A 138584-nucleotide genomic window follows, 5' to 3' on the forward strand; every position below is an offset into this window, starting at 1 on the left:
TGCTGTGCCCAGTAGGTGCATAAAAAATATTTGTTGCTGGGTGCTGTGGTTTACACCTGTAATCCCAGCACTTGGGGAGGTCGAGGCAGGCGGATCACTTGAAGTCAAGAGTTTGAGACCAGCCTGGTCAATGTGGTAAAACCCTGTCTTTACTAAAAATACAAAAAATCAGCTGGGCGTGGTGGCACGTGCCTGTATTTCCAGCTACTCGAGAGGCTGAGGCACAGGAATAGCTTCAACCTGGGAGGCAGAGGCTGCAGTGAGCTGAGATGGCACCACTGCACTCCAGCCTGGGAGACAAAGGGAGACTCTGTCTCAAACAAAAAAATTTGTTGAGGGAACGAGGGGCTCTCCTTTCCTGTTGTCAAACTGCTGGTTAAACACACACACACGTACACAAACATCATTCGATGAAGGTGTAGTGTGCATCATTTCTACAGGCAGGCACACAGAAACGCCCAGGAATGAGTGAAAATTGGAAAACTGGATAGAAGACTGGGCCGGATGCCGGAAGGCAGGCACAAACTGGGCCTTGCTGGTGCCCCCTGCCAGAGGGGACAGTGATCTACAGAAGCAGGAAAGACTGTGGAGTGTCCCCAGTCCCCCAGGGGAGAGAGGGCAGCACCTGAATTCTGGAGTCCTATCAAGGGAGAGACTGGCCGGGCTCAGTGGCTCACACCTGTCATTCCAGCACTTTGGGAGGCCGAGGCAGGAGGATTGCTTGAACGCAACAGTTCAAGACCAGCCTGGGCAACATAGCGAGACCCCCGCCTCTACAAAAAACGGCAAAAAATTAGCCAGGTGTGATGGCGTACCTGTAGTCCCAGCTACTCTGGAGGCTGAGGCAGGAGGTTGAGGCTCCCGTGAGCTACGATTGAGCCACTGCACTATGGCCTGGGTGACAGAGCGAGACCCTGTCTCAAAAAAGAAAAAAAAAAAAAAAAAGGGAGAGACCAATTTTGTCTTTGGGACAAGACATCGCACTTAGTAGGAATTTCATTATTTGTTGGGTGGACATACAGTAGGCACTTAATGCCTATTTGCAGCGTTGACAACTAGTAGGTACTTCCAAGGCTCTTTGTTGAGTAAATAAAGGTGACCTCGTGTTTTCTTCTAAGTCCAGGGTCCCAGGGGTGAGCCCAGAGGTAACCTGGAGTTGAAGACAGCTGTTTCAGGTTGAGGCCACCTGGCCGAGAGTACTGTGACGTCACTAGGCTGCGTGACGTTTCCCGCCAGCCGGTTCTCACGGGTGGGGGCTGGGAGGGGCAAAGCGAGAGGTGGGGGGGCGGACAAAGGGGCCCTCCGTGCAGCTCCTGTCGGCCCCAGCATGCGTCCAGGCCAGCCGGCAGGCCACATCTGGAATTCATTGCAGCCGCCGCCGGAAAGGGGAGGAGAGGAGGGCGGGGCGAGCGGGGGGCAGAGGCGGCGGCGGCTCACCCCGCCCCCCCACTGTCCCTCGTCCCAGTCCCGGGACGTAGCCGAGCCCGGCGGGCAACCCCAGCCCCAGCCGCGGCCGCCCTGGGGACGCAGAAGCCAAGGCCCCTCCGGCCAGGGCCGGGAGCCGGGCCGGCCTAGCCAGGTGAGCGCGCGTGAAGACAAGGAAACAGAAAGGGCGGGCCCTGGTCCCCTGAGGTCTCGGGATCCGAGCTAGGGGGCCTCGATCGGGGGGCTGGGGCGCGCACGCGCCGCCTGGGTTCCTGCGGCACGAAGCGGGTGGTCACCGTGCGCCCTCTCCAAGAGTCCGGGCAGCCCCCACTGCCTCGGCCGCGAACCCCCAGACTGTGCTCCCCGCCTTTCTCAGCGGCAGGAAGTTGGCGCCGGGGAGAAGGCGGAATCAGAGCGCTTTCGACTGGAGTCTTTGGGAGGCAGGACGCTGTGCCCGGGAACCAGGGTCTTGGGGAGTGTGTTTGGGGGAGGGGTGCAGCACCCCTCCTGGCTGACTCCTGCTGAGCGAGGGCAAAAGGATGTGCGCGCCGTGGAGCCTCCAAGCCAAGGGGCGGCACCCATGGGGAGGGCGATCGCACGTCGGGCTTTCTGCCTCGGTTTCCCCAAGTTTTTGCCTCCTCCGGTTCCCCCGCGGGGGCGTGGCTTTGTTTTGGAAGGAAAGAAAAAGTGACTGCGTGGCTCAAGCGCCTCCTCTTTCAACTCCGGCTCAGGGATGGGTCGTGGGTGAAGGCGCGCGTGGCGCGGACCCCGCGTGGCCCCTGGCCGGGCGGAGCATCGGAACTCGCCCCCTTCTCCGGCACGGGTTGACTCACCCGGGGATTTCCACCCCCTCTGTCTCTGTCCTTGTCAGATGCTCCGGGCGCCACGCGCTGAGCCCACGGTCCCCCGCGTGGGGCGACTCGGGCAGGCGCGGAACTCGCAGTGCAGCTGCTGCTACGATCTGGTCCCCCACCCCCAGTCTTCCCAGAATCTCGAGGCGGGACCCCTGGCGGGACCGAGAGGAGTCCTTCCAGTCCCGTTTGGAGAGGTTGGGGTGGTCTCGTAGCGGTGGGGGGGAGAGGAGGCGTGGCTCCAGCGCAAGCGAGTGTGGATACCGCGCATTCCTAGGCCAGATAAGGAAGCCGAGAGTGCGGGTCAGCGCGGGGGCGGGTCCTGCTGCCATGTCCATGGAGACACGCTGGGCTTTGCCTGGTTGATGGTGGGCGGTGGGGGCGCTGCCCGGGAACCAGAGGTGTCTCCAGGCTCCTTCGTTGTTGTTTGGGTCTGGGCTGAACTTAGGAGATTCCACCCTTGGGAACCCACTAGGGTCTCCTTTGTTCGTTGGTTCATTCATTCATTCATTCATTTGCCCATTCCACACGTTTTCTGAGTGTTTTCTTTGTGCCAGGCATCCCTGTAGGGGCTGATAGCTGACTTGCTCCCTGGCCTTACGCATTGACTGTCTAGGTGGAAGCCGGACAGAAAAGGAGAAATATCATGATAGTTTCCCATAGTGGCAAGCGCTGCGCAGATAATAAAACAAGATTCTGTGATTAGAAAAGGCTTGGAAACAGCTGCTATTGTAGACTGGAGGTCAGGGGAGTCCCCTCTGAGGAAGTGACCTTTAAATAGAAACCCGAAAGATGGGGAGACAGTCATTCGAAGATTTGGGGAAAGGCCAGACGCGGTGGCTCACACCTGTAATCCCAGCAGTTTCGGAGGCTTTGGCAGGTGAATCACCTGAAGTCAGAAGTTCCAGACCAGCCTGGCCAACATGGTGAAACCCCATCTCTACTAAAAATACAAAAATTAGCTGGGTGTGGTGATGGGTGCCTATAACCCCAGCTACTCAGGAGGCTGAGGCAGAAGGATCGCTTGAACTCAGGAGGCAGAGGTTGCGGTGAGCTGAGATCACACCACTGCACTCCAGCCTGGGCAACAGACTGAGTGTCTGTCTCCAAAAGAATTGAGGGAAAGTGTGCCCCAAAAAGAACAGCAGGGGCCGGGCGCAGTGGCTCAAGCCTGTAATCCCAGCACTTTGGGAGGCCGAGACGGGCGGATCACAAGGTCAGGAGATCGAGACCATCCTGGCAAACACAGTGAAACCCCGTCTCTACTAAAAATACAAAAAACTAGCTGGGCGAGGTGGCGGGCGCCTGTAGTCCCAGCTACTTGGGAGGCTGAGGCAGGAGAATGGCGGGAACCCGGGAGGTGGAGCTTGCAGTGAGCTGAGATCCCGCCACTGCACTCCAGCCTGGGCAACAGAGCAAGACTCCGCCTCAAAAAAAAAAGAACAGCAGGGGCAAAGGCTTGCAGGTAGGGGTGGGGGTAGCATGGAGGAGGCTTAGTATGGTTGGAGTGGAATGGCCCTGGGGGAGAGTGGGAGGTTTGTGGGCAAGGGCCATGCTACTTGGGCTATAGGGAGCCATGGGAGGATTTGGAGTTGGGGAGTGACATGGAGTTATGAGTTTAAAAGCTCCCCCTGGCTGCGTGGTAGAGAATGGCAGGGTAGAGGGTCCTGACAACCACAGGGAAACCAAAAAGTAGGGTGGCTACCATGGGCTCCATGGGTGACCAGGGGGAACTGCAACCACAGGGCCTGCCTCTCTGGAACTGGGAGTGGGTGGAGAGGAGCTTAGAAGCCATTGAGGCTTCCTCCATCCTTCCCCTCTCCTAATCTCCAGCCAAACAGTCGTCTGAGTCTGTCTCTCTTCCCTTCCTTCCAAACCCCATCACTTGTCCCTCCTGTTCTATTTCAGGCCTGGACATTCTATGTGAGCCCAGTGGCCTCTTTCTGAGCTTCTGAGAGGGAGTCAGGAAGGACTTGGTGAAGGTGACTAGGAGACAGGCTCTGTGTCCTTCTCAAAACCTGGTAACCTAACACAGGGAGGGGACACAGGCTAGGCCACAATCCACCTAGGGGGTGACTCTTCCGCCAGCTCCAACCTCAGTGCCCTGCTTCCTCTTTCTGGGAGGTGTCAACCACCTAAGTGCTCGCCTCAGTAAAGTCCTAGTGGTTAAGATGAAGCTTGGATAGAATGTGGGCCTCAGTTTCCCCTTCTCTAGGAGAGCTGCCTCTCCCTCTGTGAACGCCTTAACCTCCCCGGGCTGCAGAAGGTGAGAGTGCAGAGCCCCCAGTCTTCCTCTCAGGGAAGAAGAAAGACTGTAAAACAGGTCAGTCCCTGGGATGCAAGGGCTGAACACATTTCATTTCATTTTGTTTTGAGACAGAGTCTTGCTGTGTCACCCAGGCTGGAGTGCAATGGCTGTGATCTCGGCTAACTGCAACCTCTGCCTCCCGGGTTCAAGTGATTTTCCTGCTTCAGTCTCCCGAGCAGCTGGGATTATAGGCGCGCACCACCACGCCCGGCTAATTTATTTTTTGTGTGTTTTGAATAGAGTGGGGCGTTTCACCATGTTGGCCAGGCTGGTCTCGAACTCATGACCTCAGGTGATAGGCCTGCCTTGGCTTCCCAGAGTGCTGGGATTACAGGAATGAGCCATCACGCCCGGCCTGAATATATTTCTTATTTCTCCAGGAAGCCACAGTAAATCTCTTGGTGAGCAGCAGAGGGGGCGGCTGCACTGCACAGTGTTCTTCCCAGGCCTGGAAAGGGACCTTGATTCTCACTTATGAACCCCAGGAGGGGCCCAGCAGGCCAGGGCAGCCTGGGGGCGTCTGGTCGGGGTGACCCAGCAGTCAGGCTGCGGTTCAAACTCCCCCTAGGGACGTCCACATAGCGTTAACTCTATCCTTGGAAAGCCCGAGCTCCCGTGGCCTGTAAAGGATCCCATCAGTAGAGCACCCCCAACTGGACCAATCAGAGGCTGAAGATGGAAAGCGCGGGCCAATAGGCAAATCGCTCAGTGCCCTTGGATTGAAAATGAGCCAATCAGGGCGTGGACTGTTGCTGGCCCGTCAGCTGTGTGTGATCCCGCCGCAGCCTGGGCCCAAGCCTGCCTGGGACTGGCTGCAGCGTGCAGAGGGCATCAAGATGCCTGGGGCTCCGTCCAGCAAAGGAACAAGGGGCCTCTGTGTGGCTATCTGGGAGGGGCAGCAGTCCCCGGGGACGTGCACAAGCCCTTGTCTGTTCCCAAACTAGGACGGATGTCCCTCCGCCCTGGGGGAGCAGCTGCCTCTGTCCAGCCAGGGGTCAGGATGCCCCTTGGAGAGGGTGGCCAGGGACTGAGATGGCTGGGTGACTCCGGAAGCCTCCATCACTCCTGGGCTCAGGAGAACTGGCCTAACCAGACTTTTCTGGAACGGTGCACACAGGCTTTGCCAGACGTGTTTCTAGGGACCTGGGGAGGACTCCCCTTACTCTCCCCGCTTCCTCCCGTTTGGCTACGGGCTGGAACTTCCTCTCCCTTCATGAAAGGCATACACTGCACTGGCTCCTCTGACACCCCCCTAACCCTACCCCCAAGCTGGGGGAAGGCTATGGTGTCTGCCTCTCATCCTCTCTGCCCAAGAGCGCCTCTCCCCGCCCCTCCCCCCACGGCTCAGTTTTCCTTGGTGGGTGGCGGTTCTGCCCCCTCCCCCCACGGCTCAGTTTTCCTTGGTGGGTGGTGGGGGGGGGGATGGGAGGGGTTGGGGTGGAGGGATGGGAGGGGGTGGGGGGGTGACTCAGGCTTTCATGGAACAAATGCCTTACCCCCTCCCGGCGGGGCTGCACACCCCTCCACGACTCACATGACTTCAGCAAAGCTGCCCCATCCTCCCAGCCAGGACCTCCCAGATGGGGTCTCTCCCATCCTGACTCCCCCCACATCCCGCCTTCCTCACACCGGATGTGACTGCAGAGTGAGGACTCCACCCTGTTTGTTCCAGGGGCCTCACATCTGGATTTCATCCTGGCTGGGGAGGGGGTGCCAGCGCCCTGCCCATCCCCGCAGGACCTTCTGTCCCAGGGCAGAGCTAGATGGTGCTGATGAGAACAGGCTGTTGGCGATCTCCTCTGGTTGGCTTATATCCCTTCCCCTCCCAAAGGATTGGAGGAAAGAGGGGAGCTAATAACATTCGGCGGTATTTGTTGAGTGCTTACTATGAGCTAAACGTGCCTCATGCGTCATTTAAAAGGATTTTCCCATCACCCCCATGAAGTGGGCTTTCTTCTCTCCATTGCACAGATAAGGAGGTTCAGGCTGAGACAGCGTCTAGGAACTTGCCCAGTGTTTCAGAGGTGGAATGGGAGCAAACTCTGGATTGCCTCCAAGGTCTGTGTCCTTGAAGATGGTGTGACCTCTGGGATGTTTGAACCTCAGGGCCGCCCTGGTGTCTCCCCAAGACCTTATCTTGGGAACACCCGTGGCCTCAAGACTTAGACCCAGCCTGAAATCCAGCGTTAGTGCGTGGTAATGAATGAGCAGGGCATGGAGCTATCAGTGGTGAGATTCTCCCTGACCCAGGTCAGCATGAGGCCGCAGGCGCCTGTGTGTTCCAGAAAAGAGACAAAACCCCCAAGGCTCGCTCTCTGGGCAGGTGGACAAGGTTTCTGGAAGTCCACATTCTATTTTTCATGCTATTTGGGGGAGCTTCTGTCCCTTTGAAAACGTGTAGCTACTCAGGAGGCTGAAGTAGGAGGATCACTAGAGCCCAGGAGTTGAGTCGACTATGAGCTAGGATCATGCCACGGCACTCCAGCCTGGGTGGCAGAGCAAGACCCTATCTCTAGAAAATAATAATGAAAATTAAAATAGGCAAGATGTCATGGTTCATGCCTGTAATCTCATTGCTTTGAGAGGCCAAGGAGAATTGCTTGAGGCCAGAAGTTCAGGACCAGCCTGGACAACACAGTGAGACCCAATCTCTACAAAAAAAAAAAAAAAAAATTAGCCAGGCAGCCGGGCCCAGTGGCTCACAATGGTAATCCCAGCACTTTGAGAGGCCGAGGCAGGCGGATCCCGAGGTCAAAAATTCGAGACCAGCCTGGCCAACATGGTGAAACCCCGTTTCTATTAAAAATAAAAATTAAAAAAATTAGCTGTGTGTGGTGGTAGGTGCCTGTAATCCCAGCTACTCGGGAAGCTGAGGCAGGAGAATCACTTGACCCAGGAGGAGGAGGTTGCAGTGAGCCAAGTGCGCCACAGCACTCCAGCCTGGGCAACAGAGCGAGACTCTGTCTCAAAAAAAAAAAAAAATTAGCCAGGCATGGTGGCATGTGCTTGTAGCTGAAGCTGAGGTGGGAGGCTGAGGTGGGAGGATCACTTGAGCCCAGGAGTTCAAGGCTGCTGGGAGCTATGATTACGCCACTGCACTCCAGCCTGAATGACAGAGCAAGACCTTGTCTTTAAAATATAGATAAATAAAATAAATAAGAAAGAGTGTAGCCTAGGGCTTATAAGAGGCCGCAGAGCCAGTCTCTCTGGCCCTGCCGCTGGTTAAATTTGAGACTTTAGGAAAGTGAATTAACCTCTTTGGGTTTCCTATCTGTAAACGGGGATGATGATGATTCTGAATTCATGTGGCCCTTCCTCGAAGAGTGACAGAGCAAGAAATTGAATCTCAGCCCATCCGAGGCCAGAGCCCAGGTAGCAGCCATAGCTCTGACCTATTGTCTGTCTGTCTGTCTTCTCTGCAGTTCTGACAGCCCCATGGCCCCAGCAGGCCTCTGAGCCCCACCATGGGCAGCTTGTACTCGGAGTACCTGAACCCCAACAAGGTCCAGGAACACTATAATTATACCAAAGAGACGCTGGAAACGCAGGAGACGACCTCCCGCCAGGTGGCCTCGGCCTTCATCGTCATTCTCTGTTGCGCCATCGTGGTGGAAAACCTTCTGGTACTCATTGCGGTAGCTCGAAACAGCAAGTTCCACTCGGCAATGTACCTGTTTCTGGGTAACCTGGCTGCCTCCGATCTGCTGGCAGGCGTGGCCTTCGTAGCCAATACCTTGCTCTCCGGCTCTGTCACGCTGAGGCTGACGCCCGTGCAGTGGTTTGCCCGGGAGGGCTCTGCCTTCATCACGCTCTCTGCCTCTGTCTTCAGCCTCCTGGCCATCGCCATCGAGCGCCATGTGGCCATTGCCAAGGTCAAGCTGTATGGCAGCGACAAGAGCTGCCGCATGCTCCTGCTCATCGGGGCCTCGTGGCTCATCTCTCTGGTCCTCGGTGGCCTGCCCATCCTTGGCTGGAACTGCCTGGGCCATCTTGAGGCCTGCTCCACTGTCCTGCCTCTGTATGCGAAGCATTATGTGCTGTGCGTGGTGACCATCTTCTCCATCATCCTGTTGGCCATCGTGGCGCTGTACATACGCATCTACTGCGTGGTCCGCTCAAGCCACGCTGACGTGGCTGGCCCGCAGACCCTAGCCCTGCTCAAGACGGTCACCATCGTGCTAGGTGTCTTTATCGTCTGCTGGCTGCCCGCCTTCAGCATCCTCCTTCTGGACTATGCCTGTCCCGTCCACTCCTGCCCGATCCTCTACAAAGCCCACTACTTTTTCGCCTTCGCCACCCTGAATTCACTGCTCAACCCTGTCATCTATACGTGGCGCAGCCGGGACTTGCGTCGGGAGGTGCTTCGGCCGCTGCAGTGCTGGCGGCCGGGGGTGGGGGTGCAAGGACGGAGGCGGGACGGGACCCCGGGCCACCACCTCCTACCACTCCGCAGCTCCAGCTCCCTGGAGAGGGGCACGCACATGCCCACGTCGCCCACATTTCTGGAGGGCAACACGGTGGTCTGAGGTGGGGGTGGACCAACAACCAGGCCAAGGCAGAGGGGTTCATGGAGAGGCCACTGGGTGACCCCAGACAGAGACATGGGGCTGCCGAGCCAGATGCCCCCGCCCCACAGACCTGGGTGATGTTGCAAATATTTCACACCTGGAAAGACCAGATAAGGCACTGACTAGTCACATAGCAGTGTTGCAGTGGGGTCCTGAGGGCCAGTCTGGTGGCTGGTGTGACCCCTTTAGAACTGGATCCTGGGGAGTCCAGGGCAGGGGACCTGTGAAGAGCCAGGGTGAGGGCAGGCAGCATTTAAGGGGAGGTCAGGGGAGGAGCGCTTTACTACCTGGTACAAAGAATTTTTTTTTTTTTTTTTGAGACGGAGCCTTGCACTGTTTCCCAGGCTGGAATACAGTGGCACGATCTCAGCTCACTGCAAGCTCTGCCTCCTGGGTTCACGCCATTCTCCTGCCTCAGCCTCCCGAGTAGCTGGGACTACAGGTGCCCACCACCACACCTGGCTAATTTTTTGCACTTTTGGTAGAGACGGGGTTTCACCGTGTTAGCCAGGATGGTCTCGATCTCCTGACCTCGTGATCCACCTGCCTTGGCCTCCCAAAGTGCTGGGATTACAGGCGTGAGCCACCGTGTCCGGACTTTTTTTTTTTTTTTTTGAGGTGAAGTCTCGCTCTGTTGCCCAGGCTAGAGTGCAGTGGTGCAGTCTCAGCTCACCGCAACCTCCATCTCCGGGGTTCAAGCGATTCTCCTGCCTGAGCCTCCTGAATAGCTGGGATTACAGGTGCCTACCACCACACCCGGTTAATTTTTTTTGTGTGTGTGTTTTTAGTAGAGACGGGGTTTCACCATGTGGGCCAGGCTGGTCTCGAACTCCTGACCTCATGATCTACCCGCCTTGGCCTCCCGAAGTGTGGGATTACAGGTGTGAGCCACCGCACCTAGCGGTACAAATAATTTCTACATTTTCTTCCCTGGCCTCCAGTCCTGCACCGATTTCTCCTTTTCGAATGTATTCCTCCTGCCACCTTCTCTGGGCAACTTCGTGCCACTTCGGAACCACTGTCCCGAGAAGCTAGAGGCCTCCTCTCTGACCCTCCAGAGCCCAAATCCACAGCTTCCCCAAATTTTATCAGCTGCCACTTGATGACTTCTCTTCTCTCTGAGGCCCGGAAACCACGGCTGGAGGTGGGGAGGGGATGGCGACTGAGGTCCATTCCTCATTCTCAGACCTCATTGGTCAATTGCACTATTTGGGGCACAGAGGAATCACCAAAAGTGGGAAAAACCAGTGTGGGTGGCTGGGGAGGGCTTTGGGACTCTTGATGTGGGGTAGGGCACAACTGAGAAAATTCTGGGGGCGATGTTTGCACAGACACCCTCCTTTCAAAAACAGCCACCCCCAGGCTATTTTTGGGTCCACACCTGCAGCCCCAGCTAAAGTACCAGGTCTCCTGAGCAAGGCAGAGAGAAGCCTTGAGCCTGAACCCTGCTGTGTCTTCTTTCAAAATTTTTTTTTTTTTGACATGGTTTCAAGATTTTTGTTTTGTTTTGTTTTTGAGACAGAGTCTACTCTGTCACCCAGACTGGAGTGGCAGTGGTTCAATCTCCGTTTGCTGCCACCTCCACCTCCTGGGTTCAAGCACTTCTCCTGCTTTAGCCTCCTGAGTAGCTGGGACTACAGGCGCCTGCCACCACGCCTGGCTAATTTTTGTATTTTTAGTAGAGACAGGGTTTCACTATGTTGGCCAGGCTGGTTTCAAACTCCTGACCTCAAGTGATCTGCCCGCCTCGGCCTCCCAGAGTGCTGGGATTACAGGTATGAGCCACTGTGCCCGGCCTTCTTCTTTCAAGTTATATTGAATGGAGCATGGGGGTGGCAGTGGCTAGGGACATTTCTTGGGCACACTCTCCCCTAACCTGTCCCAGAAGGATTTCACAAAAACCTGTGGATAATGGAAGGGATGTTACGGTACAAACGTATATTTATGTGTGTGTGTGTGTGTGTGTGTGTGTGTGCGCGCGCGCGTGCGCATAGGCGTGATGTCTGTGACCCCCCTCTCCCCATTGTATTTCCCCAGAATGAATGCTGTCCTGTCTTCTCATGTCTGTGTTGAAGCTGCCAAAGTCGGGGAGCTCTGGGCCTGCCCAGACCCCTTTGGAATTGCTGGCCCATCCCCCCACTGGAGAGCTGGGGTGCAGCTCACCTTGGGGAAGGAAACCTCATGCCTCAGAGTAATTTCTTGTGAATGCGAAGCCTGGGGGAGCAGGTCTTTGGGGGGCAAGGAGCCAGTCAGGGGCTTGTTTCCTCTCATAGAGCTCCCCAGACGTGCCCCCGCAATGCCTGAAACCCAGACCTAGGCCAATAAACGGTTCAGTTTCTCTTTCTGGTGGTTGGTGTGTCTTTTTAGGGAGCACTTTCCCCCAGGAGCGCCCCATGGCTGGGCTGGATGAAACGGGAGGGGGGCTGCTGCCTGAGTTACTCATCCTTTGCCAACCTTCCCATTCTGTGCCCCTGACACCCTTAACCCGGCCTGAGCCAGGAGAAAACAGAGGTCAACCAGGATTTTTCTCAGGGGCAACTCTCCTGCCCCTCCCGGGGATTAACTAGGCCTGGGATCTCCCTGCTTTCCCTGAAAGAGACAGCCTGGTGGGTGGTGGGAGGCTCCTACATCCTTCCAATTGTATGTGCCTCCCGGGGAGCTGGAGAGATGGTTTGAGGAGGGTACAAAGAACCCAGATACCTACTCTTAGACTCGGTGTTCCCAAAAGTAATGGCTGATCTCCACCAAGCACTTTCCAGGCATAAAGACTTGACTGCTCAAGAGGTAGAAGTTACTATAAACTCTTATGGAAGTGTGAGTTCAGAGAGATCAAACTGCTCAGAGTCACACAGCACTAGTCGGGGTAGCACCTGTCTGGGTTTGAACCCAAGCAGACTGACTCCAGACCACAATGGATCCACCACTGGGCTAGAGAGAGGCCACTCAGCTGAGTGCAGTGGCTCACTCCTATAATTCCAGCACTTCGGGAGGCTGAGGTGGGTGGATCACTTGAGATCAGAGGTTGAGACCAGCCTGGCCAACATGGTGAAATCCCGGATCTGCAAAAAATACAAAAATCAGGCCGGGCGCGGTGGCTCAAGCCTGTAATCCCAGCACTTTGGGAGGCCGAGACGGGTGGATCATGAGGTCAGGAGTTCGAGACCATCCTGGCTAACATGGTGAAACCCGTCTCTACTAAAAAATACAAAAAGCTAGCCGGGCGAGGTGGCTGGCGCCTGTAGTCCCAGCTACTCGGGAGGCTGAGGCAGGAGAATGGCGTAAACCTGGGAGGCGGAGCTTGCAGTGAGCTGAGATCCGGCCACTGCACTCCAGTCCGGGTGACAGAGCGAGACTCCGTCTCAAAAAAAAAAAAAAAATACAAAAATTAGCTGGGTGTGGTGGCGGGCGCCTGTAGTCCCAGCTACTCGGGAGGCTGAGGCAAGAGAATTGCTTGAACCGGGGAGGTGGAGGTTGCAGTGAGCCGAGATCACGGCACTGCACTCCAGCCTGGGCGACAGAGCGGAACAAAAAAAGAGAGAGAGGCCACTCAGCCCTCTCTTTGCCATGGAAGGAGGAGTCACGAAGTTCATCAAGAACCAGGAGAAGCCAAGACAGGATGCAGCCTGGAGTGGGTCCCTCGGTGGGCTCACTGGTGACATCCTCTTTTGTTTGCAGGCAGCCGGCTCAGTGACTCCTTTGAAGACAGGTCTAGAGTTTTTGTTTTTGTTTTTTTTGTTTTTTTTTTTTGAGGCGGAGTCTCGCTCTGTCGCCCGGACTGGAGTGCAGTGGCCGGATCTCAGCTCACTGCAAGCTCCGCCTCCCGGGTTTGCGCCATTCTCCTGCCTCAGCCTCCCAAGTAGCTGGGACTACAGGCGCCCGCCACCTCGCCCGGCTAGTTTTTGTATTTTTAGTAGAGATGGGGTTTCACCGTGTTAGCCAGGATGGTCTCGATCTCCTGACCTCGTGATCCGCCCATCTCGGCCTCCCAAAGTGCTGGGATTACAGGCTTGAGCCACCGCGCCCGGCCTGTTTTTGTTTTTGAGACAAGGTCTTGCTCTGTTGCCTAGGCTGTAGTGCAGTTGGTGTCACCATGGTTCACTTCAGCCTCCCAAGTAGCTGGCACCACAGACATGCACCATCATGCCTGGCTAATATTTGAATTTTTATTTATTTATTTATTTATTTTTGTAGAGGGGGGGTCTCCCTATGTTGCCCAGGCTGGTCTGGAAATCCTGGGCAAGCGATCCTCCTGCCTCCACCTTGGCCTCCCAAAGTGCTGGGATTTCAGGCATGAACAGATGGGGGACCCTAGGCCCCCAAGCTGGAGCCCCACACGGCAACACCAGCTCAAAGACTAGGACAGCCAGTGAGAGAGAAGGCAGACCGCAGAGGCTGAGGGCCTGCAACCCCATTGGAATTCCCCTTCTCTAGCAGTTGAGACAACAACCTCTGTTTGGAAACCTGAACCCTAGATGGGACTGGGGGTGGGGTGGGGGAAAAAGGCACAGGCCAGGCCGGAGCCAATAAATTTTCCCCAGGTACCCACAGGGTTCTCTATCTCCCCCTTCAGGACTCTGCTCAAATGCCACCTCCTCAGAGAGGCCCTCCCTAGCTACCTCCTTCCTCCTCACTTGCTTATCACCTGGCAGTATATGATTAAGTTGGTGCAAAAGTCATTGCGGTGTTTGCCATTACCTTTAATGGCAAAAATCGTCATGGCTTTTGCCATTTCTTTTAATGGCAAAAGCCGCAATGACTTTTTTTTTTTTTTTTGAGACGGAGTCTCGCTCTGTCGTCCAGGCTGGAGTGCAGTGGCGCGATCTCGGCTCACTGCAAACTCCGCCTCCTGGGTTCATGCCATTCTCCTGCCTCAGCCTCCTGAGTAGCTGGGACTACAGGTACCCGCCAGCACGTCCAGCTCTTTTTTTTGTAGTTTTTAGCAGAGACGGGGTTTCACCGTGTTAGCCAGGATGGTCTCTGTCTCCTGACTTCGTGATCCAGCCACCTCGGCCTCTCAAAGTGCTGGGATTACCGGCTTGAGCCACTGCGCCCGGCCTATGCAATGACTTTTAATGGCAAAAACTGCAATGACTTTAGCACCAACCCAATATATATCAATTTATCTGTGTCTACCCCTATTAAAATACAAGCACCATGAATATAGGACTGCACCTGCCTTATTTACTAATGTATCTCCAGCGTTTTCCTTTTTTTTTTTTTTTTTGAGACAGAGTCTCGCTCTGTCGCCCAGGCTGGAGTGCAGAGGCCGGATCTCAGCTCACTGCAAGCTCCGCCTCCCAGGTTTGCGCCATTCTCCTGCCTCAGCCTCCCGAGTAGCTGGGACTACAGGCATCTGCCACCATGCCCGGCTAGTTTTTTGTATTTTTTTAGTAGAGACGGGGTTTCACCGTGTTAGTCAGGATAGTCTCGATCTCCTAACCTTGTGATCCGCCTGTCTCGGCCTCCCAAAGTGCTGGGATTACAGGCTTGAGCCACCGCGCCCAGCGCGTTTTGTTTTTTTTTGAGACAAGGTCTCACTCTGTTACCCAGGCTTGAGTGCAGCGGTGCAATCACAGCTCACTGCAGCCTCAACCTCATGGGCTCGTGGGCTCAGATGATCCTTCCACCTCAGCCTTCCTAGTAGCTGGCATTATAAGCCTGCTAATTTTCTTGTTTTGTAGAGACATGGTTCTGCCATGTTGCCCAGGCTGGTCTTGAACTCCTGGGCTTAAGAGATCTGCCCGCCTCAACCTCCCAAAGTGCTGAGATTACAGGTGTGAACCTCCTTGCCTGGCAATTTATAGCTCTCTAGCATCTTTTTTTTTTTTTTTTTTTTTTTTTTTTTTGATACAGGGTCTGGCTCTGTCACTCAGGCTGGAGTGCAGTGGGGTAATCACAGCTCACTGTAGCCTTGCCCTCCTGGGCTCAAGCCATCCTCCCACCTCAGTCTCCCAAAGAGGTGGAACCATACGTATGTGCCAACACACTGGCCTACTTTTTTGTATTGTTTGTAGAGACAGGGTTTCACCATGTTGCCCAGGTTGGTCTCAAATTCCTGGGCTCAGTGCTCCGCCCACCTCAGCCTTCCAAAGTGCTGGGATTACAGGCACATGAGTCACCATGCCCGGCTATCTCTAACATCTTAAACACTACTTGGCATGTTCCCACCCCAGGGCCTTTGCACCTGCTGTTCCCTCTGCCTGGAATGCCTACACACAGTAGGTCCTCAATACATGCTTGTTGAATAAATAAAGCAAAAGCAAATGATGGTCATGTCAGTGAGTGTTAAGTGCTAGGAAGAAAATAAAATAGGGCCAGACACGGTGGCTCATGCCTGTAATTCCAGCATTTTGGGAGGCTGAGGCGGGTGGATCACTTGAGGTCAGGAGTTTGAAACCAGCCTGGCCAGCATGGTGAAACCTCATCTCTACTAAAAATACAAAATTAGCCAGGTGTGGTAGTGGGCATCTGTAATCCCAGCGACTCCAGAGGCTGAGGCTGGAGAATTGCTTGAACCTGGGCGCTGGAGTTTGCAGTGAGCCGAGATCACGCTTTTGCACTCCAGCCTGGGCAACAAAAGTGAAACCCAGTCTAACAAAAAGAAAAGAAAAGAATTAAAATAAAATAAATAGGGCCAGGCCTGGTGGCTCATGCCTGTAATCCCAGCACTTTGGGAGGCCGAGGCGGGCGGATCACCTGAGGTCAGGAGTTTTTTGTTTGTTTGTTTGTTTGTTTGTTTGAGACAGAGTCTTGTTCTGTCACCCAGGCTGGAGTGCAATGATGTGATCTCAACTCACTGCAACTTCCACCTCCTGAGTTCAAGCGATTCTCCTGCCTCAGCTTCCTGAGTAGCTGGCATTACAGGCATGTGCCACCAAGTCTGGCTAATTTTTGTATTTGTAGTAGAGACGGGGTTTTCACCATGTTGGTCAGGCTGGTGTCAAACTCCTGGCCTCAAGTGATCCACTAGCCCTGGCCTCCCGAAGTGCTGGGATTACAGGCGTGAGCCACTGTGCCCAGCCAAGGTCAAGAGTTTGAAACCAGCCTGGCCAGCATGGTGAAACCCTCTCTCTACCAAAAATACAAAATTAGGTCATGTGCCTAATTTTGGGATTATGCCTATAATTCCAGCACTTTGAGAGGCCAGGGCAGGTGGATCATGAAGTCAGGAGTTCAAGACCAGCCTGGCCAACATGGTGAAACCCTGTCTGTACTAAAAATACAAAATTAGCCAGGCGTGGTGGCGTGCGCCTATAGTCCCAGCTACCTGGGAGGCTGAGGCAGGAGAATTGCTTGAACCTGGAGGCGGAGGTTGCAGTGAGCCAAGATCGTGCCACTGCACTCCAGCCTGGGCAACAGAGTGAGACTGTCACAAAAAAAAACTTAGCCGGGTGTGGTGGTGGGCGCCTGTAATCACAGCTAGCCTGGAGGTTGAGGCTGGAGAATTGCTTGAACCTGGGCGCTGGAGTTTGCAGTGAGCCGAGATCACGCTTTTGCACTCCAGCCTGGGCAACAAAAGTGAAACCCAGTCTAACAAAAAGAAAAGAAAAGAATAAAATAAAATAAATAGGGCCAGGCCTGGTGGCTCATGCCTGTAATCCCAGCACTTTGGGAGGCCGAGGCGGGCGGATCACCTGAGGTCAGGAGTTTTTTGTTTGTTTGTTTGTTTGTTGTTTGAGACAGAGTCTTGTTCTGTCACCCAGGCTGGAGTGCAATGATGTGATCTCAACTCACTGCAACTTCCACCTCCTGAGTTCAAGCGATTCTCCTGCCTCAGCTTCCTGAGTAGCTGGCATTACAGGCATGTGCCACCAAGTCTGGCTAATTTTTGTATTTGTAGTAGAGACGGGGTTTTCACCATGTTGGTCAGGCTGGTGTCAAACTCCTGGCCTCAAGTGATCCACTAGCCCTGGCCTCCCGAAGTGCTGGGATTACAGGCGTGAGCCACTGTGCCCAGCCAAGGTCAAGAGTTTGAAACCAGCCTGGCCAGCATGGTGAAACCCTCTCTCTACCAAAAATACAAAATTAGGTCATGTGCCTAATTTTGGGATTATGCCTATAATTCCAGCACTTTGAGAGGCCAGGGCAGGTGGATCATGAAGTCAGGAGTTCAAGACCAGCCTGGCCAACATGGTGAAACCCTGTCTGTACTAAAAATACAAAAATTAGCCAGGCGTGGTGGCGTGCGCCTATAGTCCCAGCTACCTGGGAGGCTGAGGCAGGAGAATTGCTTGAACCTGGGAGGCGGAGGTTGCAGTGAGCCAAGATCGTGCCACTGCACTCCAGCCTGGGCAACAGAGTGAGACTGTCACAAAAAAAAACTTAGCCGGGTGTGGTGGTGGGCGCCTGTAATCACAGCTAGCCTGGAGGTTGAGGCTGGAGAATTGCTTGAACCCGGGAGTCGGAGGTTGCAGTGAGCCAAGATCACGCCTTTGCACTCCAGCCTGGGCAACAGGAGCGAAACTCCATCCCCCCCGCCCAAAAAAAGGTGGCATTTGTCCCCTGGACAGAACTGCTGCCGCTGTCACCGTCTCTGACTAATATTGCCCAGGTCTCACCACCCCCACCAGGCCTTGGGGAAGCCGCAGCGCGGCTGCAGCTGACAGGCCAGCCAGACCCCCACCCGTGCTGCCCCACAGCCCCTGCAGATGGGGCCCTGCGCCTATAAGATCAGGCAGTTCCTGGACTGTCCGACCACTGAGAGTGACCTGTCCCTGTGTGAGGGCTTCACTGAGGCCCCAAAGCAGTGCAAGTACAACCATGGTCTAAGCTCCCTGCTCTGAAGATGTCGGTGCAGACTCGGGGGCCAGCCCTGCACCCACCTCTATCCCTTGCCCACAGCCGGACCACAACAACAGATTGTACCTGGATAGCTGGGATTGGAAGTGAGGAGGAGGTTTCTCACCCCACAGATAACCCAAGACACAAATGTGCAATTAAAAGAGTTTATTTTAGACCACGAAAACAAATGAAAACAAAACAAACAAACAAAAAACAAAGAAAAAAAAGAAAAGAAAATAGTGCCAGGTGCTGTAGCTCACACCCATAATTCCCGCACTTTGGAATGCTGAGGTGAGTGGATCACCTGAGGTCAGGAGTTTGAAACCAGCCTGGCCACATGGCGAAACCCCATCTCTACTAAAAATACAAAATTAGCCAAGCGTGGTGGTGGGCCCCTGTAATCCCAGCTACTTGGGAGGCTGAGGCAGGAGAATTGCTTGAACCCGGGAGGTGGAGGTTGCAGTGAGCCGAGATCACACCATTGCACTCCAGTCCAGCCTGGGCAACAAAAGTGAAACTCCGTCTCAAAAAAAGGAAAAGAAAAAGAAATAGGCGGGTGCGGTGGCTCATGCCTGTAATCCCAGAACTTTGGGAGGCCGAGACGGGCGAATCACGAGATCAGGAGATCGAGACCGTCCTGGCTAACACTGTGAAACCCCGTCTCTACTAAAAATACAAAAAATTAGCCGGGCGTGGTGGCAGGCGCCTGTAGTCCCAGCTGCTCAGGAGGCTGAGGCAGGAGAATGGGGTGAACCTGGGAGGCGGAGCTTGCAGTGAGCTGAGATTGTGCCACTGCACTCCAGCCTGGGTGACAGGACCAGACTCCGTCTCAAAAGAAAAAAAAAAAAAGAAGGAAATAAAATAGGGCCAGGCATGGTGACTCATGCCTGTAATCCCAGCCCTTTGGAGGGCCAAGGCAGGAGGCTCACTTGGGGCCAGGAGTTTGAGATGAGTCTGGGCAACATAGTGAGACCCCATCTGTAAAAATAAGTAAATAAATACATATATACCCTGGTGTGGTGGTATGTGTCTATAGTCCTGGCCACTCTGGAGGCGGAGGTGGGAGGATTCTTTGAGCCCAGGCGACTGAGGCTGCAGTGAGCTATGGGCATGCCACTGCACTCCAGCCTGGGCAACAGAGTGAGACCCTGTCTCAAAAAATAAAATTTAACGTGTGCTCGTGTGCTGGGCACTGTTAGAATCATTTGACATCTGCAAACTTCTGGAATCCTCACAATAATCCTATAGAGTAGGTGCTATTAATGGCTTTTTGACAGATAAAGAAACCGAGGCCCAGAGAGGTTAAGTAATTCACCCAAGGTCAAGTAGCATGGGAGTCAAGGGGCCAGGATTGGAACCCAGGCAGTCACTGAAGACCACAATCATATCTTTTTGTTTGTTTGTTTTTGAGACAGAGTCTGGCTCTGTCGCCCAGGCTGGAGTGCAGTGGCGGGATCTTGGCTCACTGCAAGCTCCGCCTCCTGAGTTCATGCCATTCTCCTGCCTCAGCCTCCCGAGTAGCTGGGACTACAGGCGCCCGCCACCACGCCTGGCTAATTTTTTTGTATTTTTAGTAGAGTCGGGGTTTCACCATGTTAGCCAGGATGGTCTCAATCTCTTGACTTTATGATCCGCCTGCCTTGGCCTCCCAAAGTGGTGGGATTACAGACATGAGCCATGGCGCCTGGCCCACAATCATATCTTTTAAAAAAATTTTTCAGGCCGGGCGTGGTGGCTCAAGCCTGTAATCCCAGCACTTTGGGAGGCCGAGACGGGCGGATCACAAGGTCAGGAGATTGAGACCATCCTGGCTAACATGGTGAAACCCCGTCTCCACTAAAAAATACAAAAAAACTAGCCGGGCGAGGTGGCGGGCGCTTGTAGTCCCAGCTACTCAGGAGGCTGAGGCAGGAGAATGGCGTAAACCTGGGAGGCGGAGCTTGCAGTGAGCTGAGATCCGGCCGCTGCACTCCAGCCTGGGCGACAGAGCAAGACTTCGTCTCAAAAAAAAAAAAAAAAAAAAAAAAAAAAAAAAAAAAATTTCAGCCTGGCATGGTGGCTCATACCTGTAATCCCAGCACTTTGGGAGGCTGAGGCGGGCAAATCACCTGAGATTGGGAGTTCGAGACCACACTGACCAACATGGAGAAACCCCATCTTTACTAAAAATACAAAATTAGCTGGCACATGCCTGTAATCCCAGCTACTCGGGAGGCTGAGGCAGGAGAATCGCTTGAACCCAGGAGGCGGAGGTTGCAGTGAGCTGGAGATAGCACCATTGTACTCCAGCCAGGGCAACAAGAGTGAAACTCCGTCTCAAAAAAAAAAAAATTATGTGTTTATCTATTTTTGGAGATGGAGTCTCACTCTGTTGCCCAGGTTGGAGTGCAGTGGCGAAATCTCAGCTCACTGCAATCTCCACCTCCTAGATTCAAGAGTCTCTCCTGCCTCAGTTTCTCTAGTAGCAGCGATTACAGGCACGTGCCACCACGCCTAGCTAATTTTTTTTTTTTTTTTTTTGAGACAGAGTTTCACTCTTGTCACCCAGGCTGGAGTACAGTGGCACCGTCTTGGCTCACTGCAACCTCTGCCTCCGAGGTTCAAGCGCTTCTCCCACGTCAGCCTTCCGAGTAGCTGGGATTACAGGCATGCACCACCGCACCCAGTACACTGGGTGCACACTCACACCCAGTGAGATGGAGTCTTGCACTGTTGCCCAGGCTGGAGTGAAATAGCCTGATCTCGGTTCACTGCAACCTTCGCCTCCCAGGTTCAAGAGATTCTCCTTGTCTCAGCCTCTCAAGTAGCTGGGATTACAGGCGCCCGCAACCACGCCTGGCTATTTTTTTTTTTATTTTTATTTTTAATAGAGACAGGGTTTCACCATGTTGGCCAGGCTGGTCTTGAACTCCTGACCTCATGATACACCCGCCTCAGCCTCCCAAAGTGCTGGGATTACAGGCATAAGCCACCGTGCCTGGCCCATGATCATATCTGATCCTCCTCAATATCCGGATCTGAAGATCCTGTTTGTTGATAGCTCTCAAATCTTGGGGCCCAAATTAAAGTGGTCCTTCCAGCAGGAAACACAAGATGACTTTCACCTCCTTTTTTCCTCAATAGGGACCAACAAAGGAATGACCTGGAAGAACCTGCTTAAATGCAAATTCTCAACCTCTGTGGTCAGAGATTCTGACAAAACAGGTCTGGAATGAACCTAGAAATGTGTGTGTTTTTTTTTTTTTTACCAGGAACCCCTGGTAATTTAAAAATATGTAGTCCTTGGCCGGGCACAGTGGCTCATGCCTGTAATCCCAGCACTCTAGGAAGCCGTGGCGGGTGGATCACCTGAGGTCGGGAGTTCGAGACCAGCCTGACCGACATGGAGAAACCCTGTCTCTACTAAAAATACAAAAGTACAAAATATAAAATACAAAATACACACACAAAAAATACAAAATACAAAAAAGGTTGTGGTGAGCTGAGATCCCGCCATTGCACTCCAGCCTGGGCAACAAGAGCGAAACTCCATCTCAAAAAATAAAAAAATAAAAATAAAAAGTAGGCCTTGCACCATATTCTGTTTTATTGTTGTTTTGGAGACAGGATCTTACTCTGTCATCCAGGCTGGAGTGCAGTGGTGCCATCTCGGCTCACCGCAGCCTCAACGTCCCAGGCTCAAGTGATTCTCCTGCCTCAGCCTCCCAAGAAGCTGGGACTGTAGGCACTTGCCACCAAGCTTGGCTACTTTTTAAATTTTTTGTTTGTAGACATGGGCTTTTGCCGTGTTCCCTAAGCTGGACTCAAACTCCTGGGCTCAAGCGATTCTCCCACCTTGGCTTCCCAAAGTGCTGAGATTACAGGTGTGAGTCACTGTGCTTGGCCCTTGCACCATATTCTAAGAAGCATTCTTGGCTCCATAATTCGGAGCAGCACTGCCATGAGCATTATAAATAGGACTACTGTGAGGCAGGCAGGGACTGAATTTTACATATTATTGAATTTTAATTAACAGAAATCATTAGCTATAATATTGGATAGCATAATTCTGGGTTTCATATTTCTAGTTTCTGCAACCTCTGAGCAACTGAGCTCTTTTGATTTTTGATTACTATCTCAACAATTTTTCTTTCCTTTTTTTTTTTTTTTGAGACGGTGTCTCACACTGTCGCCTGGGTTAGAGTGCAATGGCAGATCCCAGCTCACTGCAACCTCTGCCTCCCGGATTCAAGTGATTCTCCTGCCTCAGCCTCCCGAGTAGCTGGGATTACAGGTGCCCACCAGGCCCGGCTAACTTTTTTTTTTTTTTAATTTTTAGTAGAGACAGGGTTTCAGTATGTTGGCCAGACTGGTCTTGAACTCCTGACTTTGTGATTTGCCCGTCTTGGCCTCCCAAAGTGCTGGGATTACAGGCATGAGCCACCACGCCCAGCCCATCTCAACAATTTTTTTTTTTTTTTTTTTTTTTTTTAGACAGCGTTTCACTCTTGTTGCCCAGGTTGGAATGTAATGGTGCAGGCTTGGCTCACTGCAACCTCCACCTCCTGGGTTCAGGTGATTCTCCTGACTCAGCCTCCCAAGTAGCTGGGATTATAGGCGCATGCCACAGTTTTGTATTTCTAGTAGAGACAGGGTTTCACCATGTTGGCTAGAGTGATCTCGAACTCCTGACCTCAGGGGATCCGCCTGCCTCAGCCTCCCAAAGTGCTGGGATTACAGGCGTGAGCCACTGCACCTGGCCAGAACAAGGCATTCTCTAACATAACCCCAGTAAAATGATCAAAAGTAGGAAATCTGCAAACCTAATTAGATTTCCCCATTGTCGCATCACTGACCTTTATAGCAAAAGAAAATCCCAGATCACTTGTTGTTTCCAGTTGTCTTTTTAGTTTCTTTCACTGGGATCAATTTCTGAGCCTTTTTGTCTTTTGTGACCTTGACGTTTTAACAAAGTGTAGGTCGGTTATTAGGCAGAATGTCTTTCAACTTGGGTTTGTCTGCTGTTTCCTTATGATTAGATTCAGGTTGTGCCTTTTTGGCAGGAAGACCCCAGCCTGCCATCAATTGGTCCCATTACTGGTGATGTTAATTTTGACTACTTGGCTAAGTGGTATCTGCCAGGTGTCTCTGCTACAAAGTTACTGCTTTCCGATTTGTAATTATTAAGTTTCTTGTGGGGAGGTACTTTGAGATTCTATAAATATCCTGTTATTCATCAGACTTTCACTCTTTCAGGATTCATTCTTGCCTGAATCAATTATTATTCAATGGTTTTTTTTTTTTTTTTTGAGACAGTGTCTCACTCTGTCACCCAGGCTAGAGTGCAGTGGTGTGATCACAGCTCACTACAGCCTCAACTTCCCAGGCCCAAGCAATCCTCCTGCCTCAGCCTCTCAAGTAGCTGGGGCTACAGGTGCAAGCCGCCATGTCTGGCTAATTTTAGTAAAGAAGGGTTGGTTTCGCCATGTTGCCTAGGCTGGTCTCCAATTCTTGGGCTCAAGTAAGCCACCTACCTTGGCCTCCCCAAATTATGGGATTATAGGTGTCAGCCACCACACCCAGCCAGCCTCACCGGATATTTTGAAGCAAATCTGAGACCTCAAATCATTTCATTTGTAAATACTACATTTTTTATCTCTAAAAGGTAGCAACACTTTTTAAAAAATGTTGCAATACCTTTTTTGGGTAGGGCGTGGTGGCTCACTCCTGTAATCCCAGCACTTTTGGTGGCTGAGGTGGGCAAAAAGCTTGAGCACAGAGGTTGGAGGCCAGTCTGGGCAACATGGTGAAACCCTGCGTCTACAAAAAAAAAAAAAAAAAAAAAGCTGGGCATGCTGGGCATGGTGGCATGTGCCTGTAGTCCCAGCTGCTCGGAAGGCTGAGTGGGGAGGATTGCTTGAGCCCAGGAGGTGGAGGCTGCAGTGAGCAGAGATTGCATTCCTGCACTCCAGCCTGGGTGACAGAGTGAGACCCCCATCTCAAAAGCAAAGCAAAACAAAAACCAAAAAACCTTTCTGTAGAACCAAGGTCCCACTATGTTGCCCAGGCTTGTCTGGAACTCCTGGGCTCAAGCGATCCTCCTGCCTCAGCCTCCCAAAGTGCTAGGATTACAGGCATGAGTCACTGTGCCTGGCCTGTCTTTCCACTTTTCACTGATAACTAAGAATGATCCAGGGGTTCGGATGCCATCCGCCTGACCCTGCCTTTGTAAATTCCCCATCTGGCATTTCCCTAAAGGTTTGATCACCCATGGATAACCATTGCCTGGAAGTGTTGTTTCATTAGCAGTCTTCAAAGGGTTTCTGGCTGGGCGTGGTGTGGCCCATGTCTGTAATTCCAGCGCTCTAGGATGCTCAGGCGGGAAGATCGCTTGAGGCCAGGAATTCAAGACTAGCCTGGGCAACACAGTGAGACACCCCCAGCTCTACAAAAAAAATCTTAAAAATTAGTTGGGCATGGTAGCATGCACCTATAGTCCCAGCTACTCAGGAGGGCGAAGCAGGAGGATCGCTTGAACCCAGGAGCTGGAGGATGCAGTGAGCTATGATTGCACCACTGCACTCCAGCCTGGGCAACAGAGTGAGACTGCCTCTCTAAAAACAAACAAACAAACAAACAAAAAACCTACAAACAGTTTCTTTTCTTTTTTTTTTTTTTTTTTTTTTTGAGCAGGAGTCTCTCTCTGTCGCCCAGGCTGGAGTGCAGTGGCGCAATCTCAGCTCACTGCAAGCTCCGCCTCCCGGGTTCATGCCATTCTCCTGCCTCAGCCTCCCGAGTAGCTGGAACCACAAGCGCCCAACACCACACCCGGCTAATTTTTTGTATTTTTTTTAGTAGAGACAGGATTTCACCGTGTTAGCCAGGATGGTCTCGATCTCCTGACCTCGTGATCTGCCCGCCTCGGCCTCCCAAAGTGCTGGGATTACAGGCGTGAGCCACCGCGCCTACAAACAGTTTCTAAACCATCTCTCCATCCTCATATCTAGCCATTTTTTCCCATTTGTCTACAAAGCTGATATACTTGCCCAAAATGTGGACACCCAATACTGCCACCTTCCCCCTTTTATTGGACAGATTTAACTATTCTCGGATAAGACATTCAAAGAAACCAATGCCACCACCCTTCCTTGAATGTCTCATCCAGGAATAGTCAAGTCTGTCCACAAAAAGGGAAATGAAGTGGGTCGGATGTGATTCATTTTTGTTGGCAATTGTGGCAGCATAGCTGTTAAAAGTGCATACTATCAAGTTAGGAAAAGCAGATTTGAATCTCACATCCAACACTCAACAACCCAAGTAGACTTTGGGGATGGCACATGACAACTGTCAGCTGGCCTCATCTGTTAAATAAGTATGTTACTTTTTTTGTTTTTTTTTTTTTGAGATGGAGTCTCACTCTGTCTCCCAGGCTAGAGTGCAGTGGTGCAATCTCGGCTCACTGCAACCTCCGCCTCCCAGGTTCAAGTGATTCTCCAGCCTCTGCCTCCCCAGGAGCTGCGATTACAGGTGCCCACCACCACGTCCAGCTATTTTTTGTATTTTTAGTAGAGACAGGGTTTCATCATGTAGCCATGCTGGTCTCAAACTCCTGGCTTCAAGTGATTCACCTGCCTCGTGATCCACTCGCCTTCGCCTCCCAAAGTGCTGAGATTACAGGCATGAGCCACTGCACCCGGCTCATTACTTTAATAGCAAAGATCGCAATTACTTCTGCACCAACTAATGATACCCAACTTGCCAATTGCCTCTGGAGAATCAGCTGTGGTTAATTGGGGGTCTTTTTTTCCAGAAAGGGGTCTCCTCACGTGACATCCCTCTGGCTTAATTTAAGGCCAGGGCAGGCCTAACTTTTATTCCTGCTCACCGCGGTGTAGAGAGGGAAACTTTCTTTGCAGTTCAGGAGCAGACGCTGTGTGTTTTCACGTCATTCTCCAGGAGGTGGGCAAGTCTCTGGCCTGTGACTGGCATTTTTTTTCTCTAGGGCTTGTGGCTGTCATGGACAATGGCACGCTGAAGGGGGCTGGGAAGAGTTGAGGGAGGAAGGCAGGGTGTAAGTAAGTGGCCTGGAAAGAGGGAAGGAAGCCTAAGTTTGAAGTGGGTGAGAAAAATGAAGATAAGTGCCTTGGTAATTTCTATAAACAGAATTGCACAGTATGTACTCTTCTATGACTGGTTTCTTTCACACAATGTAATGTTTTTGAAATTCACATTTGTTTGTTTTTTTCTGAGATAGGGTCTTGCTGTGTTGCCCAGGCTGGAGTACAGTGGCATAATCATAGCTCACCGCAGCCTTTATCTCCAGGGCTCAAGCATTCCTCCCACGTCAGCTTCCCAAGTAACTGAGATCACAGGCATGTGCCACCATGCCCAGCTAACTTAAATTTTGATTTCTATTTTTGTGGGCGCAGTGGCTCATTTCTGTAATCTCAACACTTTGAGATTACCAAAAAAAAAAAAAAAAAAAAATTAGCTGGGTGTGGTGGTGCATGCCTGTAATCTCAGCTACTACTTGGGAGCCTGAGGCAGGAGGATTGCTTGAGCCTGGAGGTTGAGGCTGCGGTGAGCTACGACCGCACCCCTGCACACAAGCCTGGGTGTGAGAACAAGACCTTGCCTTTAAAAAAGAAAGTTTATGACCCCTGTGTATAATATTCCATGTGAATAAGTAACTCTCTGTTCTATTGTTGATCAAGTGGTCTTCAGCTTTTGGCTACTGTGAGTAAACTACTATGAACATTTCTTGTTCATGTCAATTGGTGGATATATACACTCATTCCAGGCATTGGATTGGTGGGTCCTGGTCAGCAGTAGACATGGCTTTAGCAAATGTTGCCAAATCATTTTCCAAAGTGGCCATACCATTTGAGACTTCCTCCAGCAACATAGAAGAGTTCTGGTTTTGCCAACCCTGGGAAAAAAAATTTTTTTTCTTTTGTGTGTGTGCGTGTGAGGGTGATACTGTATTGAGGTTTGAGTTTGCATTTCCCTGATGACTAATGAAGTTGAGCGGCTTCCCACGTTAGCCTTGGCCATCTGGGCATCCTCTTTTGTGAAGTGCCTGTTTAGCTCTTTTAGCCACTGAGTAAAAAAGTGATTGTCTGTCATTAAATTGAAGGAGTTCTATATGTATTATAGGTATGACATATGTCTGTGACTTTTATTTATTTATTTATTTTGAGATGGAGTCTTGCTCTGTCACCCAGGCTGGAGTGCAATGGCGCAATCTCAGCTCACTGCAACCTCCGCCTCCTGGGTCAAGCAATTCTCCCGCCTCAGCCTCCCAAGCAGCTGGGATTACTGGCACCCACTACTGTGCCTGGCTAATTTTTATATTTTTAGTAGAGGCAGGGTTTCACCATGTTGGCCAGGCTGGTCTCAAACTCTTGACCTCATGATCCACCCGCCTCGGCCTCCCAAAGTGCTGTGATTACAGGCGTAAGCCACCATGCCTGGCTGTCTGTGGCTTCCTTTTCAAAGGCATCTTTTGATGAACTCATCTTCAGCTGGGAGTGGTGGCTCACACCTGTTATTCCAGCACTTTGGGAGGCCAAGGTGGAAGAGTCACTTGAGGCCAGGAGGTCGAGACCTGCCTGGGCAACATAGTAAGACCCTGTGTCGACAAAAAAAAAAAAAAAAAAAAAAAATTAGCCGGGTGTGGTGGTGCATACCACCACATAATAGCCCCATAATAGCTACTCTGGAGGCTGAGGTGAGAGGATCACTTGAGCCCAGAAGTTCAAGATTGCAGTAAGCTGTGACTGTACCACTACACTCCAACCTGGGAGACAGTGAGACCCTCTCTCAAAACAAAACCCAAAAACTCCTTTTCAAAGAGTCCAGCATAGTTTCTTTTATGACTAATGTACTTCGTGTCCTGCTGAAGAAACACTTGCCTGTCCCCAAGTCACATAGCTGTTCTGTGTTTTATTTCAAAAGCTTTCTTGACTTTGCTTTCGTATTTAGATATGCAAGGTGTTTGAGTTGTGTGTTTTGTTTTTGTTTGAGACAGGGTCTTACTGTCACCCAGGTGGGAGCACAGTGGTGTGATCACGGCTCATTGCAGCCTCAACCTCTTTGGGCTCAGGTGATCCTCCCACCTCAGCCTCCAGAGTAGCTGGGACTACAGGTGCCTGCCACCATGTCCAGCTAATTTTTTTTTTGGAGGGAGTTTTGCTCTTGTTGCCCAGGCTGGAGTGCAATGGTGTGATCTCAGATCTCAGCTCACTGCAACCTCTGCCTCTCAGGTTCAAGCGATTCTCCTACCTCAGCCTCCCAAGTAGCTGGGATTACAGGCATGCGCCACCATGCCCGGCTGATTTTGTATTTTTAGTGGAGAAGGGGTTTCACCATGTTGGTCGGGCTGGTCTTGAACTCCTGACCTCAGGCGATCTATCTGGTCTAATTTTTGTATATTTTTGTAGAGATGGAGTCTTGTCATGTTGCCCAGGCTGGTCTTGAACTCCTGGACTCAAGGAAATCCACCTGCCTCATCCTCCCGGATTGCTAGGATTACAGGTGTGAGCCACTGCCCAGCCTGTTGGTAATTTTGATGGATATTTGTAAACTGAGCATTTAATGTGGGGAGAACGGGCATCATACCCTCTCTCATCTGTGTAGGGCCCCATAATGCTTTATTGGGTGCTAACTACATCCTGGGTGCTTTGCTAGGCACTGGGCATCAGTGGGGGTATGGCTGACATAAATCTCAAAATATATGATCAACAGCTGGGGTAAAGGCTCTGAAGGAAAGGGCTTGGCTTCTAAAAGACTATGGAACAGAGACCTGAAAGGGATAGAGGAAGTTAGGAAAGGCTCCTTGAGGGAGGTCACGGTTGAGCCACAATAGGGAGAATAGTTGTAGATTATCCAAGCAGGAGAACTGGGCATGTAGAATAGTACTTTCCAAGCTAAGGAAACAGCACACGCAGAAGCCTTGCAATACATATCTCTGGCTGCATTAACAACAAGCCTCAAACCTCAGTGGCTCAGAACAACACCCAGGCATTATATCCTGTGGTTTCTGTGGGCTGGGAATTTGGGAGCAGCTCTCTTAGGGGTCTCTCCTGAGGTTACAGTCAGATATCATCCAGGGTTCCACTCATCTGCAGGTCTGATGGGGGCTGGAGTGCAGCTACTTCCAATGTGGCTTGCTCACCTGGCTGATAAATTGGTTTCTCTTCCCATGGGCCTCCCTGCAGGGCTGCTTGAGCATCCTTACAATATGGCAGCTGGTTTCCCAGGGAATGAAAGGTGGTGCTACAATGCCTTTTATGATCTAGCCTTGGAAGTCACTCACCTCTTGGCCACATAAACTGACTGTGACTATGGAAGGCTTGGCAGGGTATGAATACCAAGAGGTAAGAGATATCGAGGGCCTTCTTGGAGGCTGGCCACCACAGGTCTTAGGCAGAAAGAGGCTGGGACTGTCCGTAATGTGGCTCAACTGGAGTGGGTTAATAGGTGGGTGGCAGGAGATGAAAGGACAGGACAGGGCTGGGTACTGAGGCCTTGTGGGCTGCAGTGGAGAGGGTGGGGTTGGGTTTATCCTAAGAGCCCTGAGAAGTCATTCAGGGGCATTCAGTGAGGTAGGGAGGAGCTAACATGATCAGATTTGGATTCTGACGAACTTCCTCCATGGTGAATGGATGGTAAAGGGGCCAAGTAGCAGCCCAGGAACGAGGCTGGGCAGGCATCCAGGAGAAAGGTGAGGGTGACCTGGGCCAGGGGCCCAGGAGGAGCAGATCAGTTGACTCAAGGGCTCTTTGAAGGAAAAACCCGCAGGGCTTGGCAGCAAGCCTCTTGTGATCCCAACAGAGAGCTGTCCGCCTGCTCAAAGGCCCCATGAGGAGTAGGTGGCTCTACCCAGCACACACTATAGGACTTGGGTTTCTGCAGATCTGATTCCTGGCTTGGGCAAGTCACTTGAGCCTGGAGAGAGTACTTCTGAGGCCCTTCCGGGGTGAGGGTGGTACAGTGTCCCCATTGTTACTGAGTGCTACTGTTCCTGCCCAGGGCCTCTGATGGGCCTAGCACTGAGCACGGTATCTGGGATGACTCAGCTTCAGCCTTCTGACTGACCGTGGCTCAGGACATGTGGCCAGCTCTCCACCAGCCCTTGTGCTCGGGGCTGGCTGGACCTCGGTTAGACTGATCTCTGGGCCCCTCCTAGCCTCCCTGGAATGTGGCCTGGGAAGCAAGGAGCTATGACCTGGCAGATCTTTCCTTTTCATTTAATTTTTTTCTTTTTGGTGGGGACAGAGTCTTGTTCTGTCGCCCAAGGTGGAGTGCAGTGGCCTGATATTGGCTCACTGCAACCTCTACCTCCCAGGTTCAAGCAATTCTTGTGCCTCAGCCTCCCAAGTAGCTGGAATTACAGGCGCCTGCTACCACGCCCAGCTAATTTTTGTATTTTTAATACAGATGAGGTTTCACCATGGTGGCCAGGCTGGTCTCGAACACCTGACCTCAAGTGATCTACTTGCGTCGGCCTCCCAAGGTGCTGGGATTATAGGCGTGAGCCACCATGACCGGCCTAGATTTATTTTTTGTTTTTTAGAGACGTGGTCTTGCTCTGTTGCACAGGCTGGAGTGCAGTAACACGATTATAGCTCACTGCAGCCTCAGACTCCTGTCCTTAAGCAATCCTGTCTCAGCTTCCCAAAGTGCTGGGATCACAGGCATGAAGCACCATGCCTGGCCTGGCAAGTCTGTCTTGTGGCATGTTAGTGAATGTGACTTTGGAGGCTGAGAGGTGGAGGCAGAGTGAATGCCCACAAAATCAGTACCTGCTTTCTTCTAGAGGTTCCACTTCCTTCTCTCAGATAAGGCGTGAGCCACTATAACCGGCCTTTGTTTGGTCTTTTTCTTTTCTCCTTCCTTCCTTCCTTCCTTCCTTCCTTCCTTCCTTCCTTCCTTCCTTCCTTTCTTTCTCTGAGATCTTTCTCTCTCTGAGATCTTTCTTTCTTTCCTTGAGATCTCTTTTTCTCTTTCTGTTTTTCTCTCTCTCTCTCCTCTCTTTTTTCTCTCTCTCTCTCTGTCTCTGTCTCTCTCTTTCTCTGTCTTTCTGTCTTTCTCTTTCTTTCTGTCTTTCTCTGTCTCTATCTCTCTCTGTCTCTGTCTCTGTTTCTCTGTTTCTCTCTGTTTCTTTCTGTTTCTCTCTGTTTCTCTCTCTGTGTCTCTCTCTGTGTCTCTCTCTGTGTCTCTCTGTGTCTCTCTCTGTGTCTCTCTCTGTCTCTCTGTGTCTCTCTCTGTGTCTCTCTCTGTGTCTCTCTGTGGCTCTCTGTGTCTCTCTGTGTCTCTCTCTGTGTCTCTCTCTGTGTCTCTCTCTGTGTCTCTGTTTCTCTCTCTGTGTCTCTCTGTGTCTCTCTGTTTCTCTCTCTGTGTCTCTCTCTGTTTCTCTCTGTGTGTCTCTTTGTGTGTCTCTCTGTGTGTCTCTCTGTGTCTCTCTCTGTGTCTCTCTCTGTGTCTCTCTCTGTGTCTCTCTCTGTTTCTCTCTCTGTGTCTCTCTGTTTCTCTCTCTGTGTCTCTCTGTTTCTCTCTCTGTGTCTCTCTGTTTCTCTCTGTGTCTCTCTCTGTGTCTCTCTCTGTGTCTCTCTCTGTGTCTCTCTGTTTCTCTCTGTTTCTCTCTCTGTTTCTCTCTCTGTTTCTCTCTCTGTGTCTCTCTCTGTGTCTCTCTGTGTCTCTCTCTGTGTCTCTCTCTGTGTCTCTGTGTCTCTCTCTGTCTCTCTCTCTGTCTCTCTCTGTCTCTCTCTCTGTCTCTCTGTCTCTGTCTCTCTCTCTGTCTCTGTCTCTCTCTCTGTCTCTCTCTCTGTCTCTGTCTCTGTCTCTGTCTCTGTCTCTCTGTCTCTCTCTCTGTCTCTCTTACTCTGTCTCTGTCTCTCTGTCTCTCTCTCTGTGTCTCTCTTTCTCTCTGTCTCTCTCTGTGTGTGTGTCTCTGTCTCTGTCTGTGTATGTCTCTCTCTCTCTGTGTCTGTCTCTCTCTCTCTGTGTCTGTCTCTCTCTCTGTGTCTGTCTCTCTCTTTGTGTCTCTGTCTCTCTCTCTGTGTCTCTGTGTCTCTCTTTCTCTCTCTCTCTCTCGATGGAGTCTCACTTTGTTGCCCAGGCTGGAGTACAGTGGCACAATCTCAGCTCACTGCAACCTCTGCCTCCCGAGTTCAAGCGATTCTCCTGCCTCAGCCTCCCAAGTAGCTGGGATTACAGGTGTGAGCCACCACACCCAATTTTCATATTTTTCACAGAGATGAGGTTTAATCATTTTGGCCAGGCTGGTCTCAAACTCTTGACCTCAATTGATCCACCTGCCTCGTCCACTGTAAAGTGCTGGGTTTACAGCCGTGAGCCACTGCGCCTGATCCTTTGTTTGAGATTTCTAATGTTCAAGTGAACAAAGCAAATGATCCAGGAATTGGAGACAAACCTAGGTTTGTAACTTAATCTGGTTTGGGTTTCTGTTTGTAAAATGGAAATGACACTGTTGTTGGGGGGAAAACAACTTTACTTTTTTTGTTTTGAGACAGGGTCTCGCTCTGTCGCCCAGGTTGGAGTACAGTGATGTGATCTCGGCTCACTGCAACCTCCGCCTCCCAGGTTATGACAATATGCCTGGCTAATTTTTTAGGTTTTTTTTTTTTTTTTTTTTTTTTTTAAGACAGAGTTTCCCTCTGTCGCCCACACTGGAGTGCAGTGGCATGATCTTGGCTCACTGCAACCTCCGCCTCCTGGGTTCAATCAATTTTCCTGCCTCAGCCTTGTGGGTAGCTGGGACTACAGGTGCATGCCACCATGCCCGGCTAATTTTCATATTTTTAGTAGAGACAGGGTTTCACCATGTTGGCCGGGCTGTTCTTGATGGCTAACCTCAGGTGATCTGTCCACCTCAGCCTCCCAAAGTGCTGGAATTACAGGTGTGAACCACCATGCCTGGCCTAATTTTTGTGTTTTTAGTAGAGATGGAGTTTCACCATGTTGGCCAGGCTGGTCTCGAACTCCTGACCTCAGGTCATCCATCTGTCTTGGCCTCACAAACTGCTGGGATTACAGGTGTCAAGCCACCACGCCTGGCTTCGTGTTCTATATGTTAATTCAACCTATATTTGCATTCCTCTGGAGCTTATAGTCTGCGGATGGGTCAGCACACTAAGGCCTGAAGGCCAAATCTGGCTGGCCATCTGTTTTTTTTTTTTTTTTTTTTTGAGACGGAGTCTAGTTCTGTCGCCCAGGCTGGAGTGCAGTGGCCGGATCTCAGCTCACTGCAAGCTCCGCCTCCCGGGTTTACGCCATTCTCCTGCCTCAGCCTCCCAAGTAGCTGGGACTACAGGCGCCCGCCACCTCGCCGGGCTAGTTTTTTGTATTTTTTTTTAGTAGAGATGGGGTTTCACCGTGTTAGCCAGGATGGTCTCTATCTCCTGACCTCGTGATCCGCCCGTCTCGGCCTCCCAAAGTGCTGGGATTACAGGCTTGAGCCACCGCGCCCGGCCCCATCTGTTTTTATAAATAAAGTTTTACTGGAACACAGTCATACCTACTCATTTACATATTGATGATGGCTGTTTCTGCACTTTGATGATGGCAGGGTTGAGTAGCTGGGGCATAGAATGTGTAGCTCATGAAACCTGAAATATTTATCTGGTTCTTTACAGAAAACATGTGCCAACCCCTGCTTTGTTCTTATGGGACAGAATACGATAGATAGTAAATAAGAAAATCTCAGGCTGGGCACAGTGGCTCATGCCTGTAATCCCAACACTATGGGAAGTGGAGGCGGGCGGATCACATGAGGTCAGGAGTTCGAGACCTGCCTGACGAACATGGTGAAACCCCATCTCTACTAAAAAAATACAAAAAGTTAGCCAGCTGTGGTGGTGGGCACCTGTAGTCCCAGCTACTCTGGAGGCGAGGCAGGAGAATCGCTTGAACCTGGAAGATAGAGGTCACAGTGAGCCAATATTGCGCCACTGCACTCCAGCCTGGGTGATAGAGCAAGACTCTAAGGAGAAAAAAAAAAAAAGAAGAATCTTTGACAGTGGTAAATGCTACGAAGAAACAGTAATAGTAAAGCATGACTTGGTGGGTAAAGGTTACTTCCCAGTGGTCTGGGGAAGCCTCTCTTTTGAGGCAATGTTGAGCTGTGTGAATCTTCCAGAAGGCTGATTTGGGCAGAAGTAGCAGCAAAAACAAAGGCTTTGGGGTACTTAAGAACTTGAGAGGCCAGGGGCAGTGGCTCATACTTGTAATCCCAACACTTTGGGAGGCTGAGGCAGGAGAATTGCTTGAGCCCGGGAGTTCAAGACCAGCCTGGGCAACATAGTATCTCTACCAAAAACAAAAACAAACAAGAAAAACTAGTCAGACTTGGTGATGTGTACCTGTAGTCCCAGCTACTTGGGAGGCTGAGGGGGGATGACTGCTTGAGCCCAGGAGTTGGAGGCTGCAGTGAGCTGTGATTGCACCACTACACTCCAGCATGGGCAACAGAGTGAGACCCTGTCTCAAAAATACAAAATTAAAATAAAGCATTATTAAAATAAATGCAGCTGCTCTCCTGCAGTGGCTCATGCCTGTAATCCTAGCACTTTGGGAGGCCGAGGTAGGCGGATCACTTGAGGTTGGGAGTTCGAGATCAGCCTGGCTAACATGGTGAAACTCTGTCTCCACTAAAAATACAAAAATTAACCAGGCATAGTGGTACGTGCCTGTAATCCCAGCTACTTGGGAGTCTGGGGTAGGAGAATTGCTGGAACCCGGTAGGCAGAGGCTGCAGTGAGCCGAGATGACACCACTGCATTCCAGCCTAGGGAAGAAGGGTAAAACGCCATCTCAAACAACAACAACAACAACAAAAAACCCCAAAACTGGTGCTCAGTGAAGGGAGGAAAAAAACTCACTGAGCAGTACCCCATAAAAATAATAAAATGCTTAGATTTTATTTCAAGAACAATGGAAAGTTCTGGAAGGTTTTAGTAGCAAAGAAGGGGATGGCACGTTCCAGTTTATTTTTGTAAACATTTCTCAGGGCCAGGTATAGGGGCTCATGCCTGTAATTCCCAGTGCTTTGGGAGGCTAAGGTGGGAGGATTGCTTGAGCCCAGGAGTTTGAGGCTGTAGTGCGCTATGATTGTGTCACTGTACTCCAGCCTGCGGTGACAGTGAGACCCCAGCTGGGTGGTGGTTGTTTTTTTAAAAAAGGCAGGACACATAGCTCACGCCTATAATTCCAGCACTTTGGGAGGCTGAGGCAGGTGGATCACTTGAGGTCAGGTGTTTGAGACCAGCCTGGCCAACATGGTGAAACCCCATCTCTACTAAAAATACAAAAAATTAGCTGGACATGGTGGCTCGTTGCTGTAGTCCCAGCTAGTTGGAAGGCTGAGGGAGGAGAATTGCTTGAACCTGGGAGATGGAGGTCACAGTGAGCCAAGATTGCACCATTACACTCCAGCCTGGGCAACAGAGTGAGACTCCATCTCAAAAAAAAAAAAAAAAAAAAAAAGGCCTGGTGGGGTGGCTTACACCTGTAATCCCAGCACTTTGAGAGGCCAAGGTGGGTGTATCACAGGTGAGGAGTTGGCCTGGCTAACATGGTGAAACCCCGTATTAACCAAAAATACAAAAATCAGCCAGGCGTGGTGGCGAGTGCCTGTAATCCCAGCTACTAGGGAGGCTGAGGCAGGAGAACTGCTTGAATCCGGGAGGCAGAGGTTGTAGTGGGCTGAGATTGTGCCACTGCACTCCAGCCTGGGCGACAGAATAAGACTCCATCTCAAAAAAAATAATAATAATAAAAATAAATAAATAAATACATAAAATAAAGCTTTCTAGCTGAAGCATTTGGAAGGGATTCTCCGGGGCAGCTGGGAGGTCAGGAGGCTTCTAGAATGAAGTCCAGGTGCGTGATGATGGCAGTTTGGGCTAGGGTAGCAGGAGCGTGGATAAGTAGAAAGACTTGGCTTGTATTCCAGAGGAAGAACCAGCAGAGTTGGCTCATGTTTAGCATCTGAGGCGAGGAAAGGCATGAAAGGAGATGCCTGGATTTTTAGCCCAAACAACTTGGAAGCAAATTCCAACTTGCAGGGTGCCCTTAAGGCAAATTGTTTCCATATCTCTGTGCTTTTTTACCCGTATCTGGAAGATGGGTCAAGCCATCTCTTCCTGACAAGGTTGACAATGCTGTTACAAAGGAAATCTAGCTTAGAGGAAGTCCCCAATAAATGCAGCTGCTCTCCTTGCCTTGAAGTCCCTGAGTAGGAGGTCTGTTCATCTGTCTCCTCTTCTATCTCCTCCCCTGGCTCTAAGGTGGGTTAGGGGTCCTGATCACAGGTTCTGACAGGTTTATGGGCCTAAGGTCCACTCTGGTAAGAATGACTTCTGTCATTCCCTTTCTGATCCTATCCTAGTCCAGCTTCCTTCAAGTGCTATCTCTTTGGTCTCCCATGGCCTGGAGAGCTGGCCATCCCTGGGGCCACTGTTTTGCCCTCAGGCTCTGGATGAAAGACAGCTGGATTCATGGTCCTTACTGCTGAGTGAGTCTATGATCTTGGGTAAGTGGTGTCTGAGAGTCCTTTGTGACTAATATTTCAGGCCTTGGCAAGCAGGGTCCTGCTACCTACCTTTATGGTTGTTAAGGATTAAATTAAATAATTCCCAGCCTGGGCAACATGGGACACTGTCTCTACAAAAATATATTTAAAAAATTAGCCAAGCTCGGTCGTGTGTCCCTGTGGGTCCCAGCTACTTGGGAAGCTGAGATGAGAGGATTGCTTGAGCCTGGGAGGCTGAGGTTGCAGTGAATGGTGATCGTGCCACTGCATTCCAGCCTGGGTGACAGAGTGAGATGCTGTCTCAAAATAAAAGAAGGCTGGGCACAGTAGCTCAGGCCTGTAATTGCAGCACTTTGGGAGGCCGAGGCAGGGGGATCGCTTGAGTTCAGGGGTTAGAGACCAGCCTGGGCAACATGGCAAAACCTCGTCTCTACAAAAAAATACAAAAATTAACCAGGCGTGGTGGTGTGTGCCTGTATTCCTGGCTACTCGGGAGGCCGAGGCAAGAGAATTGCTTGAGCCTGGGAGGTGGAGGTGGTAGTGAGCTGAGATTGCATACCATTCCATTCCAGTCTGAGACGGAAGTGAAACCCTGCCTCAAAAAGACAAAACAAAACGGCCTGGCACGGTGGCTCACACCTGTAATCCCAGCACTTTGGGAGGCTGAGGTGGGCAGATCACGAGGTCAGGAGTTTGAGACCAGTCTGGCCAACATAGTGAAACCCTGTCTCTACTAAAAATACACAAAAAATTAGCTAATTAGCTAGGCGTGGTGGTGTGCACCTGTAATCTCAGCTACTCGGGAGACTGAGGCAGGACAATTGCGTGAACCCAGGAGGCGGAGCTTGTAGTGAGCTGAGATCGCACCACTGCACTCCAGCCTCAGTGACAGAGCGAAACTCCTTCTCAAAAAAAAAAAAAACAAAAAACAAAAAAAACAGCAAAAAGCCCCAGGCACAGTGGCTCATGCCTGTAACTGAGCTCAAGAGTTCAAGACTGGCCTGGGCAACATAGTGAGACCCTGTCTCTATTAAAAAAAAAAAAAATTGGAAAAGAAAAAAAGTTGTCTAAAGAACCTGGTAGAATACATCAGTGCTGATTCAATATTAACCGCTGGGAATTTTAGTCTTATTATTCAGTCTTCCTGGGTCCTGCCATGTGTGAGTAATTTATAGCAAACGGGGGTTCTGTGTGAGGGTTCACTTCTGGCCAAAATGACCCTTCCCCACCAGCTGTTGGGGGAACTGTGTGTGCGTGAGTGTGTACATGCATATAAACACATTCACTTGTGAATTTTATAATACAAATATTTTGTAATACAAAAATGTAAAAATATGCCTGAATTTTAAACTCCTTTTTGGTGCTTCTTATTGTTGAAGGGAAAGTACCTTTTAGGGCTAGGTGCCGTGGCTCATGCCTGTAATCCCAGCCCTTTGGGAGGCTGAGGTGGGCGGGTCACTTGAGGTCAGGAGTTCAAGACAAGCCTGGCCAACACGGCAAAACACTCTCTGCTAAAAATACAAAGATTAGCCAGGCATGGTGGTACGCACCTGTAATCCCAGCTACTCAGGAGGCTGAGGGAGGAGAATCGCTTGAACCCAGGAAGTGGAGGTTACAGTGAGCCGAGATTGTGCCACTGCACTCCAGCTTGTTCGACAGAGCAAGACTCTGTCTCAAAAAAAAAAAAAAAAAAACCTTAGCCCCGTTTACTAATAGTATTTTATTTACCATCTTATAAATTTTTCAGTGTGCAGTTAGTATATACACATTGTTGTGCAACAGATCTCTGGAATCGTTTTGTAAAACTGAAACTCTTGAACAGTGACTCCTTTTCCTCCTTCCTCCTGTCCTTGGTAACCACTATTCTACTTTCTGTTTCTAAGATTTTGATTATTTTAGATGCTTCATAAGTGGAATCGTACAGTATTTTGTCTTTGTGTGATTAAGTTTTCACTGAGCGTAATATCCTGAAGGTTCATCCATGTTGCAGCATATAATAAGATATTTTTTCAGGCCAGGCGCGGTGGCTCACACCTGTAATCCCAGCAGTTTGGGAGGCTGAGGTGGGCGGATCACGAGGTCAGGAGATCGAGACCATCCTGGCTAACACAGTGAAACCCCGTCTCTACTAAAAATGCAAAAACTTAGCCGGGCATGGCGTCGGGTGCCTGTAGTCCCAGCTACTTGGGAGGCTGAGGCAGGAGAATGGCGTGAACCCAGGAGGCAGAGCTTGCAGTGAGCCGAGATCGCGCCACTGCACTCCAGCCTGGGTGACAGAGTGAGACTCAGTCTCAAAAAAAAAAAAAAAAAAAAAAGATATTTTTCTTTTTTCTTTTTTGAGACAGAGTTTCAGTTTGTCACCCAGGCTGGAGTGCAGTGGCGGGATCTTGGCTCACTGCAACCTCCACCTCTCAGGTTCAAGTGATTGCCTTGCCTTAGCCTCCTCAGTAGCTAGGATTACAGGTGTGTGCCACCACACCCAGCTAATTTTGTATTTTTACTTTTATATTATTTATTTATTTTGAGACAGTTTCTTGTTGTCCAGGCTGGAATGCAATGGCGCAATCTTGGCTCACCTCAACCTCCACCCCCTGGGTTCAAGCAATTCTCCTGCCTCAGCCTTCGGAGTAGCTGGGATTACAGGCATGAGCCACCACGTCTGGCTAATTTTGTGTTTTTAGTAGAGATGGGGTTTCTCCATGTTGGTCAGGCTGGTCTCGAACTCCTGACCTCAGGTGATTTGCCTGCCTTGGCTTCCCAAAGTGTTGGGATTACAGGTATGAGCCACTGCACCTGGCCACTTTTTCTTTTTTAAAGACTGAATTAGGCTGGCTGCAGTGGCTCACACCTGTAATCCCAGTGCTTTGGGAGGCCAAGGCCGGCAGATTGCTTGAGCTCAGGAGTTCGAGACCAGCCTGGGCAACATGGAAAAATCCTGTCTCTACAAAAAATATAAAAAATTAGCCCATTATGGTGGCACATACCTGTAGTCCCAGCTACTTGAGAAGCTGAGGTAGGAGGATGCCTTGAGCCAAGGAGTTTGAGACCTGCCTGGGCAACATAGCAAGACTCCATCTCTTAGAAGCAATATGATCTTTTTTTTTTTTTTTTCTATCTCTTGGTTGTTGTGACTAATGCTGCAATGAAGATGGGTATGCAAATATCTCTTTAAGATCCTCTTTTCAATTCTTTTGAATTTATATCCAGAAATGGGATTGCTGGATCATATGATAATTCTATTTTTAATTTTTTGAGGAACTTCCACAGTTTCTCATAGCAGCTCCACCATTTTATTTGACTCTCAACCGTGCATAAGGGTTCCAATTTCTCCACATTTTCACCAACACTTATTATTTGACAGTGGCCATTCTAAGGGGTCTTAGGGATATTTCATTGTGGTTTTGATTTGCATTTCCCTGATGACCAGTGATGTTGAGCATCTTTTCATATGCTTGTTTTCTATTCACGTATCTTCTTTGGGAAAGTATGTATTGAAGTCATTTGCTCTTTTTGTTTGTTTTTGAGATGGAGTCTCGCTCTGTTGCCCAGGCTGGATGGAGTGCAGTGGCATGATCTCGGCTCACTGCAAGCTCCGCTTCCCGGGTTCACACCATTCTCCTGCCTCAGCCTCCTGAGTAGCTGAGACTACAGGCAATTGCCACCACGCCCAGAGAATTTTTGGATTTTTAGTAGATAGGGTTTCACCATGTTAGCCAGGATGGTCTTGACCTCCTGATCTCATGATCTGCCCGCCTCGGCCTCCCAAAGTGCTGGGATCACAGGCGTGAGCTACCGTACCCAACCCATCTGCTCATTTTTAAATGGAGTTTTTGTTGTTGCATTGTAGTAATTTATTTTTTATTTTTTAAATTTTTATTTATTTATTTGAGACAGAGTTTCTCTCTTGTCTCCCAGGCTGGAGTGCAATGGTGCGATCTCGGCTCACTGCAGCCTCCACATCCTGGGTTCAAGCGATTCTCCTGCCTCAGCCTTCCGAGTAGCTGGGATTATAGGTGTGTGCCACCACGCCCAGCAAATTTTTATATTTTGAGGAGAGACAGTGTTTCACCATGTTGGCCAGGCTGGTCTCAAACTCCTGACCTCAGGTGATCCACCTGCCTTGGCCTCTCAAAGTGCTGGGATTACAGGCGTGAGACACCGAGCCTGACCAGTAGTGATTTATTTTTTATATAATTTTTTTTCTTTTCTTGGTAGAGATGAGGTTTCGCCATGTTGTTCAGGCTGGTCTAAAACTGCTGGGCTCAAGTGATCTGCCTGCCTGGGCCTCCCAAAGTACAGGGATCACAGGCATTACCACTGTGCCTGGCTATAATTTTTCCTATATTCTGGATATTAACTCTTTACCAGATAATATAGTTTGCAAACTTTTTTTTTTCCCATCCTGTAGGTTGCCTTTTCACTGTGTTGGTCATTTCTTTTGCTGTATAGCTATCCTTAAGTTTGATGCAAACCCATTTGTCTATCTTTTCTCTTGTTGCTTGTGTTTTGCTGTCATATCCAAGAAATCATTGCCAAATCCAATGTCATGAAACTTTTCCCCATGTTTTCTTCTAGGAGCACTATAGTTTCAGGTCTTATGTTTAAGTCTTTAATCAATTTTGTGTTTTTTGTATATGGTGTAAGGTAAGGGTCCAACTTCATTTTTTTATGTGTGGTTATACAGTTATCTCAGCACCATTTGTTAAAGACACAATCTTTCCCCCGTGTTCTGGTGCTTAAAAAAAAAAAATTCCGGCCGGTTGCGGTGGCTTAGGCCTATAATCCCAGCACTTTGGGAGGCTAAGGCAAGTGGATTGCTTGAGGTAAGGAGTTCCAGACTACCCTGGCCAACATGGTGAAACCCTGTCTCTCCCACTGAAAATATAGAAATTGGCCAGGCGTGGTGTAGTACGCCCGTAATCCCAGCCTACTAGGGAGGCTGAGGCATGAGAATCTCTTGAACCTGGCAGGCAGAGTTTGCAGTGAGCCGAGATCTCACCACTGTACTTCAGCCGGCGTGACAGAGTGAGACAGGGTCTTACCCTGTCACCCAGGCAGGAGTCCAGTGGCCCAATCATAGCTCACTGCAGCCTACACTGCCAGGGCTTAAGCCATCCTCCCACCTCAGCCTCCTGAGTAGGTAGGATTACAGGTGTATGTCACCATGCCCAGCAAATCTTTGTAATTTTTGTAGAGATGGGGTATCCCTATGTTGCTCAGGCTGGTCTTGAACTCCTAACCTCAAGTGATCCTCCCACCTGGGCCTCTCAAAGCACTGGGATTACAGGCGTGAGCCACTGCGCCTGGCATAGTGCTTCTTAATTTATTTTTACTTTTTATTTTTATTTTTTTGAGACAAGGTCTTGCTCTGTCTCCCAGGCTGGAATGCAGTGGCGCAATCATGGCTCACTATAATCTCTGCCTCTGCCTCTCCGGTTCAAGCGATCTTCCTGCCTCAAAATCTGGAGTAGTTGTACTACAGGCACACACCACTACGCCTAGCTAATTTTTGTTTTTCTTTTTTTCTTTTAAAAGATGTGGTTTCTGGCCGGGCGCGGTGGCTCACGCCTGTAATCCCAGCACTTTGGGAGGCCGAGGCGGGTGGATCACAAGGTCAGGAGACAGAGACCACGGTGAAACCCCATCTCTACTAAAAATACAAAAAACTAGCCGGGTGTGGTGGCGGGCGCCTGTAGTCCCAGCTACTCAGGAGGCTGAGGCAGGAGAATGGCATAAACCCGGGAGGCGAAGCTTGCAGTGAGCCGAGATCGCGCCACTGCACTCCAGCCTGGGCGACAGAGCGAGACTCCGTCTCAAAAAAAAAATAAAAATAAAAGATGTGGTTTCTCCATGTTACCCAGGCTGGTCTAAAACTCCTGGACTCAGGCGATCCTCCTGCCCTGGCCTTCCAAAGTACTGGGATGACAGGCATGAGCCACGTGGTGCTTAAAAAGGGGAACAAAAAACCCCACACACACTGGGTATAGAAGTGGTACGGGTCTCTATACACTGTGAGATTCTTGGTACTAGCTACAAATTCTGTGCATACTCAAGATTTTCTAGAGTAGGTGCAATTACCCCGTTTTACAGATGAGGACACAGAGGCTGAGTCCTAGTGACTGACCCATCCAAGGTCGTATAGCCAGCAAATAGATGGAGGCTGAATTGGAACTGAGGACTTTATTCAAGGGCTCTCACAAGCCCTTGGGGGCTTCTTGCTGCTTTATCCCCATCACACCTGAAAGAATGAATGAATGAATGCCTCGGGCACCGTGCCCACCTCCCAGCAAACCGTGGAGCTTGGACGAGCCCACTGCTCCGCGCAGGGGTGCGTGCCCGCCTCGCGCATGCGTGGTCCCTGGGCATGGCCTGCTCCGTTCCATCCTTCTGCACAGGGTATCGCCTCTTTCCTTTTGGTACATCCGCTCCCCCCTCCCCGCGCCCGGACTGGGGTGGTAGACGCCGCCTCCGCTCATCGCCCCTCCCCATCGGTTTCCGCGCGAAAAGCCGGGGCGCCTGCGCTGCCGCCGTCGCGTCTGCTGCAGCCTCCGAGATGCCGGCGCGTACCGCCCCAGCCCGGGTGCCCACACTGGCCGTCCCGGCCATCTCACTGCCCGACGATGTCCGCAGGCGGTAGGTACCATGGGGGGAACGCGGACTCGGGGGGCCAGGCAGGGCGCTGGGTGGGGGGTCGCTTCCCCTCGGGGTGGCCGGTGGCCGCTGCTGACAGACGGGCGCGCATGCGTGGGGTGGTGCGGCGCGCAGCGGCAGTTGGCGCGGGCAGGGTGGCACTTCCGGTCGCGCGTGCCCGGGCTGTTTGGCGCCAAAATGGGCTGTGGGTTCCCCTGTAGCTCCCTGGTGGCTAGAAACTAGGCAGGGTGGGGGTTCTCTTTTGATCCCCAAATACAGCAAGCTTTGGGTTCGTCTCCGGGGTCCCCTTCTCCAAGCAGCGGTGGGCCGGGCTCCTGCTTCCAGCTTGGTAGCACAGGAAGTGGGCAGCCCGCGGCCAACGGACACCCCTCGGGCACCGGCACTTCGGCCTCCACTTCCGGTGTCCGGCCCGGTCCCCAGTGGCACTTCTCTGGTGGGGGGTCCCTCAGTGCCTTTCCTCCAAAGCTGTGCATCCCGATGGCGGCCTCCAGAGACGGACGTCACTGGTCGGGGCCCGGGCTGGGCTGGCGCATATTTGAGAGCCCAGCCTTCCGTAGGGGGGACTCATTCTGTCACTTGGGACTGTGTGTTCCTTGCTGCTTGGGAAAGTCTGTGTTATGGCAGGAACTTTAACTGTGCAATGCCGTGCAGGGCTCAGGAAGCGTGAAGGCTGCATGGTTGGTCTTTTCCTGTAAATCTGTGCCTGTGAGCCGTGGGCATCAGAGAAGTCTTGCTATTGAGAACTGGCTACACTTTCGTGTGTGTTTGTGTGTGTTCATGGGTGTGTTGTTTAGTGTGTGTGTCTAATGTTGGAGGCCCTGGGTTTAGCAATTCATGCCTCTATCCGACTTCCGTGCACAGGATCAGTGGGAGCAGTGGTCCCAGCCCCTTGTCCATGAACGCCATCAATTCATTCCTGACAACTTGTTCAAGTGAGGTGTGCATGAGGCATAGGAACCCTCACCAGGCCTGGACACTTCCAACTGAATTTGTGAAAGCACTCTTTGCCATTTTTCTATTTCCTTGGGCTTGTTAACTGGCCTGGTTGGGCCAGGCCAGTTCTGATTTGGGTCTTTGGGGAGGGATGGATATTTGGTTCGACCCCCCACTTTTTTTTTGAAGGCTGGATGCTGTGGCTTACACCTGTAGTCCCAGCAATTTGGGAGGCAGTGGCAGATGAATCTCTTGAACCAGGAGTTTGTGACCAGCCTGGGCAACATGGCAAAACCCCATCTGTACTAAAAATACAAAAATTAGCCAGTAGTAGTGCCATGTGCCTGTAGTCCCAGCTACTCAAGAGACTAAGGTGGGAGTATCACTTGAGCCCGAGAGATTGAGGCTGTATATAGTGAGCCGAGATCGTGCTACTGCACTCCAGCCTGGGTGACAGAGTGAGACCCTGTCTCAAAAAAAAAAAAAAAAAATGTATTTTTAGAGATGAGTCTCACTCTGTCATCCAGGCTGGAGTGCCCTGGCACAATTATAACACACTGTAGCCTTGAACTTCTGGGCTCAAGGGATCCTCAGCCTCCTGAGTAGTTGGGACCATAGGCGACCACCACCATGCCCAACTGACTTTCTTAGTTTTTTCTGTATACATGAGGTTTCACCATATTGCCCAGGTTGGTCTTAAACCCCTGCCTTTAAGCAATCCTCCTGCCTCTGTGTCCCAAAGGTTAGGGTTACAGGTATGAGCCACCATGCCTTAACTACTACTTTTTTATTTTGAGATGGAGTCTCGCTCTGTCACCCAGGCTGGAATGCAGTGGTGTGATCTCAGCTCACTGCAACCTCCACTTCCGGGGTTCAAGTGATTCTCCTGCGTCAGCCTCCTGAGTAGCTGGGATTACAAGTGCACACCACCATGCCTGGCTCATTTTTGTGTTTTCAGTAGAGTTGGGGTTTCTCCATGTTGGCCAGGCTGGTCTGAAACTCCTGACCTCAAGTGATCCACCCACCTCAGCCTCCCAAAGTGCTGGGATTATCGTCAAACCACTTCTTAACCAGTTAGTGGGTATATATCTTCTTGAATCATCTGTGCCAGTATCCTCCCAAGATAAAACTTGATTTAAAATGGAATGGAAGTGAAGGTACAAAAGTACCTGGCCTCATGATGTTAGACCCAATTCAGAGAAGTTTGGGCCTGGCCTTCCTTTTTTATTCCTTTTTTTTTATTTTGTAGAGATGGAGTCTTGCCATGTTGCTCAGGCTGGTCTTTGATTCCTGGCCTCAAGTGATCCTCCTGCCTCAGCTTCCCAAAGTGTTGGGATTACAGGTGTGAGCCACTGTGCCTGGCCTGCCCAGCCTTCTTGAAAACATGGCATCCACTGGCTCGATGTTCTTAAACAAGCATATGCCACCTCTGTATCCATAGTCTAGGAATAATGATATGTGTTTTCAGGTGGTATTGGGTTAAATGAGAATATGCATGGCACATAAAAGTTCACATGCTAGTGGCTAACTTAGCTTTTTTTTTTTTTTTTTTTAAGACACGGGATCTCACTGTGTCACCCAGGCTAGAATGCAGTGGCACAATCATGGCTTACTGCAGCCTCGAACCCATGAGCTCAAGCAGTCCTCTTGCCTTAGCCTCCTGAGTAGCTGGCACATGCCACCATGCCCAGCTAATCCTTAAAAAAATTTTTAGAAGGCCAGGCTCGGTGGCTCACGCCTATAATCCCCACACTTTGGGAGGTCAAGATGAGGGGATCACCTGAGGTCAGGAATTCGAGACCAGCCTGGCCAACGTGGTGAAACTCCATCTCTACTAAAAAAAAAAAAAAATTAGCCAGGTATGGTGGCAGGCACCTGTAAACCCAGCTACTCAGGAGGCTGAGGCAGGATAATCGCTTGAACCCAGGAGGCTTGAACCCAGGAGGTGGAGGTTGCAGTGGGCCGAGATTGCGCCATTGCACTCCAGCCTGGGCAACAGGAGCAAAACTCTGTCTCAAAAAAAAAAAAAAAATTTTTTTTTTTTTAGAAATGAGGGTCTTGCTTTGTTGCCCAGGCTGGTCTTGAACTCCTGGGCTCAAGCGATCCTCTGCTTTGGCCTCCCAGAGGGCTGAGAGTACAGGCATGAGCCACTGGGCCCAGCCATTATTCCTCAAGAGTGCTTAAAAGTAGATGCTGGAGGAGTTAACTGCCAGGAAGCAGGAATTCCTGCTACGGTCTGCTTGCCAAAGCCTTTCCCTTCAACTGGGGTTGCCAATAGGCCACTGGCTCAGGGGCTCTGTTGGCCCTGTGCAAATATTTTGTTTGGCTGAATTGGAATACCATTAGGTGAGCCTTACAATCCACCATTGACCCTGGGTTCCACATTTCTTTGAACTCCGATTGCTTCACTGGAGGCATTGGAGTTTTGGAGGACTGCTTTTGACCATGTGATAGACATGCAGTTTATACATTGAAACTGCAGTTTATATGACTCACTCCACAGATTTTTTTTTTTTACATTTTGAAAATATTTCATTATATGAAAAATAAACATGGCATCCAACAGTACCTGAAACTGAGATTTTTTTGTTGTTAATTGAGGCAGGGTCTTGCTCTGTGGCCCAGACTGGAGTGCAATGGTGTGATCTCAGCTCACTGCAGCCTCCGCCTCCTGGGTTTAAGCAATTCTCCTGTCTCGGCTTCCCAAGTAGCTGGGATTACAGGTGTGCACCACCACGCCCAGCTAATTTTTTTTTTCCCCCTTGAGGCTGAGTCTTGCTCTGTCTCCCAGGCTGGAGTGCAGTGGCCATGATCTCGGCTCACTGCAACCTCCGCCTCCTGAGTTCAAGCAAGTCTCCTGCCTCAGCGTCCCAAGTATCTAGGATTACAGGCACCTGCTACCAAGCCCAGGTAATTTTTATATATTTATTAGAGACTGGGTTTTGCCACGTTGACCAGGCTGGTTTCAAACTCTTGACCTCAAGTGATCTACTCGACTTAGCCTCCCAAAATGCTGGGATTACAGGTATGAGCCATAGTGTCTAGCTGGTTCATTGTTTGATTTTTTTTTTGTTTTTTGTTTTTGTTTTTGTTTTTGTTTTCTTTTTTTTTTTTTTTTTTTTTTTTGAGACGGAGTCTCTATCTGTCACCCAGGCTGGAGTGCAGTGGTGCGATCTCAACTCACTGCAACCTCTGCCTCCCGGGTTCACTCTATTCTCCTGCCGAGGAGCTGGGACTAGAGGCGCCCACCACCATGCCCGGCTAATTTTTTGTGTTTTTGGTAGAGACGGGGTTTCACCATATTAGCCAGGATGGTCTCGATCTCCTGACCTCGTGATCCGCCCGCCTTGGCCTCCCAAAGTGCTGGGATTACAGGCGTGAGCCACTGCGCCCAGCCTGTTTTTTGTTTTTTTTTTTTGATGGGCTCTCTGTCGCCCAGGCTGGAGTGCAGTGGTGAGATCTTGGTTCACTGCAACCTCCGCCTCCCGGGTTCAAACAATTCTCCTTCCTCAGCCTCCCGAGTAGCTGGGATTACAGGCATGCGCCAACATAGCCAGCTAATTTTTTCTTTTTTTTTTTTTTTTTGAGACGGAGTCTTGCTCTGCCGCCCAGGCTGGAGTGCAGTGGCCGGCTCTCAGCTCACTGCAAGCTCCGCCTCCCGGGTTCACGCCATTCTCCTGTCTCAGCCTCCCGAGTAGCTGGGACTACAGGCGCCCGCCTCGTCGCCCGGCTAGTTTTTTGTATTTTTTAGTAGAGACGGGGTTTCACCATGTTAGCCAGGATGGTCTCGATCTCCTGACCTCGTGATCCGCCCGTCTCGGCCTCCCAAAGTGCTGGGATTACAGGCTTGAGCCACCGCGCCCGGCAATTTTTTCTTATTTTTAGTAGAAACCGGGGTTTGCTGTGTTGGCCAGGCTGGTGTTGAACTCCTGGCCTCGAGTGATCCGCCCGTCTCAGCCCCACAAAGTGTCGGGATTACAGGCATGAGCCACCGTTCCTGGCCTGTTAATTGATTCTTAAGCCTGCTCTCAGACAGCTAGGCGTGCTTCCCCACAATAAGTGTTGAATCTTGTCGGTGTACCCCACATGGTGCCATTATAACACTGAAATTAGTGATTATTTCAGAGTCTGTTACCAGAGCGTGTCTGCCATACTCACTGTATCTGTAGCTTGGAGCACAATAGACTTGAATGCTTGCATGCTAGCTCTTCCCCTGTACAGCCTGGATTAACACATTAATGCTAGCAGCCTCCTTCGCACAACTGATTAGCTTTTGTAACTACTACAGCTTTCTTGTCTGCTAGTCATTCTGTGATTGGATTAAGCTAGGTCTTGAACTCCTTAACTCCAGTTCCTTGGCTACTACTGAGTATGTAGTGAATAAGGCAAAATTGACTTACCTCTTTTTGTTTTGCTCCCCTGTGGTAGAATTCTAGGGGTGCAGACTGCTGGGGTTCACATCCTGCCCTACTTGCCAGCTGTATGGCTAAGTGATTGAACTTCTTGGTGCCTTGGTGTTTCATCTATAACAAGGGGGTGGGGCTACCTGCTCCACAGGGGTGTTAGGAAGACTGAGCTTATTGGTATAGATGTGTTGAGAGCAGCACCTGTCCAAAGCCCTTCGTCACCCGTTAATTATGTGGTCCTGTGTATACAGTGGGGATGCTGTGGGTTTGGTTCCAGATCACTGCAGTAAAGTGAATCTAGCAAGAAAGTGAGTCACACACACATTTTGGTTTCCCAGTATGTGTGAAAGTTATTAGACTAGGCCGTGTGCAGTGGCTCATTGCCTGTAATCCCAGCACTTTGGGAGGCGAGGCAGGAGGATCGCTTGAGCCAAGGAGTTCAAGACTAGCCTGGGCAACATAGGAAGACCCCCCCCCCCCCCCCACCGCCAGCCATCTCAAAAAAAAAAAAAAAAAAAAAGCCAAAAATGGTGGCATGCGCCTGGGGTTCCAGCTACTCAGGAAGCAGAGGTGGGAGGATCACTTGAACCCATGAGGTGGAGGCTGCAGTGAGCCATGATTATGCCACTGTACTCAAGCCTGGGCGACAGAGCAAGACCTGGTCTCAAAAAAAAAAAAAAAATTATTATACTATGAGTCTTTTTTTTTTTTTTTTGAGGCGGAGTCTCACTCTGTCGCCTAGGCTGGAGTACAGTGGCCTGATCTCCGCTCACTGCAAGCTCCGCCTCCCGGGTTCACGTCATTCTCCTGCCTCAGCCTCCTGAGTAGCTGGGACCACAGGTGCCCACCACCACGCCTGGCTAATTTTTTGTATTTTTAGTAGAGACGAGATTTCACCATGTTAGCCAGGATGGTCTCGATCTTCTGACCTCGTGATCCGCCCACATTGGCCTCCCAAAGTGCTGGGATTACAGGCGTGAGCCACCGTGCCGGGCCAAGCCCGGTTAATTTTTGTAATTTTAGTAGAGATGGTTTGCCATGTTGCCCAGGCTGGTCTTGAACTCCTGAGCTCAGGTGATCTGCCCGCCTCAGCCTCCCAAAGTGCTGGGATTACAGGCATGAGCCACCGCGCCCAGTGGGTCTACTCTTTTGCCTACTACAGATGCTGTCTTGGGCAGCCCTGCTCCAACTGCCATGCAGCCAGCCTGAGGAAGCTGGGTTGATGAGACTTGTAACTTGTCTTGCATGGTCCACTATATTTTTAGAGACAAGGTCTTGCTCTGTCACCCAGGCTGGAATGCAGCAGCACAATTATAGCTCACTGGGCTCTAGTGATCATCCTGCCTCAGTCTCCTGAGTAGCTAGGACCACAGGTGCATGCTACCACACCCAGCTAATTACTATTTTTTGTTTAGGCAGGCAGGGTCTCTGCTGTGTTGCCCAGGCTGGTCTCGAATTCCTGGGCTCTATTGATCCTCCCGCCTCAGCTTCCCGAGTAGCTAGGCCTATAGGTACATGCTAGCACACCCAGCTAATTACTAATTACTATTTTTTGTAGAGACAGAGTCTCGCTGTGTTGCCCAGGCTAGTCTTGAATTCCTGGGCCCTAGTGATCCTCCCACCTCAGCCTCCTGAGTAGTTAGGACTATAGGTGCATGCCACCACACCCAGCTAATTACTATTTTTTGTAGCGACAGAGTCTCACTATGTTGCCCAGCCTGGTCTCAAATTCCTGGGCTCTAGTGATCCTTCCGCCTTGGCCTCCTGAGCAGCTAGGAGTACAGGTACATGCTATCATACCCAGCTAATTACTATTTTTTTGTAGAGACAAGGTCTCACTGTGTTGCCCAGGCTGGTCACAAATTCCTGAGCTCTAGTGATCCTCCCGCCTCTGCCTCCCGAGTAGCTAGGACTATAGGTGCATTCTACCACACCCAGCTAATTATTTTTTCTTGTAGACAGGGTCTCGCTCTGTTGCCCAGGCTAGTCTCGAATTCCTGGGCTCAAGTGATCCTCCTGCCCTGGCTTCCCGCATATAGAGATTACAGGCATGAGCCACTGCGCCCAGCCATGGTCTGCTATATTTCAGATCAGCATTTCTGGCGTAGAGGTGTTAGAGTAATCTAACATTTTATAATTTCTTCCTATCCAATCTATACTGGATATCTCTGCTGGGTTAGTTTTCTTAACATGGCTCTGATATCACGGGTTCTACTTCCCCTTGACTGCTTTGGTGGTTTGTTAACTATGGAATAAGATTGATAAGTGTGATGCTTCTGCCCTCCCTCCGACTGTCGCCAGCCTCTCTGGAGGTGCCTTTCCCTCTCTATGTGTGGCCAGTCTCACGTTTGTTTCTTGGGTGTTTCCAGAACTGGCCATTTCTCGACGGTCCGCCTGTTTAAGCAGCTTCCTGTGCCCGGTTCTCACAGAGCTCTCAATTCCTTCCTGAAGCTGTTACACCCTTTATCTTGGGAAGCCCGCAGGCGTGAGCCGTATTTGCCTTATTCTTCTGTGGCTGTTTATATATATATATATATATATCTTTCTTTTTTTTTTTTTTGAGACACAGTTTCACTCTTATTGCCCAGGCTGGAGTGCAATGGCGTGATCTTGGCTAACCACAACCTCTGCCACCCGGGTTCAAGCAATTCTGCCTCAGCCTCCTGAGTAGCTGGGATTATAGGCATGCGCCACTATGCCCGGCTAATTTTGTATTTTTAGTAGAGACGGAGTTTCTTCATGTTGGTCAGGCTGGTCTCGAGCTCCTGACCTCAGGTGAACTGCCCACCTCAGCCTCCCAAAGTGCTGGGATTGCAGGCGTGAGCCACCGTGCCCAGCCAGCTGTTTATATATGTATCTTACCTCCCCTCTGCAGAGGGCTCATCTCTGAGGGAAACACCAGGAAGGAATCATAGGGTCTCAGGCTATGCACTAAGCCGGCATTCTGAGTCTTCTGCTACTTGCTTCTTGGCCGTCAGCGACCCTCCCTGCTTCGGCAGGTGTGATTGGTGTCATCACAGTTTTACCAAGGAAGGGTGTCTTTACAGTGACCCTCCTGCCAGCTCCTCGGTGCCTGCCTGGGATCCCACCTGCCACTCTGGGGCCAGGCAGATTAAATCCAGTCTCCACTGGGTGAGACATTCTAGGGGTTTTGAAGGTTTCTCTATTCTTCTCTTTGCCAGGCTAAATATCCCAGTTCATAGGAGGGGTTGAAAGAAAGCAGACCCATTCTGCAAAGGACACCTTGGTCTCCGCAATCAGTTGAACCTTGTCCTTCACACCCCAGGCAACCTCGGGATCAGGAGACTGGCTGGCTTGGTAGCGGTAGAAGCCATGTCCTTCCAGTTTTCTCAGCAGAGTGACTGAGAAGTCAAGTGTAATGCTGTTACCACAGCATGTGTGCCTCTGGCTGGAAGTACCAGTTTCTGTAGCCCTGCTGACTTAAGGCTCTCCTTGGACCCCAGTTGCTACAAGGGTAGAATGACTTTTGCCTGGAAGAGGTTCTCTGTGCTCCTGGAAATCCTGATGTCAAAGCATCTTTTTTTTTTTTTTTCCTTGTGAGACAGGGTCTTGCTCTGTTGCCCAGGCTGAAGAGACTGGAGTGCAGCGGTGCCATCATAACTCACTGCAGCTTCAACCTCCCAGGCTCAAGCGATCCTACCACCTCAGCCTCCCAAGTAGCTAGTACCACAGGTGCAGACTAACCACACTTGGCTAATTTTTACTTTTTTTTTTTTTTTTTTGAGAGACTGGATCTCTCAATGTAGCCCAGGCTGGTCTCAAACTCCTGACCTCAAGTGATCCTCCTGCCTTGGCCTCCCAAAGTGCTGGGATTACAGGTGTGAGCTACTGTGTCTCACCTCGTAGCACCTTGAGTCCAACTGATAGAGTATATATAATATGCAGTCTATATTACCACTGTGTTTGCAGGGTGCGAAGTCTCTTCTACAGAGTGTTTTTTTTTGTTTGTTTTTTGTTTTTTTTGGAGACGGAGTTTTGCTCTGTCGCCCAGGCTGGAGTGCAGTGGCCGGATCTCAGCTCACTGCAAGCTCCGCCTCCTGGGTTTACACCATTCTCCTGCCTCAGCCTCCCGAGTAGCTGGGACTACAGGCGCCCACCACCTTGCCCGGCTAGTTTTTTGTATTTTTTAGTAGAGATGGGGTTTCACCGTGTTAGCCAGGATGGTCTCGATCTCCTGACCTCGTGATCCACCCGTCTCGGCCTCCCAAAGTGCTGGGATTACAGGCTTGAGCCACCGTGCCTGGCCATTTTTTTGTATTGTTAGTAGAGACGGGATTTCGCTGTGTTAGCCAGGATGGTCTCGATCTCCTGACCTTGTGATCCGCCCGCCTCGGCCTTCCAAAGTGCTGGGATAACAGGCGTGAGCCACTGTACCTGGCCCTGCACAGCAGTCTTTCCTAACCATGCAGCAAGTCAGGAAGTCCCTGCCTAGTGGCACCTACATTTAATCACTTAACTCATTGCCTGGAGTAGGGTCTGGCATTCAGCAGGTGCTCAGATGTGAGCAGTGCTGGTGGGGAATCGGGGCCCGCATGACCCAGAGCAGCCGCTGTAAGACATCGGTCCAGCAAAGCATTCCTCATGCTGCTGCCTGTACTTGCCCTCTAGGAAGGCCAGCCTGGAGGAGCCACTTCTGCCCTTCAGGCAAATGATAACTGAGCACCTGTCTGTGCGGGTGCTGGGTGGGAAGGTCCAGAGATGGCAGTGGCCTGGTCCCTGCCTGGGGCACCTTCTCTCCACCAACAGACACTTACCCAGCTGGTTAGACCTGTTCTCATTCCACGCCTGCAGTTAGCACCCCGGCTGGGAACAACAGCCTCTGTGTTCCCCTCCCTTTCCTTGGTACCTTCTCTTCTTGTTCCTTTATTTTTTTCTGAAGAGATAGGATCTCCCTATGTTGCCCAGGCTGGACTCGAACTCCTGGCCTCAAGCCGTCCTCCCATCTCAGACTTCTGAGTAGCTGGGGTTACAGGCACTCAGCACCGCAGCACCGCACCCGGCTATTGTTCTTTTATTTTTTCCCTCTTTGTCCCCGAAAGAGTCAAGCCACTAATTGTCAGTAATCAAATCAGACCACGATTTCCCAGGCAAACTCCTGGCAGTTCTACATTTAGGAATGATTAGCTAGAGACATCCTGAAGAATGAGTTGTTCGGGGAGGCGCCAGCCACCTCCTCTAATTTCACCTCTATCCGCCCTGTGTGTGGGTACTCCTTGCTTCCCTAGATGCTTCACTCCCCCATTTCATCCTCATTAAAATGCCACCACCCCCCACCAGGCCTTTAGGAACATTAACTGGCTGTTCCCCCAGTGTCCTGTGGCCCTGGGCTACTCATTCTGACACTGGCCATACTGTGGCACACCTTGCTATGGGCTGTGGTCAGACCCAACTGGAGAAAGACCAGCTGTAGGTCATTTCCCTTATGGAAGGGCCCCAACTGTATGACCTGTCACTCCTTTCCTGGTATCTTTTTGAGTCAGGGTCTTACTCTGTTGCCTAGACTGGAGTGCAGTGATGCAGTCACAGCTCACTGTGGCCTCGACCTGCCGGGCTCAGGTGATCATCCTTTCTCAGCCTCCCAACTAATTGGGACCACAAGCACGTACCACCAACCCAGCTTTTTTTTTTTTTTTTTTTTTTTTTTTTTTTTTTTTTTTGAGATGGAGTTTCACTCTTGCCATTGCACTCTAGCCTGGGCAACGTGACCAGCTCACTGCAACCTCTGCCTCCCAGGTTCAAGCGATTCTCCTGCCTCAGCCTCCCGAGTTGCTGGGATTATAGCCACCCACCACCACGCCCAGCTAATTTTTGTATTTTTAGTAGAGATGGGGTTTTGCCATGTTGGCCAGGCTGGTCTCAAACCCTTGACCTCAGGTAGTCCACCCACCTTGGCCTCCCAAAGTGTTGGGATGACAGGCATTAGTCACCACACCCAGCCACTAATTTTTGTAGAGACAGGGTTTTACCATGTTGCCCAGGCTAGTCTGAACGCCTGGGCTCAGGTGATCCGCCTGCCTTAGCCTCCCAAAGTTCTGGGATTGTAAGTGTGAGCCACCATGCCCAGTCCCTGGTACCTTTTAAAATATATAGGCTGGGCATGGTCTCTGGAGTTCGAGACCAGCCTGACCAACATGGTGAAACCCGGTCTCTACTAAAAATGTAAAATTAGCTGGGTATGGTGGTGCATGCCTGTAATCCCAACTACTCGGGAGACTGAGCCAGGAGAATCGCTTGAACCCGGGAGGTGGAGGTTATGGTGAGCTGAGATCGCACCATTGCACTCCAGCCTGGGCAACAAGAGTGAAAAAAAAAATTAGACCGGGCCTGGTGGCTCACACCTGTAATCCCAGCACTTTGGGAGGCCGAGGCGGGCAGATCACAAGGTCAGGAGTTCAAGACCAGCCTGACTAATATGGTGAAACCTTGTCTCTACTAAAAATACAAAAATTAGCTGGGCGTGGTGGCAGGCGCCTGTAGTCCCAGCTACTTGGGAGGCTGAGGCAGGAGAATAGCTTGAACCTGGGAGGCAGAGGTTGCAGTGAGCCGAGATTGCACCACTGCGCTCCAGCCTGGGCGACAGAAGGAGACTGTCTCAAAAAAAAAAAAAAAATTACATGTATATATGCATGCCAGGCACTGTGGCTCATGCCTGTAATACTAGCACTTCAGGAGACGGAGGCAGGCAGATCACTTGAGGTCAGAAATTCAAGACCAGCTTGGCCAACATGGTGAAACCCTGTCTCTACTAAAAATACAAAAAATTAACCAGGCTGGTGGCACCTGTAATCCCAGCTACTTGAGAGGCTGAGGTGAGAATCACTTGAATCCAGAAGGCAAGGGTTGCAGTGAGCTGAGATTGCACCACTGCACTCCATACACACATATGTGTATGTGTATATACATATATATACACACACATATATATGTATACACACACATATACATATTCTGTTACAGAGCTGCTGTGTAATCTCACAGTCATCAGAAAAATGACCCCCAAAAGGGGAAGCTTGTTCAGATCAGATGACTTCTTAGCATTAGGCATTCCGGTAGGACACTCTCGATTCTTGTGGGGAGACAAAAGCCAGCTTAGTTTTTTCTGACACTCATACGTTAAACTTGTTTCTGTCCAAAACTTTTTTAGAACTGTGATATTCTTACAGGCAAATGAAGTTGCTTAACAAGTGTTTGTATTTTCTCCCCTATTTCTTCCTCCCAGGCTCAAAGATTTGGAAAGAGACAGCTTAACAGAAAAGGTAATCTCTACCTTAAGATTTTTCTTGCTACCAAATGTGACTGACACACTTTGTGGCTCATGAAAAGAGGTTTGTTTTCTTTAAATGGATTTCACACTTTTTCCCATGATTTCAAAGATAATTTGGATACTCTTGGTGAATGTCAGCACTAATTTGCTGCTAATAGTTGGGTGTTTTTTTTGTTTTTTGTTTTTTGTTTTTTTTTGAGGTGGTCTCACTCTTGCACCCAGGCTAGAGTACAATGGCACGATCTCGGCTCACTGCGACCTCCACCTCCCGGGTTCAAGCAGTTCTCCTGCCTCGGCCTCCTGAGTAGCTGGGACTACAGGCGCCTGCCACCACGCCCAGCTAATTTTTATATTATTGGTAGAGATGGTGTTTCACCATGTTGGCCAGGCTGATCTTGAACTCCTGACCTCGTGATCTGCTCACCTTGGCCTCTCAAAGTACTGGAATTACAGGCGTGAGCCACTGCGCCTGGCCTGGGTTTTTTTTTTTTTTTAACCAGTCTCAGTTCCTAAACAATCTACTCTGGATTGTAACTTGTCCTGGTAACACTGTTTTATTGTGTTTTTATTGTTACTGTTGTGAGATAGGGTCTCATTCTGTAGCCCAGGCTGGAGTGCAGTGACACAATTTTGGCTCACTGTAACCTTCGCCTCCCAGGCTCAAGTGATCCTCCCACTCAGCCTCCCGAGTAGCTCTAACTACAGGCTCAAGCCACCATGCCCAGCTAATTTTTTTTTTTTTTGAGATGGAGTCTTGCTCTGTCGCCCAGGCTGGAGTGCAATGGCGCGATCTCGGCTCACTGCAAGCTCTGCCTCCCGGGTTTACGCCATTCTCCTGCCTCAGCCTCCCGAGTAGCTGGGACTATAGGCTCCCGCCACCTCGCCTGGCTAGTTTTTTGTATTTTTTAGTAGAGACGGGGTTTCACCGTATTAGCCAGGGTGGTCTCGATCTCTTGACCTCGTGATCCGCCCGTCTCGGCCTCCCAAAGTCCTGGGATTACAGGCGTGAGTCACCACGCCTGGCCAAATTTTTTTTTTTTTTTTATTGAGATGGAGTCTTGCTCTGTCGCCCAGGCTGGAGTGCAGTGGCACGAGCTCCTCCTCCCAGGTTCACGCCATTCTCCTGCCTCAGCCTCCCGAGTAACTGGGACTACAGGCGCCCGCCACCACGCCCGGCTAATCTTTTTGCATTTTTTTTAGTAGAGACAGGGTTTCACTGTATTAGCCAGGATGGTCTTGATCTCCTGACCTCGTGATCCACCCACCTTGACCTCCCAAAGTGCTAGGATTACAGGTGTGAGCCACCGTGCCCAGCCAATTTTTTAGTATTTTTTGTAAAGATGGGATTTTGTCATGTCACCCCAGGCTGGTCTTGAACTCTGGGGCTTAAAGCAATCCACTTGCCTCGGCCTCCCAAAGTGCTGAGATTACAGATGTGAGCCACTGTGCCTGGCCAACACTTTACAGAAGCACAGTATCGTTCTTGTAAACCATGATAAGTCTCCATCTCACCTCCAGCTTTTCCATTTTTCACCACTTTGGAGACAGGAGTGAAATGATCCTAATGAAAATTCCCTGAACACATTTCATGACTGTGTTTTGACCGAGACAGCATTGCCTGCTGTTCAGTCATTGTGATGTGACCAGGCAGCTCAGTAATATGTGTATTAGTCCATTAGTGAATAGCTTGGGAATCTGGGGACTGCTAAACCTATATCCTTCCCTCAGGAATGTGTGAAGGAGAAATTGAATCTCTTGCACGAATTTCTGCAAACAGAAATAAAGAATCAGTTATGTGACTTGGAAACCAAATTACGTAAAGAAGAATTATCTGAGGTAAGTCAGTTCTCAGCATCCCAGCCTCTAGAAAAATGTCACCTCCTAGTAACTTGTCTGTGACCACAGAGGCAGCAAGATCCCCAGCTGTCCTCATTGCCTGATGATGATGATGATGATGATGATGGAAACACATGTGTTTCCTTGTTCTCTGACACTTGTTTACATTCACTGCTACTTAAATTATCCTTTCCTGCTATAGGAGGGCTACCTGGCTAAAGTCAAATCCCTTTTAAATAAAGATTTGTCCTTGGAGAACGGTGCTCATGCTTGCAACCGGGAAGTGAATGGACGTCTAGAAAACGGGAACCAAGCAAGAGGTGAAGACCATAGAGTGGGAATGGCAGATGCCAACAGTCCCCCCAAACCCCTTTCCAAACCTCGCACGCCCAGGAGGAGCAAGTCCGATGGAGAGACTAAGCGTAAGAGCAGATGATTCCTTTTAATTGTTTTTGAGATGGCGTCTCACTCTGTTGCCCATGCTGGAGCACGGAGGTGTAACCTCGGCTCACTGTAACCTCTGCCTCCCGGGTTCAAGAATCCTCCAAAGTGCTAGGATTACAGGCATGAGACACCATGCCTGGCCCAGCTTGACTCTTTTTTTTTTTTTTTTATGACAGAGTCTTGCTCTATTGCCCAGGCTAGAGTGCAATGGTGCCATCTCGGCTCACTGCAACCTCTGCCTCCCGGTTTCAAGCGATTCTCCTGCCTCAACCTCCCAAGTAGCTAGTATTACATGCAGGCAGCACCACACCAAGCTAATTTTTGTATTTTTAGTAGAGACAGGATTTCACCATGTTGGCCAGACTGGTCTGGACTCTTGACCTCAAGCGATCCACCTGCCTTAGCCTCCCAAAGTGCTGGGATTACAGGCATGAGCCACTGCGCCTGGCACCACTTGGCTCATTTTCAACCTAGAAGGAGGCTTTGGTAGCGTATAAGCGGGCAGTTAAACTTGGACCCTGGATCAGTGTTTCCAGGTTCCTTTCTTGTATACACGTCCTCACTAGTAATTACTGGACACTTCCTAAGATGTGTACATCTTTAAATTTTGTCTTAGCCGGGGGTGCGGTGGCTCATGCCTGTAATCCCTGCACTTTGGGAGGCCAAGGTGGCTGGATCACCTGAGGTCAGGAGTTCGAGACCAGCCTGCCCAACATGGTGAAACCCCATCTCTACTAAAAATACAAAAAATTAGCTGGGTGTGGTGGCGGGCGCCTGTAATTCCAGCCTGGGCAACAAGAGAGACATTGTCTCAAAAAAAAAATTTGTTTTTGACCAAGTTACAGCATTAGATCCCAAAACATGGCTACATGTGTGAGAGGTTGCAGATGACAAGTGCTAAAAATACTTAACTCCTTCTAAGACCTTATATGCCTGGTTAAACTAAACATTTATTCTCAGACTCCTGTCTAGTTTGTAGGCAAAGGAACTCTTCTGGAATTTTTAAAAAAACAAACAAGAGGATAGTACTTGAGCTCAGGTCTGGTTCTCAACCACTTCATTTTTATTTTATTTTATTTTTATTTTTATTTTTTTTTGAGACGGAGTCTCGCTCTGTCGCCCAGTGGCATAAGCTCGGCTCACTGCAAGCTCCGCCTCCCGGGTTCACGCCATTCTCCTGCCTCAACCTCCCAAGTAGCTGGCACTACAGGTGTCTGCCACCACGCCTGGCTGGCTAATTTTTTGTATTTTTAGTAGGATGGGGTTTCACCGTGGTAGCCAGGATGGTCTCAATCTCCCGACCTCATGATCTGCCCGCCTCGGCCTCCCAAAGTGTTGGGATTACAGGTGTGAGCCACTGTGCCCGGCCTTATTTTATTTTATTTTTTATTTTTATTTTATCTTTTGAGATGGAGGCACGCACTACCACGCCCAGTTAATTTTTGTACTTTTAGTAGAGACGGGATTTCACCATGTTGGCTAAGGTGGTCTCGACCTCCTGATCTCAGGTGACCCACCTGCCTTGGCCTCCCAAAGTGCTGAGAGTAAACAGGCGTAAGCCACTGCACCCAGCTCTTTATTTTATTTTATTTTTTTCGAGACGGAGTCTCACTCTGTTGCCAGGCTGGAGTGCAGTGGCGTGATCTTGGCTCACCACAACCTCCACTTCCTGGGTTCAAGTGATTTTCCTGCCTCAGTCTCCTGAGTAGCTGGGACTACAGGCAGGTGCCACCATGCCCAGCTAATTTTTGTATTTTTAGTGGAGACAGGTTTCACCATGTTGTCCAGGATAGTCTCAATCTCTTGACCTTGTGATCTGCCCATCTTGCCTCCCAAAGTGCTGGGATTACAGGCATGAGCCACTGCACCCGGCCTATTTCTTTTCTTCCTTTTCTCTTTTTTTTTTGAGACAGAGTCTCGCTCTGTCGCCCAGGCTGGAGTGCAGTGGCTGGATATCAGCTCACTGCAAGCTCCACCTCCTGGGTTCACGCCATTCTCCTGCCTCAGCCTCCCGAGTAGCTGGGACTACAGGCACCCGCCACCTTGCCCGGCTAGTTTTTTGTATTTTTTAGTAGAGACGGGGTTTCACCGTGTTAGCCAGGGTGGTCTCGATCTCCTGACCTCGTGATCTGCCCATCTCAGCCTCCCAAAGTGCTGGGATTACAGGCTTGAGCCACCACGCCCGGCCTTCTTTTTTTATTTTTATTTTTAAGAGACAGGGTCTTGCTCTGTCGCCAAGGCTGTATGCAGTGGTGTGATCTTGGCTCACAGCAACCTTCATCTCCTGGGTTCAAGTGATTCTCGTGCCTTAGCCTCTTGAATAGCTGGGATTATAGGTGTGTACCACCACGCCCAGCTAATTTTTTTGTATTTTTAGTAGAGATGGGGTTTTGCCATGTTGTCCAGGCTGTTCTCGAATACCTGAGCTTGAATTATTTTCCCACCTTGGCCTCTCAAAGTTTTGGGATTATAGACGTGCGCCACTGTGCCTGGCCCACTTCATCTTTTGGTATTTTAACAAGAGGTTCTGTTTCCTGGCCTTCTTTAGCATTTGGCCCCTCAAATAACTGACATGATATGGCTCAGCAAACTGGCAGGTGCTAACTGCTGACATTAGCAAGCTGGTTATTGACTAGAATAAAAATGCAAAGATGTTTAGTCCTTAGAACCTGGCTTCCTGCAATAGCTTAGTAATGTTGAACTGCATTATTGCTGTGGGCTTTCTATTTACAGTGGCTTTTTTTTAAATGCTTTTTTTTCTTTAAACAGCTGAACCTTCACCTAGCCCCAGGATTACAAGGAAAACCACCAGGCAAACCACCATTACATCTCATTTCACAAAGGGGTCAGTATACGATAAATTGGCAGCTGTGTTTTTTTAGGGGTCGGCTGTTTTGGGATGGAATTGGTAGGGGGTCACATGGCAATTCTGTCTTCCATGTTATATAGGTTTTCATCTCGCAGAGTTCTGTTCACTAGACGTTTATGAATAGCATTTCTGAAAACGTTACCTGTTTTTACTCATATAGGAAAGGTGAAAGGTACACACAATTATGAGTTTTGTATAATGAACCCTGAAATACCCATCTAGTGCCAACAGTTACCAAGTTACAGCCATTGTTTCATCTATACCCCTGTATTGTGTGTCCCCGCCCCACCTGGATTACTTTGTCCATAAATAGTTTAGTATATTTCTAGATAGTGAGATCTCTTTTGACAACTTTTTTTAAATTACTTATATTTTACAATAATTGCTAACATTTAGCGGTCTTTTTTTTTTTTGAGACAGCGTCTGGCTCTGTCACCCAGGCTGGAGTGCAATGGCACAATCTCGGCTCACTGCAACCTCCGCCTCCCGGGTTCAAGTGATTCTCCTGCCTCAGCCTCCTGAGTAGTTGGGATTATAGGCGCATGCCACCACGCCTGGCTAATTTTTGTATTTGTAGTAGAGATGGGGTTTCACCGTGTTGGCCAGACTGGTCTCAAACTCCTGACCTCAGGTGATCTGCCCACCTTGACCTCCCAAAGTGCTGGATTACAGGCGTGAGCCACTGTGCCCAGCCAAAACAGTCTTTTTAACAAACCAAAGTATAAATAATACTGTTCTGATGTCTTTATAAAATGTAAGAATTCCCTACTATCAGATATGTAGTTGGTATTTACATTTTTCCTTTTGTGGTGAACAAGCCGTGTGGCAAACAGACAGCGTTTGCTTGACTTGTTTCTTAAAGTTATAGATTTCTTCCCTCCTATTTTACTTAAAATTTCTCACAGATTTTAAATTCCTCTTATCTTCTTGCCCTTTACTTGAAGAAATTCATTTGTCCAGTAGTTCCTAGATTGGGCCGATTGCATCTTTGTAGTGTTCCACAGGTCCCCTTGTCTTCTGTTCCCTATAAACTGATAGTTAGGATTACAGGCCTGATCAGATTCCAACTTTTTATTTTTTGAGGCTGACTTCATTTTTCTTTTTGGTACGGAGTCTTGCTCTGTCACCCAGGCTGGAGTGCAGTAGCATGATTTTGGCTCACTGCAACCTCCACCTCCCAGGTTCAAGTGATTCTCCTGCCTCAGCTTCCTGAGTCACTGGGATTACAAGTGCCTGCAACAATCCTTGGCTAATGTTTGTATTTTTGGTAGAGACAGGGTTTTACCATGTTGGCCAGGCTGGTCCGAAACTCCTAAACTCAGGTGATCCTCATGCCTTGGCCTCTCAAAGTGCTGGGATTACAGGCGTGAGCCACTGTACCTGGTCTGAGGCTGACTTTATGGATGGTGCTGTGTTTCTCCATCAGAAAAGTGTGTAACATCTGACAGTGGCAGCTGTTGATCAGTGTTTAGACCCATGATTTCTTAGGACTTACAAGATGGCAAGACAGCATTCTAAACCTGTCATTCAGAGAAACATTAAACTTGAAGCCTCTTTCAACATCCTGGTGAATGAGGGTCCACTCCAGGCCCGCTGGAGGTCTAGGGTCTTGTTCCACTAATGGTCAGCCTCACTGTGTGACAGCCCTGCCAAACGGAAACCTCAGGAAGAGTCTGAAAGAGCCAAATTGGATGAGTCCATCAAGGAAGAAGACAAAGACCAGGTAGGGCCGGTGCTTTCATTTCCTGACTCTACCTTAACGTGGCATTTGACTATTGTGACTTCATATGTGGTCTGTCCAAGTAAATAAAAACCCTGTCTAGTTAGGGCTCTCCAGAGAGACAGGACCAATAGAATGTATATGTGTGTATACAGATAGATACATATGCATGTGTATGTGTATATAATTTGTTTTTTTTTCTTGTTTTCATTGGAATATATATTTATGAGGAGAGACTTTATTTTGAGAAATTGGCTCACAAGATTGTGAAAGCTGGCAAATTTGAAATCTGCAGGACAGGCTGGAGGCCCAGGGGAGAAATGATGTCATAGCTCGAGTGGGAAGGCAGTCTTATATACATACCTGTTATATATATGTGTGTGTGTGTGTGTGTGTGTGTGTGTATATATATATGTGTGTGTGTGTTTGGACTTTTTTTTTTTTTTTTGGAGACAGAGCTTTGCTCTTGTTGCCTAGGCTAGAGTACAATGGCGCAATCTTGGTTCACTGCAACCTCAGCCTCCCAGATTTAAGCGATTCTCCTGCCTCAGCCTCCCGAGTAGCTGGGACTACAGGCACGTGCCACCACGCCCGGCTAATTTTTGTATTTTAGTAGAGATAGGGTTTCACCATGTTGCCTAGGCTGGTCTCGAACTCCTTGAGCTCGGGCAGTGCTCCCGCCTCGGCCTCCAAAAGTGCCGGGATTATAGGTGTGAGCCACCGTGCCCAGCCAATTTTTTATTTCTTAACTTGTTTTTAGACAGAGTCTCACTCTTTCACTCAGGATGGAGTGCAATGGCATGATCTCGGCTCACTGCAACCTCTGCCTCCTGGGTTCAAGTGACTCTCCATCCTCAGTCTCCTGAGTAGCTAGGACTACAGGCATGTGCCACCATACCCAGTTAATTTTTATATTTTTAGTAGAGATGGGATTTCACTGTGTTGGCCAGGCTGGTCTTGAACTCCTGACCTCAAGTGATTCACCTACCTCAGCCTCCCAAAGTGCTGGGATTACAGTTGTCTTTTTTCTTTTCTTTTCTTTTCTTTTTTTTTGAGACAGATCTCATTCTGTCATCAGGCTGGGGTGCAGTGGCACAGTTATGGCTCACTGCAGCCTCAACCTCCTGGGTTCAAACGATCCTCCCGCCTCACCCTCCCAAGCAGCTGGGACTACAGGCACATGCCAATCAGCTAATTTTTGTATTTTTTGTAGAGATGGGGTTTCCCATGTTGCCCAGACTGGTCTCTAATACATAAACTAAACAGATTCCTGACACAAGATGGGGAATCTTTGATTCTCTTGCGTAGCATCACTAGGTGATCTCTATTGATGGGCAGTGTGCCTGCCTACTTCTCAGACCTGCCTTGGTTTTGGGGTTGGTGGGGATTAATACGAGAGTAAGAGTTTCCCAGATCTTCTCCCAAAAAACCCAGGCCCCCTCCTTTCCCACTCTTGTTGTAACCATGTCAAATGTGTTAGTATTTCAGCTCACACTTTTGGTGTTGATCTTCTCTTGAAACCAGTATTATAATCTTTTTTGTTCTTCCTCCCTTCCCTCCACACAGGATGAGAAGAGACGTAGAGTTACATCCAAAGAACGGTAAGAATAGTTACTATACCTTTCTTTTTGTTCTACGAGTTGTGTAATCTTGATCACAAAACCACTTTTTCAGAAAGTTTAAGGCCGGGCAAGGTGACTCATGCCTGTAATCCCAGCACTTTGGGAGGCCGAGATGGGTGAATCACTTGAGGTCAAGAGTTCAAGACCAGCCTGACCAACATGGTGAAACCCCGTCTCTACTAAAAATATAAAACTTAGCTGGGTGTGGTGGCACGTGCCTCTAATCCCAGCTACTCAGGAGGATTGCTTGAACCCAGGAGGTGGAGGCTACAGTGATCTGAGATCATATCACTGCAGTCCAGCCTGAGCGACAGAGCAACACTCCGTCTCAAAAAAAAAAAAAAAAAAAAGCCAGGTGCGGTGGCTCAAGCCTGTAATCCCAGCACTTTGGGAGGCCGAGACGGGCGGATCACGAGTTCAGGAGATCAAGACCATCCTGGCTAACACGGTGAAACCCCATCTCTACTAAAAAACACAAAAAACTAGCCGGGCGAGGTGGCGGGCGCCTGTAGTCGCAGCTACTCGGGAGGCTGAGGCAGGAGAGTGGCGTAAACCCAGGAGGGCAGAGCTGTAGTGAGCTGAGATCCGGCCACTGCACTCCAGCCTGGGCGACAGAGCAAGACTCTGTCTCAAAAAAAAAAAGTTTAAAATGAAGAACTTTGGCCGGGCGCGGTGGCTCAAGCCTGTAATCCCAGCACTTTGGGAGGCCGAGACGGGTGGATCACGAGGTCAGGAGATCGAGACCATCCTGGCTAACACCGTGAAACCCCGTCTCTACTAAAAAATACAAAAAAAATTAGCCGGGCGAGATGGCGGGCGCCTGTAGTCCCAGCTACTCGGGAGGCTGAGGCAGGAGAATGGCGTAAACCCGGGAGGCGGAGCTTGCAGTGAGCCGAGATCGCGCCACTGCACTCCAGCCTGGGCGACAGAGCGAGACTCCGTCTCAAAAAAAAAAATAAAATAAAATAAAATAAAATGAAGAACTTTATCGTGAGTTTCCAAGGCAGCCATATCCTTATGAAGGATCTGAATTTGGGGTCAGATCATTGGTGTTTAGATTCAAGTACAATTCTCCTCTTTCCTTGGAAAGAATGAATTGAGGGCAGCTGGCATTTGAACCAGATATAAAAGTCATATCAGATACTACAGGTTAAATGAGTGTGTATCTGTCAGGGCTCCTGAGATAATAAAGGTTGCTTTTGGGGGTAGGAAAGAGGAGCTTTATGAAAACTGCTTCTTTGGGGAGGCTTCTGGCACTCACACTTGGGGTCTGTGTTATTTTGCTTGACAGAGTTGCTAGACCGCTTCCTGCAGAAGAACCTGAAAGAGCAAAACCAGGAACACGCTCTGAAAAGGAAGAAGAAAGAGATGAAAAAGTAAAGCTCTATCACCTCTAAGTTTAATTCTCCCTTAATCCTATATGGTCCCAATTTCCTTCCAGGACATGGGGACAGCGAGTGGGGAATGTGGAAGAAAAAGATGGCTTTTGCCAGTGATCGAAATGCCTTTGACTTTGGCTAAACACTTTTCAAATTTGTTTTTTCGTGGTTCTCTACATGGAAGGTGGGTTATGAGGTGATAGTGAGGACCCTTGTTACTTATTTGTGATTTTTAAAATTTCATTTTATTTAATTAATTAATTTATTTATTTATTGAGACAGTCTCTCGCTCTGGAGACAGTCACCCAGGCTGGAGTACAGAGGTGCGATCCTGGCTCATTGCAACCTTTGCCTCCCAGGTTCAGGTGATTCTCGTGTCCCAACCTCCTGAGTCCCTGGGACTACTGGCGCCCGCCACCACACTCGGCTAATTTTAGTGGAGATAGGGTTTCACTGTGTTGGCTAGGCTGGTCTTGAACTCCTCACCTCGAATGATCCATCTGCCTCACCACCAAAGTGCTGGGATTACAGGCATGAGCCACCATACCAGCCAACCTATGCTACTTAATCAACTAGTCACAGAGCTTCAGTTTGTCACCTTGCCCTCTTCTCTGGCTAATGAAATCTTTGTGAAGATCTAATTTTCAGACATAGGAGGTGCTAAAATTCTTTTTTTTTTTTTGAGATGGAGTCTTGCTCTATTGCCCAGGCTGGATTGCAGTGGTGTGATCTTGTCTCACCGCAACCTCCGCCTCCCGGGTTCAAGTGATTCTCGTGCCTCAGCCTCTTGAGTAGCTGGGACTACAGGTGCCTGCCACCACACCTGGCTAATTTTTGTGTTTTTAGTAGAGACAGGGTTTTACCATGTTGGCCAGGCTGGTCTCAAACTCCTGACCTCGAATGGTCCACCTGCCTCAGCCATCAAAGTGCTGGGATTATAGGCATGAGCCACCACACTGGCCAACCTATGCTACTTAATCAACTAGTCACAGAGTTTCAGTCTGTCACCTCCCCCACTTCCTTCTCTGGCTGATGGGATCTTGGTGAAGATCTAACTTTCAGACGTAGGAGGTGCTAAAATTCCTTAGCATCATCCAGACATAAAGTTGCATTCTCCTCTGTGAAGTCAGACTAGCTCTTTCCCCAGTCTCTCATCTTCTTTGTAAAATCTGAGTCTACAGGCGCCTGCCACCACGCCTGGCTAATTTTTTGTATTTTTAGTATAGACGGGGTTTCACTGTGTTAGCCAGGATGGTCTCGATCTCCTGACCTCGTGATCCGCCCGCCTCAGCTTTCCAAAGTGCTGGGATTACAGTAGTGAGCCACCGCGCCCGGCTGCAAAGTGTTTCTTAATATCGCTGACCTTTGTGATCTCTTCACAAACTACCACATGTGGAGTTTCTGAGGGTTGGATTTGACTTGCCTGATTCTCTGGCAAGAAGTATCTAGTTTTTTTTTTTTTTTTGAGACGGAGTCTCGCTCTGTCGCCCAGGCTGGAGTGCAGTGGCCGGACCTCAGCTCACTGCAAGCTCCACCTCCCGGGTTTATGCCATTCTCCTGCCTCAGCCTCCTGAGTAGCTGGGACTATAGGCGCCTGCCACCTCGCCCGGCTAGTTTTTTTTTTTGTAGTTTTTAGTAGAGACAGGGTTTCACGGTGTTAGCCAGGATGGTCTCGATCTTCTGACCTCGTGATCCACCCGTCTCGGCCTCCCAAAGTGCTGGGATTACAGGCTTGAGCCACCGCGCCCGGCTCTAGTTCTTTAAATGCAACCTCAGGCTCGGCATGGTGGCTCACACCTGTAATACCAGCACTTTGGGAGACCAAAGCCGACGGATCACTTGAATTCAAGACCAGTCTGGCCAATGTGATGAAACCCTGTCTCTACTAAAAAATCTCTGTGAAAAGATCACACCACTGCACTCCAGCCTGGGTGACAGTGAGACTCCGTCTCATAAATAAATAAATGAATAAATGCAGTCTCAGAGGATGTGGTGTTGTCTCAGTTGGAGCTCCTTTCCAGATTGGGCCATCCTGTTTCATTCCTTTATATCGGAAGTGGAGATTTATAATAAAGTTACTTTCTGTGAGGCTACCAACACTTACTGATGACAAGTGGTAGAGGAATTTTGAAGTAAAAATACTTAAACTGCAGTGTTGTAGTATCTCCTTTCTAAGAGTTTCATTTCCTGTCTACTTACCCCACTGAAGAAGAAAGGAAAATTGCTGTCTTGAACACCTGGTGCAAGTGATCCTCCCACTTCAGCCTTCCAAAGTTCTGAGATTACAGGCGTGAGCCACTGTGCCCACCAGTAGACAGTCTTTACTCCCACCACTGGACTCTAGGATCAGAAAGATCCAAACCAAATCAAAAAAACTAACTTATCTTTTTTCCCCACAACTTTAGGAAGAAAAGAGACTCCGAAGTCAAACCAAAGAACCGTAAGTTGTTTGTGCTTTATGTTGTGAAACTGAATTGCTAACATAAGTATCCTGGTAAAATAACGGGTTGCTGTGGAACCCTGGGCACCAATCATATGTCTCCTAAGTGGGCGAGTTCTACTTTTGTGAAAGGTGAGGCCACCCTGAAGTGAAGGCCGAAGTTAACTTTTTAAATTTTAATTTAATTTAACTTAGAGACGGTGTCTCCCTCTGTCACCCAGGCTGGAGTGCAGTGGTGCAATCCCAGCTCACTGCAACCCCCACCTCCCAGACTCAAGCGATTCTCCTGTCTCAGCCTCTCGAGTAGCTGAGACTTCAGGCGTGCATCACCATGCCCAGCGAATTTTTGTATTTTTAGTGGAGACAGGGTTTCACCATATTGGTCAGGCTGGTCTTGAACTCCTGACCTCAGGTGACCCACCTGCCTCAGCCTCCCAAAGTGCTGGGATTACAGGGCGAAGTTAGCTTCGATTTCTCCTCCCAACCCCAGGGCCCTCCTCAGGGTTGGTCACACAGCTGTGTGTTGTGTGGTAGTAAAAGGCCATCGAGTGAGCAGCTGTGTCACTTACTTTTTGCCGTGAAAATGCTGTGTGACAAATGACTCCAAGGCCAGAGGCCTAGAACAGCGAGCATTTTTCAAGCTCACTTGTCTACAGCTTGGTGGCTGTCAGCTGATCTTGAGCTAGCTTAGTGGGGACAGCTGGGCTGACCCAGCTCTGCCTCCACAATTTGGCCAACCTGGGTACACACTTGTGGCTGTGCCAGATCACAAGGGCAGAAATGAAAAGTAGCACTTTTTCAAACCTTTGTTGAAAAAAGTTGGGCCAGGTGCAGTAGCTCCCGCCTATAATCTCAGCACTTTGAGAGGCTGAGGCGGTTGGATCACTTGAGGTCAGGAGTTCAAGATCAGCCTGGCCAACATGGTGAAACCCCGTCTCTAATTAAAAATACAAAAAATTAGCTGGGCATGGTGGTGCATGCCTGTGGTCCCAGCTACTTGGGAGACTGAGGCAGGAGAATCACTTGAACCCGGGAGGCAGAGTTTGCAGTGAGCCGAGATCACATCACTGCACTCCAGCCTGGGTGACAGAGCGAGACTCTGCCTCAAGAAAAAAAAAAAAAAGAAGAAGAAGAAAAGAAAAAACAATTAGCTGAAGCAAATGTTGAGAGTGAGCCTGAATCCAGAGGTGGGCAGAATACCCCACCTCAGCGGCAGGGCCCTGGCAGAGGGGCAGGTGAAGACTCAGACCCCTGTGTGCAGTCAGCTGTCCACGGTCACTGACGCAGATCGCACATCAGCCCAGCTCTCCTCAGCCTGGGCAGGCCAGACATGGGTCTTCCTCTACCGCAGGCTGGATTCCCATCAGGCCACAGAAATCATGGCGTCCCTTTGTCTATTTTTTGTATTAAACCACTGGCATCTCTGACCAACATTCAGATGGGGTATTGACGGTGTTCCTGAAGACCTTGAGTCCTGGAGTAGTAAATGCCCTCTGGGCTTCCTGCAGTGAAAACTGGAGAGGCAGCCTGTCCTCTGAACCTGGGGAGCTTGTGTCAACCCTTAGGGGCTGTTGGCCCTGGTGCAGGGCCCCCCTGCCGAGCTGACCAGCCTGTGTGTGTTGTCTTCTGTGACAGAACACCCAAACAGAAACTGAAGGAGGAGCCGGACAGAGAAGCCAGGGCAGGTGTGCACGCTGACGAGGACGAAGACGGAGATGAGAAAGTAAAGGCGGGATCTTTGCTTCTGAACTCCCCCTTGTTCTTCTGCTCCTATTTGCTTGGGCGGGAGGGTGCAGGGTGGGCATCTGGGTTCAAGTCCAGCCCCATCCACCCAGGCTCCACGGGGTCATCCAGACTCTGGGAAGGTCACCTTTTCCTCCTCTTGGGGGCCGGGATTTGTGGCTGGGTGCCTGTGCCCGATGCCTAGTGAACAATCAGTTGTCCTCTGTCTTTCACACTAGAGAGGGTCTGGGTGCACCTGGGCTGAGATGTGCGTAAAGCATCCTCTCCTGAGGCCTCACTGCTGAGAAGCCTTGATACACAGTCAGCTCTGACACACATGTCGGCCACACCTCAACTTCTTTCCTAGCCTCCTACGTTCTTCTGAGTCTAGCTGTCCCCCTGCCAGCCTCCCCAGTCTAGTTCAGCCAAGTGCATATGTTTAAACCCTAAAGCATCATGTGGAGCACTGCTGTCAAAGTACAGGACGGCCAGGTTGCCTGCAGGCCCTCCTGCATGAACTCCAGGGAAGGGAGCTAGGTCATAGGTGTGGGGCAGCGGATTCCTATCTAAGAGACGCCGAAGACCCCAAGAGAGTCTCTGGGTTTCTGCCTGTTGCGATCTAGGGAGTGGAGCCCAAAGTCACGGGCTTGCTGGGTGGCGAGCACCCTCACTTCTGACCCAGTCGCCGATGGATTTCCGTCCTCACCCTGTAGCGGAGAGCCTTTGGTATTGCCTCCAGCCTCCTGTCCCTCACCTCTTCTGTCCAAATGTTGGGCACCTTACTGTCAGCACTTGCCTGGGATCCCTTCAGACTGGAGTACTCACATTATTCCCTGCCCTCTATTGGAAACTGGCAGGGGCCTGAGCTCACAACCGCCAACACTTCTGCCTCATGGTAGAAAAGGATGTGAGGGCTGCGCACGGTGGCTCACTACTGTAATCCCAGCACTTTGGGAGGCTGAGGTGGGTGGATCACTTGAGGTCAGGAGTTTGAGATCAGCCTGGCCAACAGGGTGAAACCCCATGTCACCTAAAAATACAAAAATTAGGTGGGCTTTGTGGTACGTGCCTGTAATCCCAGCTACTTGGGAGGCTGAGGTAGGAGAATCACTTGAACCCAGATGGCAGAGGTTGCAGTGAGCCAAGATTATGCCGCTGCACTCCAGCCTAGGCAACAGAGTGAGACTCTCAAAAAATATATATAGTAATAATAAAAGCAGTGCCCAAAGAACAAGGATTGTTGGCTGCTCCACCCCAGGGGAGGTGTTGTCTCTGTCACCCAGGCTGGAGTGCAATGATGCCATCACGGTTCACTGCAGCCTTGACCTCCCAGGCTCAGGTGATCTTCCCACCTCAGCCTCCCAGGTAGCTGGGACTATAGGCAGGCACCACCATGTCCAGCTAGTTTTTTGTGTGTTTTTTTTAAGTTTTTGTAGAGAGAGGGTTTTGCCGTGTTGCCTAGGCTGGTCTCAGTCAAACTGGACTCAAGTTATCCACCTACCTCAGTCTCCCAAAGTGGCAGAGTGGTAGGATTACAGGCACGAGCCATTGTGTTCAGTCTGTTTGGTTCGTTTTTTTTTTTTTTTTAAAGACAGTCTCCCTCTGTCATGCACTGGTGTGATCTTGACTCACTGTAACCTCCACCTCCCAGGTTCCAGTGATTCTCCTGTCTCAACCTCCTGAGTGGCTGGGATTACAGGCATGTGCTACCATGCCTGGCTAATTTTTATATTTTTAGTAGAGATGGGGATTTACCATGTTGGCCAGGCTGGTCTCTAACTCCTGACCTCAAACAATCCACCTGCCTCAGCCTCCGAAGGTGCTGGGATTACATGTGTGAGGCACCACACCCGGCCTGTTTTTTTTGAGACAGGACCTTGCTCTGTTTTCCAGGCTAGAGTGCAGGAGTGTAGTGGTGCTATCATAGCTCACTGTAGTCTCCTGAGCTCAAGTGATCCTCCCACCTGTTTTCCAGGCTAGAGTGCAGGAGTGTAGTGGTGCTATCATAGCTCACTGTAGTCTCTTGAGCTCAAGTGATCCTCCCACCTCAGCCTCCCAAGTAGCTGGCACTATAGGCATGCACTACTTTTTTTTTTTTTTTTTTTTGAGATGGAGTCTCGCTCTGTCACCCAGGCTGGAGTGCAGTGGCCGGATCTCAGCTCACTGCAAGCTCCGCCTCCCGGGTTCACGCCATTCTCCTGCCTCAGCCTCCCAGGTAGCTGGGACTACAGGCGCCGCCACCTCGCCCGGCTAGTTTTTTGTAGTTTTTAGTAGAGACGGGGTTTCACCGTGTTAGCCAGGATGGTCTCGATCTCCTGACCTTGCGATCCGCCCGTCTCGGCCTCCCAAAGTGCTAGGATTACAGGCTTGAGCCACCGTGCCCGGCCAGGCATGCACTACTTTTTAAATTTATTTTTTGTAGGCCAGCCGTGGTGGCTCATGCCTATAATCCCAGCATTTTGGGAGGCTGAGGTGGGCGGATCACCTGAGGTCAGGAGTTCGAAATCAGCCTGACTAACATAGTGAAACCCCGTCTCTACTAAAAATACAAAATTAGCTGGGTATGATGGCGCATGCCTGTAATCCCAGCTACTAGGGAGACCGAGGCAGGAGAATCGTTTGAACCCGAGAGGCAGAGGTTGCAGTGAGCCAAGATCACACCATTGCACTCCAGCCTGGGCAACAAGAGTGAAACTCTGTCTCTCTCTTAGATAGATAGATAGATAGATAGATAGATAGATAGATAGAGTAAGCCTGGGCAACAAGAGTGAAACTCCATCTCTCTCTCTCTCTCTATCTTTCTATCTAGAGAGAGAAAGATTTTGTAGAGACAGGGTCTCACTGTGTTGCCCAGGCTGGCCTCGAATTCCTGGCCTCAGGCAACCTCCTGCCTTAGCCTCCCAAAGTGCTGGACTTACAGGCACATGCCACTGCACACAGCCTGTAAATAAAGTTTTATTGGAACAGAGCCATACTTTTTCATTTACATTTTGCCTGTGGGTGCTTTTGTGCTGCCATGGCAGAGATGATCATCCTGACACAGACCACGTGGTCAGCAAAGCTGAAAATACTGATCCTCTGGCTCTGACAAAAACAGTTTGTGAAGCCTTGGTATAGGAGGTTGTTTAGTGCCCTCTTGTTAGTTTCAGGTGGGGAATTAAGGGAGGGAAAGTAAAGCCTCGTGTCTACCAGGTAGATCTGCCCAGGCCTGCCTGTCTTCCAGCTCCACAGTGAGGATCCCTAACCTGTAACTTGGTGTTTACATTTTATCTCACTCTGGCTCAGAAACTAATTTTTTCCCCTCTTTATTTCTCTACCTCCCCCCTATTTTTCTCTCAGGATGAGAAGAAGCACAGAAGTCAACCCAAAGATCTGTAAGTGTTTAAAATGCTTGTGCTTTTGTGTTTTCTGAACCAGGAGAAAGCCTGTTCTAGGCCAGGTGCAGTGGTTTGCACCTGTAATCCCAGCACTTTGGGAGGCTGAGGTGGGTGAATCACCTGAGGTCAGGAGTTTGAGGCCAGCCTGGCCAACATGGTGGAAACCTGTCTCTACTAAAAATACAAAAATTAGCTGGCTGTAGTGGCGGGTGCCTATAATCCCAGCTACTCAGGAGGCTAAGGCAGAATTGTTAGAAGCCAGGAGGTGGAGGTTGCAGTGAGCTAAGATCGTGCCACTACTCTCTAGCCTGGACAACAAGAGTAAAACTCTGTCTCAAGAAAAAAGAAAACAAGAGAGAAAGCCTGTTCTAGAAACCTGTGGTGATGTAGACATGTGCGGGGACCCTGGGGCCTCTGAAGGCCTCGTCTCGGGATGACAAGCTGGCATTGTGACTGTAAAGCTCCCACTTGCTTTCCCATGGGGAGACGTCAGTTTGTCATTTTCCGTGCGAGTTGGCGATGTGGTGTTTCTAAGCTGCTACTTGCTATATATCTGTTCACCCTGCAGAGCTGCCAAACGGAGGCCTGAAGAAAAAGAACCTGAAAAAGCAAATCCACAGATTTCTGATGAAAAAGACGAGGATGAAAAGGTAAACGTCTCGCTTTTCTTTCTTTCTTTTTTTTTCAAGGCGGAGTTTCGCTATGTTGCCCAGACTGGTCTTGGGAAAAAGAAGACCGGGCGCGGTGCTCACGCCTGTAATCCCAGCACTTTGACAGGCTGAGGCAGGTGAATCACGTGAGGTCAGGAGTTCAAGACCAGCTTGACCAATATGGTGAAACCCGGTCTCTACTAAAAATACAAAAATTAGCTGGGCATGGTGGTGCGCACCCATAGTCCCAGCTACTCGGGAGGCTGAGAGGAGAATCGCTTGAGCACGGGAGGTGGAGCTTGCAGTAAGCCGAAATCTCACCATTGCACTCCAGGCTGGGGACACAGCAAAATTAGCTGGGTGTGGTGGCATATGCCTGTAGTCCCAGCTGCTTGGAAGGCTAAGGCACGAGAATTGCTTGCACCCAGGAGTTGGAGGTTGCTGTGAGCTGAGATTGTACCACTGTACTCCTGCCTGGACAACAGAGCAAGACTATCTCAAAAAAAAAAAAAAAGGGGCTGGGTACAGTGGCTCACGCCTGTCTTCCCAGCACTTTGGGAGGCCAAGGCAGGCGCATCACCTGAGGTCAGGAGTTTGAAACCAGCCTGGACAACATGGTGAAACCCCATCTCTACTAAAAATACAAAAGTTAGTCAGTCGTGGTGGTAGGGGCCTGTAATCCCAGCTACTTGGAAAGCTGAGGCAGGAGAATCGCTTGAACCCAGGAGGTGGAGGTTGCAGTGAGCCGAGATCACGCCATTGCACTCCAGGCTGGGGACACAGCAAGACTCCGTCTCAAAAACAACAACAAAAAATTCAGGGACATTGGTATTATTGGGTGAGGCCCCACCTTTATTACCTCTTTTAACCATAATTGTCTCCTTAAAGATTCTGTATCCAAATACAATCACATAGCAGGTTAGTCTTAATGTATGAATTTTGCAGGGGACATGACTGTCTGTATACCCCCTCATCAATTGTTTGCTTACCTTTAACATTTTAGTATTTATTTTTGAGACAGGGTCTCACTCTGTTGTCGAGGCTGGAGTGCAGTGGTACAGTTATAGCTACCATAGCCTTGAACTCCTAGGCTGAAGCAATCCTCCCACTTGGGCCTTCAAGGTAGCTGGGACTATAGGCAAGGCCACTACACCCAGCTAACTTTCTGTTTTTGTGGAGACAGGGTTTTACTGTGTTGCCCAGGCTGGTCTTGAGCTCCTGGGCTCAAGCGGTCCTCCCATCTGGGCTGCTTAAAGTACTGGGATTACAGGCATGGGCCACTGTGCCTGGCCAGTTATTTATTTATTTATTTATTTATTGAGACAGAGTCTCGCTCTGTCGCCAGACTGGAGGCAGTAGTGTGATCTCGGCTCACTGCAACCTCCGTCGCCCTGGTTCAAGCAATTCTCTTGCCTCAGCCTCCCGAGTAGCTGGAACTACAGGCACTCACCACCACACCCAGCTAATTTTTGTAATTTTAGTAGAGACGGGGTTTCACCATCTTGGCCAGGATGGTCTCAATCTCTTGACCTCATGATCCATCTGCCTTGGCCTCCCAAAGTGCTGGGATTACAGCCGTGAGCCACCATGCCTGGCCAATTATTTGTTTACCTTGAGGTGTCACTTATACAGGAAAGCTAAGGTTTTAAAAAATTGGCTTCCCCTCTGAATCTTTTCAGGAAGTTTTTGGTTATGAGATTATTTATTCATTAATTTTGAGATGGACTCTCACTCACTGTCGCCCAGGCTGGAGTGCACTGGCGTGATCTCTGCTCACTGCAACCTCTACGTCCCGGGTTCAAGTGATTCTTCTGCCTCCGCCTCCTGAGTATCTGGGATTACAAGTGCCGGCCTGGCTTAATCTTAGTATTTTTTTTTTTTTTTTTTTTGAGAGGGAGTCTCACTCTGTCGCCCAGGCTAGAGTGCAGTGGCGGGATCTCAGCTCACTGCAAGCTCCGCCTCCCGGGTTTACGCCATTCTCCTGCCTCAGCCTGCTGAGTAGCTGGGACTATAGGCGCCCGCCACCTCGCCGGCTAGTTTTTTTGTATTTTTTAGTAGAGACGGGGTTTCACCGTGTTAACCAGGATGGTCTCGATTTCCTGACCTCATGATCCGCCCGTCTCGGCCTCCCAAAGTGCTGGGATTACAGGCTTGAGCCACCGCGCCCGGCCAATCTTAGTATTTTTGGTAGAGATATGATTTTGCCACTTTGGCCAGGCTGGTCTGGATCTCCTGACCTCCAGTGATCTGTGTGCCTTGGCCTCCCAAAGTGCTGGGATTACAGGCATGAGCCACTGTACCAGGCCTGGCTATAAGATTTTTGATTATATGACTTTAGATGGTAGAGTGAATCAGAGCTCACCTGCTGGCCCTCTCACTCCCTCCCTCCCCCTTCTCTCTGTTTTATGATAGTCACTTATACAAAGTTCTTAACACCGAAGCACTATCTGGGTGTAAAACACTCTTACCCTTTAATCCTCTTTTGTTTTCCCTGTGTAGGAGGAGAAGAGACGCAAAACGACCCCCAAAGAACCGTAAGAATTTATTCTTGACATTATCCAAAGCAGATGCTGATGTTAAAATGAGGGTTCTAGAACAAAAGGGAAAGGTTTTAGTACTTGCCAGAGCAACCTTGGGGAGCCACCTTAGGCTCATTTTGGATTGGGTTGGTGAACATAGGACCAAGATGCATCAGGCAGGATGCCCCTGCGGTGAAGAGCCACTGTGACCTCGCGCCTGGGCCTCACTGCCGCAGCTGGTGCCTCCGTGTGCCACAGGCGCCTCAGGCAGAAACCTCACAGAGGTGATTTTGATATTTTCTGAAACAATTAAATGATCCTGTGCTTTTCCCCCCAGAACGGAGAAAAAAATGGCTCGTGCCAAAACAGTCGTGAACTCCAAGGTAAATGTCTGCTGGGAATAAAGCTGGTGGCGATGCTCACGAGGCAGCTGGGAGCGGCTCTCTGAGCGCCATCATCTGTGTTCCTGCTCCCACAGACTCACCCTCCCAAGTGCATTCAGTGCGGGCAGTACCTGGACGACCCCGACCTCAAATATGGGCAGCACCCACCAGACGCGGTATGTGCAGCTCTCTTCCCAGCCTTCCTCTGCCCATCCCTCGTCCCTCTGCTTACCGGCCCTGTGTCCTTCAGGTGGATGAGCCACAGATGCTGACAAATGAGAAACTGTCCATCTTTGACGCCAACGAGTCTGGCTTTGAGAGTTATGAGGCGCTTCCCCAGCATAAACTGACCTGCTTCAGGTAAGTGCACTTTCGTGTGTGTGTGTATTTCGTGGAAGGAGGCACTTCCCCAGAGGCGTCTACGGGCTCAAGATTACGGTTTTTAGGGCCTGACCTGCAACATGTCTTAAGCTAACACTTCGTGGATAAGAGCCACCTTGGAGGGCTGGGCGCGGTGGCTCATGCCTGTAATCCTAGCACTTTGGGAGGCCGAGGTGAGCAGATCAATTCAGGTCAGGAGTTTGAGACCAGCCTGGCCAACATGGCGAAACCTACTGAAAATACAAAAAGTAGCCAGGTGTGGTCGTATGCGACTGTAATCCCAACTACTCGAGAGGCTTAGGCAGGAGAATTTCTTGAACTCTGGAGGCAGAGGTTGCAGTGAGCTGAGATGGTACCACTGCACTCCAGCCTGGGCAACAGAGCAAAACTCCGTCTCAAAGAGCCACCGTGGAAAACACGGTGAAGGGACAGTAGAGCTTTGCTGATTTTTGGTTTGGTTTTTGGGTTTTTTACACTACACATATTACCCCTCCATTCTGCCCACATCCTGAGGGTCACACGCTCAGATGAAGGCCTGCTCTGTGCTAGGTACCAGTGATCTAGGTGTCGATGTAGCTGCTCAGATCCTGCCTTCACGGAGCCAAAAATGGATGATACCTGTCGGGTAGTCACAGCCATGACAGATTTTTTTTCTTTTTTTTTTTTTTTTTTTTTGAGATGGAGTCTCGCTCTGCCGCCCGGGCTGGAGTGCAGTGGCCGGATCTCAGCTCATTGCAAGCTCCGCCTCCCGGGTTCACGCCATTCTCCTGCCTCAGCCTCCCGAGTAGCTGGGACTACAGGCGCCCGCCACCACGCCCAGCTAGTTTTTTTTTTGTATTTTTTAGTAGAGACGGGGTTTCACCGTGTTAGCCAGGATAGTCTCGATCTCCTGACCTCATGATCCACCCGTCTCGGCCTCCCAAAGTGCTGGGATTACAGGCTTGAGCCACTGCGCCCGGCCGCCATGACAGATTTTTAAAAAGGCTGGTGGCATGTAGAGAGAATGAGTGTGAGGAGGAAGTTCTGTGAAGACGGGAGAGGCAATGATTTCAGTAAAGACCTTGCGAGAGAAGAGGCCGAGGGGATGGCCGGGGTGGGGCACGCTAGGTAGAAGAGGGCATGATTACCAGGGCTCGGAGGGGACTGTGCCAGCTGTGGAAGGTGAATGGCGAGCCTGGTGTGGTGGTGGGTTGGGGCTGGGCCACACAGGGCCTTGTAGACCTTGTAGCATTGACTCTCATGTCCTCTGAGGGAACGTGCCTGGCATCTGGCCTGTACCTTCACTGAGGCTCACGTCAGCTCTTGAGTGGGCAGAGGCCCCGTGCTCTCAGGCATTCCCGGCCCCATTTTGCTCCCTCTGCCTGCGGGTGCAGTTACCCTACAGGGCTTCACCTTGTTCTTCATGGGAAATGCCTCAGCTTTTAGGCCTGGGTGGTGTTTTCCCTCTCTGTGAACGGGAGGGGGAAGTGCCTTGGGGACCCCTGTTGGAAACACCCACAGGCAGCGGTTCCTGCACCCACTGGGAGGGCACCCACATGCTCCCTGTGCTTGGCTGATGGTTGTTCCCCTCCCTCTCCTTCTATGGGATCCTGATCCAGACCAAGATGCTGTTGCACCCATCAGCAACTGCTAGCCCCCCAGGCCTGGCCCAAAGCAGGGCCACACACCTCTGCCTGCTGGTGTGAGTGAGGTGTGCTGTGGTGGGCAGAGCTGGCTACCATGCCCCAGGGCCTGACTCCGGCCTTCATCAGGACAAAGGCTCAGGGGAGCCTGGGACTGGGGCTGCCAGAGTCCTAAGTGTCTCAGCTTCCTCCCTGAATTGAGATCTGTCATAGATTTGTTCCTGGAGTGTGAGATGGTGGCCTGGAGGACACTTTACAGAAGTCACATGCCTTCTGTCCACTGGAGCTGGACTGCCTGGGTTATTTAGGGACTCTCCATGCTGCTATACTTGGCCTGAAAGTGACGGATAGAAGCCACTCATGGGTGGGGTCTGGCCTGCGAATCAGTGGGTCCTGCCACTGCCTGGGACTTAGAACTTCTCTCCCATGTCTCCCCATGGAGAAAGCCTCCAGCCCACCTGTGCAGCGGGGAGCGGGACCCCCTCTTCTGTAGGCCCTCCCTTGATCCACGCTGTCTTCATCTATCTGTCTCTTCTTCTGGGCCTTACATCCTGAGGGCAGGGCTGCCACCTATTCTGTCTGCCATGCCTGGCACGCAGTAGGGGAGCTCCGCAGGAGGTGTTCAGTTTTTTGTTTGAGCATTTCTGGTTTTCAAGGCACTAAGCCGGGTGAGTGTGGTGGAGGGGCGCTCTCCAGAGACCTGTGCAGACTCCATGTGGGGGCTCTGAGGATAGCCCAGCACCTCTGGCCGGGAAAGGGTGATCCTTGTGCCTAGATGAGCAGGTTCATAAGCAGAACCCCCAGTTCATGTCTTTTTCCTTAAGTTTGACATCTTGCCTCTCTGTCTTCACAAAGGAACCTGCTCCCAAATGTCAAGGGGCATCTGGACAGTGGGGTCACGGGTGCCCAAAAGGAGGCAGAAGTCCTTCTCTCCCACATCCCTTTTCACACTGTTCTATAACCTGCTTTATTACTTTTTTAAATTGAGGTCTGACTCGTATAATATAAAATTAACCATATGAGGTATTTGAATTGGTGAATTCATAGGTATAGAAAGCAGGTGGTTGCTGGGGGCTGAGGGCCGGTTGGGAGGAGACTGGAGAGTGACTGCTGCTTGATGGGAATGAGGCTTTATTAACATTTGAGTGACAGAAATGTTCTGCAGCTGAATAGATCTGGTGGCTACACTGCATAGTGGAAACTGTTCTAGAAACCGGTATTTCCCGCACTGTAAGTCTGACTGATCTTTTGGTGTTGCTGTTGCAGACACACATACTCTTGATGCTTAGGTGGGAGAATAAGGTAGACACTCCAGATGATAGAACACTGTCTTAATTTAGTGTTCCCGCAACCAAAAAAATGAATGTCAGGGCCGGGCGTGGTGGCTCAGCCTATAATCCCAGCATTTTGGGAGGCCCAGGCAGGTAGATCACTGGAGGTCAGGAGTTCAAGACTAGCCTGGCCAACGTAGTGAAACACGTCCCTACTAAAAATACAAAAATTAGCTGGGCATGGTGGTGCAGGCCTGTAATCCCAGCTACTCGGGAGACTGAAACAAGAGAATTACTTGAACCCGGGAGGCGGATAGGTTGCAGTGAGCCAAGATCACGCCATTGCACTCCAGCCTAGGGGACAGAGCAAGACTCAAAAACAAAAAAAGAGTGTCGGACTTGTACATTGTCTCATTGCTTCGTGCCTGATCTGAAGTCTGCACCAAGACCCACCTTCATGGCTTAGCTGGTGAGCGTGTGCTTTGTTTCCTGTCCAGCGTGTACTGTAAGCACGGCCACCTGTGTCCCATCGACACCGGCCTCATCGAGAAGAATATCGAACTCTTCTTTTCCGGTTCAGCAAAACCAATCTATGATGATGACCCATCTCTTGAAGGTAAGGAGAAGTCCAGGATTGTTTGGGGCACACTTTAAAAACAGCCAGGCTGGGTGGTTCACATCTGTAATCCTAGCACTTTGGGGGTCTGAGGCCAGAGGATCACTTGAGCTCAGGAGTTTGAGACCAGCCTGGGCAACATAGCAAGAACCTGCCTCTATTAAAAATTATAAAAAATTATAAAAATTATAAATTTATAAATTTATAAAATTATAAATTTATAAAAATTATAAAAATTATAAATTTATACATTTATAAAAATTATAAATTTATACATTTATAAAAATTATAAATGTATAAATTCATAAAATTATAAATGTATAAATTCATAAAAATTATAAATTTATAAAATTTATAAAAATTATAAATTATAAATATGTGTATACACACATATATACACACACATATTTATACATATATGCACACATACTTATATATATGTATAAATAGAAATATACTTATAAAGCAATATTCAGCTGGAGCTGCTGCCTCTTAAAGTTAGGGCATGAGACTTTGTTCTGGGAAGAGCTGTAGGCCAAGTCACTGTGGTGACTGAGGAGCACCCGACCTGGCTGATGGGATGTCTGCTGAGCTGGGCGCTTGGAGCACCTCTTAGCCCTCCTGGGTTTGGGATGTGAGTCAGAGCCCTTAGTCCCTTTCCTTTTTCTGCTCTAGGTGGTGTTAATGGCAAAAATCTTGGCCCCATAAATGAGTGGTGGATCACTGGCTTTGATGGAGGTGAAAAGGCCCTCATTGGCTTCAGCACCTGTAAGTGTGTGGCCCATCATAGGCTGGCCGGGGGTCTGAAAGGGGGCCTTCATGTTCTCCTTCCTGGGGGCTGGTGGGGCTCTGGTGGGAATTCTCAGCAGGCTTGCAGAAGGCCATGTGACTGTGGGAACCTTAGCAGGTTCAGTTGGGGTAGCCTCTTGTGTTAGTTATGACCAGCTCTGGAACTGACTCTCCAGTTGTAAGAGCAGGTCTTGGCCGGATGTGGTGGCTCACACCTGTAATCCCAGCACTTTGGGAGGCTGAGGTAGGGGGATCACTTGAGGCCAGGAATTCGCTAAGCCTGGCCAACATGGTGAAACCCCATCTACCCAAAACACAAAAAATAGCCATGTGTGATGGTGCACACCTGTAATCCCAGCTACGTGGGAGGCTATGGCAGGAGAGTCATGTGAACCCAGGAGGCAGAGGTTGCAGTGAGCCGAGGTCACGCCACTGCACTCCAGCCTGGGCAATGGAGCAAGACTCCATCCTCCTCCTCTCCTCCGCCCAAAAAAAAAAAGCAGGTCTTACTCTTGCAACACAAACCCAGACTGAATTCCAAAAACCAGAGATAGCTCAATGAAGGCCTACTCAGCTAGTCTTTGCTGTCTGCTCTGGCTGACTCAGACAGGCTTCTTCAGAACAAGCCAGCTATGGTGTGTTGTGCCCTGTGTTTCTGACATTTGGGTACAGGATGACTTTTAGACTGTTGGATGAGTTTGGTAGACTCCTCCCTGCCCTGTGGCCACCGTAGGTGCCATCAGATTCCAACCACTTTTTCACACCTGCTCTGTTCACCCCAGCGTTTGCCGAATACATTCTGATGGATCCCAGCCCGGAGTATGCGCCCATATTTGGGCTGATGCAGGAGAAGATCTACATCAGCAAGATTGTGGTGGAGTTCCTGCAGAGCAATTCCGACTCGACCTACGAGGACCTGATCAACAAGATCGAGGTAAGAGATCGAGGGGCCTCAGCATCTGGGATTCCCACCGGAAACTTGCCTTCAGAACCAGCAGACACTGTTCTTCAGTTGGATTTAGGCCCGTTTGGCTTAAGCATAAGAGAAACTTGTTCTCTTTCAAGACCACGGTTCCTCCTTCTGGCCTCAACTTGAACCGCTTCACGGAGGACTCCCTCCTGCGACACGCGCAGTTTGTGGTGGAGCAGGTGGAGAGTTATGACGAGGCCGGGGACAGTGATGAGCAGCCCATCTTCCTGACGCCCTGCATGCGGGACCTGATCAAGCTGGCCGGGGTCACGCTGGGACAGAGGTAAGGACGCGGCGGGGATGAGAGTGAAGACTGGAGACTGGGGAGGTTAGAGCATGGTCCCAATCCTCTGTCCCAGTCCTCTGAGATGCTGGACCCTCTCCCGTAGGCGAGCCCAGGCGAGGCGGCAGACCATCAGGCATTCTACCAGGGAGAAGGACAGGGGACCCACGAAAGCCACCACCACCAAGTTGGTCTACCAGATCTTCGACACTTTCTTTGCAGAGCAAATTGAAAAGGATGACAGAGAAGACAAAGAGAACGCCTTTAAGCGCCGGCGATGTGGCGTGTGCGAGGTAACCTCGCCTGTGTGGGCTCCCACTCCCCTGAGGTGGCCCAGCTTCTGGCCTGATCTGAGGACTGCTCCATCTTTCTCTCTGTGGCTTAAGACTCTGGCTGCTCAAATGTGACCCCTGAGACAGAAATTAGTTAGTGGTCTGGGAGGACCCTGCTTGCTTCATTGAACATCAATAGGACAGATGTCCACAGAGGCGTGCTTGGGTGCTTTGCTGATAATGCCACAGTCCTTAACTGAGAACCTGGCTTCTGGGTGACTCTGCTGTGCCTGCGTCTCACTGTCTGAAGGCCCCCGTTGGAGTGCTAAGGGAGTATTCACATCTAAGTGGGCACTTTGTCCAACTTAGATTTGAGGCCCTTAGGAGGCCTTCCTTTCTGTGAGTTTTGAAAATATATGTTTACTTCATTCAGGAGGAACCAACCTCCTAGTCCTATGACCCAAAGACCAGGTATATTTTAATACATATTACCTGACTTTCTTTTGGATGAACACTGGCTTCAGGGCTTTGCCTTTGATCCCCGCTGGCATCCCTTAACAGGAACCTGCATGTCGTCACCATTGTTACTTTGGTTTTATTTAATTTTTCTTGGTTAACACACGTGTGTCCAATGTTTTATAATTTCTAAAAAAATTTTTAATTTTTTGAGACAGTCTCGCTCTGTCACCCAGGCTAGAGTGCAGTGGCACGATCTCAGCTCACCATAACCTCCGCCTCCCGGGTTCAAGCAGTTCTTCTGCCTCAGCCTCCCAAGTGGCTGGGATTATAGGCACCTGCCACCATACCCAGCTAATTTTTTTGTATTTTTGGTAGAAACGGGGTTGCACCATGTTGGCCATGCTGGTCTTGAATTCCTGACCTCAAGTGATCTGCCCACGTTGGCCTCCCAAAGTGCTGGGATTACAGGTGTGAGCCGCTGTGCCTAGCCCTAAAATCTTTTGTTTTTATTTATGCAGCTGTTTGTTATATGTTGATACAGATAGATCTAGTTATTTCATTTTAAATATTCTGTAGTATTTCATTAAATGAACATCCTAACTTCTCAATGATAGGCACCTCTTCAGTATTATAAATATAAGGCAGCATCCTTGAGCAAAGCTTCTCGTAAGTGTATCTGCTTAGAAATAGCGTTGCTGGCCGGGCGCGGTGGCTCAAGCCTGTAATCCCAGCACTTTGGGAGGCCGAGACGGGCGGATCACGAGGTCAGGAGATCGAGACCATCCTGGCTAACACGGTGAAACTCCGTCTCTACTAAAGATACAAAAACTAGCCGGGTGAGGTGGCGGGCGCCTGTAGTCCCAGCTACTCGGGAGGCTGAGGCAGGAGAATGGCGTAAACCCGGGAGGCGGAGCTTGCAGTGAGCTGAGATCCGGCCAATGCACTCCAGTCCGGGCGACAGAGCGAGACTCCGCCTCAAAAAAAAAAAAAAAAAAAAAAAGAAATAGCGTTGCTAGGCTGTGGGTGTGTATTCTTAAGTTTGATCTAGAAGATTGCTCTCCAAAATGGTTCTATCAACTTATTGAGTAGTGTGCGTTCTTGTTTCCTCACACCACCTCTCTGGCTTCTTAACCTTTGCCCATCTGGAGAATGGGAAGGGAATTTTTTCTCTCACCATACTTCTAATAAGGTTGAATTTTTTTTTTTTTTTTTTTTTTTTTTTTTTTGTAGAGACAGGGTCCTGCTGTGTTGCCTTGCCTGGTCTCAAACTCCTGGCTTCAAGTGGTCCTCCTGTCTCAGCCTCCCAAACTGCTGGAATTAGAGGCATGAGGCACTGCACATGGCCAAACAGGCACGTTTTTAAAAGTCTTCTTGTTTTTTGTTGTTGTTGTTGTTGAGATGGGTCTTGCTCTGTCACCCAGTCTGGAGTGCAGTGGCATGACTGTAGCTCACTACATTCTCAACCTCCTGGGCTCAAGTGATCCTCCCAAGTAGCTGGGACCACAGGTATATGCCACCATGCCCAACTAATTTTAAAAAAAACATATTGTAGATGGCATTTTGCCATGTTACCTAGGCTGGTCTTAAATGCCTGAACTTAAGCAATCCTCCCTCCTTAGCATCCTGAGTTGCTGGAACTGCAGGAATTTGTCACCACACCTGGCGAATTTTTAATTTTTTGTAGAGATGGGGGTCTTAATATGTTGCCCAGGCTGGTCTTGAACTCTTGGACTCAAGTGATCCACCTACATCTGCTTCAGCCTCCCAATATACCGGTTTAGGCATAAGCCGCCATGCCTAGCCTAAAAGTCTTAATTCACCGTTTGATTGTCACTAAGGGCTGTGTGATTCACCTTTTTTTGAGACGGAATCTTGCCCAGTCGCCCGGGCTGGAGTGCAGTGGCGTGACCTCGGCTCACTGCAAGCTCTCCCTCCTGGATTCATGCCATTCTCCGGCCTCAGCCTCCCGAGTAGCTGGGACTACAGGCACCCGCCACCACGCTCAGCTAATTTTTTTGTATTTTTAGTAGAGACGGGGTTTCACCATGTTAGCCAGGATGGTCTCAATCTCCTGACCTCATGATCTACCCACCTTGGCGGATGGTCTCAATCTCCTGACCTCATGATCTGCCCACCTTGGCCTCCCAAAGTGCTGGGATTACAGGCATGAGCCACCGTGCCCGGCCACGATTCACCTTTTTTGTTTTTTTTTTTTTAATTTTTTGAGACCTAAAAGTCTTAATTCATCATTTGTCTCATTGTTACTAAGGGCTGTGTGATTTCCCCTTTTTTTTTTCTTTGAGATGGAGTTTCACTCTTGTCCAGATTGGAATGCAGTGGTGTGATCTTGGCTCGCTGCAATCTCCACCTCCCAGGTTCAAGCATTTCTCCTGCCTCAGCCTCCCAAGTAGCCACGATTACAGGCACACCCTACCAGGCCTGGCTAATCTTTGTATTTTTAGTAGAGATGGGTTTCACCACGTTGGCCAGGCTGGTCTGGAATTCCTGACCTTAAGTGATCTGCCTGCCTTGGCCTTCTGAAATGCTGGGATTACAGGCATGAGCCACTGTGCCCGGCCCTGATTTGCCTTTTTAATACCATTTTTTAGGTGTGTCAGCAGCCTGAGTGTGGGAAATGTAAAGCCTGCAAGGACATGGTTAAATTTGGTGGCAGTGGACGGAGCAAGCAGGCTTGCCAAGAGCGGAGGTAGGTCCGGTCGAGTCCTCCTCCTGTGGCAAAGGACTTGCCAGCTGGTGGCGGATGCACTGTGGAGAAGGGCCCGCGTGTGTGGGACAGCACCAGGATTCCTTCGTTAGGCATTGTCTCAGGGCCTGTCCCTGTTAGGACGAAAACAGCCTCGGTTGGTCTTACTTAGAAAAGGGGCCTTAGGTATAACCAGTGACATTGCAGGTGTCCCAATATGGCCATGAAGGAGGCAGATGACGATGAGGAAGTCGATGATAACATCCCAGAGATGCCGTCACCCAAAAAAATGCACCAGGGGAAGAAAAAGAAACAGAACAAGAATCGCATCTCTTGGGTTGGAGAAGCTGTCAAGGTAACCCTTGGAGCCCCTCGTTCGGCTCACTGCCATGTTCCCGATAAGCAGGTTCTCCTAGTATCTTGCCAACCTGACCTATTGGTCAACCTGAGCCCCAGCACCAAGAAACCTGCCTGTTTGCCCCTGAGAGGAGCAGGACTGGCCAAGAGACCATGTTCTGTGGCTCAGTACCAGCAAGGCATTTTTGTGTGGCCACAAGGCTCAGTTCTCCTAATGTCCCAAAATGGGCATTTGACAACAGTTCTAGGGGCGTCAGACAGGTGAGCCCTCATAGCTTGTTTTTCTGTTTTGTTTTGTTTGAGACAGAGTCTTGCTCTATCACCCAGGCTGGAGTGTGGTGACATGATCTCAGCTCGCTGCAACCTCTGCCTCCCAGGTTCAAGCAATTCTCCTACCCCAGCCTCCTGAGTAGCTGAGATTACAGGCATGCACCACCAGGCCAGGCTAACTTTTTTTGTGTTTTTAGTAGAGACGAGGTTTCATCATGTTACCCAGACCATTCTCAAACTCCTAGCCTCAAGTGATCCACCTACCTCAGCCTCCCGAAGTGCTGGGATTACAGGCGGGAGCCACCACGCCTGGCCCCTCATAGCTTGTTTTCAAGAGAGCCGTCACAGCCCCCTCTGGCGTGGGGTGGGTCTTTTGGGGGCACCAACAGATGGCCTCCCAGTTGTTCTGTGGTCATCGGCTTCACTGAGGGTCAGTTCCTTTACCACAGTGTGAGAGAAAGGAGTGAGTATCCTCTGTGTTGCTTCTCTGATGTCCATAAATAAAGATGCAGTCAGTTCACTTAAGCATGAGGCTTGCTACCTGTTGGCTGCCTGGGCCGTGGCTGAGCCCCTGCAGGAGGACAGACATGGGTACTGCTTCATGGCATGAGTACCTCTGCAGGGTAGGGGCTGGGAGGAGGCTGGGGCCACGAGGCCTTGCAGAGGTGACACCTGGGCTGAGATGGAGATGGTCAGGTAGGACCTAGCCACATGAACACCTGGGGGAGAGCTGCACTGAGGTGCCAGTCAGCTTACCTTGTTGGAGAAAAGGAAGGAGGCCCCTGCAGCTGGAGTGGCTTGAGCCAGGGGGTGACAGGCAGGACAGGGGCCAGGGTTCAGGCTGTGGCCTTACAGACGATGGTGAGGTGTTGGGGGCTATGCTGTTAAAATCAAATCCTGGGACCCAAGTGGCAGAGCGGAAGTGGGAGGGACGCGAGTTCCCTTGGCTACAGCCTCCAGCCGAGGAAGGTGGATGTTCTCTTCTTTTTTATTATTGAAATCCTTGTAGAACAGGATGTTCTCTTTAGCAGCAACTCTTCATTGACTTCTTGATGAAATGGAGTCATGTCTTACATTAAGTAACAGAGAACCATGCAGGTCAAGGCCAGCAAAGACCCTCAAAATGATCTTCCCTGAACATATGCTGTCATTTTCAGACTGACGGGAAGAAGAGTTACTATAAGAAGGTGTGCATTGATGCGGAAACCCTGGAAGTTGGGGACTGTGTCTCTGTTATTCCAGATGATTCCTCAAAACCACTGTATCTGGCAAGGTTTGCATCTTTCTTTTTGCTTGACTTCTGCACGTCCTTTCTCATCAAGTAGGAGATGCCTGTTTTGCCAAAATAGCACCAGCAGCTTTTTGCCCTAGATGAAAACCGAAAAGGACGAGTGCCGCTGCCCAGACTCGGTCACTTATCTGCTGGCCAACTTATCTGCTGGCCAGGTCAGAACTTCTCCCCATGCCCGTCTTGATTCCAGGGTCACAGCGCTGTGGGAGGACAGCATCAACGGGCAGATGTTTCACGCCCACTGGTTCTGTGCTGGGACAGACACAGTCCTTGGGGCCACGTCGGACCCTCTGGAGTTGTTCTTGGTGGATGAATGTGAGGACATGCAGCTTTCATATATCCACAGCAAAGTGAAAGTCATCTACAAATCCCCATCCGAAAACTGGGCCATGGAGGTGAGTGCCTGGTGCCTCTCGCGAGCCCCTGCCTTGCCATGGAGGGTCAACTGCTGACATGTGTTCTGTTTTGTTTTTATTTGTATTATCTTGTGTGTGTGTGTGTGTGTGTGTATTTTTGTTTTTTGGGGGTTTTTTTTGAGACGTAATTTCGCTCTTGTTGCTCAGGCTGGAGTGCAATGGCATGATCTCAGCTCACTGCAACCTCTGCGTCCCAGGTTCAAGTGATTCTCCTGCCTCAGTCTCCCGAGTAGCTGGGATTATAGGCACCCGCCACCACGCCTGGCTAATTTTTTTTTGTATTTTTAGTAGACACGGGGTTTCACCATGTTGGCCAGGCTGGTCTCGAACTCCTGACCAGCCTGGGAGGCCAGGTGATCCACCTGCCTTGGCCTCCCATAGTGCTGGGATTACAGGCATGAGCCACCACGCCTGGCCTGACACGCATTCTTATCTCCCAAGGGAGGCATGGATCCCGAGTCCCTGCTGGAGGGGGACGACGGGAAGACCTACTTCTACCAGCTGTGGTACGATCAAGACTACGCGAGATTTGAGTCCCCTCCAAAAACCCAGCCAACGGAGGACAACAAGTTCAAGTGAGCACTGGGGCCAGGCTCGGGGTCAACAGGCACTTTCAGCCCACATCGCTCCTGTTTCCCGTGTGCTTCCGTCTGGTTGGCTTTCCCCAGTGGCCCCCCAGTTTGTGTTTCTTGCTCACCAAAGGCCAGCCTGACTGTGGATGACGCTCAAGGGTGTAGATGGCCTGGAGTTGCTTTAAGTGTGTGGATGACCTGGCATTGGCTTTGTAAGGAACAGGGTTCATCTTCCCATTTCAAGACTTCCCGTGTGTTCTTCAGTGTGTGCCCAGCTTTGGCATGTGTTTGGCTGTTTCTTAGATATTTTCTCCTGTAAATGAGACCTTTTATTCGATTCTTTTCTAACTGGGTGACTGCTTTGAGGGAAGCTTTTATTTTTTATTTTATTTTTGAGACAGAGTTTCACTTTTGTTGCCCAGGCTGGAGTGCAACGGCTCAATCTTGGCCCACCGCAACCGCCGCCTCCTGGGTTCACGTGATTCTCCTGCCTCAGCCTCCCGAGTAGCTGGGACTACAAGCATGTGCCACCATGCCTGGCTAACTTTTTGGATTTTTAGTAGAAACGGGGTTTCTCCATGTTGGTCAGGCTGGTCTCGAACTCCCAACCTCAGGTGATCCGCCCGCCTCGGCCTCCCAGAGTGCTGGGATTACAGGCATGAGCCACCGTGCCTGGCCAGCTTTTATTTGTTAATGTCCAATGCCCCATGCCTTCTTTTTAACCTCCGTACCTCACTTTTTTCAACTAAAAGCAGCAGCCAGCACCCCCAGAGGAGCAGGTGGCAACCAGGGAGACCCAGGGAGGCCAAGAGGGCTCCCCTGGGGGTATCTGTGCTTCTCTTATAAGTCTCATGCTGGCTTCGGCTTGATCTCTATTTTCATTTTATTTTTTATTTATTTTATTTTTATTTTTTCGAGATGGAGTTTCACTCTTGTCACCCAGGCTGGAGTGCAGTGGCACGATCTCGGCTCATTACAACCTCTGCCTCCTGGGTTCAAGCAGTTCTCCTGCCTCAGCTTCCCAAGTAGCTGAGACTACAGGCGCCTGCTACCATGCCCGACTAATTTTTGTATTTTTAGTAGAGACAGGGTTTCACCATATTGGCCAGGCTGGTCTGGAACTCCTGACCTTAGGTGATCTGCTCCCTTCAGGTTCGCAAAGTGCTGGGATTACAGGCATGAGCTACCGCACCCAACCCCATTTATTTATTTATTATCACCCAACCCCATTTATTTATTTATTATCACCCAACCTCACTTATTTATTTATTTATTTGAGACAGGGTCTCACTCTGTCACCCAGGCTGGAGTGCAGTTGTGTGGTCACAACTCACTGCAGCCTCGACCTGCTGGGCTTAAGTGATCTTCCTGCCTCAGCCTCCTGAGTAGCTGGGACTGCAGGCATGCACCACCCTGCCTGGTTAATTTAAAAAAATTTTTTTTGTAGAAACGGGGTCTCACTGTGTTGACCAGGCTAGTCTCAAACTTCTGGACTCAAGCGATCCTCCTGCCTTGGCCTCCCAAAGGGCTGGGATTACAGACATGAGCCACCATGCTGAGCCTTGATCTCTATTTTTAAGGCTGTCTTCAGGTCTCCTTTAAGGGCTTACTAGTCAAGAATAATGTTGAATTTCCTCAAATACCTGTTGAGCCTTTATAGAGAGAACAGTAAGAGTCTCTGCTGGATTAAGTTCCTCACCGAGCTGCTCGGGACTCTTGCTGGTGTGTCCTTAACCATACTCTAGACTCTGTTCATTGATATCTTAGGGTTTTTGTATCAATGACTCAAAAGTGACTTGATTTTCTTGCTATATTCTCTCTGGGCTTTGGTCTCAAATAAGTGCCTTCAGAATGTGAACACAAAGCACAAGAAAGCCACTTCCTTCCTTCTAGCATCTGCAAATGTTTTCTCTTGGTCGCCAGAGTCTCTGGATTAAGCTGGCAGTAGCTGCTGCAGCCACCACTGGCCACCTCAGGGCCTTACGCTTCTGTCCCTTTGTTTCCTTCAGGTTCTGTGCGAGCTGTGCCCGTCTGGCTGAGATGAGGCAAAAAGAAATCCCCAGGGTCCTGGAGCAGCTCGAGGACCTGGACAGCCGGGTCCTCTACTACTCAGCCACCAAGAACGGCATCCAGTACCGAGTCGGTGATGGCGTGTACCTGCCCCCTGAGGCCTTCACGTTCAAGTGAGTGCCCCCTCGGAGCAGCTGGGGCCAGGGTGCTCCAGGCCGAGCCAGGCTGGCTTTGTAGTGTCCCCCTCCTCACAGACATCCCCAACCCCTCCGCACCAGCTGTTATCCCAGCCATCATGTTGGCATAGGTGGCAAATAGACAACATAAAGCATGGAGTGTAGACTGACCGCGATGCTATTTCAGAGCAAAGCTGACTGTAAAAGTCAGAACTCACTGGTTTGGCTGGGTGTGATTTCTCACACCTGTAATCCCAGCGCTTTGGGAGGCTGAGGCAGCGGGGAATCATCTGAGGTCAGGAGTCCGAGACCAGCCTGGCTAACATGGTGAAACCTCGTCTCTACTAAAAATACAAAAATTAGCCGGGTGTGGTGGTGCACACCTGTAGTCCCAGCTACTCGGGAGGCAGAGACAGGAGAATCACTTGAACCTGGGAGGCAGAGGTTGCAGTGAGCCAAGATCATGCCATTGCACTCTAGCCTGGGCGACAGAGTGTGACTCCGTCTCAAAATAAAAAAAAGCAAAAAAGAACTTAATGGCTAAAGTGCAAGGGACAGCTGGGGGCCCTCCCCAGTTCTGCCTCTGCCCAAGGACACCTACTCTCCGTCCCCTGCTGTGAACTGGGAGAGTGGGATCTTGGCTGCTGGGGCTCAAAGGGTTGAGTGAGTTGAAAGTGCTCCATACAGTACCTGGCTTAAAGTAAAGGCTTAATGAACATGAGTTACTTCTTGGTAAGAGGGAATTACATCAGATGACTTATCTGTGTTGGAGGATCGAGGCTCTTCCAGGAAAAACCTAAAGCCACAGATCGTTTCCACACTGATGCATTCTGTGTTTTTGCTAAGAATAAGTGCGTGGTTGGAATCAGAGCCCACATTTTCCAGATGCTTTCCCAGCTCACAGTTCCATTTCCCTAGAGCCCCAGCTCCCTTACCTTAGTTCAGTTAGTGTGAATTATGAGACCTGGAGAAATAGGGTCCCTCCAGCTTTGGCACAGTTAGGGTGCATTACCCCCTCTGGTTGTCCTTGATTGGAAGGGGACACCTACCTGTAGTATTTTCTGCCAGGTGCTCCTGGCAGAGTGGGAGACTCAGCACAGAGGTGCCTTTGGGGCCCGTCAGACTCCTGGGAGGCCTAGTGGGGAGAACATGGCAGCCGCCTTCCCTAACGGCAGGCCCTCTCCAAAGAACAGCTTTTCCACACTAGTCAGACCTCATTCCCATTGCCCCAGGCCCCCGTGTCGCCTTAGATTGGCCTTCTCCAGTGTCTCTTCTAGATCAGAGCCTTAGGGTAGCGTAGGTTGTATCATAGCAACAACCCCAAATCACAGTGACTTAAAACCACAGAAACTGGACTGGGCATGGTGGCTCATGCCTGTCAGGAGTTCAAGACCAGCCCGGCCAACATACCTGTCTCTACTAAAAATAAATTAGCCAGGGTTAGCTGGGTGTGGTGGCGGGTGCCTGTAATCCCAGCTACTTGGGAGGCCGAGGCACGAGAATCGCTTGAACCCGGGAGGAGGAGTTGCAGTGAGCCAAGATCATGCCACTGCACTCTAACCTGGGTGACAGAGTGAAAGTGTCTCAACAAAAACCACAGTAGCCACTGTCTTGCTCACACGAGGTGCCCATCACAGGCCAGCAGAGAACTCCGCCTGTTGTGTCCCTTGGATATCTGGGCTGCTGGAGTCAGAAGCCCAGCAGCTGGGTTGCCAGTCTCTGAGCCCAAGGGAAAGCACACAGGACATTCCCCAGGCAGTGACATGCTCTTAGGTCACTTCTGCTCATGTCACATGCCAGGAAACACAAGATGCCAAGTGGTCGGGAGGCAGGAGCCTGGGGTATTGGAGCAGTGTTGGCCACCACCATAGTCAGTAATGCACAGAGGGTAAATGCATGCTTCAAACCGTGAGACTGAATCTCCAGCTAAATATTTTTTTATTCTTCAAGATGGAGTCTCGCTCTGTCACCCAGGCTTCAGTGCAGTGGCACAATGTCAGCTCACTGCAACCTCTGCCTCCTGGGTTCAAGCAATTCTCCTGCCTCAGCCTCCTGAGTAGCTGGAATTACAGGCGTGTACCACTGTGCCCAGCCAATTTTTGTATTTTTAGTAGAGACAGGGTTTCACTATGTTGGCCAGGCTGGTCTCGAACTTCTGACCTTGTGGTCCACCTGCCTCTATCTCCCAAAGTGCTGGGATTACAGGCGTGAGCCACAATGCCCAGCCTAAATCATTTCTTAAGGTACACACCTACCTTAATTCATCGGGTGTTTGACTTTAAATGGCTATTGTCACAGGTCAGTCATGCCTGACTGACCACTGCAAGATGGAAGGTTCATTGATGCTAAGTGGGTGCTTCTCTGCAGCATCAAGCTGTCCAGTCCTGTGAAACGCCCACGGAAGGAACCTGTGGATGAGGACCTGTACCCAGAGCACTACCGAAAATACTCCGACTACATCAAAGGCAGCAACCTGGATGCCCCTGAGCCCTACCGAATTGGCCGGATCAAAGAGATCTTCTGTCCCAAGAAGAGCAACGGCAGGCCCAACGAGACTGACATCAAGATCCGGGTCAACAAGTTCTATAGGTCAGTGGAGGCCTCTATTCTTCCACGAGGCCGCAGACTCTTCTAGAAGGCTCTGCCTGAAACAGGGTTGTGACATAGCACCCACAGTTGTTCTAAGAGTTAGGTTGAGTTAGCTGTTTTTCCAAGTATTTCTGATTATCAGTGGGCATTGATAATGACTAGAATTCTAGTTCCCAGCCCGCACTTTTAGGTCTTTATTTTAATGTTGTAGAGCCCTTTTTCCAAAAGAAATCCTTAAGCTGGCTGGGCGCTGTAGCTCACGCCTCTAATCCTAGCACTTTGGGAGGCTGAGGCAGGAAGATCACTTGAGTCCAGGAGTTCAAGACCAGCCTGAGGAAATGTAGTGAGACCCTGGCCCTACCAAAAAAAAAAAAAAAGACTAGCTGGGCGTGGTGGCACAAACCTGTAGTCCCAGGTACTTGGGAGGCTGAGGCTGGAAGGATCACTCAAACCCAGGAATTTGAGGCTGCAGTGAGCCATGATCCCACCACTGCACTCTGGCCTGGGTGACAGCCAAACCCCGTCTCAAAAGAAAAAAAAGGGTAGAGTGTCTGGGCACCCACACCCCAGAGCTCCATCTATGACTCTCCAGGTTCTGTCCTACTGTCCCGACCTGTTCCCAGGTCCTCCTTTCTGTCTCTAGGATTTTTTCTCTTTCCTAAGCTTTTGGCCTATTACGTTTTCTTTTTCTTTATTTCTTTCTTTTTTTTTTTTTTTTTTTTTGAGACGGAGTCTCACTCTGTCGCCCAGGCTGGAGTGCAGTGGCCAGATCTCAGCTTACTGCAAGCTCCGCCTCCCGGGTTCCCACCATTCTCCTGCCTCAGCCTCCCAAGTAGCGGGGACTACAGGCGCCCGCCACCGCGCCCGGCTAGTTTTTTGTATTTTTAGTAGAGATGGGGTTTCACCATGTTAGCCAGGATGGTCTCGATCTCCTGACCTCGTGATCCGCCCGTCTCAGCCTCCCAAAGTGCTGGGATTACAGGCTTGAGCCACTGCGCCTGGCCCACGTTTTCTTTTTCTAAGACCCGAGTAACTGGTGGTGATTAGGCATTAACCTGAAACTAGCCTGTACAGGAAGGTATACACTTGCCTCACCTCTTAGCTAACATAGATCAAAGATTTCCTGAAGCCTTTGTAGTAACAGGAAATAAGGGTTCTAAGTGGTACAGATGAGAGAAACACACTCTGGAGAGGCTGCTACCGGCAGGTGTGGCCACGGCAGGGCAGGGCCAGGCGTGCAGAGCAAGCAGCCAGCCTGACCTAACGGTTGGGGTGTCTTTACCTGGCAGTTCCCTAATTGGGGGCGAGTCTACCTTACAGTTCTCTCATGTGGGGAGGGGATATCTTTACCTGCGGTTCCCTAAATATGGGGGGAAGGGGTCTTTACCCTATGATTCCCTGAGGGGGCCTTTACCCTGTGGTTCCCTAACTGCGGGGGGTCATTATCCGGCGGTTCCCTAATTGTGGGGGAGTCTACCTTGCAGTTCCCTAATGTGGGGAGGGGATATCTTTACCCTACGATTCCCTAACTGGGGGGGGTCTTTACCCTGCAGTTCCCTAACTGGGGGTGGGGGGTCTTTACCCTGCGGTTCCCTAACTGGGGGGGGTCTTTACCCTGTGGTTCCCTAATGGGGGGGGGGTCTTTACCCTGCGGTTCCCTAACTGGGGGTGGGTCTTTACCCTGTGATTCCCTAACTAGGGGGGGGTCTTTACCCTGCTGTTCCCTAACTAGGGGTGGGTCTTTACCCTGTGGTTCCCTAAATGGGGGGAGTCTACCTTGCAGTGCCCCAGTGTGGGGAGGGGATATCTTTACCCTGCGGTTCCCTAACTGGCAGGGGTTCCTTACCCTGCGGTTCCCTAACTCAGGGGATCTTTACCTGGTCTCCCTAACTGGGGGTGTCTTTATCTGGTGGTTGCCTACCGAGGGGAGGTCTTTACCCAGCAGTTCCCTGAGCACCCTAGGAACATGGTGCTATTTAATTCGGCATCAGCTCACCACAAAGGAGAGCTCCTAATGAGGCCTCTCCCGCTCGCAGGCCTGAGAACACCCACAAGTCCACCCCGGCGAGCTACCACGCAGACATCAACCTGCTCTACTGGAGCGACGAGGAGGCTGTGGTGGACTTCAAGGCCGTGCAGGGCCGCTGCACCGTGGAGTATGGGGAGGACCTGCCTGAGTGCGTCCAGGTGTACTCCATGGGCGGCCCCAACCGCTTCTACTTCCTCGAGGTGGTGCCCCTGCTTGCTAGAGGGAAGGCTTCGGGGTCAAAGTTGTCCAGAAGGAGTCTGATGTCGGGTTATGCACAAGGCGGCTTGGCTGCAGGGTTTCAGCTTTTGTAAGAAGTGGGTGGTTGGCTGACGTGAAGCTGTTCTGCAGGAGCTTTACGGGGGTCTGGGCAGGGTTCTCCGGAGCACAAGTTGTATGAGATTCAAGTAGTTCCGGAGTTTAACACTCCTGGTTTTTAAAAAGCACGTCATTAGAGAACATAACGTTTTAGTGTCTTGGTGCAACTGAATGTTGAGGACCGTGAGGCAGCCTCCACCAGCCTGACTGGTGTCTTAGTATGAGTTGGAGAAGGTACCCCTGCTTCTGGGTCCCTTGGTCCAGGCGCCCACGTCCAGGCCCAGCCCACATGCCCGTGCAGGTGGCCCTGGTTATGGAGAGGGCCCACTAGTCAGCTGATCAAGCTCATGGCTTGTAAATTGTTGGGGCTTAGCCTTTCCTTGTTGTTATCTTAAAACGATACATCCACGTTTTCCCAGGCTTGGATGAGGGTAGCTCAATTGGACAGCAGATTCCGTATAGCACTTTTTCCTGTTCTAGAATGAGTATTCCCAAGTGCACTCCAATAGGCATTTCAGTGTCAGCCAGATCAAATGTTAGTATTAATAAGATGGATTGTTTTAAGTTTCCATTGTGGCAAAGTCACACTACTCTTACTGGTGGCTAACTGACCATGCCCCACTGAGGGAGAAATTAAGTGGCTATGAAATTGCCTTCTTACTAGTCTGTGTTAGAGAACCAAACGATTGCAGTTCTCTCCTTTTCAGGCCTATAATGCGAAGAGTAAAAGCTTTGAAGATCCTCCCAACCATGCCCGGAGCCCTGGAAACAAAGGGAAGGGCAAGGGAAAAGGTACATCATTGTATGAGTTTCTTTTCAAGTCATTCTTCTGTAACTTGGAGGCTGCCTGTGAATCCCTCAGTGTAAAACTACCTCTGGTGTTACCAACTCTGGGACAGCGAGACTGCCTGAATTAACAAGGCGCTTGAGAGCAAGGTGGGACTTGGACTCTGAGGATCAGGTTTAGCCTCTGGCCTCTCTCCCCCAGGGAAGGGCAAGCCCAAGTCCCAAGCCTGTGAGCCTAGTGAGCCAGAGATGGAGATCAAGCTGCCCAAGCTGCGGACCCTGGACGTGTTTTCTGGCTGCGGGGGGTTGTCGGAGGGATTCCACCAAGCAGGTGAGTGCCTGTAGGCTCCATCTCTGAACACCTGGTGAGTCCAGACTGGGCAGGTGCTACCTGGGACAACTTCCAACCCCGATCACCTTCCTGACTCAATCTCCTTCCAAGGCCAGGCACGGTGGCGCACGCCTGTAATCCCAGCACTTTGGGAGGCCCAGGTGGGAGGATCACGAGGTCAGGAGTTCGAGATCATCCTGACCAACATGGTGAAACCCTGTCTCTAATAAGAATACAAAAATTAGCCGGGCGTGGTGGCGGGCACCTGCAATGTCCCAGCTTCTCGGGAGGCTGAGGTGGGAGAATCACTTGAACCTGGGAGGCTTGCAGTGAGCCGAGATCACGCCACTGCACTCCAGCCTGGGTGACAGAGCGAGACTCCGTCTCAAAAAAAAAAAAAAAAATCTCCTTCTGGAGAGTTGAAAGCATGGCTTTGACCTTGATCCGCCAGGCATCTCTGACACGCTGTGGGCCATCGAGATGTGGGACCCTGCGGCCCAGGCGTTCCGACTGAACAACCCCGGCTCCACAGTGTTCACAGAGGACTGCAACATACTGCTGAAGCTGGTCATGGCCGGGGAGACCACCAACTCCCGCGGCCAGCGGCTGCCCCAGAAGGGAGACGTGGAGATGCTGTGCGGTGGCCCACCCTGCCAGGGCTTCAGTGGCATGAACCGCTTCAACTCACGTACCTACTCCAAGTTCAAAAACTCGTTGGTGGTCTCCTTCCTCAGGTAAACAGGTAGAAGTCCCCCAGTGTTGACAGATGGCCTGGGGCTGTGCTGCGTGTCAGCAGTGGTCATTTTCACCCTGCACTGAGGCTTCTGCCCCCTGGAAACTCACAGCTCAGCTTTCAGTAGGGAGAGACTTTGATAACATTCACAAGGGGCTTCCGGCACAGTGGGTCGTTCCTCCCCTCTGTCTGTGGAGGTGACTCCTGCAGTCTCTCCTGCCCCTACAGCTACTGCGACTACTACCGGCCCCGGTTCTTCCTCCTGGAGAATGTCAGGAACTTTGTCTCCTTCAAGCGTTCCATGGTCCTGAAGCTCACCCTCCGCTGCCTGGTCCGCATGGGCTATCAGTGCACCTTCGGCGTGCTGCAGGTGGGCCCCGGGGCCGGGGCGGGCAGATGGATGTGGCCAGCACATGACCTGGCCAGCAGCCAACCGTCCCTTACTGAAAGCAGGGTTCAATGGCACAGGCCTGCCATCCAGGCGGCAGAGGCTGGCGTGGTGCTCTGTCCCACTGGCGGGGTCAGGGGAGATGCATGCTCAGCCGGCCCCCAGCAAGTCCACCTCTAGCATCTCTTGAGCTGTGTTCTCGAACATGCCAGGGAGGGCTGGCTACCAGGGGCTTCTCACCAGGTAGCTCCCGGTTCCTTTCCCTCGATGGGGAAGGGTGAGCAGCCCACCACGGAGCACCGCGGAGCGGTTGAGTCTGCATGAGGGAGGAGAAGTGAGGTGTGCAGAGACAGATGTAGGCAGCTGCTGTTCGATCGGGTTAAAAGACAGTTTTGCTCTGGGTAACTGCACATACAAACCCCGACAGATGGCCGAGGGTTGCACTCCAGGTGGCTGTGTCTGCAGGGACAGGGGTGGACATGGTCTGTGGGGCCCAGGCCTTATCTGAAAAGCATCCCCCATCCTCTGTATCAGCTCAGCAATTGAGGGTATAACTAAAAATGAAGCAGCTATTCAGATGCTAGCACAGGATGTCTGCCTAAGTGGGCAAGCACTTGGCTACCTGGTCCCCTAGTTCAGCCTCAGGGTGACTCAGGCTCAGCAGGCAAGACTTGTCACAGCCACGTTCTCTGTCCTTGTAACCACAGCCATTAGGGAAGTGGCAGGGCTCCTGCTCTCCAATGTTGTTTTCCCTGAGTGCTAAGACCTCGGGGCCCTTGCAGTGCTTTCAGAGCTGGCTGGACTTGCCCGCAAGGTTCGCTCCCACCTTCCCCAGTAGTTGTCCCCTGGGCTCAGCTGCTTTTGTTCTTTATCTGCTCCAACCTCCTCTGACCAGGAGCATGCCTGCTGGGGTGACTGGGGATTCTGCAAGTGCCCTCCGCATCGGCCAGCCGCTCCTGAGTCAGGCTGCTGACCCCAGGCCTGGGTCTGGCCAGTCCAGTTGGGAGTGTCCCACTGATGGTGGGGATGTCCGTCCTTCTCCCCTACAGGCTGGTCAGTACGGCGTGGCCCAGACGCGGAGGCGGGCCATCATCCTGGCCGCAGCCCCTGGAGAGAAACTTCCCCTGTTCCCGGAGCCGCTGCACGTGTTTGCGCCCCGGGCCTGCCAGCTGAGTGTGGTGGTGGACGACAAGAAGTTCGTGAGCAATATAACCAGGTAGGTGGCACCGGTCACTCCTCCACACACTGCCGAGTGGGCCTCAGTAGCTCATAGGGCCTGTGAGTGCTCCCTGGTAAGGTTTAGGGAGGAGAGGATGGTACGGCATCCATCCTGCCACACGGTGTTCTGCCACCCCCCTTCTCCAATTCTGACCCTGTGTCATCTGCTTCCCTAGTAGATAGTGCATGTAGAGCGGCTGGCCGCATGCTTGGCTATGGTCATCCACAAAGTCCACGCCATAACCCCGTCCCCTCTTCCAGATGGCATCCAGGCACACTGCCACTCATGTGACCTTAGGCAGTGTGCTGTGACCTCTGGCGAAGGCTATGTGAGCAGGCAGGGGGCGGCACCTGTGACGAGGGGACAGCTGCTGCGTGTATGCCCAGAGGTGTCGACCTCCTGCTCTGTTGCAGGTTGAGCTCAGGTCCTTTCCGGACCATCACGGTGCGAGACACAATGTCCGACCTGCCAGAGGTGCGGAATGGAGCTTCAGCACTGGAGATCTCCTACAACGGGGAGCCTCAGTCCTGGTTCCAGAGGCAGCTCCGGGGCGCACAGTACCAGCCCATCCTCAGGGACCACATCTGTAAGGTAACGGCACTCGACAGCAGCTCCTTCTCGAGGCCCAGCCTAGCAGCCTCATGGGAACAGTCAGAGCCTGCCCAAGGCTCAAGGGGGACATGGAATCTGATCCCAGGCTCCTCCTCCTGAGTCCTCAGCCCTTGCGTGACCCCTGGCCTCTCTCCCACGGTCATGGGAAGTGTCAGAGCTCCCGCACTCCTGGACTCTGACTCGGTCTGGAATGGTGTCAAGCCACTGCCCACCCACCACTGCCTTCCCCCCTCGCTGCCTCTTCCTGCATGTTTTCCCAGGATGCCAAGACCAGCCCTTTCACCATCCCCTGGCACTACTCCCCTTCCTCCACCCTAAAGACTCAGCTTAGATTCCCACGCTGTTCTACCCCTGCGCTGCCTCAGGTCTCTGCCATGGCCTTGAGCCAAGTGCAACATCCCCGACTGTCTCTTTCCCGATGGGCATGAGCTCCAGGGGGCTTCCTGGTCACCATGGTGTTCCCAGCACCCAGCCCACCATGGATGCTCAGATGCTGCTTACACAAGGTGACAGCTGGGTCCCCCACACTCTTTCAGGACATGAGTGCATTGGTGGCTGCCCGCATGCGGCACATCCCCTTGGCCCCCGGCTCAGACTGGCGCGATCTGCCGAACATCGAGGTGCGGCTCTCGGACGGCACCATGGCCAGGAAGCTGCGGTATACCCACCATGACAGGAAGAATGGCCGCAGCAGCTCTGGGGCCCTCCGTGGGGTCTGCTCCTGCGTGGAAGGTGGGGCATGTAGGTCGTGGTTCCCGATGGGCTGAGGGGGAGGAAGCAGAGCCCTGGGGCTTTGACCTGTGAACCTGGAGGCCAGGGCAGGGCACAGACACACCAAGCCTGGGTGTCCCAGAGAAGGTAGCTGCTGACCATGTTAACTAGTAAAAGCAGGCTGGGTTGGTGGCCACACCTGTAATATCAGCACTTTGGGAAGCACTTTAAGGCGGGAGGATCACTTGAGCCTGGGAGGTTGAGGCTGTAGAGAGCTGTGATTGTGCCTTTGCACTCCAGCCTGGGGGAGAGAGTGAGACCCTGTCTCTAAAAAGAATGAATGAATGAATGAATGAATGAATGGATAAAATAAAATAATAAAATAAATGAAACAGGTCAGGCACAGTGGCTCAACCTCTGTAATCCCAGCACTTCGGGAGGCCGAGGCAGGCAGATCACTTGAGGTCAGGAGCTCGAGATCAGCCTGGCCCAACATGGTGAAACCCTGTGTTTACTAAAATTACACAAATTAGCTGGGCATGGTATCACACACCTGTAATCCCAGCTTTTTGGGAGGCTGAGGCAGGAGAATCGCTTGAACCCCATAGGCAGAGGTTGCAGTGAGCCAAGATCATGCCATTGCACTCCAGCCTGGGCAACAGAGCCAGACTCTGTCTCAAAAAATATATATAGTAATAATAACAAAAACAGTGCCCAGAGAACAAGGATTGTTGGCTGCTCCACCCCAGGGGTCCCCTTGCACAGGAGGTACCATCTCTGCCTCCCAAAGCTCTTAGGAGCCACTGTCCCCCGTCCAAAGCCTATACCCCATCCCGTAACTGCAGCCTCATCACTGTCCTCTCTTCCAGCCGGCAAAGCCTGCGACCCCGCAGCCAGGCAGTTCAACACCCTCATCCCCTGGTGCCTGCCCCACACCGGGAACCGGCACAACCACTGGGCTGGCCTCTATGGAAGGCTCGAGTGGGACGGCTTCTTCAGCACAACCGTCACCAACCCCGAGCCCATGGGCAAGCAGGTAGGTGGGGAGGGGGTGTCCAAGGGCCTGAGTCAGGCCCTGTACTTGGAGGCCCAACTGGGTGGAGGTGTGGGCTTAGCCAACTGGAGGACAGCACCCCAGGACCCCAGGCACCTGGCCTCTTCTGTCTCCTGCCCCCTCCGTGTCCATGGGACAGGCTCGTAGGCCAAGGCCACGGCCGGACGTTGCCAGGTTGCTATTTCCCTCCCTGTCCCCCACGGTGACCTGGCCTGGGTGCTACTACCCTCACCTGCTGCGCCTCTTGCCCCAGGGCCGTGTGCTCCACCCCGAGCAGCACCGCGTGGTGAGCGTGCGGGAGTGCGCCCGCTCCCAGGGCTTCCCCGACACCTACCGGCTCTTCGGCAACATCCTGGACAAGCACCGGCAGGTCAGTGGGGCGGCACCCACTGGGTCTGGACAGGAAGGAGGCTTCTGTGCCTGTCACTGGGTGGGACTGGGGCCAGCACAGTCACTTCTGACACCTGCTGGCTGCCGGGTAGCCCCAGCACTCGCAGTAGGACGATGGCCCACAGGAGGGACGGGGCTGAGACATCCGAGTCAGGCTGTATCCCTACGCTGGTTCCTTACTGTTTGTCTTTGAGTCAGAGATTGAGCCAGAAGGACAGTCCGTCACACTAAGGGAGCAGGCTAAAACCCACGGTGGCGACAGCTCACTCGCTGTAGGTTCAAATGAACTAGCACCTTAATTCCTACCTGCTTCTCAGGTGTCAGGTTGACTTAACGAGTTAGTCTATGAGTTAATCTTAGTTAAGTATATTTTCATCAACACAGGGCACGTGCATAGCTTAAAAACCAGTGTCCAGGGTTCTTGTGAAAACCACGTTTCGCCCCTCCCGCCGAATCTGGTTCTCAGGAAGCAGCCAATTTTTTTTTTTTTTTAAGATGAAGCTTTGCTCTTTCGCCCACGCTGGAGTGAAGTGGCGTGATCTCAGCTCACCACAACCTACACGCCCCTGGTTTCAAGTGATTCTCCTGCCTCAGACTCCCAAGTAGCTGGGATTACAGTTGTGTGCCAACACACCCGGCTAATTTTTATATTTTTAGTAGAGACGGGGTTTCACCATGTTGGCCAGGCTGGTCCTGAACTCTTGACCTCAGGTGATCCGCCTGCCTCGGCCTCCCAAAGTGCTGGGATTATAGGCATGCGCCTCCGTGCCGGCCAGGGAAGCAGCCACTCTTAGCTGGGAGCGAAACGTGTCTAGGTAGCCCATTTGTCTTTTTTTTTTTTCCTGAGACAGAATCTCACTCTGTTGCCCAGGCTGGAGTGCAGTGACATCATCTCTGCTCACTGCAACCTCCACCTCCCGAGTTCAAGCGATTCTGCTGTCTCAGCCTCCCGAGTAGCTGGGATTCCAGACATGTGCCACCATGGCTGGCTAGTTTTTGTACTTTTAGTAGACAAGGTTTCGCCATATTGGCCAGGCTGGTCTTGAACTCCTGGCCTCAACTAATCCACCTGCCTTAGCTTCCCAAAGTGCTGGGATTACAGGCATGAGCCACCACGCCCAGCCCCATGTGTCTTTGTCTCAAGTCTTTCCGAAGCTCTTCAAAGGCCCAGTGAACTATGGCTGTGGGGTGGGACGATGGGCCAGTTGGAGGATCCGAGGACCTTGTGGTGGAAGGGCTTTGGGCCCATGTGAGCAGGACCAGAACCCCTCCCCAAGGGGCGCAGTGCCCAGGTTGTCCTGCATCTGAGCAGGGGCTGGCAGTACATCTGACCCCGGGCCTCGGGCCTGGCCATCCACATCAGGCATTGCCCTTCTCCCCTCCCGCAGGTGGGCAACGCTGTGCCACCGCCCCTGGCCAAAGCCATTGGCTTGGAGATCAAGCTCTGTATGTTGGCCAAAGCCCGAGAGAGTGCCTCAGGTATGGTGGGGTGGGGTGGGCTTCTTCTGGGGCCGACTGCCCTCTGGGGGTACATGCAGGGGCAGCTGCCAGCCACCACTCTGGGCTCTGGGACTCGTGTGGGTCACCCATCTTTCTGAAGGGGCTGCTGTGAGGATTGAGTTGCACGTGTCGAGTGCTTAGAGCAGGCGTGCTGCACACAGCAGGCCTTTGGTCAGGTTGGCTGCTGGGCTGGCCCTGGGGCCATTTCCCTCACTCCTGTTCAGTGAGTCTGGCTTAGCAGGCACCTGCCTCAGCTGTTCACTCGAGCCTCTGGGTCTAGAACCCCCGGGATCGTTTGAGGAGTGTTCAGTCTCCATGAATGTTCCCTTAGCACTCTGCCGCTTATTGGGTCCGCTGTTACATCAGTACGTTAACATTTCCTGATGGTCCATGTCTGTTACTCCCCTGTCATGTAGCGTGATACCGTGCGTGTTCCCCAGAGTGACTTTTCCTTTTATTTCCCTTCAGCTAAAATAAAGGAGGAGGAAGCTGCTAAGGACTAGTTCTGCCCTCCCGTCACCCCTGTTTCTGGCACCAGGAATCCCCAACATGCACTGATGTTGTGTTTTTAACATGTCAATCTGTCCGTTCACATGTGTGGTACATGGTGTTTGTGGCCTTGGCTGACATGAAGCTGTTGTGTGAGGTTCGCTTATCAACTAATGATTTAGTGATCAAATTGTGCAGTACTTTGTGCATTCTGGATTTTAAAAGTTTTTTATTATGCATTATATCAAATCTACCACTGTATGAGTGGAAATTAAGACTTTATGTAGTTTTTATATGTTGTAATATTTCTTCAAATAAATCTCTCCTATAAACCACCCTGGGTGGGGACTCGTGATTTACACGGGGCTTCTGGCTGAGGCCAGACAGGAACAAGCTCCCCCACACTGAAGGCGACCCACATGGAGTTTGAAGCTAGCACATGTTTGAAGCTAGACACTCCGTGTGTCTGTTTGTTCAGAACTGAGTCACATGAGTTGATCCCCATGACATGCAAATGGAACTTGCTAGTGTAGCTTCCAGGAAAGCCTTTTAAAGGAAGTCTTGGCTAGCCTTCCCCATGGCTGGTAGCCCTTCTTTGGTCTGGAGTAGGTTGTGATGCCTGGCAGTAGAGCAGCTATCCTGTGACCATGAGGCAGAGCTCTGTGCAGCGACTGGTGGAACAAGGAGAGAGAAGTCACCACTGAGCTGCCCTTGGAGCTCCGGCCTCCCTATCCCGAAGCAAAACCCCTTCTTTAGTTGGGGTTTTTTCTTTTCAAAGGTTTTTTTTTTTTTTTTTTTTGAGACAGGGTCTTGCTCTGTTGCTCAGACTGTAGTGTAGTGGGGCAGTCTTGGTTCAGCATAACCTCTGCCTCCTGGATTCAAGAAATTGTCTTGCCTCAGCCTCCCGAGTAGCTGGGATTGCAGGCGCCCATCACCACGCCCAGCTAATTTTTGTATTTTTAGTAGAGATGATGAGATGATGTTTCACCATGTTGGCCAGACTGTTCTTGAAATCCTGATATGATCCACCCACGTGGGCCTCCTAAAGTGCTGTGTTACAAGTGTGACCCACTGCACCCAGCCTCCCATTAGCTTTTTTTTTTTGGAGACAGTCTCGCTCTGTCGCCCAGGCTGGAGTGCAGTGGCGTGATCTTGGCTCACTGCAAGCTCCGCCTCCTGGGTTCACGCCATTCTCCTGCCTCAGCTTCCCGAGTAGCTGGGACTACAGGCGCCCACCACCACACCCGGCTAATTTTTTTGTATTTTCAGTAGAGATGGGGTTTCACCGTGTTAGCCAGGATGGTCTCGATCTCCTGACCTTGTGATCCTCCCGCCTCGGCCTCCCAAAGTGCTGGGATTACAGGCGTGAGCCAGCGTGCCCGGCAGCTTTTTTTTTTTGAGATAGTTTCGTTCTTGTTACCTAGGCTGGAGTGCGGTGGCACGATCTCTGCTCACTGCAACCTCTGCCTCCCGGGTTCATGATTCTCCTGCCTCAGCCTCTCAAGTAGCTGGGGTTACAGGCGTGTGCCACCACACCCAGCTAATTTTATATTTTTGGTAGAGATAGGGTTTCTCCATGTTGGTCAGGGTGATCTCAAACTCCTGACCTTAGGTGATCCGCCTGCCTCAGCCTCCCAAAGTGCTGTGATTGTAGGTATGAGCCACTGTGCCTGGCCAGCATTTTTTTTTTTTTTTTTTTTTTTTTGAGACGGAGTCTCGCTCTGCCACCCAGGCTGGAGTGCAGTGGCCAGATCTCAGCTCACTGCAAGCTCCGCCTCCTGGGTTTACGCCATTCTCCTGCCTCAGCCTCCCGAGTAGCTGGGACTACAGGCGCCCGCCACCTCGCCCGGCAATTTTTTTTTTTTTTTTGTATTTTTAGTAGAGACGGGGTTTCACCATGTTAGCCAGGATGGTCTCGATCTCCTGACCTTGTGATCCGCCCGTCTTGGCCTCCCAAAGTGCTGGGATTACAGGCTTGAGCCACCGCGCCCGGCCAGCCAGCATTTTTTAATAGTGACATAACACTTCTGTGTGTCCAGTGGCCACTGGATGTACCCCTTCTCTGTGGTGGCCACATGACTGTCTTTGCTGGGAGATCCCTGGGCATTTGGGATGACTGCCCCAGCTCAGTCATCCTGGCTCATGTCTGTGCCATACATACAGAGACCTCCCAGTTTTAGGAAGTCAATTTATTTCTATTTGTCACTCTTAGTTTTTTGTAGCCTGTTTATTTTTGAGATGGATTCTCACTCTGTCGCCCAGGCTAGAGTGCAGTGGCATGATCTCGGCTCACTGCAACCTCCGCCTCCCGGGTTTAACCCTCCTTCCTTAGCCTCCCAAGTAGCGGGGATTGAGTAGCTGGGATTACAGGCGCCTGCCACCACATCCGACTAATTTTTGTTAATTTAGTAGAGACAGGGTTTCACCATGTTGGCCAGGCTGGTCTTGAACTCCTGACCTCAAGTGATCCTCCTGCCTTGGCCTCCCAAAATGCTGGCATTACAAGCATAAGCCACCACACCCGGCCTTTGTAGCCTATTTAGAAATGCCTTCCCTCCCTCCACCAAGAGATCTTAAACATGTATCTTCTTCCACATTTCTGACGTTCCCATTTTAACACATGAATCACTTTTGTAAGGACTAAAAATGGGAATCTCAGCTTATTTTTTGAATAAGACTGATAGCAAATGCACACAGCAAAGTACAACAGCTCAGCCTGACATATGGTAAAGTTCCCCCATCCGAGATTTTTTTAAAATATACTTTCTGCTGCTATTTTAAGCTTAAAAAAATCATTTTAAAGTATATAATGAGTATAATGAGTTTTCTTTTTCTGGATTCCGAGGCACCTTGATCAAGACAACCGAATCCTTGTTTTCTCACAAGGTCACACTATGCATTTTGCCCATGTACCTATGATCTTTTATTTTCTGTTTTTCTGAGACAGGATCTCGGTCTGTCACCTAGGCTGGAGTGCAGTGGCCTGATCTCGGCGCGTGGCAACCTCCACCTCCTGGGTTCAAGTGATCCCCTGCTTCCATGTAACTGGGACTACAGGAGTATATCATCACATGTGGCTAATTTTTTGTTTGTTTTTTTAAGATGGAGTTTCACTCTTGTTGCCCAGGCTGGAGTGCAATGGTGCAATCTCAGCTCACTGCAGCCTCTACCTCCCAGGTTCATGGATCCTCCTGCCCCAGCCTCCCAAGTAGCTGGGATTACAGGCATGTGCCTAGCTAATTTTTGTATTTTTGGTAGAGACAGGGTTTCCCCATGTTGCCCATGACCTCAAGTGATCTCAAGTGATCAGCCCACCTCAGCCTCCCAAAGTGTCAGGATTACAGGCGTGAGCCACCACACCAGGCCTAATTTTTGCTTTTGTAGAGATGCAGTCTCACTATATTGCCCAGGCTGGTCTCAAACTCCTGGCCTCAAGCGATCCTCCCGCTTGGCCTCCTAAAGTGCTAGATTATAGGTATGTGCCACCATACCCAGCCAATAGTGTCTTTTTTTTTTTTTTAATGAGATAGAGTTTTGGTCTTGTTGTCCAGGCTGGAATGCAATGGCATGATCTTAGCTCACTGCAACCTCCGCCTCCTGGGTTCCAGTGATTCTCCTGCCTCAGCCTCCCGAGTAGCTGAGATTACAGGCGCCTACCACCACGCCCAGCTAATTTTCATATTTTAGTAGAGACGGGGTTTCACCATGTTGGCCAGGCTGGTCTTGAACTCCTGACCTCAGGTGATCCACCCACCCTGGCCTCCAAAAGTGCTGGGATTACAGGCATGAGCCACCGCGCCCTATGGTAGTGTCTATTAAGACTGCCTATACAAAACTTAGTGGGACATGGTGGCATGTGCCTGTAGTCCCAGTTACTCAGGAGAATGAAGCAGGAGAATCGCTTGAGCCCAGGAGGTGGATTTTGCAGTAGCAATCTCGGCTCACTGCAACCGAGATTGTGCCATTGCACTCCAGCCTGGGTAACACACTGAGACCTTGTCTCAAAAATAAACTGCTTTGGGCCAGGCGCGTTGGCTCACGCCTGTAATTCCAGCACTTTGGGAGGCCCAGGCAGGTGGATCACCTGAGGTCAGGAGTTCAAGACCACCCTGGCCAATAGGGCAAAACCCCATCTCTAGTATAAATACAAAAATCAACCAGGCATGGTGGTACATGCCTGTAATCCCAGCTACTCGGTAGATTGAGGCAGAATCGCTTGAACCTGGGAGGCAGTGGCTGCAGTGAGCCACGATCACGCCACTACACTCCAGCCTGGGCGACAAAGTGAGACTGTCTCAAAAACAAAACAAAACAAAAACTGTCTCGCACCTCGAAGGTTGTCTTACCTAGGAATCTCGCTTGTTCCTCTATTTTTGAAAATTAGGGTAGAATATGAAATATGCAAGTCCTAAGTGTTCAGCTTAAATTTCGAGAAGCGAATGTAGCACTGTAGACTACGTCCTTATCGAGATGGAGAATGTCTCTGTCACCTCAGGTCACCTCGTGCCTCTTCCCACTTGATCTTCCCCTTCGCGGTCCCTGGGTAGCCTCCCATCCAGTTTTGTCTCCATAGATGACATTTGCCTGTTCAGGCCAGCATGAGCGCTTGTGTTTGGGATCTTTCAGCATAAATGCCTTTGGGATTCATCCATGCCATTAATATGTGTATCAGTTTTGTCCTTTTTAAAATATTTATTTATTTATTTATTTAGAGACGGAGTCTTGCTCCGTCGCCCAGGCTGGGGTGCAGTGGCCGGATCACAGCTCACTGCAAGCTCCGCCTCCTGGGTTTACGCCATTCTTCTGCCTCAGCCTCCCGAGTAGCTGGGACTACAGGCACCCGCCTATAGATAGATAGATAGATAGATAGATAGATAGATAGATATAAAAATATATATATATATATTTTAGAGGCGGGATCTTGCTCTGTTGCCCAGGCTGGAGTGCAGTGATGCTCTACTGCAGCCTTGATCTCCTGGGCTCAAGTGATCCTCCTGCCTCAGTCTCCTGAGTAGCTGGAACTATAGGCGCATGCCACCATGCCCAGCTAAGTTTTACTTTTTTTTTATGGAGATGGGGTCTCACTGTGTTGCTCAGGGTGGTCTAAAACTCCTGGCCTCACGTGATCCTCCCACCTCAGCTTCTGCAGTAGCTGGGACCACAGGTATGTGCCGCCACACCCAGCTAATTATTATTTATTTATTTATTTTCTTTATTTTATTTTATTTTTTTTTTGAGACGGAGTCTCGCTCTGTCGCCCAGGCTGGAGTGCAGTGGCCGGATCTCAGCTCATTGCAAGCTCCGCCTCCCGGGTTTACGCCATTCTCTCGCCTCAGCCTCCCGAGTAGCTGGGACTACAGGCGCCCACCATCTCGCCCGGCTAATTTTTTGTATTTTTTTAGTAGAGACGGGGTTTCACAGTGTTAGCCAGGATGGTCTCGATCTCCTGACCTCGTGATCCGCCCGTCTCGGCCTCCCAAAGTGCTGGGATTACAGGCTTGAGCCACCGCGCCCGGCCTCTTTATTTTTGAGACAGAGTGTCACTCTGTCTCCAGGCTGGAGTGCAGTGGTGCGATCTCGGCTCACTGCAACCTCTGCCTCGTAGGTTCAAGCTATTCTCATGCCTCAGCCTCTCGAGTAGCTGGGATTACAGGCCCGCCACCAGGCCTGGCTAATTTTTATGTTTTTAGTAGAGACGGGGTTTCCCCATGTTGGCCAGGCTGGTCTCGATTTCCTGGTCTCAAGTGATCTGCCTGCCTCGGCTTTCCAAAGTGCTTGGATTACAGACACCAGCTACCACACCCGGCAGCTGATTTTTATATTTTTTGTAGAGACAGGGTCTCGCTTTGTTGCCCAGGCTGGTCTCAGACTCCTGGGCTCAAGCGATCTGCCTGCCTTGGCGTCCCCAAATGCTGGGATTATAGGCATTAGCCACTGCGCCTGGACAAGAATATAATATATTAACTATACTCACTATGTTATACAATAAATATCTTAGAATGCCTTTATTTGAACTTTTTTTCTTTATATTGTTTGGAAACAACTACAGTCTCAAGAGCAGTAGACTGAATTGTGATGCAGGTCAGCCCTCCGTATTCAAGGATTCCACCTCTGCCATTCAACCAACCATGGATTTAAAATATCCAGAAAAAGTCCATAAAGTTCCAAAAAGCGAAACTTGTATTTGCTGCTCACGAAGTACTATGTGGAATCCCTAAGAATAAAGCAATGTGTAGACATTATGTCAGGTATTACAAGTAATCTAGAGATGATACAAAGTACATAGAGGCTGGGCGCAGTGGCTCACGCCTGTAATCCCCGCACTTTGGGAGGCCAAGGCAGGAGGATCACTGGAGGCCAGGAGTTCAAGACCAGCCTGGCCAACATGGCGAAACACCCTCTCTACAGAAAATACAAAAATTTGCTGAGCATGGTGGCACATACCTGTAGTCCCAGCTACTCCAGAGGCTGCGATGGGAGGATTGCTTGAGCCCAGCAGGTGGAGGTTGCATTTAGCTGAGATTGCACTAGCCTGGGTGACAAAGCAAGACTCTGTCAAAAAGTAATGTACACAGGGGAATGCGTGTAGTGTATATGCAAATACTATGCCATTTTATTTTATTTTACTTTATTTTATATTTGAGACAGAGTCTCACTCTGTCGCCCAGGCTGGAGTGCAGTGGCACAATTTTGGCTCACTGCAACCTCTGCTTCCTGGGGTCAAGCGATTCTTCTGCCTCAGCCTCCCAAGTAACTGAGATTACAGGCATGCGCCACCACACCTGGCTGATTTTTTTGTATTTTTAGTAGAGACAGGGTTTCACCATGTTGGTCAGGCTGGTCTTGAAACCCTGGCCTCAAATGATCCACCTGTCTTGGCCTCCCAAAGTGCTGGAACTACAGGTGTGAGCCACCACGCCCAGCCTATGCTATTTTCTATCAGGGATTTGAGCACATTCTGATTTTGGTACCACATGGGATCCTGGAACCAATTCCCTGGGGATACTGAGAGATGGCTGGACGTAGATTTGTGTACATATGTGTATCCACATATAGTCTACTTTTCTAGGAGTTAAATGACTGGGTTGAAACTTTAGAACTGGCACATCCGCTAAAAATCGAGCAGGTGTTTCATAGGGATTGCATTAACTTTGCAGACTTCTGGAAGAATTGACATGTTAATGACAAGCCTTCCTTTCTTTTTTCTTTTCTTTTTTTTTTTTTTGAGACAGAATCTCGCTCTGTCGCCCAGGCCGGAGTGCAGTGGTGTGATCTCCGCTCACTGCAAGCTCCGCCGCCTCCCAGGTTCATGCCATTCTCCTGCCTCAGCCTCCCTAGAAGCTGGGACTACAGGCGCCCGCCACCACGCCCGGCTAATTTTTTTGTATTTTTAGTAGAGACAGGGTTTCACAGTGTTCGCCAGAATGGTCTCGATCTCCTGACCTCGTGATCCGCCCGCCTCGGCCTCCCAAAGTGCTGAGATTACAGGCGTGAGCCACCGAGCCCGGCCAAGCCTTCCTTTCTAAGAACAGGGTTTGTCCTGTTTGTTCAGGAATTCCTTTGTGTCCACAGCTTTTCATCCAGATCTTGCACACTTCATAACTCGATTCCTAAGTATTTAGTCCCTTCATTACTAATATAAATGGGGATGTTTTCTTGTTTTCTAAACTGTGGTCCTTTGCCTATGGAGAGATGCTCTATTTGTATTGGCTGTGATTTTGTAAATTGTTTTTTGAACCTAGCCAACTTGGCCAACTTGTTGAATTCCTTTTTTTTTTTTTTTGGAGATGGAGTCTCACTCTGTCACCCAGTGCAGTGGCGCGATCTCTGCTCACTGCAACCTCCACCTTCGGATTCAAGGGATTCTCCTGCCTCAGCCTCCTGAGTAGCTGGGATTACAGGCATAGGCCATCACGCCCAGCTAATTTTTGTATTTTTAGTAGAGATGGGGTTTCACCATGTTGGTCAGGCTGGTCTCCAACTCCTGACCTCAGGTGATCTGCCCACCTCAGCCTCCCAAAGTGCTGGGATTAGAGGTGTGAGCCACCGCGCCTGGCCTGAACTTCCTTGTTTTTAATGCCACTTTTTCAGTTGTCGCAGTCTGAGGTATACAATCCTTCACCAAAAACAACAACTTGAGGATGTACTTTGGTGTAAGAATTAGAAGCCATTGTCTTGTCTTTTGAGAGACAGGGTCTTATTCTTTCACCCAGACTGGACTACAGTGATGCAATCATAGCTCACTGCAGCCTCGAACTCCTTTGCTCCAGAGATCCTCCCCGCTCAGTCTCTGGACTAGCTGGGACTACAGGTATGTACCACTATGCCTAACTCATTTTTATTTTTATTTTTAGTAAAGATGAGTTCTTGCCATGTTGCCCAGGCTGGTCTCAAACTCCTGAGCTCCAATGATCTTCCCTCCTCAGCCTCCCAAAGTGCTGGGATTACAAGTGTAAGCCACTGTGCCTGGCTTCTTTTTTTTTTCTCCCCCTTTTAATGTATTATTATTTTTTGTAAAGATGGGGTCTCGCTGTGTTGCCCAGGCTGGTCTCCAGTGATTTTGATTCTTGTAAGTATAAAGCAGATGTGGAAGCGCTGGGTCATTTGGTAGTTCTATTTTTAATGTTTTGAGGAACCACCATAGCATAGTTCATAGTGGAAGGCTGTTTTATTTTAATGAAATAAACATGTAAGGCAATGCTGACGTACCCGTCTACTTTCCTAGAAAAACCACAGTAAGGACATTGCCATGTCTCCTTTCTGCCCCTGTTTGTTGACTGTTACCACATCTGCCTGTCCCATCAATTTAGTATTTCCTTCTTTTTATTTCTATTTACTTTTTTTTTTTTTTTTTTGAGATGGAGTGTGTCGCCCAGGCTGGAGTGCAGTGGTGCAATCTTGGTTCATTGCAACCTCTGCCTCCTGGGTTCCAGTGATTCTCCTGCCTCAGCCTCCTGAGTAACAGGCACGCACCACTACACCCAGCTGATTTTTTTTTTTTTTTTTGGAACAGAGTTACCTTCTTGTTGCCCAGGCTGGAGTGCAATGGCACGATCTCAGCTCACTACAACCTCCACCTCCCAGGTTCAAGCAATTCTCCTGCCTCAGCCTCCTGAGTAGCTGGGATTACAGGCATGTGCCACCACGCCCATCTAAGTTTGTATTTTTAGGAGAGATGGGGTTTCTCCATGTTGGTCAGGCTGGTCTTGAACTCCCGACCTCAGGTGATCCACCTGCCTTGGCCTCCCAAAGTGCTGGGATTACAGGCGTGAGCCACCATGCCCCGCCATACCCAGCCGATTTTTGTATTTTTAGTAGCGATGGGGTTTCGTCATGTTGGCCAGGCTTGTCTCGAACTCCTGACCTCAAGTGATCCTCCCACTTTGGCCTTCCAAAGTGCTGGGATTACAGGTGTGAGCCACCGCACATGGCCTATTTTTATTTCTTTTTAGAAAGAGTCTTGGCCGGGCATGGCGGCTCACGCCTATAATCCCAGCACTTTGGGAGGCCAAGGCAGGCAGATCACCTGAGTTTGGAGTTTAAGACTAGCCTGGCCAACATAGAGAAATCCCGTGTTTACTAAAAATACAAAATTAGATGGGCATGGTGGAGCATGCCTGTAATCCCAGCTACTAGGGAAGCTGAGGCAGGAGAATAGCTTAAACCCGGGAGGTGGAGGTTGTGGTGAGCCGAAATCATGCCATTGCACTCCAGCCTGGACAACAAGAGCAAAACTTCTCAAAAAAAAAGAAAAAAGAAAAAGAAGGAGTCTCTCTCCATTGCCCAGGCTGGAGGGCGTGGTTCGATATTGGTTCACGGCAACCTCCGCCTCCCGGGTTCAAGGGATTGTCATGCCTCAGCCTCCCGAGTAGCTGGGATTACAGATGCCTGCCACCACACCTGGCTAATTTTTGTATTTTTAGTAGACATAGGGTTTCGCTATGTTGGCCAGGCTGGTCTCGAACTCCTGACCTCAGGGAATCTGCCTGTCTGGGTCTCTCAACGTGCTGGGATTACAGACGTGATCCACTGCACCCAGCAGAAATAGGGCCTTTAGAGAGAAAATTAAGGCCAGGCGCGGTGGCTAACGCCTATAATCCCAGCATGTTGGGAGGCCAAGGCAGGCAGATCACGAGGTGAGGAGTTCAAGACCAGCCTTGCCAACTTGGTGAAACCCCGTCTCTACTAGAAATACAAACATTAGCGGGGTGTGGTGGCACATGCCTCTAGTCCCAGCTACTCAGGAGGCTGAGGCAGGAGAATCACTGGAACCCAGAAGGCGGAGGTTGCCATTAGCTGAGATTGCACCACTGCACTCCAGCCTAGGCTACAGAGTGAGACTTCACCTTAAAAAAATAATTAAAAAAAAAAGAATTTAGTTTAAATGAGGTCATTAGGGTGGGCCCTAATCCAATAAGACTGATATCCTTAGAAGAAGAGATTGGGACATAGATACACACAGAGGAGGCCATGTGAGGACAGACGGAGAAGGTGCCACCACCTCAGAAGAAACCAACCCTGCTGACACTGTGATCTTGGACTTCCAGCCTCCAGAATTGAGAAAATAAATGTGTGCTGTTTAAGCCCCCCAGTCTGTGGTGTTTTGTTATGGCAATATGAGAGAAAGTAACTAATGTTAAGATGGGTTTCTTCATTTCTGTTTTCTGGCATAATTTCACAAAGCCCCTGACTCTGGGACATGTCTGCACAGCTCTATAGAATGAGGCTTTGAAGACAAAACACTATAGAGCACAGGGCACCCCATGTCTCTTGACCGAGTCACCATATTCCTTAAGTGAGTCTGGGCACAGTGGCTCATGCCTGTGATCCCAGCATTTTGGGAGACTAGGGCAAGAGTATCACCTTAGCCTGGGGAGGTTGAGGCTGCAGCGAGCTGTAATCGCGCCACTGCACTCCAGCCTGGGTGATAGAGCAAGACCCTGTCTCAAAAAAAAAAAAAAAAAAAAAAAAGGCATGCCAGGCGCGGAGGCTCAGGCCTGTAATCCCAGCACTTTGGGAGGCCAAGGCGGGTGGATCACCTGAAGTCGGGAGTTCGAGACCAGCCTGACCAATATGGAGAAACCCTGTCTCTACTAAAAACACAAAATTAGCTGGGCATGGTGGTGCACAACTGTAATCCCAGCTACTCGGGAGGCTGAGGTGGGAGAATTGCTTGAACCCCAGAGGCAGAGGTTGCAGTGAGCTGAGATTGCGCCACTGCACTTCAGCCTGGGTGACAGAGCAAGACTCCATCTCAAAAAAAAAAAAAAAAGGACCTGCCCTAAGCCTTTTCCTACACATAAAATAACATCTAATGGGGTTAGGGTATTACGCTTCTGTAATCTGTAACCAGATGTACTCTTGCACTCAAACCTTGATGTGGCCGGGCATGGTGGCTCACACCTGCGTAATCCCAGCACTTTGCTCACTGCAGCCTCCACCCCCAGACTCCAGGGATTCTCCTGCCTCAGCCTCCTGAGTAGCTGGGATTACAGACACGTGCCATCATGCTCAGCTAATTTTTGTATTTTTAATAGAGATGAGTTTTCACCATGTTTGCCAGGCTGGTCTTGAACTCCTGACCTCAGGGCATCTGCCCACCTTGGCCTCCCAAAGTGCTGAGATTACAGATGTGAGCCACTGTGCCCAGCCTCTTTCTTTTTCAGAGACAGGGTTTTTGCTCTGTCACCCAGGCCAGAGTGTAATGGTACAATCATAGCTCACTGCAGCCTTACCTCCTGGGCTCAGGCAATCCTCCCACCTCAGCCTCCCAGGTAGCTGGGACTACAGGCGTGCATTACCACACCCAGCAATTTTTTGTGTGTAGTGATAGGGTCTCAATGACGTTGACTAGTCTGGTCTTGAACTCCTGGGCTCAAGAAACTCTTCTGCCTTGGCCTCCCAAAGTACCGGGATTATAGGCATGAGCCACAGTGCCCAGCCAAGAAATATATTTATATGTTAATCTCACATATTACATAAATGCATGTTACATATTAATTCATGTCCAAATATACTCTTTCCTTTCTTGGTGCCTTCTTTCCAAAGCATTCCTCATTAACAGGTTCTGATTCTTTCTTTCCAGGAAATGATTTGCATATATCTGCATATCTATGTGCTATTAAAGATTTACACAAATTGGTTCCTATAATATATGCCATTTTATATATTGCTTCCTCTTTTTTTTTTTTTTTTTTTTGAGATGAAGTCTCGCTGTGTCGCCCAGGCTGGAGTGCAGTGGTGATTCACCTGCCTCAACCTCCCGAGTAGCTGGGATTACAGGCGCCCACCACCACGGCCAGATATATATATATATTTTTTGTATTTTTAGTAGAGACGGCATCTCACCATGTTGGCCAGGGGCTGGTCTTGAACTCCTGACCTCCGGTGATCCACCTGCCTCGGCCTCCCAAAGTGCTGGGATTACAGGAGTGAGCCACTGTGCACGGTCTTTGTTTCCTCTTTTTATCCTGAAGTTTGTTTTTTACATGAGCACAAATGTATCTACCTCCTTAAAGACCAAATAGTAAGTTATGGATTACAGTATAGCATAACTTCATCTATTTAACTAGTCCCTATGGATGGTGGATGAGTGTTTCCAGTTTTTGCTATCATAAACAATACTGCACAGACAATTTACTCACATCTTTGCATATATTTACAAGTTTATTCGCAGCAGGAATTATTAGCTGGTTCAAAGGAAAATTCATACATACTTTTTTTTTTTCTTTTTTTGAGACAGAGTCTTGCTCTGTCACCCAGGCTGGAGTGCAGTGGGGCAATCTTGGCTTACTGCAACCTCTGTCTCCCAGGTTCAAGTGATCCTTCTGATTCAGCCTCCCAAGTAGTTGGGATCCCAGGCGCGCACCACTGCCATGCCCAGTGAATTTTTGTGTTTTTAGTACAGATGAGGTTTCACCATGCTTTCCAGGTTGGTCTCAAACGCCTGACCTCAGGTGATCCACCCACCTCAGCCTCCTGAAGTGCTGGGATTACAGGCGTGAGCCACAATGCCTGGCCTGTTTCCCTATAACATCTTTACTACCCCTGGGTGATATTGAATTTTTAAAGCTTTGCCCAATCTGCTAGGTTGTTTGGATTTTGTGTTGCTCAGAGTACATTTGAGTAAGCTTGTACAAATGTTTATCAGCCCTTCGGACCAGCTTCATATTTTCACCCATATAGCCAGGACACCCTCCTGAAAAACCGCCGCAAACCGCAGCGGTGTGCCTCTCTTTCCGGCTCTCCCATTAATGTTTTCCCTTCCACTTGGCTCTCTACAGGCTTCTAGAATAATTTTTTCCACAAGAGAAGCTGGTGATATTCCAAATCTTTGAGTGGCCTCCTCACTCACACCTCAGAGGATAAACAGCATAAACTTTGTTTTTCCTGTCTTCTTATTTATTTATTTTTCTCAGGCCATTCTCCCTTACAAGTTTTGTTTTGTTTTGTGTGTGTGTCTGTGTGTGTGTGTGTGTGTCTGTGTTTTCGAGATAGAGTCTTGCTCAGTTGCCTAGGCTGAAGTGCAGGGGTGTGATCATGGCTCAACCTCCTGGACTGAAGCTATTCTCCCACCTCAGCCTCCTGAGTATCTGGGATTACAGGCACACAGAATTATGCCCAGCTAATTTTTTTAAAGTTTTTTTTTTTTTTTTTTTTTTAGGGGCCAGGCTCACAACTGTAATCCCAGCACCTTGGGAGGCCGAGGCGGGCCCCTGTCTCTACTATCTCTACTAAAAATACAAAAATTAGCATGACATGGTGGTCGTAATCTGTAATCCCAGCTATTCGGGAGGCTGAGGCAGGAGAATCTCTAGAACCCAGGAGGCAGAGGTTGCAGTGATCCGAGAATGCGCCACTGAACTCCAGACTGGGCGACAGAGTGAGACTGCATCCAAAAAAAAAAAAAATGTGTTTTATAGAGATGGGGGTCTCACTATGTGTTGCCCAGGCTGGTCGAACTCCAAGGCTCAAGTGATCCTTCTGCCTCAGTCTTCCAAAGTACTGGGATTACAGGCGCGGGCCACAACACCCAACTAATTTTTGTATTTTTAGTAAAGACGGGTTTCACCATGTTGCCCAGGCTGGTCTTGAACCCCTGACCTCAAGAGATCTGCCCGCCTTGGCCTCTCAAAGTGCTGGGATTACAGGTGTGAGCCACTGCATCCGGCATTGTCAAACTTTTTTTGTTCATTATCACCCTCCTTAGGAGAAAACCCGAATGATTCTAAAATCGAATTTACATCAACTAAATTAATTTCAATTTAATTACATTTAATAGCTCCCTAAAGGCAGAAACTAAATACTTAGGAATAAGATGTCTGATACAGCTGGCTTTAGAAGACCACAATATCTAAGATTTTTTTCCTCCCTGAAAACCAGTTTTTTCCCCTGGGGAGTCATCATGAATCACTCCAACTGAGGACGGTTGTGCTTAGAGCAAGGAGCTGAGACATAAACAAGTAAATGCACAAAATTATACCGGAAAGCCAAGAACGCTACAAAGAAAAGAAGAGGGAGTGGCTGAGGAGGGGGGCGACTTGGCATCTGAATCACTGGGATCGGGAAAGAAGACAAGGAACAGTTTAAGCAAAAGGATTGTTTTCCCTGAGCTTTGGTTTCTTTTTTCTTTTTTTTTTTCTGTTTTAGCGACAGGGGTTCTCACTATGTTGCCCAGGCTGGTCTCAAACTCCTGGCCTCAAGCAATCCCCACAACTCAGTCTCCCACAGTGCAGGATTACAGGCATGCGCCACCGGACCCAGTCTGAGGCTCAGTTTCTTCAGCTGTAAAATGGAAGTAATATCCTCCTCACCGTGCTTCATATACAATAAGCAATCAATAAGTGAGCCTTGTTATGATTATTATTATTTATTTTAATTTTACTTATTTTTCTGAGACAGAGTCTCACTCTGCAGCCCAGGCTAGAGTGCAGTGGTGTGATTTCGGCTCACTGCAGCCTGCGCCTCCTAGGTTCAAGCGATTCTCCCGCCTCAGCCTCCCGAGTCGCTGGGATTACAGGTGCCCACCATCACGCCTGGCTAATTTTTTTTTTTTTTTTTTTTGAGACGGTGTCTCATTCTGTCGCCAGGGTGGAGTGCAGTGGCGCAATCTCAGCTCACTGCAACCTCCACCTCCCGGGTTCAAGCGATTCTCCCGCCTCAGCCTCCAGCCTGTAGCTAGGACTACAGACGCGCACTACCACGCCCAGCTAATTTTTGTATTTTTAGTAGTGACGGGGTTTCGCCACGTTGGCCAAGCTGGTCTCGAACTCCTTACCTCAGGTGATCCGCCCACCTCGATCTCCCAAAGTGAGGGGATTACAGGTTTGAGCCACCGCGCCCGGCCTATTTTAATTTTAAAGGTTAATAGGACCAGCCCTGAAATCAGCCTCTGCCCCGCCAGCCCTGCTCTGGTACCAGCAGCGTTCAGCAGCACACACAGCCGCGTGCGCCTCCACCTCCGTCCGCAGGTGTCGTTATGAGTGCCGCGGCTGGGCCTCTCTAGCGGCGACGGCGGCACCGGAAGTCTCGTTTTCCACCCACTTCCGCCCTCTGGCCGGGCTTGGGTTGCGTGGAGAATACTTTTTGCGATGCCTACTGGAGACTTTGAGTGAGTCCGGGATCGCGGAAGGGGGCACGGGAAGCGGTTGGGGTGCTCTGGGAAGTATTATGGGGCCTGGGTGTGCCGAGGCTGCGGGGACCGGGCCTTGCTGACTTAATATTCGCTTCCCACACATTTGTTTCCGCAGTTCGAAGCCCAGTTGGGCCGACCAGGTGGAGGAGGAGGGGGAGGATGGTGAGTGTACCCGGTCGCCCGGGGTAATCGCGGCAGGCCCGAGCCGGGCGACTGCCGCCTGCTTCCATCTCCCAGTCTGGCACCGTGTCCCCCGTCACGACCAGCCCCTGCCCCGCGCCATCCTCCTTGGGAGCCGCCTGTTGCCAACTCCAGGTGTTCCCGGGCGGGTCCCTGTTCCTCCCATGCTACTGCCGAAGTCCTCCCAGCTGTTGCCCTACTCCAGGGAGAAAGTTGTAATCTCCCGTCTCCTGTTTCTCTACTGGCGCCTGGTTGGCTTCATGGCCTGGCACCCACCTTCCTACGAGGGATCCCCCATCCTTGCCACTCCGAGTCCCCACAGGGCTATCCCAGTGCGCTGCCTGGTCAGCCCTCTGCCCTTGGCCTGCCTTTCTCAGCTCTTGCTGTAGGCGTCATCCCAAAGGCCCTTCCATCGCAGCTGGGGAGCTCCTGCCCTGGAGCTGACCCCTCCTCCCCACGCTGCCTCTTGCAGACAAATGTGTCACCAGCGAGCTCCTCAAGGGGATCCCTCTGGCCACTGGCGACACCAGCCCAGAGCCAGAGCTACTGCCGGGAGGTGAGTGAGGACTGCCACTCCGTGTCCGGGCTGCCTCTGCCTCCAGCCCTGCCGCTCCTGATCCCCATGACCCAGGGCTCAGTCCTTCTGTTTTTCCCCTTCTCCCAGCTCCACTGCCACCTCCCAAGGAGGTCATCAACGGAAACATAAAGACAGTGACAGAGTACAAGATAGATGAGGATGGCAAGAAGTTCAAGGTGAGGGTAGGGGGGCAGGGAGTGGGGCCCCTTGTGCTTGGGGGCCCTTAGACCAGAAGGCGGCAGGGTATGCTAAGGGGATTGGTAAAGGAGATCCCCTAGTCCCAGAAGCCTGACCCTTCTCCCCTGCTATCCTCAGATTGTCCGCACCTTCAGGATTGAGACCCGGAAGGCTTCAAAGGCTGTTGCAAGGAGGAAGGTGAGGCGCTCCTTCCCCAGGGCTAACCCAGAGGAATTGGGAAACCGTGCTCCAGGACCTTTGTGTTTAGAGATGGGGCTTAACTCTTTTTTTTGTTTGTTTTTTTTGAGACAGAGTGTCGCTCTGTCCCCCAGGCTGTAGTGCAGTGGCACGATCTCAACTCACTGCAACCTCCACCTCCTGGGTTCAAGTGATTCTCCTGCCTCAGCCTCCCGAGTAACTAGGGTTACAGGCATACGCCACCACGCCCAGCTAATTTTTGTACTTTTAGTAGAGACGGGGTTTTGCTATGTTGGCCAGGCTCATCTCGAACTCCTGACCTCACGTGATCCACCTGCCTCGGCCTCCCAAAGCGTTGGGATTACAGGCGTGAGCCATCGCACCCAGCCGGGCTTAACTCTTTGTACCTATTTTGTTGAAGGTGAACTGAGGCCTAGAGTGCTTGCACTCTCTTGGGACTCTGGAAAGTCCAGGGCATAGGAGTCGATGATAAATAGCGATTAAATAAATGATGATAAATATTTAATAAAAGTTTGATGATATCAAATTATATTAATAAATATCAAATAAATTCGATTATAAATATCGAGTGAAAGTTAGATGCTTTTAAGTTTTTTAAAGACACAGGGTCCAGTTCTGTTGCCCAGGTTGGAGTGCAGTGGCACGATCATAGCTTAGTGCAGCCTTGAACTCCCAGGCTCAAGCCATCCTCCCACCCTACCCTCCTGAGTAGCTGGGATTACAGGTGTGCACTGCCACAGCCAGCTAATTTTAATTGTTTGTAGAGATGGGGTTTCACTATGTTGCCCAGGCTGGTCTCCAGCTCCTGGGCTTAAGAGATCCTCCCACCTTTGCCTCTCAAAGTGCTGGGATTACAGGAGGGCGCCACCGGGCCCAGCCGGGGTTAGATTCTTGTTCCTCTTGGCCTGTCAGCCTGGAGGAACAGAGGCAGGAGGTGGTCGCAGCAGTTAGAAGCGTTAGCAATAAATACACGTAGAACAGCTTGCTGTGCGCTTAATTATAACATACCCCATGCCAAACACTTTGCAGGAAGTGTTTCTCTGATTCAGTCTCCTTAGGAGCCCAGGGAGGCAGGAAGCTTTTGTGGTTCCCGTTTTATAAGGGAGGAAGGGAGGAAGCTGAGGCTCAGGATTTCTAGCTCAAGGGCCCGGAGGTCTGGGTGGACCCCTACACATCCCTGAGTATCACGCTGTGGTGGGAGCTGGTCCGCCAGCCTGCACAGGCTCCAGGCTGTGTACCTGTCACCTGGAGCTTGGGCCTGGCGTGTACTCAGGAAATGGGAACTGTCGCCAGGACTATTTGGGGAGTGGTTAAGGAGGATGAAAATGGGGTTCGAGACCCAGGCACTCTAGGGATGGCTGCTGTAGGTCTAGGGTACCCCCTGTGGAACCCTGCCTGCCCCTGCCCTCAACTGTCCCCCATCCCTCCCTGAGCCCAGAACTGGAAGAAGTTCGGGAACTCAGAGTTTGACCCCCCGGGACCCAATGTGGCCACCACCACCGTCAGCGATGATGTCTCTATGACGTTCATCACCAGCAAAGAGGTAAGCGGGGCAATCAGGTGGTGCTAACATCCTGGGGTGGGGGCAAGGGGGGTGCCTCAGCCACCTCTGAGCTCCCCATAACCCGCCCCTGTCAGGACCTGAACTGCCAGGAGGAGGAGGACCCCATGAACAAACTCAAGGGCCAGAAGATCGTGTCTTGCCGCATCTGCAAGGGTGACCACTGGACCACCCGCTGCCCCTACAAGGACACGCTGGGTCCTATGCAGAAGGAGCTGGCTGAGCAGCTGGGCCTGTCTACCGGCGAGAAGGAGAAGCTGCCGGGAGGTGCGGGGCTGGGGATGCTGGCTGCCATTGCGGGGGCGGGGGGTCCTGCTGTCAGTGCACGGGTTCTGTCCCCACTGCTGCCTTTGTGCTGTCATCTCCCATACGACAGCATGGCAGGTTTGACGGCGCCCGACTCTCCTCAGGGCGTCTATGCCTTCCTAATTTGCTGCACCTCCTGTGGTTGGGAGACGAGCATCTCTCATATATGTGTGACTTGGCAGCTGTGACTCTGCTGGTGGCCCTGTGACTGTCCTGAGGGGAGCTGCTGTCTGTCGGCCCCAGGGTGCTGACCACCCCCCCTTGTGTGTATGCACTGTGTAGTGTCTCTGTTGCATGCCTGTGGCTGTACCGTCCGAATCTTTTGGTGGGATTGCTGGTGGTGAGTGTGAGTGGAGACGTGCATTTGTCGCCTACCATGCAAGGGAAACCTGGGCACTGTTCCTGTCATGTGTCCCATGCCTGCTGTCGCTGTGGATGTGAGGCTGCCATTCCCGTCGCCCGCCCCCCCCAACCCGCCCTCTGTGGGGTGGGGTCAGGGCTCCCTCTTCCTCTGCCAATGTCACCGGCCAGGAGCTCAAATGGTGTCAGCTTCCTAGGTGTCACCTTGGTGTCCTCATGGCCAACCGGCTGCCTGTGGCTTGGCACACGGTGCCTGCGCTGGGTCAGCACTGAAGCCTGAGCTTCCTGGGGCGGCTGTGTCCCCATTCCCGCGCCAGGGTGAGGTTGAACTCAGTCGACTGTCTTTTGGTCCCCAGAGCTGGAGCCGGTGCAGGCCACGCAGAACAAGACAGGGAAGTACGTGCCACCAAGCCTGCGCGACGGGGCCAGCCGCCGCGGGGAGTCCATGCAGCCCAACCGCAGAGGTGAGGGGCACCCTGATGCCAGGCTGGTGGGTGGGCATCTCTCGGCACCTCGTAATTATCCCTGAAGCGTGCACACAAGGGCCGGGCAGCAGCCTCCCCTTCACAGCCACCTCCCCTCTCCCGCACAGCTGACGACAACGCCACCATCCGTGTCACCAACTTGTCAGAGGACACACGTGAGACCGACCTGCAGGAGCTCTTCCGGCCTTTTGGCTCCATTTCCCGCATCTACCTGGCTAAGGACAAGACCACCGGCCAGTCCAAGGTGGGCAGGCAGGCGGGTGCGGCGGGGCTGTGTGAGGGTCACCTGTCCTGGGGTCGCCTGTCCTAGTTTGTGCCCCTGACCCCACCCCGCCCCTGCACAGGGCTTCGCCTTCATCAGCTTCCACCGCCGCGAGGATGCCGCGCGTGCCATCGCCGGCGTGTCCGGCTTCGGCTATGACCACCTCATTCTCAATGTCGAGTGGGCCAAGTAAGACTCCACCCCCGCCCCACCCCTCCCCGCCCCAGCCCCTGCTCCCCACCTCGTCCCAGCACCTCCATGGAGCCTTGGGCCAACAGTAGCCCTGTGCCAATTTAACAGTCCCCCAGCTGGTTTTGAGGGGACAGTCCTTTATTGTCTTTTTCCAAAACCTGGCAGAAGGGCAGAGGAGTGGCAGCTCTTGTGCCTGGGGTTCCTGCCAGTCCGTGGGCCAGGCCTTGAGGCTGGCCATCTGGCTCGGTGCCCACTTTGTCCTCACATTACCCCGTCCTTCTCTGCCCCCACCCTGCCGCAAGGCGCCACTTGGGTCTCTGGGGTCTTGGGGCGCCCCTGGAGGTCTCATACCCTGCCACCCACCCTCCCTTACCCCAGGCCATCCACCAACTAAGCCAGCTGCCACCGCGTGCTCGGCCCAGGACCCTTGGCGACAGAAGGCAGCCTCTGAGAGCGCGGGCTCCAAGGGCAATAAAAAAGCTCCACTCTCTCTACCCAGTCCTGTTTGTTCTCGCGTCTCCAGTCCTGTGGCGGGGGCCAGCGCCTCCCCTCCCCTGGGCATGGTTTGGTCCCTGACCCTGCAGGGAGCCCTGTGGCCAGCGCTTTTGGGTGGGAAAGGCAACTGCTCCTGCCTGGGCTGCAGCTGGGCCTGACCTGGCTGCAACCACAGGTGTTGCTTTTTGGGGAAAGGGGCGTGTTAGGGCTGGGGTCCTGCCCTCAGGGTTCTCCAGCAACACCTGGGGTGAGGCGGCGGCTTCAGCTAGGCTATGTCACGAGCTCAGCTCATGGGACTGGGGCTCCGACGGTTTAGGGGCGGCTGTGGCATTGAGGCGCAGGGCTTGGCCAGTGCTCTTGGCATCCTCTGGGTTCCAGCTGTCCTTGTAGCCAGGGAAGTGTCGGCGGCAGCAACCCAGGGTGGGCACCGCGGCCATGTAGAGCAGTGGGTGGACACAGAAGGCCAGGGGCATGAGGCCCCGCATCACCTGGTAGCCTATGTAGGGTCCCAGCTCCAGGGCTGCTGTGGCCTGGGCCACATCTGCAAAGCTCGGGCAGCGGGTGCTCCAGCGCCGCCGAGCATCCACGTTGAGCACACGCATAACGTGGTAGGGCACGTAGGAGCTGGCGTAGAGGGCCACGCCACTGGCCACCAGCGCCGCCACGCGCAGCTTCTCGGCCACAGTCATGCTCGGGCTGCGTAGCACGGCCCGCCCGAGGGCGCCATAGGCTGCCAGTGTGAACAGCAGCAGCAGGCCGCAGCCCAGCCCCGCCAGCGCCAGGCTGTATGCTCTGTAGGCCTCCAGCCTGTGGCCTGCTGTCCCCAGACACCTGATGCAGGCCTCAGGCTTGGCCACGCTGCAGTTGCCCATCCCCTGCTGTGGCCTCTTCAGGTGGGAGAAGCTGAGTGTGGGCATGGCCAGCAGGGTGGCCAGGACCCAGCCGGCGGCGCTCACGGCCCAGGCGTGCTTGGGCCGCAGGTGGCTGCGGGTGAAGAAGGGGTGCACAATGCCCACGTAGCGGGTGAGGCTGATGCAGGTGACGAAGATGACGCTGCCCAGCAGGTTGCAGGTGAAAAGGAAGCGCTCCAGGCGGCATGCGGCCTCCCCATAGCGCCAGTGCTTGGGGGGATAGAGGTAGGCGGCCAGTGGGGGCAGCGTCAGGGCACAGAGCAGGTCACTGACTGCCAGCTGGACTGAGAAGACCACAGCGGGGTACCATGGGCGCTGCTCCCGGGTGCTGAAGCGGTACAAGGCCAGGCCATTACTGGTCACGGCCACCAGGAACTCAACCGCCAGTATGGGCCACAGGAAGTCTTCCTGGAACCCACTGAGGATGTGCTCGGCAGCTGCCGAGAAGTTGGCAGGGCAGGACTTGGCATCTGTGGGCAGAAGGTGTCACCAGCTGAGCCCTATTCTCCCACAAGGCGGCTCCTGCTGCCCCCAGAGCCCACGTCTGCCATGGCATGGATTCCTTGACACAAGTTCTTTCCCCTCCCTGGAAGGAGACCGGGCTCCACTCCTTCATATGGACAGGATTGGGCTCAGAGCCAGGGTTCTGCATTGGGCCCTGATGGACCGCTGAGGCGGGCCAGGCAGTCTTGGAGCTCAGGGTCCACTGGTAACACGGGCAGTGGCCACCCTGCTCCCCCACCACAACTGCCTGTGGGAGTCCCTGGCCTCACCAGAGGCCTCCTCCTCAAAGTCCAGCCCCCACAAGGCCTGCTGGCTCCGCTTCTGACCTGTGCCATCTGAGGCCCCACTGGGGTCCAGCCCGGCATCCTGCCCTGACCTCCGCACTAGCCGCCGCCCACAGATTTTTCTCCCTGTGGCCACCAGAGGGCACCAGCGAGCGCTGGAGTCCTGTCCCCATCCATCCGCTTCCAGGTGCTCACGCTTGGCCATAGAGTTGCCGCCAAAAACCCAGACTCACCCCACAAGGTCTCATAAAAGCACTCCCGCCCGCCATACCCCCCAGTGCCACCCTCTGTGCTCCACGATTCACTCCCTCGCGGCAGTCCACCTTGGCTTCCCGGCTGCTTTTGCAGTCTTGTGCCTTGGGACCTTCGTACCCAGACATTCTTTTTTTTTTTGAGGCAAGAGTCTCGCTCTCCATCACCCAGGCTGGAGTGCAATGATGCGATCTCAGCTCACTGCAACCTCTGCCTCCCCGGTTTAAGTGATTCTCCTGCTTCAGCCTCCTGAGTAGCTGGGACTACAGGCGCCCACCACCACGCCTGGTTTAATTTTAAATTTTGTATTTTTAGTAGAGATGGGGTTTCCCCATGTTGGCCAGGAAGTCTCGAACTCCTGACCTCAGATCTGCCCGCCTCAGGCTCCCAAAGTGCTGGGATTACAGGCATGAGCCACCGCGCCCGGCCCCACCCAGACTTTCTTGAGGCTCCTTTCCCCACGTCTGTGGTCTTGCCTGTGAGAGGGCCCAAGGCCACCCTAACTACTATGTGCCCTCCACTCTCCCTTCCCTGCGGTATTTTCCCCCATACCCTGTGCCTCACCTGATGATGGTGAGAAAAATATCCCTCTTTCAGGAGAATGGGGGGGCCTGCTTACTACTGGTGCCAGTGCTCACCGCAGTGCCCAAGGCCCAGCAGCACAGGAGCACTCGCTCCTTGTATACCCCACTCCTGCCACCGCAGGCCGGGACAGGCTCCTCTGGAGGACTCCCAACGCCAGCCTGCTCAGGGAGGAAGTGTCGTCTAGACTGGCTTTTTTTTGGAGACAGGATTTCACTGTCACCGAGGCTGAGGTGCAATCACAGCTCAGTGCAGTCTCGGACCTCCTGGGGTCAAGTGATCCTCCTGCCTCAGCCTCCCCAGTAGTTGGAATCACAGGCTCGCGCCACCAGGTTTGAGACAGTTTTGCTCGTTGCCCAAGCTGGAGGGCAACCTCCACCTCCTGGGTTTTAAGTGATTCTTCTGTCTCAGCCTCCCGAGTACTGGGATTGCAAGCATGTGCCACCAGGTCTGGCTAATTTCGTATTTTTAGTAGCGATGGGGTTTCTGGTTAGTCAGGGTGTCCTCAAACTCCTGACCTCACGTTCTGCCTGCCTCAACCTCCCAAAGTGCTGGGATTACAGGCATGAGCCACTGCACCCAGCCCCAGACCTAGGTTTTACCAATACCCATGCCCCACCACCCCCACCTCCTGACAATCTGCAGGGCTAACCACAGACCCGCAGAGAAAGCCAACATGCCTTCTCCTTACCTGAGACGTTGGCTGCCATGCTCCCGTGCCGAGCCTCAGCCTGTGTCTGCTACGCAGTTCCGCAGCTCCACCCCCAGTCACTGGTGGTTTAGCAGGCCCTGCCCCAGCCCCACCCCCAGTTCCTGGCCCAGCCAGCAGAGCATGCCAGGGTGCCTTTCCACCCACGTTTCCTTCCTCATTGTGCACAGCCCTCTTGAGGTTCAAGCTCATCTGCTTAAAGCGTGACCTGTCTGCTTGCAGGGCTCTTGGTGGGACTGTGGGGAGGGGCCTCATGGCCACTGCTGCCACCAATGAAACCAACCCCACGCAGGGTAGGGGAGAGACCCAGCTTCCAGGAAGAAACCAGGTGGGAGGGACTGCCGGGGTCACCTGCCCAGGCGACTCTGGGTTGCTTTGCAGGGCTCCAGGATCCCCCATCCCAAACGCCAACGTGGACCCCTGGCAAGTTCAGTTTATTGGAGTGGAAGGGTGGGGGACACAACTCCTTTATGAAAGGAAACCGAGGGCCATGTCTCTCAGGCCCCAATCTGGGGCGTTCAATTCATCCACTGCTCCGGTGCGGCTTGGGCTCAGGCCACTCTCTTCCGTGAGCGGCCCCGGTCCCGGCCTCGCCCACCATCCCGGGAAGCCCCTCTGGGCCCCCGCCTGGTCTGGGACCCCTGAGGCTTGTCCTTGGGCTTGGGAAACTTCCGGTCACAAAGACGACCCCTGCCTCGATCCGTTTCCCACCGCTTCCAGCCTGGAGACTTGGCAGGCCGTTTCCGCTTGGCCTCGGGGAAAAGGTCTGTGGGGAGAGACAGTGTCAGGGTTCCCAGGGACAAGGACAGGCTCTGGGTGACCCGCTGCAGACCCCACTCCATACCTTCACTAGGCGCCTCGCCGACCGCCTGGCAGAAATACTCGATGTCATCATCTTCCTGGTCATCGTCCTCCTCAGCCAACCCCAGGCTCGCCGTCCTCGAAGGGATCCCAGAGGCCTCTTCATCACCATCCGCGACCCGTGCCTTCTTCATGCCCTCCAGGCTCTTCTTCCTGGAGGAGGGGGTGGAGGTCAACGTAGCTGCCCATCCCAGGGATCCCGCGGCCCCGCCGTGCCCAGCCCTGCCCGGACCTGTGGGCCTCCCGCTGCTCCTGCTTGCGCTGCACGTTCTGGGCCTGCTGGGCCTGCCTCTGTGCCTTCAGCTGCAGTTTCTTCTCCTTGGCTTCCAGGATGGCCTGCAGCTCCTCCTCCGTCTTGCGCACTGAGTCAGGAGACGCGGGTCGCCAAGGTCCGGATGCAGTCCAGCACCCATGACCCCGCACCCCCGCGGGCCCCGGACTCACCAAAACTGTGGAACATCACTTTGCCCTCCCCGACGCCCTCCTGGACCTTGATGAGCTGCAGTGTCATCCGCGGGCCGATCTAGGGGGATGAGGGAGAAGTGTCAGCCCATTGTTGGGACTGGGGGAACCCAGGGGTCCCCTACCCCGGGCCTCACCTCAGTGAGCCGTACTGCACTCTGCTGGGCTCGCATGTTGCCACGGCCAGCAACAGCCTGAGGCAGCTCTGTGATGTTGTGGTCGCCATCAGGCTCTGCCTCACTCTCCGACAGCCCTGCGCCCCTGTGTGTAGGACATACAGGGCTCAGTGGGGGAGCTCAGGCTTCCGGGCCTGTTCTGGGGTCCCTGGGCAGCAGTGGCCTTCCGCCCTGTACCCTCCTCACGTGGCCAGCAGCTCGCTGATGTCCTGTAGGCGGCTCATGTTGGGGAACTTTTCCTGGAGAAGCTTCTTCATCCCACGACTGGCGCCCACAGGAACGACTTTGATGCTACTGCAGAAGCATGAGTGGACGGTAGGGGGATGGTCAGGGGACACGAGGCTGACAGTCCCCACCCGCCCTTCCCACAGTGCATCAGGGCATTTACTTTGAGACAACAATCACAGAGTCTCAGCAGGAGTGCTGTCATCAGCCGCACGCGGGGGCCCCCACCCTGCACCCCCTCGTCCCCCATTCCGCTGGGACACTCACTAGTGGCGGAAGTCCAGCTCCTGGGAGTCAGGGTTGTAGTCAATGAGCAGGCAGCGCTTGATGGTGTTCAGGTTCACCTGGAAGGTGAGGAAGAGAGCGTGCTCCATAGGCTCACGGCAAAGTCTGGGGAAGTGGGGGCTTTGGGTGATGCACGCACTGTTCATGGACTGTGGCACCGGCTAGAAATGCTGCCTCCAGCTCGCACCTGCAGTTTCAGCTACTCCAGAGGCTGAAGTGGGGGGACTGCCTGAGCCCAGGAGTTCAAAACCAGCCTGGGCAACATAGAGAGTCTCCATGTCTACAAAAAGTAGATGGAAAAATGTGCTGGACATGGTGGCTCATGCCTATAGTCTCAGCTACTTGGGAGGCGGAGGCTGCAGGATTGCCTGCGCCCAGGAGTTCAAGATCAACGTAGGGAGACGTGTCTCTTAAAAAAAAAGGAAAGAACGTGCAGGTTTGAACATAAAGTATAATAATTAAAAAAAAAAAAAAAAAGGAAAGAAGAAACCCTGGTCCCTGAGCCCGTATTAGACTCTCTGATGACTGGTATCTTTTTTTTTTTTTTTTTTTTTGAGACAGAGTCTCGCTCTGTCACCCAGGCTGGAGTGCTGTGGCCGGATCTCAGCTCACTGCAAGCTCCGCCTCCCGGGTTTACACCCTTCTCCTGCCTCAGCCTCCCGGGTAGCTGGGACTACAGGCGCCGCCACCTCGCCTGGCTAGTTTTTAGTAGAGACAGGGTTTCACTGTGTTAGCCAGGATGGTCTCGATCTCCTGACCTCGTGATCCACCCGTCTCGGCCTCCCAAAGTGCTGGGATTACAGGCTTGAGCCACCGCGCCCGGCCTGATGACTGATATCTTACATAATTTCTAAGTCCCACCTGAGAGTCACTAGTGACAAGGATTAGGAGCTGGAACTCAGGAGTCAGACAAGTTTAAAAATCCAGTCCTACCCCCTGGAATCTAAAATCAGCATCTTGGCCAGCCTCAGTTTTGCTTTTTTTTTTTTTTTGAGACAGGGTCTCGCTTTGTCACCCAGGATGGAGTAGAGTGGCATGAACACAACTCACTGCAATCTCGACCTCCTGGGCTAAGGTGATCCTCCCACCTCAGCCTCCCCAGTAGCTGGTACTAAAGGCATGCATCACCACACTGGGCTTTTTAAAAATCTACTTTTTGTACCATGCGGTCTCACTATGTTGCACAAGCTTATCTCAAAGTCTTGGGCTCAAGTGATCCTCCCACCTCGCCCTCCCAAAGTACTGGGATTACAGGCCTGAGCCATAGCACTGGGCCTGCAGCTTCCCTCTGTAAAATGGGGCCATGAGAAGAGATGCTATGATCCTGCTCAGTCCAGCACTCAACACACACGGGGAATAGAGCTCCATCAGTATTTCTTTGCACCTGCTGGAAAAGGCGCAGCTCATGGGGTGGGGAGCGCTGGGGGCATCTCTGGACACTTTTGTCCAGCATCATCAGACACAGGAGTGGCATTTGCCCTCAGGACTCAGCAGACCCAGGAGCTCTCAGCCTCAGAACTGGGAGGACTGAGCAATCCATCTGAGGGCCTGTGGGACCTCTACCCGCTGCACCCACCCATACCTGCCACCTCGCCAGGCCAGACCCACCTTGTGCACGTTGATGGAGGGGAACAGGTTCTGGAACATGGTGGCCATCAGCTTCACATGCATGCCGTGGGGGCCAAAGCTGTTGAGTACCAGGAGGGGTGGGTGGGCAAACTGCTGCTCATGCATGCGGTGCCGGCGCAATGAGGAGACCACATCACGCACCAGCGAGTACTGTAGGGCAGAAGTGAGGAGGGGGTGACCACCAACCACACGTGGCTGGCGACACCCCCAAGTCCAGCTCTGACCCCACATGGCTTTGTACCACCTCCACCCCTCTCACCTTCTTGACCTGGAAGGTCAAGGTGGGGCCTCCTGGGAGGCGCATCAACTTCTGCAGGAGAAGAAAAGATCAGTGACGCTTGAGGGGTCTGGCAGAGGAGCCTGCGAGTAGGCACCTTTGCCCCATCTCTTCTTCAGAGCGTTTACTTTGAAGCCAGAAATCACAGCAGCTCAGAGGCACAAGTGTTCATCATAAGAGAAGGGGGAAGTGGGGGTCTGGGGGAGATGAAGGGTGAGGGCATCTACTCACAAAGTAGACACTGGTCTCTGTTTTGCTCAGGATCAGAAAGTGTGTGACCCCGAGGGGCCCAGCCACTGCCACACAGTCTTTCAGCGAGTTCTTCTTACGAACCTGGAAATGACAAAACGAAAAAGAGAAAACAGAGCTTATCCCTTATTGCGATGACTATAAGCTGACGGTGCATATCCTGTTATGGTCTGTCTTGTATCAGACCCTTTCACCAAGCCCAGAGAAGCAAAAGGATCTTAGCCTTTAGAGTCAATCAGACGCGGATTTGAGTTCTAACTCTTGTCTCTTGCTCACAGCGCATCTTCCCATTGACAAATGAGCGAACTGAGGCCCAGCAAGGTTAACTAACTTGCTTCAGGTACTGGGGAGAAAACAGTTTCCAAACCTGCTTTGCTGCCTCCAGATTCTAGCCTCTTTTTTTTTTTCGACACGGTGTCCTCCTGCCGCCCAGGCTGGAGTGAGGTGGCACGATCCTGATTCACTGCAGCCTTAATTTCCTGGGCTCAAGGAATCTTACCACCTCAGCCACCCGAGTAGCTGGAACTACAGGCACGCATCACCATATCCGACTAATTTTTCTATTTTTTGCAAAGACGGAGTTTCGCCATGCTGCCCAGGCTGATCTCGAATTCCTGGGCTCAAGTGATCCTCCTGCCTCAGCCTCCCAAAATACTGGGAATACAGGCATGAGCCACCACGCCCGGCTCCAGATTCCAGTCTTAACCGTCAGGCTTAGGCGACCAACTATCTCCCAAGCTGCGCGCCCTCACTCCAGCTCAGCAAAACCCTGAAAGGTAGAGATGATGCTCCCCATGAGGGTCACTTTTTCCAGCAGGGGAGACTGAGGCCTCCCACACTTTTATAGCGGGAGCCATTACTGCAGCCGCGAAGACGGGGCCTAGGGTGGGTGGAGGCGGGCTGGGGGTGGGGTACAGACCTGCAGACGGCTGGCAGTGAGCGGCTCCATGACCCGCCGCACGTCCAAGCTGAGCTGCCGGATGTTGCGACCCGTACAGCCCCGCGTGAACACGAACGAGTGCGGGTTCGCGGCATAGGCCTCGAGGTTGCGGAGCTGCGCCTGAGCGCGGGCGCGCTTCTGGTGCCGGGACTGCAGCGGCAAGAGACAAACCGTGAGCGCCGCGATCTCGGCTGGGAATACGCCTGCGCCCCCTGCCTCCCAAGCCTCCGAGCCTTACCCTCCCTGACCGTCCCATGCTGCAGTGTCCTCCACGAGGCCTCCTATGTCCGCCGCTTCCGGCGCTGCGCCGCTCACTTCCGGCGCCTGAGAGCCGGCACGGCCTGGGACGTCATCATGCGGGCCTGCGCACTAGGTGGCCTCCGGGAGCGGGGAGGGGCAATCAGGTGGAGCGGTTGCTATGGAGACACGGGCGCCTGTTTCCAGGGAGAAAGGGGCGTGGCTACGCGGCTCCGGGCTGCAGAGAAACTAATCCGCCGGTTCGAATCCCGCTTCGGCCCATTTCCGCCAGCTGGGCTAAAACCACTTTCTGCATTCCGAGGCTCCTCCCAAAGTAAGGATGATAACGTCCCCCGTGCTCACGAATTAGGAGCTATCATGTACGCATAATGTTGGGCGCTCTGGCGTCACGTACTTGGGGAGAAGCCACTGGAGGGAATGACTGTGGCAATCATTCATTTTTGTCCCGCAGCTCCTCTGGACCAGCTGTCCTCCCCGGGTACCCCTGTCTGCAGACGGGCTGAGGGATGGAAACTCCACATCACCCTCTGGAAACTCAGGGCAAGGCGGGCGCTTCGTGAATAACTCGCCCCCTCCTTCTTTCCGCTCAAAGCCTCAGTCTTGGCCTCAGGCCTCTGGCGTCTTCCCCAAAACCTTGCAGTAGGGGAAAGGGACACCCCCTCGCTGGGCTGAGCATTGCTCTCCCCTCCCCCATCGACCTCCTCTCCCTCCTTGCTCTCTCTGGTACCCCAATTCTTCCTCCTCTCCCCCAGCTGTGTCTCCCCTCCCCTTCGTCTACCCCCTGTCTCTGTCTCCCTCTTGCAACGTTGTCTCTGTCATTAGTTGTCTCTTTCATCATTTATAACTAAAGATGGAAACTAAAGAAGTTTCCTTTCTCTGTGTCTGGTCCCATCCCTGTTTCTTCTCATCTGCCTCCCTGTGTCTCTCTCCATCTCCCCATCTCTCCCTATCTCTGCCATCTCCCTATGTCTCTCCCATCTCCATCTGTCCGACTCTCTGTCTTCTTCAGCCCCTCTCTGTGACTTATGAAGTTCCCTCCCTCTCTACTGCCAATGGGGAAGCCAGAAGGGGCTGAGGGTGGGGGGCCGAGGGGCCCAGTGTGGGGGCCCCAGCCCAGGCCCAGAGCCCAGCCTGGCAGCCTCTCTAAGATCTGAGACGACCATTTCCTCTTTCAACCCTGGAGTCCACTCGAGTTACTCGGGAGCTCAGGACGGTGCGGACCGGGGGAAGGAGGCGGCTCTCCCAGCGTGTGGCTGGTCGTCGGTGGGGCCTTCGGACAGGGCTCAGACCCTGGGCCTGGGCTCTACGGGGCCCTACGTGAGTTTCTTTGTACCCCTGGGAAATGACTGCATGGTTACTTCCCCCAGTTCCGTCTTGTGTGATTTGACTTGTGTGAAAATGTGAACGAGTGTGTGGGAGACAGATGGTGACCTCTGTGATGTGGTGGATTGGTTTCCAGGTGTCAACTGTGCGGACCTGTTTTGTATCTGTACACTACTGTGTGATCACAAGAAGCAGGGTGTGGAAAGCCTGACACACAGATAAAGACCCACTCAGCCCACCCCCATTTCCCTTTAAGTTGTGTGACCAGATGTGTGTGTGACCATATTTGGAACATACAGTTGTTGCCTGAAACTGTGTTATGTTTCCAGCTGTGTCTTTTTTTAATCAATGAGATATCCTTTATTTATGAAAGCATAGTTCCAATGCAAAAGTCAAGCTTTATGGCTATATATTAGGATAGGTTCAGATCCAATATGACAATGGTTAGCACTAACTTTAACATGTTAAAGCTCTAATTCCTGAATGTTTTTCTCACTTAATATATTCTCTCCAATGACAAGCTGGTGTGTTTGGCTTCTTATGCTGAAAATACATGCCTGAATTCTATAACAAGGTATTAACAAAATCATGAATAGTTAATTAAATAAGTGCCAGCACTACATGGAACTTACTGCATAAAACTACACACACACACACACACACACACACACAAAATACCCAAAGAAAGGTAACTATCACTGTACATATGAATACTGTGCAGCATATTAGATCAATTATCAAATCCAAGGTCTCTGGTGTTTTGTCTTACAGTGTTGAATATGTGAATGCTTCTCTATTATACTGACTTGTATTATTTTCAACAAATAATTAAGTGGACTCAAAATCTTACATTTTTATTTATTTATTTATTTTGAGACAGAGTCTCACTCTGTCACCCAGGCTGGAGTACAGTGGCTCACTGCACCCTCCACCCCCCGGGTTCAAGCGATTCTCCTACCTCAGCCTCCTGAGTAGCTGGGATTACAGGCGCCCGTCACCATCCTTGGTGAATTTTTGTATTTTTAGTAGAGATGGGGTTTCACCATCTTGGCCAGGCTGGTCTTGAATTGCTGACCTCGTGATCTGCCTGCCTTGGCCTCCCAAAGTGCTGGGATTACAGGCGTGAGCCACTGTGCCCGGCCTTACATTTTTATTTATAATTACAAAATCCAGATTAATCCAGAAAACATAAATCACATGTAACTGAGGTAAGGTTTTCACTTTAAGAATATATTGCTTCTACCACAATTTAAAAATTTCCAGCTGTCTTTTATATCTATTTTTTATTTTAATTTATTAATTCTTCAATTTATTATCATCATTATTATTACTTTGACATGGAGTTTCAGTCTTGTTGCCCAGGCTGGGGTGTGTGCGGTTGCTCCATCTTGGCTCACTGCAACCTCCGCCTCCCGGCTTCAAGCGATTCTCCTGCCTCAGCCTCCGGAGTAGTTGGGATTCCTGGCGCACACCACCATGCCCAGCTAATTTTTATATTTTTAGTAGAGGCGAGGTTTTACCATGTTGGTTTCAAACTCCTAACCTCAGGTAATCCACCCGCCTCGGCCTCCCAAAGTACTGGCATTTCGGGCATGAGCCACTGCACCCAGACTTTTGCATGTGTGCATGCATGCCAGTGTGTGTGTGTCTTTGTGTCCGCTCTGTTATGTGTCCATATGTGTGTGACTGCTGTGGTGTACATGTGTGAGTTTCTGAGTCAGGCTACCTCGAATGGCTCCCGTCCTGGTCTCTTTTTGGCTGTGTGACTGCAGGCAAGTCGCTTACCCTCTCTGAGCCTCAGTTTTCCCTGCTGTAAAATGAGGGTACGTACAGAATCCAGCTCAGGTTGTGAGGATCAAATACATAAAAGGTGTGGAGAGTTTAGAACCAAGCCCTACACACAGTGAGTCCCCAGCGCTGTTCCTCGTTCTATGTGTGGTGCGTGCATGTCTGGGTCTGGGATCCTGCCTGGCGGCCCCCGGGGCCTGCGGCTCCCACACTCTGGGCTCTGCAGTGGAGGATGGGGGGGAAGGGGAGGGATGTCCAGGACACTGACCTGTGTTATCAGGCTCTGGTGGCCTGGGCAGGGGGGTCTGGCAATTCTGTCTCATTTCTCATTCAGGAAAAGCTAAATATTTATAGTTTGGGCTCCTGGGCCCAGCATCCCAGCTCCACTCCCAGGCTCTGGGGGCTGGGGAGTGGTTACTAAGCCTCCTCTCTCCTGTCCCACCACCCTCTCTCCTTCTCTAGCTCAGAGGACCCACTGGACCCTCGGCTCTTCCTTGGACTTCTTGTGTGTTCTGTGAGCTTCGCTGGATTCAGGGTCTTGGGCGTGAGAGGTGAGAGGGTGAGAAGGTAGGTGGAGGCTGATTCTCATTGTGGGGAAACTCCGACCACAGCTTGGCTTAGGGGCCCCCAGGCCACCCCGCCACCCCAGGCTGACAGTGTGAAAGGCAGTGGGTTTTATACACACGTCCCAGTCCCAGGGGGGTTGGTCAGTCTCTGTTGTGGGGGGTGGGGGCGTGTCAGTGATCAGGGGACAAAGAGAGGACCCTCTGCCCCTGACTCTTGTGAGCCCCTGCTTGGTGTCTGAGTCCAGAAGTAAATGTGGCCATCTCCAGCCCAGAACCCTCCATGGTTCCCAGCTGACTCAGAGTAAAACCCAAGTCCTCCTCCGGGCCCACAGAACCCTTCACCCTTTGTCCTGTCACGTCTTACCTCCTCCTGCTTCCCCCCGCTTACTCTCTCTGTCCCGGCCTCATAGACCTTTCTGCCATTTCCTTTTTTTTTTTTTTTTTTTTTTGAGCCAGAGTCTTGCCCTGTTGCCCGGGCTGGAGTGCAGTGGCACAATCTCGGCTCCCTGCAAGCTCTGCCTCCTGGGTTCACGCCATTCTCCTGCCTCAGCCTCCCGAGTAGCTGGGACTACAGGTGCCCGCCACCATGCCCGGATAATTTTTTTTTTTTTTTTTGTATTTTTAGTAGAGATGGGGTTTCACCGTGTTAGCCAGGATGGTCTTGATCTCCTGACCTTGTGAACCACCCACCTCGGCTTTCCGAAGGGCTGGGATTACAGGCGTGAGCCACCACACCTGGCCTTTTTTATTATTTTTTTATTTTTTATTTTTTCAGACTTGCTCTGTAGCCCAGGCTGGAGTGCAATGGCGTGATCTCAGCTCACTGCAACCTCTGCCTCCTGAGTTCAAGCGATTCTCCCACCTCAGCCTCCTGAGTAATAGCTGGGTTTACAGGTATGCATTACCATGCCCAGCTAATTTTTGTATTTTTAGTAGAGACGGGGTTTCACCATGTTGGTCAGGCTGGTCTTGAACTCCGACCTCAGGTGATCCTCCTGCCTCAGCCTCCCAAAATGCTGGGATTACAGGCATGAGCCACCATGCCTGGCCCCTTTCTGCCTTTTCTTGGGTGCAACCTCGGGGCCTTTGCACCTGCTGTTCCCTCTGCCTGAAATGCTCTTCCTCTTCTCTCTCTTCCTTCAGGTCTTTGCAAAAGTGTCATTCTTTATTTTATTTTAATTTTTATATTTAGTAGAAACGGGCTTTCACCATGTTGGCCAGGCTGGTCTCAAACTCCTGGGCTCAAGCAATCCTCCTGCCTTGGCCTCCCAAAGTGCTGAAATTACAGGCGTGAGGCACTGTGTCCAGTCAAGTGTCACTTCTTCTGTGAGGACTTTCCTGACTCCTCTCTTTTATTTATTTATTTATTTATTTTTGAGACAGAGTCTCGCTCTGTTGCCCAGGATGGAGTGCAGTGGCGCAATCATGGCTCACTGCGACCGCTGTCTTCCGGGTTCAAGTGATTCTTGTACCTCAGCCTCCTGAGTAGCTGAGACTACAGGCGTGTGCCACTACGCCTGGTTAATTTTTGTATTTTCAGTAGAGA

The 138584-nt window shown here is 51.2% G+C and overlaps 6 protein-coding genes and 2 non-coding genes across 13 annotated transcripts in view; 4 read left to right on the forward strand and 4 right to left on the reverse strand.

The window, feature by feature from the left end:
* Positions 1 to 1388: 1388 nt before the first annotated feature.
* Positions 1389 to 11495, forward strand: S1PR2 (sphingosine-1-phosphate receptor 2). Of its 2 annotated transcripts, XM_033200334.1 has the most exons (4): positions 1389 to 1579; positions 8007 to 9388; positions 10094 to 10296; positions 11190 to 11495. In XM_033200334.1, the coding sequence occupies exon 2, from the start codon at positions 8049 to 8051 to the stop codon at positions 9108 to 9110; it is 1062 nt and encodes a 353-aa protein (XP_033056225.1). In that variant the 5' UTR covers positions 1389 to 1579; positions 8007 to 8048; the 3' UTR covers positions 9111 to 9388; positions 10094 to 10296; positions 11190 to 11495. The 2 variants fall into 2 exon arrangements, with proteins under 2 accessions (XP_033056225.1, XP_033056224.1); XM_033200333.1 differs by having other exon boundaries at positions 10094 to 11494.
* A 31296-nt stretch (positions 11496 to 42791) lies between these two features.
* On the forward strand, positions 42792 to 104645 carry DNMT1 (DNA methyltransferase 1). 4 transcript variants are annotated; one of them, XM_033200336.1, is made up of 40 exons: positions 42792 to 43101; positions 55699 to 55735; positions 57472 to 57579; positions 57782 to 58001; positions 60793 to 60868; positions 62537 to 62615; positions 64179 to 64213; positions 65526 to 65610; positions 68019 to 68053; positions 69689 to 69776; positions 73115 to 73149; positions 73721 to 73802; positions 76302 to 76336; positions 76659 to 76704; positions 76800 to 76880; positions 76955 to 77064; positions 80476 to 80594; positions 81270 to 81362; positions 82166 to 82317; positions 82449 to 82636; positions 82743 to 82929; positions 85977 to 86074; positions 86279 to 86426; positions 87856 to 87971; positions 88180 to 88384; positions 88847 to 88980; positions 90987 to 91160; positions 93531 to 93752; positions 95789 to 95981; positions 96804 to 96888; positions 97085 to 97213; positions 97665 to 97947; positions 98175 to 98316; positions 99384 to 99550; positions 99967 to 100144; positions 100702 to 100897; positions 101746 to 101912; positions 102184 to 102300; positions 103709 to 103799; positions 104289 to 104645. In XM_033200336.1, the coding sequence occupies exons 1-40, from the start codon at positions 42833 to 42835 to the stop codon at positions 104321 to 104323; spliced, it is 5040 nt and encodes a 1679-aa protein (XP_033056227.1). In that variant the 5' UTR covers positions 42792 to 42832; the 3' UTR covers positions 104324 to 104645. The 4 variants fall into 4 exon arrangements, with proteins under 4 accessions (XP_033056227.1, XP_033056226.1, XP_033056228.1 ...); XM_033200335.1 differs by having other exon boundaries at positions 42845 to 43101; positions 100702 to 100906; XM_033200337.1 differs by having other exon boundaries at positions 42845 to 43101; positions 57782 to 57899; positions 100702 to 100906.
* A 15139-nt stretch (positions 104646 to 119784) lies between these two features.
* On the forward strand, positions 119785 to 124756 carry EIF3G (eukaryotic translation initiation factor 3 subunit G). The gene is made up of 11 exons (XM_033199488.1): positions 119785 to 119919; positions 120059 to 120105; positions 120596 to 120679; positions 120788 to 120876; positions 121016 to 121075; positions 122535 to 122639; positions 122735 to 122924; positions 123680 to 123787; positions 123916 to 124052; positions 124153 to 124259; positions 124641 to 124756. The coding sequence occupies exons 1-11, from the start codon at positions 119900 to 119902 to the stop codon at positions 124654 to 124656; spliced, it is 963 nt and encodes a 320-aa protein (XP_033055379.1). The 5' UTR covers positions 119785 to 119899; the 3' UTR covers positions 124657 to 124756.
* On the reverse strand, positions 124363 to 128183 carry P2RY11 (purinergic receptor P2Y11). Its single transcript, XM_033199487.1, has 2 exons — positions 127982 to 128183; positions 124363 to 126138 (listed from the first exon to the last, which is right to left on the reverse strand). The coding sequence occupies exons 1-2, from the start codon at positions 127998 to 128000 to the stop codon at positions 125033 to 125035; spliced, it is 1125 nt and encodes a 374-aa protein (XP_033055378.1). The 5' UTR covers positions 128001 to 128183; the 3' UTR covers positions 124363 to 125032.
* A 233-nt stretch (positions 128184 to 128416) lies between these two features.
* On the reverse strand, positions 128417 to 133460 carry PPAN (peter pan homolog). The gene is made up of 12 exons (XM_033199484.1): positions 133342 to 133460; positions 133083 to 133253; positions 132146 to 132247; positions 131897 to 131947; positions 131617 to 131787; positions 129991 to 130067; positions 129685 to 129792; positions 129460 to 129583; positions 129305 to 129383; positions 129093 to 129222; positions 128844 to 129013; positions 128417 to 128765 (listed from the first exon to the last, which is right to left on the reverse strand). The coding sequence occupies exons 1-12, from the start codon at positions 133357 to 133359 to the stop codon at positions 128551 to 128553; spliced, it is 1416 nt and encodes a 471-aa protein (XP_033055375.1). The 5' UTR covers positions 133360 to 133460; the 3' UTR covers positions 128417 to 128550.
* Positions 129864 to 129941, reverse strand: LOC117077080. The gene has a single exon (XR_004434666.1). It is a non-coding gene; the product is annotated as a small nucleolar RNA U105B (small nucleolar RNA).
* LOC117077068 lies at positions 132017 to 132101 on the reverse strand. The gene has a single exon (XR_004434653.1). It is a non-coding gene; the product is annotated as a small nucleolar RNA SNORD105 (small nucleolar RNA).
* Positions 133461 to 133846: 386 nt separating the features above from the next.
* ANGPTL6 (angiopoietin like 6) overlaps positions 133847 to 138584 on the forward strand; it is a 13036-nt gene continuing 8298 nt past the window's right edge. The window contains exons 1-2 of one of the 2 annotated variants that reach the window (XM_033199486.1): positions 133847 to 134678; positions 136935 to 137039. The gene's annotated coding sequence lies outside the window, so the exon portion shown is untranslated. The remainder of the gene's footprint in view (positions 134679 to 136934; positions 137040 to 138584) is intronic. The other variant, XM_033199485.1, reaches the window with a different exon arrangement.

This window comes from Trachypithecus francoisi, unplaced genomic scaffold (genome assembly GCF_009764315.1).
Source record: "Trachypithecus francoisi isolate TF-2019V2 unplaced genomic scaffold, Tfra_2.0 Lachesis_group5, whole genome shotgun sequence".
NCBI lineage: Eukaryota > Metazoa > Chordata > Mammalia > Primates > Cercopithecidae > Trachypithecus > Trachypithecus francoisi.

Excerpts from the sequence above, each read along its gene's own strand:
- DNMT1 (XM_033200336.1), top strand. The coding sequence starts at position 42,833 with ATGGCCTGCTCCGTTCCATCCTTCTGCACAGGGTATCGCCTCTTTCCT. Across the intron at positions 77,065-80,475 it reads CATAAACTGACCTGCTTCAG|CGTGTACTGTAAGCACGGCC; the intron begins GTAAGTGCACTT and ends TTTCCTGTCCAG. Across the intron at positions 97,214-97,664 it reads GGAGGGATTCCACCAAGCAG|GCATCTCTGACACGCTGTGG; the intron begins GTGAGTGCCTGT and ends TTGATCCGCCAG.
- EIF3G (XM_033199488.1), top strand. The coding sequence starts at position 119,900 with ATGCCTACTGGAGACTTTGA. Across the intron at positions 119,920-120,058 it reads ATGCCTACTGGAGACTTTGA|TTCGAAGCCCAGTTGGGCCG; the intron begins GTGAGTCCGGGA and ends TTGTTTCCGCAG. Across the intron at positions 120,877-121,015 it reads AGGATGGCAAGAAGTTCAAG|ATTGTCCGCACCTTCAGGAT; the intron begins GTGAGGGTAGGG and ends TGCTATCCTCAG.
- PPAN (XM_033199484.1), bottom strand. Across the intron at positions 132,248-133,082 it reads TCACTGCCAGCCGTCTGCAG|GTTCGTAAGAAGAACTCGCT; the intron begins GTCTGTACCCCA and ends TGTCATTTCCAG. Across the intron at positions 129,584-129,684 it reads ATCAGCGAGCTGCTGGCCAC|GGGCGCAGGGCTGTCGGAGA; the intron begins GTGAGGAGGGTA and ends TCCTACACACAG.
- S1PR2 (XM_033200334.1), top strand. The coding sequence starts at position 8,049 with ATGGGCAGCTTGTACTCGGAGTACCTGAACCCCAACAAGGTCCAGGAA.